Source organism: Pinus tabuliformis, chromosome Q, assembly GCF_031772625.1.
Source record: "Pinus tabuliformis cultivar Carrire ecotype Pingquan chromosome Q, CPIR1, whole genome shotgun sequence".
Taxonomy (NCBI): domain Eukaryota; kingdom Viridiplantae; phylum Streptophyta; class Pinopsida; order Pinales; family Pinaceae; genus Pinus; species Pinus tabuliformis.
This window is the reverse complement of record NC_142296.1, coordinates 1,102,696,468-1,102,840,646: the sequence shown is the minus strand read 5'-3', so window position 1 is coordinate 1,102,840,646 and position 144,179 is coordinate 1,102,696,468. Positions and strand designations below refer to the sequence as shown.

Genomic DNA, 144,179 nt, shown 5'->3' with positions numbered 1-144,179 from the left:
AGACAATTCTTCTACACCATTGTTCCACTAATGAGCAGATTGCAGACATCTTACCAAATCACTTGGAAGAGAAAAGCTTGAAATATTCAAAACGATGCTTGGACTCACCAACATCCCTTCAGATTAAGCGGGGGGGGGGGGGGGAATGTTGACACCTAATCATGGGGATTGGATGAGCAGTTGTAAATAGTGTAAATAATAAATAATGGAAAAGGAAGAGTCATCGAGAGATGAAACCCAAGAGTCACTCCCTCATGTATATAACTATGAGCAATCTAAGTGAATAAACAGATTTTATTTGGAGGAGTTACTCTTGGCCTAACAATTATGATAAATTAAAATCCTATAAACATTTTAAGGTTCCTTGAGATTGTAAATGTCAAATAACTAAATTTTAAACAATGTAAGTCTAAATTTTGTTTGCAAACAAAATATACGTACCAAAATAGAATTTAAATGTTGTACATGTTACAACTTTTTATGACTTAATCAATGTAACATGAATATAATATTTTAAGAGGAATTTGACTAAACCAAAATATATCCTCCATTTGTTTATATTATTAAGTTGATTTTGTTTATTATTGAGTTAAATATTACATTATCTAATATTTATGGATGATCCAAATATAAACTCCTCCATTTAATAGCATTTCGTATTTATGAATTTTGATCTGAAGATTGGCAACCTATTAATCTATGTGAACGTAAACTGAAGGGCAATTAAAGCATTTGAATGTCATGAATGTTTTATTAAACGGACAAGGGTGAGCACCAAATGTCAACGATAATTTCACCCACATAAGAAGAGGGGTTTCAGTGTCCACCATCTATGGACTAGTTGTAATGCTTCGTCTGAGGTTAAACGAAGCACTTTTAATGTTCATACAAATATTAAGATATTTTTATATGGTTAAAATCCTAACTCTATTTTCCCATGGGCTTGGGAATAGTGGTAGGAAGTGAGGAGTTTCACACCCTTAGTCATGGTTCAAATTTCACGAAGTTCACCGGATACCTTTACTAGGTTCCATTCCCATAGTTCATTCTAGTACCTAGAAGTAGGGGTTGAATTTATGGCATTGGGAGGCCATGGCCTACATGCACATATTACACGTCCCTTCTTCCTTAGGCTTATCAATATTTTTGTTCGTAAGGTTGTGGTCTAACAAGTAATTGGAGCATTTGTTGTGAAGATGACCCAAGTTGAAATGTTGATGGGTAGGCTCCAATGAAAACCACACCTGAGACGATAAAAAAGTCTCGATGACCTTGATGATCCATAATGTGGAGGAAAATTAAGTGGCTATGTTTGTGTGCTTAGACCAAATGTTCTTGTTCAAAGAGAAAAGGGACCAAAGATTAAGCATCCTTTTAGATATTAATTATTTTGTTGATGCAAAGTGCTATGCCACTTTTTAATAAGATCGTTTTCCTTTCCCATCACAACGTGAGATGACTTAATGTAGCTAGCTCTCACAACATCGCTACTTAACAATCAATGCAAACAAGAAAAAGCAGAACTCAATTACTACTATAATTATTATTCATGGAGGAAAATATTTGCTATCATTAATTACAAAACCAAAAAACAACAAAATGGTCAATGCTAGAAAGATAGTTTACGTACATATTGCAATTCCATTCTACTCTGAAGTTTAAATTTAGTGAAATTACAAACAATGTAAATAAGCCATTGGAATTTCACACTAATCAACTAAATGTAAGCTTGTATTTGTATTTTTGACCTAATAAAAGGGTTTTTTGCTTTGGTACATTTTGAAGGGTTTTTGGAAGTGTGCATCAGGGTACACAATTAATTTTAAATACATTAAAATATACTCATAGACCTTTTTTGGCATGCATTAATTCTAAAGATTAACATAAAAAATAATAACGAGATATTTTTTTGTCAATTACAGTGCTTATGTCCTCTTTCATTAAATATGCATTTTATTAATTTGATTTTAGAGCACTGAAAATTTTTCATTTTACAAATAAATGTTATTGTACCTCTCTCAAATTTTAATGACTAACAATATTGATATCTTAAGAAGTGGCCAATGGGATTTATCTTATGAGAACGATTAACAACCAACATATTGGTTTTTCCTGCTTGTGTTTGTCTCTAATTTCAAGGTTTCTTCTACACCATCTATTAGCATCCCTGTTTTCTTATATGACGGGGATTAGCCATTATATTGCACCTGTTCCATCATTCTATTATGTATTCTTAGCTCCCATTCAAACATTCTTGTTGAGTGATTTATTTGATAATGATTATTTTTTGCTAAGTTTAGTCAAAGTATTTAACCATGTACAGTGGCTTTAAATATATCAATGTTATTTCATTGTATTAGTTCATCCCCAATGTGAAAGCCAATTATCAGAGTGATTTTTTTATAGGTTTTTCTAAAGAGCTTGAAAATTTCAGAGTTCTTACATAGATTTTATATTAGTAAAGTGTTAGATGTGTGTAACATGGCACTATATCATTCCCACGAAATTCATGTATAGTCCCTTAAAACAAAGCATTCTTTAAGAATGCCATTAATTTTGAAGCTCTGATGCATGATTGTTTGACATTCTGCATCTAATAACTTTTGTAGTTTCATAAGCCTCATTATTGCATAAATGAGCAGTGTAGGCGAAATTTCCTTCGATTCTACAAGGGATACCAACAAATACTAAAACAACTTTGGGTACATACAATTTTGGATAAATTTTGTTGATAATTACTCATTTAAGATGCAACAGTGAACTAATGAGAGTATTGTTTTTTACTGACGATAATGATAGAATATACATGAAAATAATGACACAGGATCCATCAAACTTAAGACATACATGAAAATAATGACATAGGATCCATCAAACTTAAGACATAGATCAAAATAATGACATAGGATCCATAAAACTTAAGACATATTCTCCCAGCATAAACATTCCAAAGAAATTATCAAGCAAAAAAAGGAAGATAAAATAATGTCCAAAAGTAAGAATACAGTGATGATGGTTTCGTGAGTAAACAAATAGGTTTCTTTAGTTATGTGATCTATGTTCAGAAATATTCTATTTGAATATATGAGAGATTTCAATAGTGTATGAAAATTTGCCACGGCATCTAACACCAATTAATATATGGGGAAAGTTGGATACCAAGAAAACAACTAACAAGCCAATATAAGTCAATTTCCAATTAGTTGATCTTAAATAATTTAACACATAGATATTATGTCTATTGAGAAATATTTTGATTTTGGAAGTTATAGAGACAACAATTCTAGGTTCGACACAACTATCATTTGTTTATATAGAACGCAAAACAATTCAATTGATGATACCTTTTCACATAAGGGTCATTCAAAATTCCAATCTGGAGGTGTCACTCAGTCTCAGTGATCCTTGATAAAAAAATGTCAAAATGAGAATAATCATATTGATTTTGGATTAGTATAAATAAAGAGAAAATTTAGATTCTCAGTGAGAATGTTTTTAGTTGACATATGAGAGCCATTTTTTTGCAAAAACCCTTCGGATGTTAGGGACATCTTAGTTCAGAAGTGTAAGTAATTTCTAACTACATTGAAGATCAAATTAGAGAAGCACAAACCACTACTATAACTAATTATTCTTGGAAGGTGATAAGCCTATATTCATGTCAACTCTATTTTAACACACCATGGAATTGTTGGAATTATAGGTGTAACTATACATGTAAACGCAGCCCATTCATGAATCATTTTGCACTTGTAACTGCGACTAAGGATATATTTATTTTATTTATTCTATATTATGTTTATGGTTAAGGCCATCTTAGTAAATTGTGATATGTAGGTTCAATATAAGTCATTTGTTTTGTTTTAGTGTTCGAGTTCTTCAACAGCTTTAAAGTTCGACAAAAATTAGACAATTAAAATTTTGAAAATAAATCTTGATATTAAGTTATATATATATATATATATATATATATATATATATATATATATATATATATCCCCAAGGGTTAGCTCAAGTGTTTTAGCAACACATGTGAAGTTCTTTGATATTGTAGTTAGTTGTTGCTAATCATCGGTCCAACTCTCTTTGATTGAAGCCCTATAATCAAAGCCCATGGTTTACCCGGTTTACTATTCATGAAATGTGAGAAAGTGCTACAAATTTCTCATGCTTTCATTCCAAGTTTAAAAATATATATATATATATATATATATATATATATAAACAAAATTTAAAAATTAAAATATATTTTTAACTTACATGTGTTTTTGTATATATTTAACTTTTATACTCATTGGAATATTATACTAATTGTTTATAAATATATAAATTTATATATTTTTAGTGTATGACATATAAAAAAAATTAACATATATATTCAAAAATAACAAATGACGAGAAAAAATAAAAATTAAAATACTCTTTTAATTTACATATATTTCTTATATATTTAACTTTTTTTCTTATTGAAATATTATATTTTTCTTATGACCGTTTATAAATATAATAATTTATTAAATTTAAATGAGTATAATATAAATAAAAAACTAATATAGATATATTTAAAAATAATAAATGATGACAAACGGTAAAGAATAAAATAAACTTTTACTATTAACTTTTTATATATTAAATAATAATAAATTATTACAATATTTAAAAATTTATATATTTTTTAATTTATATATATTTATTACACTTATATTATAATTGTTTATTGATATAAACTTATATAATTTAAGTGTATGGTATAAATAAAAGGTTTATATATATATATATTCAAAAGTAATACATCACAACAAAATTTAAAAATTAAAATATTTTTTATTTTATTGAAATATTACACTTTTATTATCATTGTTTATAAATATATAAATCTATATAGTTTAAGTGTATGTTACAAATAAAAAATTAACATATTAAAATTGCGAAGATAAAATAAACAAATAGAAATGAAAAACATTATTAAAAAAAAGTCTTGTTTTAAGTAAATTAATAACATGACTCTCAACATTCTCCCAAAGCTAACATTATCTACATTGCTCTCTCCCTTATTGTAAAGTTTGACATTCAGAGACAACATCTTGTTAGTGCATGTTGATGTTTTTGCAGCATCGGGTAGACATTCTCCCATGAGGTCATGCTGATTTGACCAGGGGAGAATGATACATTCATCCATGGGGCCATGTTGATTTGGCTAGGGGTGAATGGCCCAAGGTACTCATATTGTTTACTCCAAGATGGAGTGATCTATTTTTTATACAGTGGGTTTGATTTTTTTATCTAATGGGGTTTTTACCCATTAGTCGAATAAACAATTCTAGTCTAATGTTGAGTTGTAATGTGGGCTCCATAAGTGAAGGGGTTTATTGCGATGAGGTGTCTCTCTATGGGTCTCCACCCAACATTAGAGCTCTATATAAATAGACTAGCATGTGAGGAGACAAATCATCAACATAACAAGTTCATTCAATATTTTCTAGTAGAGGAAAAATCAGCCAGAGAGAAATATGTTCATCTTCACCTTTTCTTCATCTCTATCTCTCTTTTGGAGGCCACACATGTGAGGAGGTTGATCGACTTTTGACTAGCAATTTGATAGCCGCACATGTGAGGGTTAACCGAAGGTTTGACAACAGCTTGACCAAGAATTTGATTGTAGAGTGAACGAGTTTTGACTGCAGTTTGACTAGCCACACATGCGAGTTTGACCACATGACGTTGACTAGCATTGACTTCTGATTTTTTTACTGGTTTGGCCAGCGACAATTTGACCAAGTTTGACTGGTGATTTGACTTGTAATATTGGATCATATTTTCAAACAAATTTATGATTTTTAAACCTTACTAAAAAGAAAATTTCTCCTCAAGAAATGATTGTTCAGTTTTCTCCCAAGATTGGGTTTCCTAGGGTAAAAATATTGTGTATATTGTGCATGGTTGTATTTCTATGATCTTTATTGTTTCTGCTACATTTACAGTTGAAATTTTGTATGTAATTATTCAATGATATCAATGGCATAAGAAACACTGTGAAGGAAAATGTCTTTGAACCATAGAGGGTTGAGGAGAAAGCCAAGCATAAGAAGAATGAAGCAAAGGCTAAGAGGATCTTGATAGATTCCATAAAGGACCATTTGATTCCACATGTTGTTGAGTTGAAGACTGCCAAAGAAATGTATGATGCCTTGGTGGGATTGTTCGAGTAAGAACACTAGCAAGAAATTAGCCTTGAGATATCAAATTTGTAGTATCATGATGTCCATATTAGATTAAGTTGCCACTTATCTCATGAGAGGCTCTTGGTTGAGAGATCAACTTAAAACCATTGGAAATACCATTGATGATGTAGAGCTTGTTACAGTGACTCTTAATGGATTTCCTTCTTCATGGGATCCATTTGTATAGGGTATTTGTGCACGCATTGAGCTACCCAAGTTTGATCAACTATGCACTGATTGTGTCCAAGAGGAGGCCAAATTGTTGTCCAAGAACAACGTGCAGATACCTCAGGATGAAGAAACCCAAGCTCTTGCAACACATGCAAGGAAAGGAAAAGGAAGAAGAAACGTTGATAAGAAAAATACAAGTGGAAGATCAACTCCAGTTCAAGATCAAAAGAAGAAGGATCTTTCAAAGATCAGATGCTTCAAATGTTATACATTTAGTCACTATGCCTCCTAGTGTCCTCAGAAGAAAAGGAAGGGAAAACAACAATTGATGTTGATGATGATGAACATCTACCACAAAAGAAGACAAAGGAATCTAAATTTGATGAGATTGCAGATAGATTTCGGAAAGAATGTTTCTTTATCTCCACTCTTTCAAGCACTATTACATAAAATAGTGATATTTTGTTAGTGGACAATAGTGCTTCTAGGCACATGACAAGTTCACGAGATTCTCTCACGGATTTGACAGAGAAGGATTCAACATTGTAGGTGGACTTGGAGATAATGCCAAGTATGCAATGAAAGGAGTTGGGACATCATTTCAATTGGAGTCCGGAGATTCTCTACACATGAGAGATGTATTGTTTATACCAGGATTGAAGAAGAACCTACTCTCTATTTCAACATTGGAGGATAGAGGTTACAGAGTTGCATTTGTAGATGGTCAAGTTCTTGTATGGCCTAAGGGCTCGAGCATAGACTTAGCAAGAGTGATTGGTGTTCGAGAGGGAGGATTGTACAGATTGTTAGGATGTCTAGCCCAAGCATTGGTACATGACAATATCAATTTATGTGAGTTATGGCATCGGATATTTTCTCACCTGCATTACAGAGCTTTTCTAACATTGAGGAGGATTTTGACAGGTCTTTCAAAGCTACAGGCAGAGCATGAGGGTGTTTGCAGGGGTTGCGCACTTGGAAAGAATGCCAAGGGATCTTTTCCGAGTAGTGATAGTAGGTCCAAGGGGATCTTGGATCTAGTACATTCATATGTATGTGGACCAATAACAATATCATCTTTGGGTGGCTTCTTGTACTACGTGACATTCATTAATGATTTCTCCCGGAAGACATGGATCTCCCTCCTGAAGACCAAAGATGAGGCCTTCAACAAGTTCTCGACGTTAAGAGCTCAAGTGAGAACTTGACAGGGAAGAAGATCAAGGTTTTGAGGTCTAATAATGGAGGAGATTATACTTCCAAGGAATTCAGTGATTTCTGCAAGGAGGCAGGAATTAAGGAGGAGTTGATAGTTCCTTACAACCCTCAGTAGAATGGGGTTGTGGAAAGGAAGAAAAGGTCCATTATGGAAGTTGTCAAAGTGATGATTCATGATCAAGATTTACCCATGGCTGTCCAAGATACATCCATGTGCCCAAGGTGAAGAGGAAGAAGTTAGAATATTCTAGGAAGAGGAGTACTTTTGTGGGATACAACAAGACTTCAAAGGCTTGTAGGATCTACATTCCGGGATAACGCCAAATTGAGGTTAGTCAAGATATTACTTTTGATGATGGGGTAGCCTTCAAGAGGTCTAGAGAGTCTCATATGGAGATTGATAGTGAGCAGTAGGAAGCTTCGAAGGATGTGGGTACAAATCCCTCCAGTCCTGTTGTTCATCCTTCAAATTATCATAAGGAGTCAGTAGAGCCAACAAAGCCAATGGACCCACCTAGATATGTTGCAGAGACCAGGAAGAGGCCAACATGGCTTCATGACAATTTGTAGGATGTAAGAGGCATGCAACTACCAGTGGTACTTTTAGGGAGAGAAAACCACCATAAAGGTTATCAAGTTATATGGCATTGATGGGCCACATCATTGATTTTGGACCTTCCAGTTATGCGGAGGTAGCAAGCCAACAAGTTTGGAAGAATACCATGATGGAGGAGTATCAGTCCATCATGAAGAATGATGTGTGGGAGATAGTTATGAGACCAGAGGGGAAGTCAATAGTGACTTCCTAGTGAATCTATAAGATCAAGCATGCAACAGATGGCATCATCGAGAAGTACAAAGCGAGGTTTATAGCAAGAGGGTTCTCCCAGAAAGAGGGAGAGGACTATGAGGAGACTTTTTCTCCAATCGTCAGGTACACTTCCATACGGACTATTGTTTCTCTTGCTTCGATTATGGGTTGGAGGTTACATCAGAAGGATGTAAAGACTGCATTCCTCAATGGTGTGATTGAGGAGGATGTGTGTATAGAGAAACCTCAGGGCTTTGTAATACATGGGAAGGAATCCAATGTTTGTAGATTGGAGAAGGCTTTATACGAACTCAAGCAGACACCCAGGACATGGTAGTCTAGGATTGATGGATACTTGATGAGTTTGGGCTTCACCAAGAGTGATGTGGATCCTAACCTTTACTACAAGGTTATTAATGGTGATCCTTTGATCTTGGTGCAATATCTTGATGATTTGTTCTTTATTGGGGTAGAAAGGTTCATTTTTGAGTGCAAGAGGGAGTTGGCTTTGGAGTTCAAGATGAAGGATCTTGGCTTGACACATTATTTCTTGGGATTGGAGGTGTGGCAGAGGTCAAGTGATATCTTCCTCGAACAACGGAAGTACACAGTTCAGATCTTTAGGAGAATTGGTATGATGGACTATAAGTCCATGGCTACACCTATGGTCACAAATCTAAAGAAGTTGAGTGATTTTGATTCAGATTTAGATTTGGTGGATCCCACTACATACATGCAGTTCTATGTGTTGTATATGTAAAGAATAGATGTCCATCTAATGTTATTAGAAACAAGACTCCTTATGAAATGTGGTATGGGCACATTCCTTCGGTAAAGTATCTTAGGGTCTTTGGTTCCACCTATTATGCCTTGATACCAAAGGTACATAGAAACAAACTTGGTGCAAGGAGTCATACGTGTATCTTCCTAGGGTATTCAAACACCTCCAAAGCATACCATCTCTATTATGAAAGTTAATAAAAAAAAATTTGTATCTAGAGATGTAATCTTTCTTGAATCATCCAAAGCTGACAATGTTGTTGAGCGGCAACTTGATCGATTGGATAGATTCACAAATGCAAAATCATTTCAAGAATTTGATAATCAAATTCCACATCTTGAAGGGGGGATTCCTATACTAGATCAATCTGTGGAATCTTCTTCTGAAGCACTCTCTCCCCCACATGAAACTCCAACCACTGATGGTACTTTGAGTGATGTGATTGACAAAAGTGGGAGACTCAATATTGATTCAGTCCCAACTCAATCAACTGAGCAGCCTGGACCATCTCAGAAAGGTCCCCCAAAGTGGCTGACAAAGAGACTTGAAAGTGTTCATCCTAATGAGGTTGGAAAGACAGGAACAAAAAATTCAACCCGACAAAATGGAGGTGATGTAGATGACTTTGATTCACCTGTTGATATGGATGTTTCTTATGATTGTGAATTGAATTTGTCTACATATTTTGAACCAACTTCCTTCAAAGAAGACGTTTCTCATGATGAATGGAAAGAAGCGATGCAAAAGGAGTATGATGCCTTGATAAAAAATGGCACTTGGAAGCTGGTTGATCCTCCATTGGGAACAAAACCAATTGGCTGCAAGTGGGTCTACAAGAACAAGTATAAAGTTGATGGCTCACTTGACAAGCACAAAGCCAGGCTTGTGGCAAAAGGTTTTGCTTAGAAAGAAGGGGTTGATTATGAGGAGACTTTTTCCCCCACAGTAAAATGGCTACCATCCAGACACTCTTTGCCCTAGCAGCTCAGAATGATTGGAAATTCCATCCAATGGATGTAAAAACTGCTTTCTTGAATGGAGATCTAAAAGAGAATGTTTTTATGTCCCAGCCTGAAGGATTTGATATGAAAGTACATGAACATAAAGTATGCAAACTTATGAAATCCCTGTATGCCCTCAAGCAAGCACCGCGAGCCTAGTATGAAAAATTAATTGAGCATCTTCTGAAACTCAATTTCAAACATTATGATCTTGATGATGCAACTTTGTTTGTCAAGAAAGTTGGGAAAATAGTTGTATATCTTGTGGTATATGTAGATGACCTTTTGATCACAGGGAACAATGAGAGCTACATTGCATCCATAAAGAAAGAATTGGGGAAAGGTTTTGAAATGACTGATTTGTGCTATGTTCATTACTATCTTGGTATTGAAGTAACTCAACATCCGAAGTCTATATTCCTTTCTCAAAAGAAGTACATTGGAGATCTGTTGAACAGGTTTGGCATGACTGAATGCAATCCTCTAACTACTCCAATGGAACAAAACTTAAAGCTCACATCCATTGAAGGAAAAGAATTTGAGGATGCAACAAAGTATAGACAGCTTGTAGGAAGTCTCAACTACCTGACTACTACCAGACCAGACATTTCGTTTGTTGTTGGAATCCTATCCAGGTTTATGTAAAAGCCTTGTGAGGGACATTGATCTGCTGCAAAAATAATTCTAAAGTACTTGAGGGGAACTCAAGATTTTGGACTCAAGTATACACAGGTGGGCGACTTCAACTTGATTGGATACTCTGATTCAGATTTCGATGGAGACAAAGAAACTGGGGTATGTTGGCTTGTAGGGGCCTGAACTAGGTTCAGAGGTGATTTAGCCCAACAAATCCCGGTACTACTGGCCCTTTTGGCAACAGTCCGCAGAGCGTGGATTGAGCTCTCACCCGAAGTAGTATGGGAGGGTGCTAGAACTAGGTTTCCGCACCCTAGAGATGTCTGATGATTTCAAGTGGTCTGCGTGCACGTCGCTACGCGCACTTATCCGTACCTCGCAGCCGGTGATGCTGCCTTCGCGCAACCCTACTCAGGGCCCGAACAGTGTTATTACCCAAACCCTTACTAGAAACCCGATATGAGTTGATTAACTTAGCTTATCTGTATGCTTTCATTTATACTTAACAATAATTACCATTCACACAAAAGCGCGTCGTAAATAAACAGTATAATTGCACTTGATATCAAACATGTAATAACATAAGAACGGATACACGAAATTTAGATAAAACTTCTCTTTATTATTCTTTTTCCTTGGTTACAGACTCGACTCCGCCCTGCGCACTCAGTTGCAGTGGTCCGCGCACTCAGCTGCAAAGCCTCTTCCTACTACTATGACCCAAGACACTTAGACTCTCGCTCTATGCTTGCTATCCCATAGACTCCATCCGTTCGTTAACTTACCTCCTTACAACTTAGAGCCTTGCTCTATTTATATAATCCCATGGTCCGCGGACCATGGGTAGGCCAACACTACATTCAAAACTTAGGGCAGACAACCCTATGACTCTAACATACAATTCGCGCTCCACGCCCGCAATTCATAGAATTTTTACAACAATATTACTCAAAACTTGGGCTTTGATCCCCAAACCATGTTGTGGGGGGATTCCATGCCCAACAGGCCCCCAACACAAACATCGTGACTCGCCCTCGAGTCACTCTGTCGGCGCAGTGATCTTAGCACGGAGTCCCTCCAGCTAGTCCCAAACGGTCTGGATGTCTGCAGTGCACTGAGCTGCTACCTGCTAAACCTGCTACATTCTTCCTTCTAAACCCTCTGTTTCCGGCGTGTTGCACTGCATCTGTTCATGCATCCCTTGAATCTGCGTGATATTTCCTTCAATGTCTACCGTGATTGTGAAGGCTTCGTCAATCCATGGCTGGACGCGCGCTTTGAGAACGACTTCCTTATGGCGCGCCACGTCCACCTGCTCCTTTAATGCCTTGGCTTGCTACATCCTTGCAAGCCGCTGAGTAAGGACTATTGTTTGCGCAGTCCCTCTGATGTTGTCATACTGTTGCTGGAGTTCGCGTGCCTCGGTCTCCAGCCGCTAGATGTTGGGGTCCTCCTGCAATGTCGTGAGGACCTCAAGTGCCTGTTCCAACATGTTGGTACATTCACACACTGCACCTCCAATCTCTTCCAATCCTGTTGTAATAGCGCTGGCGCACTGTTCTTTGATTTTCGGGGGAGTGGAAGGTTGTGCCTTCAACCACAGCTCGGCAATCTAGAGATTCAACTCCAGTTGTACCCTTGTTGTCTCTTCTCTCGCGTCACGAACTCCATTGGACAAACTGTGGATCCGCACTTCCACCAGTAGATCTGCTGTGATATCCAGCTCCGGGACGTGTCGGCAAGCGTCATCTACCATCTGCACCAACCTTTGGTTCTGCGACACCAACTCGTCGCGTTGTAAGCTGAGCTTCTCCATATTGATCTTTTGTTCACTAAGAACTTGGACCGTGTGGTTCTCCCTAGTGCACAGCTCTGCTGTTATTCCATCCTGTAGCTGATAGAGCGTTTCCCAGGGAAGGGTAGCTAGATTAAGGCCAAGGCCCTTCATCATGCTAACTGTCATTCGGTCCATCGCATCTACTGATACTAACGCTCCCTCTGGAAACACTATTGTGTTGGCCATCCTCGCGCGCAGCATCTGCTCTGTTGTTGAAGTGCCCTCTGCGACGTAGATAGACAGGATAACTTCTTGAGGGGGCCACACCTTTAACTCCTGCAGTTGCGCCCTGAGGGCACCCAACACACTCTGGTGCTCCGTCATAAACTCTTGGAGCGCTTCACTGGTGACATCGCGGACCGTCTCGTCGATGTCATGGAGATCACCTTCAGTTAAGGTGATCGGGTCGATGGCCAGCTTCGAGGCCTTGACCTTCTTTCTTGGGCCTGATCTTTCTGCGAGGCGCAACCGTTTGAGTTGTGCAGACGTGGTCCCTAGGTTCGCACTCTCTTCTGCAATTTATGTGTCCTCTGCCTCCTGCCATGAGGACGCTACTTGGCCCTCCTCTGCTTGTACTATTGCGGCCTCTGCTGTCTGCGCTGCTACTGCTACTTCTACGGCCTTCTTCTGCTCCGCAGCTTTCTGTGCTGCTTCGCGGGCTGCTCTTACCTCAACTACCACTTTTTCATTCCGCCTTCTCTCGGCCAGTTGGGTGACGCGCAGCTTGGCATCATCCTTCTTTTTTTGTGTTGTCGCCTTCTCTAGTTCCGCCAAATCTGGGGCGCGCCACTCGGGAGGCCATGTCTCTAACAATGTAAATATTGCGTCGTTAGTGGTGATAAATGGTAGCTTTGTCCATTGCTATGCCGGATCTTTTCGCGCCCTGATGTATATATTGTGCATATCCACCTTGAAGTCTGCAAAGCTCTGCAGACTATTGTGCATCGTCGGTGACAGGCGCGACCTCTTGTTGATCCACATTCGGATGCTCGCCTCCATGAGCACCCATAAAATTTTCGTATCGCGAATCCGTTTTGCGTCCTTGGTGGCCCAAAGCAAAGCGTACTTCGCAGCCTCTAGTAAGTCTTGGTCAATGTTCGAGAATTGACTATCCTCCAGCAGTTCGGGAACTGACTATCCTCGGGAACTTAGATTGCTCATAGTTATGTTCGGGAGATGGAGGTGAAGATGGTGAGACTGGTGGTGGTGTAGGTGGAGGTGGTATGCACGGACTTCGTTGCCTTATCAGACTGATCGCGCTTCTCGGAGAAACTTTCGCGAGCTCCTCCTCGCTCTCCCGCGAAGGTGAAATTAAGGGACTAGTTTCTAATTCTTCACTACTTCCGTTTTTGTAGATCTTCCCACTTCGCATAGTCCCAAACATTAATTTATTCTCATAACCCGTTTTTCACACAGTAGCATTTTAATCCACTCGTTGTAGCTGATTGTCGTGTCTACCACAAATTCAGTGATAAATCCCCCTATGATTCCACCGAGCCAATGGTCCACAGCTCGCGCGATCTTATCTTCTGACGCTTCTAGTCTACGCACTAATTCCGAAGTCCACACGATTGGTTTGTCGAGCCTACACCTTCTCTTACTGTCTACTAGCTTTGTGATCCACTCATACAACTCAGAGGGAAAGGATGTAAAGAAAATTTCGTGGATTTCCGTATATAAGTAGCGCTCCAAGCACTGTTCCTTAGATACTCGCGAATTCGTGTTTTCCTGCGCCGCGAACTCATGAATCTTCTTGTCCAACCACCCTTCAATTTATTTCTTTGTTGGATTCTAGTGACATGACATCAGACATCCCTTATGCAGATCCCGGTCTCGGCAACGGAGCCATTTTTCTGGCTTGTAGGGGCCTAACCCAAGTTCAGAGGTGATTTAGCCCAACAAATCCCGGTACTACTGGCCCTTTCGGCAACAGTCCGCAGAGTGCGCGGACTGAGGTCTCACCTGAAGTAGTATGGGAGGGTGCTAGAACCAAGTTTCCACACCCTAGAGATGTCTGATGATTTCAAGTGGTCTGTGCGCACGTCGCTACGCACACTTATCCGTACCTCGCAGCCGGTGATGCTACCTTCGCGCATCCCTACTCGGGGCCCGAACAGTGTTATTATCCAAACCCTTACTAGAAACCTAATATCAGTTGATTAACTTAGCTTATCTGTATGCTTTCATTTATACTTAACAATAATTACCATTCACACAAAAGCGCGCCGTAAATATACAATATAATTTCACTTGATATCAAACATGTAATAACATAAGAATGGATACACGAAATTCAGATAAAACTTCTCTTTATTATTCTTCTTCCTTGGTTATAGGCTTGACTCTGCCCTACGCACTCAGCTACAGGGGTCTGCGGACTCTACTAGGCCTCTACGCACTTAGCTGCAGAGCCTTTTCCTACTACTATGACCCAAGACACTTAGACTCTCGCTCTATGTTTGCTATCCCATAGAATCCATCTGTTCGTTAAATTACCTCCTTACAACTTAGAGCCTCGCTCTATTTATACAATCCCATGCGGACCATGGATAAGCCAACACTACATTCAAAACTTAGGGCAGACAACCCTATGACTCTAACATACAATTCGCGCTCCGCACCTGCATTTCGCAGAGTTTTTACAACAATATTACTCAAAACTTGGGCTTTGAGCCCCAAACCATTCTATGGGGGGATTCCATGCCCAATAGGGTATCTACTTCTGGTTATGCTATGAGTCTTACATCAGGAGTTGTCTCCTAGAGATCACGCAAACAATAAGTTCCAGCAGATTCCACAATAGAGACAAAATATGTGGCAGCAATTGAGGCAACAAAAGAAATTATGTGGCTCAGAAAAATCTTCGAAGATTTGCAGGTAAAACAAGTACATTCAACTCCACTCATGATTGACAACACCTTTGTAATAAAGTTGGCCAAGGACCCAAAGTTCCATGATCGAATGAAGCACATCAATACAAAATACCATTTGATTCAACATCATGTTGAGGCCAATACAATTCATCTCCACCATTGTTCCACTAATGAGCAGATTGCAGACATCTTACCAAAGCACTTGGAAGAGAAAAGCTTGAAATATTCAGAACGATGCTTGGACGCACCAACATCCCTTCATATTAGGGGGGGAATGTTGACACCTAATCATGGGGATTGGATGAGTAGTTGTAAATAGTGTAAATAATAAATAATGGAAAAGGAAGAGTCATCGAGAGATGAAACCCAAGAGTCACTCCCTCATGTATATAACTATGAGCAATCTAAGTGAATAAACAGATTTTATTTGGAGGAGTTACTCTTGGCCTGACAATTTTGATAAATTAAAATCCCTTATAAACATTTTAAGGTTCCTTGAGATTGTAAATGTCAAATAACTAAATTTTAAACAATGTAAGTCTAAATTTTGTTTGCAAACAAAATATGTGTACCAAAATAGAATTTAAATGTTGTACAGTTACAACTTTTTATGACTTAATCAATGTAACATGAATATAATATTTTAAGAGGAATTTGACTAAACCAAAATATATCCTCCATTTGTTTATATTATTAAGTTGATTTTGTTTATCATTGAGTTAAATATTACATTCTCTAATATTTATGGATGATCCAAATATAAACTCCTCCCATTTAATAGCATTTCGTATTTATGAATTTTGATCTGAAGATTGGCAACCTATTAATCTATGTGAACGTAAACTGAAGGGAAATTAAAGCATTTGAATGTCATGAATGTTTTATTAAATGGACAAGGGTGAGCACCAAATGTCAACGATAATTTCACCCACATAAGAAGAGGCATTTAAGTGTCCACCATCTATGGACTAGTTGTAATGCTTCGTATGAGGTTAAACGAAGCACTTTTAATGTTCATAAAAATATTAAGATATTTTTATATGGTTAAAATCCTAACTCTATTTGCCCATGGGCTTGGGAATAGTGGTAGGAAGTGAGGAGTTTCACACCCTTAGTCATGGTTCAAATTTCACGAAGTTCACCGGATACCTTTACTAGGTTCCATTCCCATAGTTCATTCTAGTACCTAGAAGTAGGGGTTGAATTTATGGCATTGGGAGGCCATGGCCTGCATGCACATATTACACGTCTCTTCTTCTTTAGGCTTATGATTATTTTTGTTAGTAAGGTTGTGGTCTAACAAGTAATTGGAGCATTTGTTGTGAGGATGACCCAAGTTGAAATGTTGATGGGTAGGCTCCAATGAAAACCACACCTGAGACGATAAAAAAGTCTCGATGACCTTGATGATCCACAATGTGGAGGAAAATTAAGTGGCTATGTTTGTGTGCTTAGACCAAATGTTCTTGTTCAAAGAGAAAAGCGACCAAAGATTAAGCATCCTTTTAGATATTAATTATTTTGTTGATGCAAAGTGCTATGCCACTTTTTAATAAGATCGTTTTCCTTTCCCATCACAATGTGAGATGACTTAATGTAGCTAGCTCTCACAACATCGCCACTTAACAATCAATGTGAACAAGAAAAAACAGAACTCAACTACTACTATAATTATTATTCATGGAGGAAAATATTTGCTATCATTAATTACAAAACCAAAAAACAACAAAATGGTCAATGCTAGAAAGATAGTTTACGTACATATTGCAATTCCATTCTACTCTGAAGTTTAAATTTAGTGAAATTACAAACAATGTAAATAAGCCATTGGAATTTCACACTAATCAACTAAATGTAAGCTTGTATTTGTATTTTTGAACTAATAAAAGGGTTTTTTGCTTTGGTACATTTTGAAGGGTTTTTGGAAGTGTGCATCAGGGTACACAATTAATTTTAAATACATTAAAATATACTCATAGTCCTTTTTTGGCATGCATTAATTCTAAAGATTAACATAAAAAATAATAACGAGATATTTTTTTGTCGATTACAGTGCTTATGTCCTCTTTCCTTAAACATGCATTTTATTAATTTGATTTTAGAGGACTGAAAATTTTTCATGTTACAAATAAATGATATTGTACCTCTCTCAAATTTTAATGACTAACAATATTGATATCTTAAGAAGTGGCCAGTGGGATTTAGCTTATGAGAACAATTAACAACCAACATGTTGGTTTGTCCTACTTGTGTTTGTCTCCAATTTCAAGGTTTCTTCTACACCATCTGTTAGCATCCATGTTTTCTTATATGACAGGGATTAGCCATTGTGTTGCACATGTTCCATCATTCTATTATGTATTCTTAGCTCCCATTCAAACATTCTTGTTGAGTGATTTATTTAATAATGATTTTTTTTGCTAAGTTTAGTCAAAGTATTTAACCATGTAAAGTGGCTCTAAATATATCAATATTATTTCATTGTAGCAGTTCATCCCCAATGTGAAAGCCAATTATCAGAGTGATGTTTTATTAGGTTTTTCTAAATAGCTTGAAAATTTCAGAGTTCTTACATAGATTTTATATTAGTAAAGTGTTAGATGTGTGTAACATGTCACTATATCATTCCCACAAAATTCATGTATAGTCCCTTAAAACAAAGCATTTTTTAAGAAGCCATTAATTTTGAAGATCTGATGCATGATTGTTTGACATTCTGCATCTAATAACTTTTGTAGTTTCATAAGTCTCATTATTGCATAAATGAGCAGTGTAGGCAAAGTTTCCTTCGATTCTACAAGGGATACCAACAAATGCTAAACCAACTTTGGAGACATATAATTTTGGATAAATTTTGTTGATAATTACTCATTTAAGATGCAACAGTGAACTAATGAGAGTATTGTTTTTTACTGACGATACTGATAGAATATACATGAAAATAATGACATAGGATCCATCAAACTTAAGACATACATGAAAATAATGACATAGGATCCATAAAACTTAAGACATATTCTCCTAGCATAAACATTCCAAAGAAATTATCAAGGAAAAAAGGAAGATAAAATAATGTCCAAAAGTAAGAATACAGTGATGATGGTTTAGTGAGTAAACAAATAGGTTTCTTTAGTTATGTGATCTATGCTCAGAAATATTCTATTTGAATATATGAGAGATTTCAGCAGTGTATGAAAATTTGCCACAACATCTAACACCAATTAATATATGGGCAAAGTTGGATACCAAGAAAACGACTAACAAGCCAATATAAGTCAATTTCCAATTAGTTGATCTTAAATAATTTAACACATAGATATTATGTCTATTGAGAAATATTTTGATTTTGGAAGTTATAGAGACAACAATTCTAGGTTCGACACAACTATCATTTGTTTATATAGAACGCAAAAAAATTCAATTGACGATACCTTTTCACATAAGGGTCATTCAAAATTCCAATCTGGAGGTGTCACTCAGTCTCAATGATCCTAGATAAAAAAAGGTCAAAATGAGAATAATCATATTGATTTTGGATTAGTATAAATAAAGAGAAAATTTAGATCCTCAATGAGAATGTTTTTAGTTGACATATAAGAGCCATTTTTTTTGCAAAAACCCTTCGGATGTTAGGGACATCTTAGTTCAGAAGTGTAAGTAATTTCTAACTACATTAAAGATCAAATTAGAGAAGCACAAACCACTACTACAACTAATTATTCTTGGAAGGTGATAAGCCTATATTCTTGTCAACTCTATTTTAATGCACCATGGAATTGTTGGAATTATAGGTGTAACAATACATGTAAATGCAACCCATTCATGTATCATTTTGCACCTGTAACTGTGAATAAGGATATATTTATTTTATTTATTCTATATTATGTTTATGGTTAAGGCCATCTTAGTCAATTGTGATATGTAGGTTCAATCTAAGTCATTTGTTTAGTTTTAGTGTTCGAGTTCTTCAACAACTTTAAAGTTCGACAAAAATTAGACAATTAAAATTTTGAAAATAAATCTTGATATTAAGTTTTATATATATATATATATATATCTATATATATCCCCAAGGGTTAGCTCAAGTGGTCTACCACCACGTGAACCCAAGGGTTAGCTCAAGTGGTCTACCACCACGTGAAGTTCTTTAATATTGTAGTTAGTTGTTGCTAATCATTGGTCCAACTCTCATTGACTGAGGCCCTATAATCAAAGCCCATGGTTTACCTGGTTTACTATTCATGGAATGTGGGAAAGTGCTACAAATTTGTCATGCTTTCATTCCAAGTTTATATATATATATATATATATAAACAAAATTTAAAAATTAAAATATTTTTTTAACATATATGTGTTTTTGTATATATTTATTGGAATATTATACTAATTGTTTATAAATATATAAATTTATATCATTTTAGTGTGTATGACATATAAAAAAAATTAGCATATATATTCAAAAATAACAAATGACAAGAAAATTTAAAAATTAAAATACTCTTTTAATTTACATATATTTCTTATATATTTAACTTTTATTCTTATTGAAATATTATACTTTTCTTATGACCGTTTATAAATATAATAATTTATTAAATTTAAATGTGTATAATATAAATAAAAAATTAATATAGATATCTTTAGAAATAATAAAAGATGACAAACTGTAAATAATAAAATAAACTTTTAATATATATATGTTTCTTTTATATATTTAATTTTTGTATTTTATTGAAATATTACATTATAAATTTATTAATTTATATAATTTAAATGTATATCATATGAATAAAAAAATTAACACACACATATAATTGAAATATAACATTTTTACTATAACTTTTTATATGTTCAATAATAATAAATTATGATAATATTTAAAAATTTATATATATTTCTTTTATATATTTATTACACTTATATTATAATTATTTATCAATATAAACTTATATAATTTAAGTGTATGGTATAAATAAAAAGTTTATATATATATATATATATATATATATATATATATATATATATATATATATATATATTCAAAAGTAATAAATCACAACAAAATTTAAAATTAAAATATTTTTAATTTTATTGAAATATTACACTTTTGTTATCATTGTTTATAAATATATAAATTTATATAATTTAAGTGTATGTTACAAATAAAAAATTAACATATTAAAATTGCGAAGATAAAATAAACAAATAGAAATGAAAAATATTATTAAAAAAATGTCTTGTTTTAAGTAAATTAATAACATGACTCTCAACATCCTCCCAAAGCTAACATAATCTACATTGCTCTCTCCCTTATTGTAAAGTTTGACATTCAGAGACAACATCTTGTTAGTGCATGTTGATGTTTTTGCAGCATCGGGTAGACATTCTCCCATGAGGTCATGCTGATTTGACTAGGGGAGAATGATACATTCATCCATGGGGCCATGTTGATTTGGCTAGGGGTGAATGGCCCAAGGTACTCATATTGTTTACTCCAGGATGGAGTGATCTATTTTTTATATAGTGGGTTTGATTTGTTTATCTAATGGGTTTTTTACCCATTAGTCGAATAAACAATTCTACTCTAATGTTGAGTTGTAATGTGGGCTCCATAAGTGAAGGGGTTTATTGTGATGAGGTGTCTCTCTATGGGTCTCCACTCAACATTGGAGCTCTATATAAATAGACCAGCATGTGAGGAGACAAATCATCAACATAACAAGTTCATTCAATCTTTTCTAGTAGAGGAAAAATCAGCCAGGGAGAAATATGTTCATCTTCACCTTTTCTTCATCTCTATCTCTCTTTTGGAGGCCACACATGTGAGGAGGTTGATCGACTTTTGACTAGCACTTTGACAGCCGCACATGTGAGGGTTAACTGAAGGTTTGACAACAGCTTGAACAAGAATTTGATTGCAGAGTGAACGAGTTTTGACCGCAGTTTGACTAGCCACACATGCGAGTTTGACCACAGGGCCGAGTTTGACCACATGATGTTGACTAGCATTGACTTCTGATTTTTTTACTGGTTTGGCCAGCAACAATTTGACCAAGTTTGACTGGTGATTTGACTTGTAATATTGGATCATATTTTCAGACAAATTTATGATTTTTAAACCTTACTGAAAATAAAGTTTCTCCTCAAGAAATGATTGTTCAGTTTTCTCCCAAGGTTGGGTTTCCCAGGGTAAAAATATTGTGTATATTGTGCATGGTTGTATTTCTATGATCTTTATTGTTTCTGCTACATTTACAGTTGAAATTTTCTATGTAATTATTCAATGATATCAGTGGCATAAGAAATATTGTGAAGGAAAATGTCTCTGAACAATAGAGGGTTGAGGAGAAAGCCAAGCATAAGAAGAATGAAGCAAAGGCTAAGAGGATCTTGATAGATTCCATAAAGGACCATTTGATTCCACATGTTGTTGAGTTGAAGACTGCCAAAGAAATGTATGATGCCTTGGTGGGATTGTTCGAGTAAGAACACTAGTAAGAAATTCGCCTTGAGATATCAACTTTGTAGTATCATGATGTCCATATTAGATTCAGTTGCCACTTATCTCATGAGAGTCTCCCAGTTGAGAGATCAACTTAAAGCCATTGGAGATACCATTGATGATGTAGAGCTTGTTACAGTGACTCTTAATGGATTTCCTTCTTCATGGGATCCATTTGTACAGGGTATTTGTGCACGAATTGAGCTACCCAAGTTTGATCAACTATGCACTGATTGTGTCCAAGAGGAGGCCAAATTGTTGTCCAAGAACAGTGTGCAGAGACCTCACAATGAAGAAACCCAAGCTCTTGCAACACATGCAAGGAAAGGAAAAGGAAGAACAAACGTTGATAAGAAAAATACAAGTGGAAGATCAACTTCGGTTCAAGATCAGAAGAAGAAGGATCTTTCAAAGATGAGATGCTTCAAATGTTGTACATTTAGTAACTATGCCTCCTAGTGTCCTTACAAGAAAAGGAAGGGAAAGCAACAATTGATGTTGATGATGATGAACATCTACCACAAAAGAAGACAAAGGAATCTAAATTTGATGAGATTGTAGATAGATTTCGGAAAGAATGTTTCTTTGTCTCCACTCCTTCAAGCACTATTACATACAATAGTGATATTTTATTAGTGGACAATAGTGCTTCTAGGCACATGACAAGTTCAGGAGATTCTCTCACGAATTTGACAGAGAAGGATTCAACATTGTAGGTGGACTTGGAGATCATGCCAAGTATGCAATGAAAGGAATTGGGACATCATTTCAATTGGAGTCCGGAGATTCTCTACATATGAGAGATGTATCGTTTATACCAGGATTGAAGAAGAACCTACTCTCTATTTCAACATTGGAGGATAGAGGTTATAGAGTTGCATTTGTAGATGGTCAAGTTCTTGTATGGCCTAAGGGCTCAAGCATAGACGTAGCAAGAGTGATTGGTGTTCGAGAGGGAGGATTGTACAGATTTTTAGGATGTCTAGCCCAAGCATTGGTACATGACAATATCAATTTATGTGAGTTATGGCATTGGATATTTTCTCACCTGCATTACAGAGCTTTTCTAACATTGAGGAGGATTTTTACAGATCTTCCAAAGCTACAGGCAGAGCATGAGGGTGTTTGCAGGGGTTACGCACTTGGAAAGAATGCCAAGGGATCATTTTCGAGTAGTGATAGTAGGTCCAAGGGGATCTTGGATCTAGTACATTCATATGTATGTGGACCAACAACAATATCATCTTTGGGTGGCTTCTTGTACTATGTGACATTCATTGATGATTTCTCCCGGAAGACATGGATCTACCTCCTGAAGACCAAAGATGAGGCCTTCAACAAGTTCTCGACATTAAGAGCTCAAGTAGAGAACTTGACAGGGAAGAAGATCAAGGTTTTGAGGTCTAATAATGGAGGAGAGTATCCTTCCAAGGAATTTAGTGATTTCTGCAAGGAGGTAGGAATTAAGGAGGAGTTGATAGTTCCTTACAACCCTCAGTAGAATGGGGTTGTGGAAAGGAAGAAAATGTCCATTATGGAAGTTGTCAAAGCGATGATTCATGATCAAGATTTACCCATGGTTGTCCAAGATACATCCATGTGCCCAAGGTGAAGAGGAAGAAGTTAGAATATTCTAGGAAGAAGGGTACTTTTGTGGGATACAACAAGACTTCGAAGGCCTATAGGATCTACATTCCGGGATAACGCCAAATTGAGGTTAGTCAAGATATTACTTTTGATGATGGGGTATCCTTCAAGAGGTCTAGAGAGTCTCATATGGAGATTGATAGTGAGCAGTAGGAAGCTTCGAAGGATGTGGGTACAAATCCCTCCAGTCCCGTTGTTCATCCTTCAAATTATCATAAGGAGTCAGTAGAGCCAACAAAGCCAATGGACCCACCTAGATATGTTGCAGAGACCAGGAAGAGGCCAACATGGCTTCGTGACAATTTGTAGGATGTAAAGAGGCATGCAACTACCAGTGGTACTTTCAGGGAGAGCAAACCACCACAAAGGTTATCAAGTTATATGGCATTGATGAGCCACATCATTGATTTTGAACCTTCCAATTATGCGAAGGTAGCAAGCCAACAAGTTTGGAAGAATACCATGATGGAGGAGTATCAGTGCATCATGAAGAATGATGTGTGGGAGATACTTATGAGACTAGAGGGGTAGTCAATAGTGACTTCCTAGTGAATCTATAAGATCAAGCATGCAACAGATGGCGTCATCGAGAAGTACAAAGCAAGGTTTATAGCAAGAGGTTTCTCCCAGAAAGAGGGAGAGGACTATGAGGAGACTTTTGCTCCAACCACCAGGTACACTTCCATAAGGACTATTGTTTCTCTTGCTTCGGTTATGGGTTGGAGGTTACATCAGAAGGATGTAAACACTGCATTCCTTAATGGTGTGATTGAGGAGGATGTGTGTATAGAGAAACCTCAGGGCTTTGTAATACATGGGAAGGAATCCAATGTTTGTAGATTGAAGAAGGCTTTATACGAACTCAAGCAGACACCCAGGACATGGTAGTCTAGGATTGATGGATACTTGATGAGTTTGGGCTTCACCAAGAGTGATGTGGATCCTAACCTTTACTACAAGGTTATTGATGGTGATCCTTTGATCTTGTTGCAATATGTTGATGATTTGTTCTTTATTGGGGTAGAGAGGTTCATTTTCGAGTGCAAGAGGGAGTTGGCTTTAGAGTTCAAGATGAAGGATCTTGGCTTGACGCATTATTTCTTGGGATTAGAGGTGTGGCAAAGGTCAAGTGATATCTTCCTCGAACATCGGAAGTACACAGCTCAGATCTTTAGGAGAATTGGTATGATGGACTATAAGTCCATGGCTACACCTATGGTGACAAATCTAAAGAAGTTAGTGATTTTGCTTCAGATTCAGATTTGGTGGATCCCACTACGTACAGGTAGTTGATTGAATCTTTGATGTACCTGGTTAACACCGGCTAGATATTTGCTTTGCGGTTAACACCCTGAGCCAGTTTATGGTTGCCTCGAAGCATGTACATTGGGTTGCAATGAAGCATGTGTTGAGCTACCTACGTGCTACACTTGGATATGGTCTAAGATATGTCTTAGGTGGTGAAGTGAAACTAAAGGGATATGCTCATTCTGACTAGGTCGAGAGTGTAGTGGACAGAAAGAGCACCTCGCAGTGTTGCTTCAGCTTGGGATCAACTATTATATCCTAGATTAGCAACAAGCAAACTTCTATCGCACTTAGTACAACATAAGTGGAGTATATCACAACCAGTGTTGCAAGTCAAGAAGCAGTGTGACTTCAAAAGCTTCTTGCAAGACTATTTGATTAGGTGCTAAAGACGACCTTGATATATTGTGATAATCAAAGTTGTGTCAAGCTTTCAGAGAATCCAATATTTCAACACGGGTCGAAGCACATTGAGATCAAATATCATTGCATCCGAGAGATGGTGCAAAAAGGATGAGTGAAGCTCCAGTATATATCCACAAACGAACAGATTGCAAATATTCTCACCAAGCCTTTGTTTAGGGGTAAGTTTGTATACTTCAGAGACAAGTTTCGCGTGATGCAGAATGTTTCCCTCACTGAGAGGGAGTGTGATGTTTTTACAACATCAAGCAGACAATCTCCCATGAGGCCATGTTGATTTGACTAGGGGGGAATGATACATTCACCCTTGGGGACATGTTGATTTGGCTAGGGGTGAATGGCCTCGAGTAGTCTTTCTCCCATGGCGCCATGTTGATTTGGCAAGGGGTGAATGGCCCATAGTACTCACATTGCTTGCTCCAATATTGAGTGAACAATTTTTTATAGAGCAGTTTTGATTTGTTTATCTAATGGGATTTTTACCCATTTGTGGAATAAACAGGTCTAATATATTGTTGAGTTGTAATGTAGATTCCATACGTGAACGGGTTTCTTGTGATGAGGTGTCTCTTTTGTTGGAAAATGTAACTAGGTTAGGTCTTCATCATTGTACTTGAAGTCAAAATGTAATTATTTGTCAAAAGAAAGTGAAAAGAAATTTATTATTATTTTATTTGACTTGTTAAAGCATGAGTTTCATGCTTGGGTCAAATGTATAGGTCAAGCCTCCATTGCAGGCTTTAGGTTATTGTCTAAGTCAAATTTTAGAGACTCCTCCATCCATCAAAGTCTCCTTGTTGTCATCATCAAATCGGCTTCCTACAAATAGTCTCATGTCGGACTAACTACAGTGACACAACTCTTCATCAACACATGTCAACCTATTTTCATATGGCGACAACTATATATACAAGGATGAGGACTTCGCATTATGAATACAGATTTTCAGATCAGAATTTCATAACACAAGTTTCGGTGATACGAGTTTGGATGAGGGTAAAACATTTCGATGTTATTTCAAGGAGTTCGGATAGGGCATTAAGACGATCTCCATGCTCTCACACATCGGTGTTAGGCCTCCAACAATCAAGTATTATACTCCCACATTTTCAGTACTATGCTTCCATAGTTCGGTATGCTCTCACAGGATTAGAGGCTATTACAGTGACCTATGCTCGATGCTCTCACATCACCTTAGTGACCTCATCTCGGTGCTATTACAATGACTTTAGGTTGACGTTATTACAATGGTACTTCCACAGTTTGTTCGTGTCTCAATGTTATTATAATGTTGCCTTGATAGATGGAGGTAGTCTCGAGTCTGAGTTGTAAGGGTCTTGGTCATCTCATCTTGAATCTAATGAAGGAAGAATTTGTGACTAGGTTTTCCCCTCGAGGGGGATTTTCCCTGGCAACGTGCCTATATCTTGTGTTCTCTTCTTTTGTTGCTTGGCATTAATATTGATGATAAGAAAATCTAATTAAGAGATCTAATACTAATAATGAAAAAATCACAAGTTAATGTCATAATAAGGGAAATCGTTTTAACTTCCAACTCTATGGATTTTCCAACATGGTATCAAAGCTATGGTCAAGGTCAAAGGCAGTTTTACATCTTTGAAGCTCTCTCAGTAAAAGTCAAAGGCATTTTGAGAAGGGATTGTATTAGTATTTCAGTGAAGGCATAGTTTGATAAAGTATTGCTTCACTATATGGTTTCGATGTTACCACTGTGATAGGGTCTCGGTACAATGACAAGATCTAAGAGATTACAGTTCGGTGTTATGATTGACTACAATTCGGTGTTATGATAAACTACAGTTCAATGATATGTCAACCACATAGATTTGGTGCTCCCACAGTTCAGTACTACCACAATTTCGGTACTACTGCAATACCTCAATCTCGGTGCAAATAAGGGTTCTGTGTCACCTCAGTAAAAAAGAATCGGTGTTATCACAGATCAGGACTGAAGGTTTGTGAGCATGGATAGTCATTGCTTGGGCTATATCTACAACAAGGACTGGGTTACTATCTCTATAATGACGAAGACAGGGATGACACTACAAGTATATAAATACAACTTTGTCATAAGTTATCGAATAGAACCAAAGCATGAAGTTGTGTCATCTCATCTGAAGTTTGTCCTATAGTCTTGAGGATCTTATTGGATAAGTCTGAAGCACAAGGTACCAACCCAAGGAAAATCAAGTAAGTATTAAGATACACTTAAAATCATAGGTATGTAATTCTCAAGGTACGTATGTGTTTAAATTTCTATTATCTTAAATGGTTGAATAAGGATAGTACTCCCTAGATATCATACGAAAAACCTCATATTAGAACCTTAATACTTGTTCTCTAGAGTTTACAAATAATCTAGGATGTCAAGTAAAAGGTCCTACTAATGATTGAAAAGATGAACAACTTATCATAGGATTCCATCCTCCATGATTATGTAAAAGATCTAACTTAAGAAGTTAAATCATGTCCTTGGTATCACATGTTGTGCTTGTAAGTATGTACTACAGGTATAAGAGATGATGGCTTAATACAAATAGAACACTTCAAGAAATCCTTATCAAGTTTTCCAAGGAACATCTTCGGATATGTCTCAAACTATACTCCTTACAAGATTCTCTTAAAGGTATGATCATCTTATTTTTTAAGTTTACATTATATTACTAACATCATTATGCCTAGTTGTTTTGAATCATAATGATTCTTGTTTTGGGTGATTCATCACTCGATAAATCTACCCTCCTTACATCCTTAATTGTTCTTATAGAACCCTAGACAGGTTCTCTAGAAAACCCTAACCTAAGGGTATGTTGAAAATGAATGAAACCCTAATCTACTTAGGGTTATTGATGGAGTCTAAAGAAATTGCTATTATGTTTGATATATTGATGATGACATGTTTGGGGTTTTAGTATGATCATGAAAACCCTAACTTGTCAAGGTTGAAATGGTGTTGACTGAAATCTCGAACCTTTGAAGTTTTGGTATTGTAGGGTTTGTGTTGCTATGTTATGAAACCCTAGATCTTTAGGGTTTAGTTGGGTCTATAAGAAAAACCTTGTTATGGGGTTTTAGTATGATCATGAAAACCCTAACTTGTCAGGGTTGAAATGGTGTTGACTGAAATCTCGAACCTTTGAAGTTTTGGTATTGTAGGGTTTGTGTTGCTATGTTATGAAACCCTAGATCTTTAGGGTTTAGTTGGGTCTATAAGAAAAACCTTGTTATGTATATAGAGTCCTAGGAATGAAACCCTAGGTATGTGTCCATTGGTTGAAACCCAAGCTTGGTCTAGGACAGTATTTGTCTAACATTACCTAACATATGATGTGCTTATGATATGTTGATGAATTCCTAGATATATGTGTTGACTTAAGTGTTAATAGTCATGCGTCCTAGGGTTTGGAAACAAGCCCTAGTCAAAGGTTGATGGTCTAGGATGTTGATGATTGGTAAATCTAGGGTTTTGCAGCTAAATCCTAGTAGTAATTAAATTCTCTGGTATGTGTGATATGACAATCTGGAATCTATGAATTTATATAGTGATTGATGAGAATTTGTAAATGGAAATCTAGGGTTTACATCAAACTCTAGTAGATGCTCGTCATAATGTCGATTAAGTGTTGATTGATTTTGATTGTTGAAGCTCATGTATGAAATCTAGGATATGTGTGAAATATTAGTGAGGAGTCTAACATATGAATTCTAAAAGTTGTTAGATTCATTGATTTGATTTGTTTCTAGGGTTTGAACTTGTCGCTGAAAGAATATTGGAACCCTAGAATAATGAGTTTGAAATCTTGATGAGCTATGAATGTGATTTAGGGTTTGTAACTAAACCTGGGAAAGAAGTTAAGGTATAGTCTCTTGTTGATTATGTTTTGAAAAGTCTAAATGCTTCCATTGTTATAAGTTTTTGATATGGCTAACTTCATGCTTCTATAATCTTAGTTGTACTTGTTACCTAAGTTGTGCAGGACATCATCTTCAAGTTGGTTAAGATGATCATAAGTAAAGTTGATGTGATAAGCATGATATATGAATGACTTTGATAAGAAGTATGGAAGCCATGAAAAAATCTCTGATGTCGTAAAGAAGAAGTAGAACTCCCTAAGTTAAGAGGGAGTCTGGATGAAATCTCCCTAGGTTAAGAGGGAGTCTAGATGAAATCTCCCTAGGATAAGAGGATGGTTGAGAATATTCCTTGAATAGGAATAATTAGATCCTCTCTGATTAAGAGAGGGTGACAGATATGGTTCTCTACTTCATGTGTCATTCACTAAACCAAGACTAAGAGTCATAAGGTTAGTGGAGGCCATGAGTGAGAGAAGGAAATTGGAGAATTCAATTTGAGGTGTTACTGAAAGAAGGAAAGCAGGAGTCGATTGAAGAATATGTTGTTGCATATGAAGTAAGAAAAGGAAAGTGCATGATTGAGGAATCTTCTGTCAAAGATTCGGTTGATAGTCCTACTATGAAAAGTTGAGAAGCAACATCAAGTTGCCTGGAAGACCCTAGAGGTTTGTATTTGATTATGTACATGTGAAAGTATATTATTGATGGGGGTTGTGTTTGTATAGGTAAATCTCTCAAAGTTTTTTGATAGCCTGTTGGTTACCGATCAATTTGATCGGGAGAGATTTGTGGTCCTTGATCTGCTAGATCAAGGGGTGTTGACGCTTTGTGAGTGAAGCATTGCCTGGGATGATACCTGGTCAGCACTTTGTGTTGATATCTAGGTCCCGAAGTTGGAAGGGTGGCGTTGGTCATGAGCTATGACACGCACCTGGATCCTTGGGTTGATGGTTAGCAAGTAAGCCTGATGGTACCTAGAGAGGCTAAAAGCTTGAGTCCATCTTAGTCCCACCCGAATAGATTGCCCTGATCAGGTATCTAGTCTGTGGCATTGCGGTGTCTAAATTGTTGAGAGACCAATGGATAGATTTCCCTAGGCAGTAATCTAGTCTGTGGCATTGCGATGCCTAAATTGTTGAGAGACCAATGGATAAATTGCCCTGGTCAGGAATCTAGTCCATGGCGTTGCAATGCCTAAACTTCTTCATAAATGATCTGTTGAGATCTTCCATGTACCTCGTTTATTATATGTAAATATGAATACCTCCGCAGTTAAGAGGGAGTGTTGGAAAATGTAACTAGGTTCGATCTTCATCATTGTACTTGAAGTCAAAATGTAATATATTTATCAAAAGAAAGTGAAAATAATTTTATTATTATTTTATTTGACTTGTTAAAGCATGGGTTTCATGCTTGGGTCAAATGTATAGGTCAAGCCTCCATTGTAGGCTTTATGTTATTGTCTAAGTCAATTTTTAAAGACTCCTCCATCCATCAAAGTCTCCTTCTTGTCATCATCAAGATGACTTCCTACAAATAATCTCACATCAGCCTAACTACAGTGACACAACTCTTCATCAACACATGTCGGCCTATTTTCGCATGGCAACAACTATATATATAGGGATGAGGAATTCGCATTATAAATACATATTTTCGGATCAGAATTTCAGAGCACAAGTTTCAGTGATACAAGTTCGGATGAGGGTAAAACATTTCGATGTTATTTCGGGGAGTTTGGATAGGGCATTAAGACGATCTCCATGCTCTCACAAATTGATGTTAGGCCTCCAACAGTGAAGTATTATACTCCCACGTTTTCAGTGCTATGCTTCCATAATTCAGTATGCTCTCACAGGATTAGAGACTATTACAATGACCTTTGTTCGATGCTCTCACATCACCATAGTGACCTCATCTCACTGCTAGTACAATGACTTCAGGTTGATGTTATTACAATGGTGCTTCCACAGTGCGTTCATGTCTCAATGTTATATAATGTTGCCTTGATGGATGGAGGTAGTCTCGAGTCTAATTTGTAAGGGTCTTGGTCATCTCATATTGAATCTAATGAAGGAAGAATTTGTGACTAGGTTTTCCCCTCAAGGGGGTTTTTCCCTGGCAGCATGCCTATATCTTGTGTTCTCTTCTTTTGTTGCTTGGCATTAACCTTGATAAAAAGAAAGATGATTAAGAGATCTAATACTAATAATGAAAACATCACAAGTTAATGTCATAATAAGGGAAATCATTTTAACTGCCAACTCTATGGATTTCCCAACATCTTTATGGGTCTCCACTCAAAACTAAAGCTCTATATAAATAGAAAAGCATGCGAGGAGACAAATAATCAACATAGCAAGCTCATTCAATCTTTTCTAATGAAGAGAAATTCAACTAAGGAGAAATTTGTTTATCTTCACCTTTTCCTCATCAATCTCTCTTTTGGAGGCCACCCATGTGAGGAGGTTGACAGAGTTTTGACCAAAAATTTGATAGTTGCACGTGTGAGGGTTGATTGAGGGTTTGACTGTAGGCCAAGTTTGACCGCAGGGCATTGACCAACATTGGCTTCTAAATTTTTACTAGTTTGACTAGCATTGACCAACAATAGTTTGACCAGGTTTAGTTGGTGATTTTGTTAAAGAATCTAGGGCATCTGGGTTATAGTGAGATTCTTCTGATGATAACAATTTGTGAAGTACTTTTTACTTTTCTTATTAGAACAATATTCTCTTATTATTATTAGTGTCTGTTCTCTTACTTCATCAAATAGTTACCAAAACAAAAGAAGAGAGTGGCTCTCAACCATGGAAAAACCTCTCTCTCCCAGTGAGAAAAACCCTTCTGCAAATTTCTCTTATTGAAGCTTCAATTGACAAATGCCAAACCCTAGACCCTTGACCAATAGATATTCCAAGCACAAGACACAATCTCTCCTTTGTACCTTCCCTTATGTTCTTCAATCAAAGCCTTCTTCTGCACTGCACCTTGATCTCTTCCTTGGCACTTCTTCCGGCAACTGATGGCACTTTCCTTTGCTCCTTTTACGGCAATGACAGCAACCCTAGGTCTCCTTATAGACCTCTTCTTTGGTGTCTTCCTTTCCTTCTCTACTTCGCTTGGCAATCTTCATTTTCCTTGATACTTAGGCTAGAGAATGAGACCTTCCTTCAGATATATTTTCGAGTTGAGAGGTTGAAAATCTTTACCCTACTGCATGTCTGATCTCTTCGCATGTGTGGCTGATATAGACTAGTACTTGGCCCTTTTCTTGCTTATTTCCTTCGCTTTAGGTGTCCTCTTCTTCGCTAGAGATGGAGGCTTTATCATAAGTCTTTTCTTAGCCCAATCGAGCTTGATAATGTTGTTGTACTTTTAGATCTAATGTGACTGCAGAACTGCCCTCCTTTCTTCGCATGTGTGATAGAATTAGGCCCTAAAACAGTCCTCCCAAACTCAGTTTCTCCTTTTTCTTCTTCGTTGCCCTAGAAGCACCTTTCTACTCCTTTTTTCACACCTCGTTTTCTTCCTTCCTTCTTCGCTGATTTCAGAGATGAGTAGTGATGCTTTTGTGAGGTCGCACTGCCCTACATATAGGAGATTGTCCCTCCTATTTGGGCCGACATGTCCTTAAGTGTACCCAAAATCCATTTTTGTGTCGACTTTGAATAGGAGACTTGTCTTTGCTTTGGAGGATCACCCTTAACATATTTCTTTGACTCTAATACATATGCTTATATAATGTAACATGCCCACATGGGTCTTCAACAATTACATTGACTCTTTGACCTTCCTAGAAGCACTTAAACATGTGCTTGGCCTATCAAATGGGTAAGAAACCCATTCTTGATAATGACAAAAATAATAATTCTTTTCTTTTACAAGTAAAAAGATCAAAATTACATTTATGAAGACCGAACCTAGTTACACTTTCTTCAACGCTCCCTCTTAACTAGGGAGGCATTCATAAATTATTACAAGGTGTTTAGACATTTTCAATCTGAAGAGTTCACATAAGAGAAATCAGATTGGAAATTCATTTGTTATAGCATCATAGTAACCAACATTGTTTCCACAACAAGGCCTTGACTGACAACTCTATCTCTCAATAGATCAGAGCATAATGTTGGCAAGACCAATGATTATAGACACGTTCATCATTGTCTCTCAAGGTACATACCCACACGGGTGGTCACTAAGTATGACCTTCTAGCACTATTCTTGTCTTGGGTTCCCAGCCCTCAAAGAATATTGGTCCTCTTGCCTACTCTCATCTTGGATGCCCTACACATCCTCAAAGAGCATCAGAGTCAAATGATTTCCCAATCCTCCATTCTTTCTTCCCAAGTGAAGACAAGAATGTTGTGTCTATCTCTCCCTCTCAAGTAGGGAAGATATGCCCATTCCTGTAAAGGAATGTACCCAAGCTTCCTCTGACCAGGGACTTGCCAGAGCTCCCTCTCAACTAGGGACTCTCCTTTTCCATCAACAAATTCTTCTTGTGGGTCCTTCAATTGCTTGATCAATTTCTTTCCTTGATGTCATGAAATTCAATCGAGCTTCTTCTTTGTAGGGCATCAGCGATCGATCACTTTCCTTCTTGGTTTGTCATGTCATTTATTTCTTCATAGAAAGTGTCCTTCTTGGTATATATCTGGAACCTTCTTCATATGGCTAGTTCTTTCTCATCATGCTTCTTTCCGGAATTTCCATCCTCCACATGAATGCTAGTATGCTTACACTTACAACTCTTGTTCTAGTAGCCCTACATGACCCCTTCCAGATATTATTCAAGAAATCAAAACACAACATTAAATCAAACGGTACCTTACGAGATGGCTCTCCATCGTGACATCTTGTTGGTTTGAATCATCAGCATCCTGCATGTTCATATCTCCAAGGCCTTTTCCAGGTGTCAAGCATCCTTTGATCTTTTTCTTCCTTTGTCAGAGTTCTCATGCCTTCTTCCGGGAGATGTCTTAACAAATCTGTCGGATGTTGATTCCTGGTGTCCATGGTGTCCTTTTATCCCTGATCTCTTTTCCCATATGCTTCTTTATAGGTTCTCTTGTCAATCACCTCATACCTCATATGAGGATATTTCTCATGTTGACCTTTCTCGGTGTGAGAATCATGCCTTCGTGCATTTTCTTCAATGAAAGAGATCTACCATGTTCTTGACCATGCTACCAGAGCAAATCCCTATGCTCATTGATACAAATGATGACATGACTTTAACTAAAAACATAGATGCATACATACCTCATCATAGTTCTTTCCTTGATCATCTCAGCTTCCTTTGACAGCTTCCTTGATTGAGATTACCTCAATCTCCTTTGCTTTGCTACATCTTTCCTTGCCTACATATCATCCTTTCCTAAATCCCCATAAGTGGAATTCCTATCAAGACATCTGCTTTTCCTGAAATTCATGAACCCTCTATTGAAGATTCTACCGGAGGATCCTTGTAGTCCTCATTTTGCAAATGCTCCTTCCTGTTGATGATAGTGGCTTTCTAAGACAATTCTTCCTAATCATGATCATTCCTTTATGCATTGATCCAAATTGGATCATTATATTGTTTGTCATCCATCTCGATGCATTTGGAGTGGAAAAAGTGGAGGAATCAGCACACGGGACCGTTTTTACCAGCAGGACCCAGTTTGGTGAAACGAGGTCAAAAACCTTCCGCGAGCGTTTTGAGGCATCAAACGACGTTTTTTGGGGGGTAAAACTTTGTCGCTTAAGCGCAACACCTTTTCATGCTATTCTACGCACAGAGAGCTTTCCAACGGTGCAAGAATCATGTCAATCGTCTGTATGCAAAAGTTATGCCACTTAGAAGTTGACCTTCCTGTTTTCACACCTATAGTTCGGGAGGATGTCGCATTAGCCCCAATTATTCATGGAAAAGGGGCTAGCCACGTGTTTATGATGTAAAAGACTCTACAAGAGTCTATGTTGTTGCTCTAGTTAAGAGTTGATGTAGTCAACCTTAACCACTAGTAGGTTATCAGGTTGTGTTATAACCAGGCCACTAGGAGGAAGAGGTATTCCATTCCTTCGAGAACATTTTGTTCCATAGTTGAGCAAAGATAGCTAGGAGAGATAGGAGGTAGAGCACACAAAGAGGGTCTGTGCACTGTAGCAACCCACGAGCCACAGACATTACTTCTTCATATCTGCAGCCATATTTCCAGACAGAGAAAGAGAGCGAAGCAGCCTCACCTTCCAGCTGGATTTTCTCCCAAAAGGGTATCCCAGAGAGCATATCTTGTGTATTATGTGTGTATGTGATCTTATTTTGTCGTTCTTTACTTTTATCCCTGATTTACTTTTACATGGATGCACTAATTACAATTAATTTTACAGATTTAGAAATTAAATAAAACTGTAATAGTGTAGAATCTAAGATTTTTAATATAATATTATTAGATCTGTTGTGACGAACTGTCCAGTGGAATATCCATGGAACTTTACGGATCATTTGTGACGCAAGAGGCCAATTGAACAGCAACTGAACAACAATCGAACAACAGTCGGTCTCGCGTTGACTTTCCCTTTAGAAGACAAGCGCTTCACTTTAAGCCGTTGATCTCCTCTCTCCAGATCTAACAGTCGGCAGTGACATCGCAAATCGCAATTTCTCCCAGCCAAGGTTCATTCACTCCTGAATGATGTGATGTGATATAATCCAACGGTCAGCAATCAGTCAATCATCCAACGGTTGACAACGATATCGAACAGGGAACTTGCGCGATGCTACCCGCCTCACGAAGCCGATATGGTTTATAGAACTTGATCTATAGAAATTTGGGTCCGGGTTTAGACTTAAACTCCGATCACCTTAAACCCTGAAATCCATTGGATAACGAAATCCATCAATCCTACGGCTCATGGGACTTCAACTTACACACGGATTGCCAAACAGCTCAACCCCCGTAGTTAATTATGACTTAAGCAGTTGAAACTTAAATCGATGGTTAGGATGGAGTACGGGCCTTCAATCACGATCGAGCCTTTCTGTGCTCTTCTACCCTCGTCCTTAATACTAATGACTGCGATTAACACTTAAATATTGAGATTAACAATTAAAATATGAAAATAGGAAAAATACCCAGATGCGCTTCAGAACGCAGATCCACAGAAGTAAACGAGAGTTTTAACCAAAATTAACACACAGATGCACACTAAATCAAATTCCTTCAATACAATAATAATTACAGAGTCTTGGCCCTCTCAGCTCAATTACAGCAAATTAACAGACCTCTGTTTCAATCTCAAAACCCTCTCTCTCACTCAACTCTCACCTCTCGCTCAATCCTCAATCATCTCAGCTAATCCTTCTTCATTACATTTTCTTCTTTTTATGAATCAAATCCTATTCTAACTGTACGAACAACTCGATCTCTATTTTTAATTAATCTAACAGTCAAATCGCTATTTTCAAGCTCCATTACACACCTATGCTAACAACTTTATCCCTTAGTCTAAAAGAAGACAATTTCCTAACTATTACAATAATGAATTACAGATCATTTTCGAGAGATCCAACCCTCCTGACCAAAACTGACTTTTGACCACTCAGGTCAATGAAATTCAACTCGTTTAGCCACAACATGTGAACAAACCTTCACATTGCTAGCTAAGTCCAGATGCTCTTGCATCAATTTGGTATCAGAACGGGTTTCTTTGGGTATTTTGTGGAGATTGCAGGGATCTAGATCGACGAGGCCAAAAATTGTAAAACCCTAATCATGGGCGACGAATTTGTAAACGAACCTCGTGATCCTACAGAGGTGAGGTTTTCACGGCTTGAAGAACAAGTCACGGATATAAACCGCAATGTAAACCTCCTCATGGTGGACCTAAGCAATAAGTTGGGGATATTTGGAGAAGAAAGGGGTTCAAATGCAGAGGACAAATTAGTAGGGAGATCGGGAGATCGGGAAGATGCAGATAACCAGCCGAAGAAAGAACCCGGAAAAGATCAACCTAGTTCGAGTGTCATCAACCAATCCCTGTTTAAAGTGGAAGCAAAAGTCAATATCAAGCCATACCACAGTGAGGTTGACGCTCTGAAGCTGAATCACTGGTTGTAGCAACTGGAAGTTTATTTCAGTGTCCATTGAATTGAGGAAGGGCAGAAGATCTCATTCACGCGGCTGAAATTAGAGGGCCATGCACTGACTTGGTGGGAGAGCCACACGGAAACCCTGAGGTTGGAGGGAGAACTTCCAATGACTAAGTGGGAGGATTTCAAAACCCTCATTAAGTCACAGTTTTATCCCAATGGGTACGTGGAAGACCAGTGGATCTGGTGGCGTTACTTCAAGCAAAAGTCGAGCCAAAGCGTGCAGGAGTACACCACAAAATTCAGAAAGATGACTATAATGTTGGGTATCTCTCCAAAGAACCCAGATGTACTCCTCAAGTATTTGGGGGGTCTACATCACCATCTGCGTAAGCAAGTGATGTTGTTCAAGCTCAAAACAGTGGATGAGGCTTGTGTACAAGCACGGTACCTGGAAAACATAGGCCTCAAAAGAGCGCAATCAAGTGGATCGAAGCAAAAGGAGCAACAAGACACTTCTAAGGATGGGAAGAAGAAGCAAAAGGAGGGAAAAGATAAAAACACGACAGCCACAACACACCAGTGCAAAGATCCTAGCAACCACTGCAACCACTATAACATTGTTGGCCATACAAAGGAGAAGTGTTGGAAGTTACATCCAAAGCTAAACCTGAAGAACAAGAAGAAAGATAATAAGAAGAATCTCATGGCCACTGATTTGAGCAACCAAGTTGAAAGTAGCTCAAACGTGGATGAGAAGATCGTTTGTACATCAGTGCAGAAGGAGGTGAATCTGAGTAGCCTTCAGCAACAGGAAGAGAAAGAAATGACCAAACTCTTCCATGTAAAGATATAGGTCAAGAAGACGAAGATTGATGCTCTGTTTGACTCAGGATCGCAGGAAAATCTCATTGCAACATATCTAGTCAAGAAGTTGGGGTTGGAGGTTCGTGATCATCCAAACCCATATCCGCTAGGATGGGTACATAAGGATGAAGAGCTAAAGGTAACAAAACAGTGTAAAATTAGATTTGCTATCGGTGTTGTTTTTATTGATGAAGTAGATGTGGATGTGGTTCGCCATGATGTATGTGGAGTCGTGTTTGGAAGTCCATACATGTACATGCGTGATGCAATATTCATGAGGAGAGCTAACCAATACCAACTCATCAAGGATGGAAAATCATTCATCATCAATGTGCACAAAGGCAAGTCGAAAATTTCACTGGTAAGTGCCAACCAAGCCAAGAAATTGATCAGTTCCAGCAAGAAGTATGTTTTATTGTTTTTAAGAGAAAATTAGTCTGTAGAGGAGTCAATAAGAGGCAAGGCATCCCTAGAGGGGTGTACTAAGAAACAAAAATAGCAATTGGAGGAGTTGTTATAGGAATACAAGGGCGTGTTCCGAGAGCCTAAAGGGCTACCCCCTAAGAGAGAAGTGGAGCACGAGATCTAGCTATTGCCAGACTCCCCATTGCCAAATATTGGGTTGTACAGGCAGTCTGTTATAGAAGCAAGTGAGGTGAAGAAACAGTTGCAGCAGTTGCTGGAACAAGGTGTCATTTGACCGAGTACATCACCATGTGGGTCACCCATCATCATTGTGCTAAAGAATGATAGGACTTTGCGGATGTGTATAGATTACAGGGCGTTTAATAAAATCACGCTCAAGAACAAATACCCCCTACCCAGGATAGACAAACTGCTAGATCAGTTGTAGCAAGCAAAGTATTTCACCAAGCTAGAATTGAAGTGTGGATATCACCAAGTTCGAGTCAAAGAAGAAGTTACATGGAAGATCGCCTTCAAAACCAAGCAAGGTTTGTATGAGTGGTTAGTTATGCCATTTGGCCTATGTAATGCACCAACTATATTTATGAGATTAATGAATGATGTACTACGCCCTTTTATAGATTCATTTGTTATTGTCTATTTGAATGATATATTGGTATATAGTGCTACTTGGGAGGTGCATATTTCACATTTGACGCAGGTGGTGGAAACATTGAAGAAGCACTAGTTGCTAGGAAATCTCAAGAAGTGCGAGTTTGCGCAGCAGTCCTTGGTGTATTTGGGATATGCGATTGGTGGAGGAGAATTGAAGATAGATCTTTCCAAGATGGAGGCCATCATGAAATGGTCGGTGCCTACTAATTTTACTGAGGTTAGGAGTTTCATTGGAGCAGCACAGTACCTGAGGAAATTCATAGCCTCGTTTTCAGCAATAAGCCATAACAGCAAGTGGCAATAGTTTCCAGTGGGGTAAGGGCAGCAAAAGGCCTTCGATGAGTTAAATAAGAAGATCAGTGAAGCACTAGTTCTGGCATTACCAAACTTGCAACGACCCTTTGAAGTGGTGACAGATGTGAGTGGGTATGTTACGGTAGTTGTCTTGATGCAAGGAGGAAGGCCCATTTGCTACCATTCTAAAGTATTTCATGGGTAAGTTCTTAACTACCCTACCTACGATAAGGAGCTCTATGCCATGGTGCAAGCTATGAAGAAATGGAAGCACTATTTGATGGGAAAGGAGATAATAATCTACACAGATCACCAGTCGTTACAATACCTGCAAGCCGAGAATAAGATACAACAGACTAGGCATTACAAGTGGATGGGGTTTTTACAACGGTTTCATTTCATGATCAAGTATAAGAAGGACAACACAAACAAGTTCGCTGATATGCTTTCAAGGCCACCCACATCAAAGATTACAGCTTTGGGGACTCTTATGCACATGGAGCCATTCACCCATGATGCATACAGAGAGGCATATTCAGAAGATGAGGACTTCAAGGAGGTGTACCAACAGTGGCAGAGTCAGAGTCGTGCACGATGGCGACAACACCGTTGACTACCATCTTCAGGATGGGTTATTCTGCAGGCTAGATAAGTTATGTGTTTCTAAAGGTGAGTGTTTGCAGCTGATTAAAGAGGCTCACCCCTCCAAGGTTGCAGGGCACTTTGGTGTAGGGAAGATCATGGCTAACTTACAGAGGTATGTGTATTGGCCCAAGATGCAAGAATAAGTAGCTAGGTTCATAAGAGGATACATGCTTTGTTGTATCAGGAAGCCTAGCAACAAGAAACAGGGTTTGTATCATCCCTTTCCTATACCTACTCGTCCTTGGGAAAGCATTTCCATGGACTTTGTGGGAGGTTTATCGACAACCAGGAAGGGACATGACTACATGTTTGTGGTAGTTGACAGGTTCAGCAAGATGTGTGTTTTGATGCCATGTAAAAATACCATCAGTGGAGAAGAAGCAACAAACTTGTTCTTTGGACAAGTCTAGGTACAGTTTGGGATACCAAGGAGCATCATTTCAGACAGGGATACAAGATTTCTCAGTGCATTCTAGACCACATTGTGGGAAAAGATGGACACGAAATTGAAGAGATCTACATATTTCATCCACAGACAGATGGGTAGACAGAAGTATTCAACAGGACTTTGGTGCAACTTCTAAGGGGTTACAACCAGAAGCATCCGAAAACCTGGGATGAAAATCTAGTATATATACATCATTCTTATAACAGAGCAATCCACACTTCTACAAGAAAATCCCCATTTGAAACTTGCTTTGGATATTTGCCACCTTCACCTTTGGATATCGAATATGGGCAGCAAGGAGGAGTGAAGGAAGACATTACAAGAGATACTTTGAGGGCTGAAAATTTTATAGAGAAGATCAAGCAGATCCATCTATAGGTACAAGAAACACTGCAGAAGTCGCAGGTGAAGTATAAGGCCAGGCATGATCAACACAGAACAGAGAAATCATTCAAGGTGGGAGACAGAGTATGGCTACAGTTGAACAAGGAGAGGCTGCAGGGGCCTGGTAAGAAAATCAAGGCTCTAAGGTATGGTCCCTTTGAGATACTGGAAAAGGTGGGTGATAATGCCTATTGACTCAGTTTACCACCATATATGCGCATTTACTCAGTTGTAAATGTAGAGGATTTGGCACCAGACGCTCATGCAGAGTTGACAGAAGATACAGTTTTGCAGAAGAGGTCTAGAACTACAAGACAAGGGCAACAAGACCTTTGGCAAATTGGGTTGAAGGGACAACTTCCAGGCAAAGCTAAATGGTACACCAGAGAGAAGGTGGAGGAAAAATTTCCTCACCTCATTCAGTAAAAGCTTTTGGGGACCAAAAGCCTCCCAAAATGGGGAGCTATGATCCGAATTGGATCATTATATTGTTTGTCATCCATCTCGATGCATTTGGAGTGGAAAAAGTGGAGGAATCAGCTCACAGGACCATTTTGACCGGCAAGACCCAGTTTGGCAAAACGGGGTCTAAAACCTTCCACGAGCGTTATGAGGCATCAAAGGGCATTTTTTGGGGTGTAAAACTTTGTTGCATAAGCGCAACACCTTTTCATGCTATTTTACACACAGAGAGCTTTCCAACGATACAAGAATCGCGTCAGTCGGAGTCCATATGCAAAAGTTATGCCACTCAGAAGATGACCTTCCTGTTTTCACACCTATAGTTTGGGAGGATGTTGCGTCAGCCCCTATTATTCATGGAAAAGGTGCTAGCCACGTGTTTGTGATGTAAAAGACTCTAGAAGAGTCTATGTTGTAACTCTAGTTAAGAGTTGATGTAGTCAAACTTAACCACTAGTAGGCTTTGGGTTGTGATATAAACGAGCCACTAGAAGGAAAAGGTATTACATTCGTTCGAGAGCATTTTGTTCCATATTTGAGCAAAGATAGCCGAGAGAGATAGGAGGTAGAGGATCTGTGCACTGTAGCAGCCCATGTGCCACAAACATTACTTCTTTGTATCTGTAGCCATATTTCTAGACAGAGAAAGAGAGTGAAGCGACCTCACCTTCCAGTTGGGTTTTCTCCCAAAAAGGTTTCCCAGACAGCATATATTGTGTATTATGTGTGTGTGAGAGAGCTTATTTTGTCGTTCTCTACTTTTTTCCTTGATTTACTTTTACATGCATGCACTAATTACAGTTAATTTTACAGATCTATAAATTAAATAAAATTGTGATAGTGTAGAATCTCAAATTTTTAATATAATATTACCAGATTTGTTGTGACGAACTGTCCAGTGGAATATCCACGACAGTTTACGAATCATGCATTGATGAGGTCATTCAATGGTTACATCCTTCCTATATGAATATCTTTATCTGAGCTATCTCTACATAATGCTCCTATATTCTTGAAGATGCCATTCTCATAAATCATGCATTCTATCCTACTACTACATGTTCCTATGATACCCAAAACTTTAAAGAAGACTTATGTGAAGAAGTTGACCTCAGTGATAGTAGAGATCCGGAAAGTCTTCCTTCTTCTGCTTCTTCTCTTCTTCTTTCACTTCTTGGGTAATGTGAGCTTCTTCTTGTTTTCTCTTATTGTTGTCCTTCTTGAACTTAGGACAATCCCTTTTATAGTGTCCATATTCTTGGATGCCAAAGCATTGGACTTTGGACATATCTCTTTTACCGTTTCTCTGTGGACCAAACTTGCCAAATTTCCCTTTTCTCTTGGCCATAGCAGCAAATGCCTGCTCCTTTGATCCCACATCATATTTGGCTTTGAGTCTAGTCTCCTCAATTTTGCATAGACACCAAAGTTCATTGAACAGGGTAGCTTCCTTCTTGGCATATATACTTGATGTGAAGTTGCCCCATTCCTCAAGTAATGCATTGAGCACCACAGTTATCATTTCCTTGTCTAACATAACTTCTCCTAGTTCTTGCAGTTGGTCTCTCATCTTAGAGACCTTCATGAAGTAGGGAGTTATTCCTCCTTCCTCGGAGATCTTCATTTTATATAGTTCATTACGCAACGATATCACTTCTCCAACTGTACTAATTGAGAATAGCTCCACCAGCTTATCATAGATTTCTTTAGATGTTTCAAGTTTGGAAACATAAGGAATGAGAGGGTCCTTGATGGATTCTATCAAAATCCTTTGAGCGCTTGTTTCATCCTTATTATATTTTGCTAGGGCTTAAGTTTGTTCCTTAGTAGGAACAATGACACTCCCTTTGATATAGTCCAGAAGTTCATTTTCTTTGAGAAGTAAACCAGTCCTCTTTTTCCATGCAAGGAAGTTAGCAGTCCCAACCAATTTGTTGCTTTCCTTGCAAAAAGGCATTTTGATATTTTCAGAAGAGGATATAAAAATACTTACTTGAGAGTATTAGTGACGAGGAGATCTTGTTGCTTCCTTGATGAATGAAGTTTCGGCTTCTTGGATCTTAGAGTTCTTCAAGATGCTTCCTTCAAGGTGCCTTGAGAGAGATTTTCTTGTTGATGAAAACTTCTCAATGTGTAGATCTAAAGATCTTCATTGATGGGCCTTGATCTTGGGTGCATCTTCTTTGAAGATGAAGGATCTTTGATGGAGACTCTTCTTGAATGTAACTTATTGTAGAAGCCTTTAGAGTAATGGATCTAGGAAAGGAGATGGTAATCTTCCTCATCTCTGATGGATCTAGAATCCTTACTTGTAGATCTAGTGCTTCAACCTTTGTGTGCCCTTGTTTCTCGATCTTAATGCTTCACTCTTCTATGTGTTCTTGAGATGCCCTTCCTTGATGTGTCACCTTAGCTCTCATACCATGTTGAAGAATCTAGGGCATTTGGGTTATAGTGAGATTTTTCTGACGATGATAACAATTTGTGAAGTACTTTTTACCTTTCTTATTAGCACAATCTTCTCTTATTATTATTAGTGTGTGTTCTCTTACTTCATCAAAACAAAAAGAGACAATAACACAAGATGCTGGCTCTCAGCTAGGGCAAAACCTCTCTCTCCCAAAGAGGAAAATCCTTCTGCAAATTTCTCTTATTGAAGCTTCAATTGACACATGCCAAACCCTAGACCCTTGACTAGTAGATCATCCAAGCACAAAACACGTCTCTTTTGTACCTTCCTTTATGTTCTTCAATCAAATCCTTCTTCTGCACTGCACCTTGATCTCTTCCTTAGCACTTCTTTTGGCAACTGGCACTTTCCTTTGCTCCTTTTCCGACAACTACAGAAACCCTAGGTCTCCTTAGAGACCTCTTCTTTGGTGTCTTCCTTTCCTTCTCTACTTCGCTTGGCAATCTTCCTTTTCCTTGATACTTAGGCTAGAGAATGAGACCTTCCTTAAGAGATATTTCCAAGTTGAGAGGTTGATCCTCTTTACCCTACTGCAGGTTTGATCTCTTCGCACGTGTGGTTTATATAGACTAATACTTGGCCCTTTTCTTGCTTCTTTCCTTAGCTTTAGGTTTCCTCTTCTTCGCTAGAGATGGAGGCTTTATTAGAAGTCTTTTCTTAGCCCAATTGAGCTTGATTATGTTGTTGCACTTTTGGATCCAATGTGACTGCAGAATTGCCCTCCTTTCTTCGCATGTGTGACAAAATTAGGCCTAGAACAATCCTCCCAAACTCTGTTCTTCTCCTTTTTCTTCTTCGCTGCCCTAGAAGCACCTTTCTACTCCTTTTTCGCACCTCTTTTTCGTCCTTCCTTCTTCGTTGATTTCAGATATTAGTCATGCTTTTGTGAGGTCGAACTACCCTATATATAGGAGACTGTCCCTCCTATTTGGGTCAAAATGTCCTTTTGAGCCCACTTTGAAGAGGAGACTTGTCTTTGCTTTGGAGGATCACCCTTAACATATTTCTTTGACTCTAATACATATGTTTACATGGTGTAACATGCCCACATGGGTCTTCAACAATTACATTGACTCTTTGACTTTCCTAGAAGCACTTAAACGTGTGTTTGACCTATCAAATAGGCAAGAAACCCTTCTTGATAATGATAAAAATAATAATTCTTTTCTTTTACAAGTACAAAGATCAAAATTACATTTATGAAGACCAAACATAGTTACATTATCTTCAACATATTTGACTTGTCATATTGGCTCAGATTTCTAGACAAATTTCTGATTTGTGAACCTTGCTAAAAAGAGAACTTTTCCTCAAGAAAATATTGTTGGTTTTTCTCCCAAGGATGGGTTTCCCAGGGTAAAAATATAGTGTATATTATGCATGGTTAACTTTCTATGATTTTATTGTTTCCACTACATTTTAGTTGAGATTTTCTACGTGTAATTATTCAATGATATCAGTGGCATAAGAAATATGTTGGGAAAAACATTAGGAAGTAATTATTAGATCATAAAATTGTATTCTACTACACATGTTATTTGTATTCTACTACACATGTTATAGAATTTCAATAGTGCAAGCAACCTAGAATTTTTTTAAGCGAATAAGATTTAGCCTTTAGGGTTTTATTGTTTTTTATTTTTTTACTACGAACCTGTTTGAATTCCATGTGATCTCATAATGAACTTGAAACGAATTTCAATATAATTTTAAATAAATTTTGTGAAATTATTCATGTTCTTGTTTTTCTTTTTTTCCCAGGGGAAAAATCGTAATTTTCTATTAAAAATGGAAAAATACATGTAAATGCCAGTGGCATATGCTGTATGTGTGGCCATAGCCATCAGAATATATAGTTTTGTACATAATTACCCACTAAGGGTATACCTTCAGGTTCTGTAAATATTTATACAAAAATACAAAAATTTAAATTGCAAAGTTTACTAATATAATTATGCACAAAAAACTGTAAATTTAGGGCCTATCGGCCCTCTGTTGTATCTGGTCGATGTAGGGCCTGTGATAATACTGAAAAAGCTTTCCCTCCCTCTGCTCTTGTATCAACCATTGAACTCTGGGTTGGTTCGATGCCTCCTTGGAAATATGATTTGCAATCTAGTTGCGCTCCCTGTAAAAATGGAGACAAGAAATCTATTCAAAATGAGATTTTAATTGCAAGGCGTCATCCAAAATTTTTTCTGAGAGAATGCACATGACATGCAGATGTGCAATTGAACCAACTAATGATGATTTTGGAGTCCCCAAAGATCTGAATTTGTCTACAGTCTTGTGCCAAGGCAAAATATAATAAGTGTCGGAGCGAAATGAGTTCTGCGAAGTTGTTTGTGCCAGCACCCAACCCCATGCGAATTCAGAAAGAATGGTTGTCTAATAGGTGAAGTAATATACCCCCCCACATCCCTGGTCTTGGGCAGATCCATCAAAGTAAGCCCAGGGATGGTTATGGTTGATAGCTTCAGGAGTTATAGAGCGAACAGGTGGGGGTTGTTCATCATCAGGCAGCTCATTAAAATTATTGATGATCCGAGTAATAACTAATGGCCACCGAATTTGCAAGTTATTGAAGATGATGTTGTTCCGACTTAACCAAGTGTGCCAGCAGATAATCAGTGGGAGATTACGAATCTTCATGTTGGAGGAAGCTACCCACCAATTGTTCCATGCCTCCTTGATATTGCATCATCCCATTGTTGTGTGATAGCCAGGGAGGAGAGAACTTGCTCCAAAATGTGTCGTAATGTCGTGCAAAACAGGAAGAGATGATCATTCGATTCCTCATCTTGTTGATAGATGACACACTAGGTCGGACCAAAGTGTGATCTCTTCATCAAGTTGATGCCTATAGGAGTTTTATTCATGATGACATTCCACATAAAGAGACAGGTTTGTGGGGGCGCCTTAAGTTTCCAAAGAGTTCTCCACCACCCCTCCAGAACAGGTGGCTTGTGCGCAGCATGAATAATGGGGTATCCTACCTTGGGAGAGTATACTCCGTGTGCTGCAGGTGCCCATATGAGATCATCTTCGTCATTAGATATGCGGACGTGTGATTCAGATAAAGCATTTATGTAACCCTCCCAATCTTGAATCCACTGTTCAGGAATACCAAGTGTGTCTGTTGATTTCCAAGCCTGCATGAAAATAGTAGTGCTTTCCTAATTTGTTATTTGTGCAATTGAGGATATGCCCCTGGCATTTAGGAATTCAATAAGGTCCGATGGAAGTCGATATAAATTGCCACGGCCTGTCCATGGATCTGAGCCAATGCGGATAGATGTTCCAGCTTTAATTCGCCAGGTGAGGCCATTCCTAATGGTGGGGAGGGTTTGTAGTACAGCCCTCCAGATAACTGAAATACCATGTTTGTTCCAAGCTGGGAGGCGGATCCAATCCATTAGGTTAAGCGGCCAAATGTATTTATTGATTATCACTTCAGTCCACAAACTTCTAGATTTTAGGAGAAGCCAACCTAATTTGGCAGCCAAAGCATGTGCGAAGGTTGGAAGATCTTTGAGGCCCCATCCTCCCCATTTCTTGGGCAATGCAATACGACTCCATCTCACCCATGTGAATGGCTTCCCCTCCTTGTGTCCATTCCATAGGAATTTGCAGCATATCTTTTGGATTCTCGAAAGTATACCTTGTGGAATCCATGCTAAGGACATCCAGTAAACCGAAGTGGCTTCCAATACCGATTTGATAAGCACCAACCTCCCTTCTCTGGATAAGAAACAGTGATTCCAATTTAGCAGCCTTTTTTCCACCTTAGTCACCAGCCAGATCCAGTCAGCTATTTTGTACCCATGGGATTTTATGCGGAACCCTAGGTATTTAAGTCCATCATCCAATTGGTGACTTTGAAAGGGGAACTTCTGATAAGCATATATGGTTTCCTGTGGAGTGCATGCCGAGAAAGTGATGGTAGACTTTGGCCTGTTGATTTCCATCCCAGTGGCAACACTGAATAGTAGCATGATGTCATAGAAAGTAGTGAAGTCTCGAATGCCACCGCTGAGGAAGATAAGCACATCATCGACGAATAGAAGATGGGATATAGTACATTGATCAGTGATCTTAAGCCCCTGTAGTCGCCCTTCTCTTCTTTCATGCAGGATCAACCTGCTTAGGCCTTCCATGACAAGCAGAAAAAAGTAAAGGGGAGAGTGGGCAGCCTTGTCTGAGGCCCCTCTCAGCATGGAAGAAGTTGGAGGCAGATCCATTTATAAGTACACTGAAAGAGACAGAGGAAATGCAACACATGATCCATTGAATGAATGAGATAGGGAATCTAAGATGAGTAAGAAGCATTCTTAGATAGAGCCAGCTGACTCGATCAAAAGCCTTTGAAAGGTCGATTTTGAGAATAGCTCCTTTAAGGTGCTTCAATTTGATGGAGTGGAGTGCTTCCTGAGCAGTACCAATGGCCTCATGGATTTGTCGATTGTGAAGGAAAGCAAACTGTTCAGATGAGATGTTGGCCGAGAGAATAGGCTTGATACGGTTGGCAATGATTTTGGCTATAATTTTATATAAACAATTGCAAAGGGATATGGGCCGGAAATCATTGAAGGATTGGGGAGAATCCACCTTAGGGATGAGGGCAATGAAGGTGGAGTTGATAGCCTCATACATGCGCCCCATAATTCTGCATTCCTCAACAACCTTGAGAAGGTCCATGCCTAAAGTCTCAAAAAAGGCGAGATAGAATTCTACAGTCCATCCATCAAGACCGGGACTTTTATCCTTCTTGAACCATTTAAGTGTACATTCCAATTCCCCCATAGATATAGGTTTGGTAAGGTCTTCAGATATGTCAGGATCTACAAACCGTGGGAAGAGTCCAGCAATACGAATGATTTCTGCAAGTGAAGTCCCAGGTGGAGCCTTGAAGAGCTGTTGAAAATGTGAACTTCCCAAATGACCCAACTGGTGGAATGTATGAGCATATTGTCCATGTTCAGTAGGCATCTTCCATATAGTATTACTAGCTTGTCTCCCTTTGGCATAATTGTGGAAGAATTTAGTATTGACGTCCCCTGCCTTCAGCCAAATGGCTCTGCTTCTAAGTCTCCATGTCTCCTCTCGTGCTTATAGAGTCTTGGAACTCTGGGCCTCCAGCTCGGTGAGGGTAGCTTTAGCTTCTACTGAGATGAACCCCCGGCCCTGTTCATCCAGAAGGTCAGCAAGTTGGTTCTCAATAGAACAAAGTGTCAGATCATCTCTGGTACGTTTAGGTTTTTCCCATTGCATGGAGAGACTTTTAAGTTCAATGAGGTTTCAACAAAAACCTTCTGCCAAAGTCCGCCCCTGGGAAGGAGGGTGATCTCTCCAAAAATCAGTGACCAATTTGTGATATTTAGGGTCCTACAACCAGGTAGAGTTGAATTTGAATGGTGCTCTGGGTTTTTGGAAAGGGCCAACTAATTCTAGATAGATGGGGGAGTGGTCAGAGATACCCCCAGATCCTACCCATTGGCGATAATTAGATAGGGTGCCAAGCAAGTCCTCCTTGATGAGAAAGCGATCCAATCTTCGACCCAGGGCAGCATCACCAGTTCTTCTATTATGCCATGTTGGTTGCTTTTTGTTCATGGGAATATCAATCATATGATGTTGTTCCAGGAGATGTTCCATATAATTAGATAGGGGATCCAGCCGCGCATAATGTCCCCAAGATTCCTCATGACCAATTGAGAAATTGAGGTCTCCTCCCATGATAATATTATTGGAGTTCATCAGGGATAGATGCAAGAGGTGGTTCCAGAAATCTACCCTATTGTGATATGGTGCATAGACATTGATGATTCAGAAGTTCCTGCCCATCTCCAAGGAGTATATATCCATACCCAGGAATCCAAGTCCCCCCAGACTGAGATAGGTTTGATGGATCGAGAATTAATGCCCAGAGCGATACCCCCATATCGTCCATTGACATCTAGGGCATGAAAGCACCAGCCAGGCTTCATTGAGTGTAGAATATGGGCAACTTGCTCTGCCTTCCCGAGGGTTTCTTGTAAAAAAATAATGTCGGACGACTCTGAATCTAGGAGCCTCTTAAGGGCTAGTTTTTTATCAGGGCTAGCCAACCCTCTGCAGTTGAAGGACAACCACTTCATGGATGATTTCGGGAAAGGGTGTTCTTTGCTCTAAGAACCCTATCAATGGTGGCTTGTCTGCCTAGGGCCACATCTACCCCAACAAGAAGAATAGCTCTCGAAATCATAGATGGGTGCCCCCGTGGGGTTTTAGTCACTTTTGGTGGGGGGAAGAGACCAACACCAGAAGGCTCAGGTGGGGTAGATAACCGGGAGCGGAAGTTATATGAATGAGAAAGTCGAGATGAGGTGGAGGGCTCCGGAGATGAGATGGAGGCTACACCAGTAACTGAGGGAGGGGTAGTGGAGAAAATAGAGTTAGGAAGGTCCAGAGGACATGTAAGAGGGGTAGTGGTCATGCAAGCAATGGATGCATATGAAACATGTATTTGTTGTGCAGTGCATGACAAAGAAACAGAGGAGCAAAGAGGAGGAAGAGTACCCGTGGAGAGAGCAGCTGCTGCAGCAGTCCGAGATCTCGTCATGGGCGGAGATGGAGGCCGCAGAGAGGCAATACTAGTTGGTAGAGTAGTGTCCCCATCCATAGCCATCAGACTGGTAGCGCGAGAAGGTTGTTCACCCACTGGGGATGCCTCAGGATGTGGATGCTCTGTGCCTTTAGCAGATGATGAAGTCACCGAAGAAACTAAGGGGCATTCCTTATACAGATGTCTGACCTTGTGACACCTTCTGCATCTGAAGGGAACCCCTTCGTAATCTAAGATTTGTTTGCGGGTGAAATGCTTCCAATGTAGAGTGATCTTTTCTTCCAGACCTTCCCTAGTATCAAGGTGAACCAGTATGCGGGCCAATGATTTGTTGCCAGATGATGAGTAGGACTTATCGTGGTCCAAATAGGTGCCCAGTGCATTGCCAATGCAAATAAATATATCCTCCGACCAAAAATGCAAAGGCAGCCCAGGTAGGCGAACCCAAATCGGTCCAGCACCCAATTGCTCCCGTTCTGGATCGAAGAGGGGGCTCCAACGCTTGAGAAGCACAAGGGCCATTTCGATATGCCAATAGCGGGAGAGTATCCAATCTGTGTATTCTTCCCGGTGAAAACTAAGGGCAAACCAACCTCGCGCCAATATGGTGATCGTTGGTAGTTCCTTGAGTAAATTGCCCCATATCTCTAAGGCCTAGAGGCGAAGCCGCTCTGCCGAATATGTTCTGCCCCTCACACGACCCACCAATACCCGATTCGTTGTGTCCACCACTTCACCCATAGTGACACCTTCCCCAAAACTGAGAGAGAGGTCTTTGCTCGTAGCCTTGACACACTTGTTCTTCTTGGCCTTGCTTGTCCGGGGTGCCGTCGGATGATCCCGGAAGGGGTCCCGATTGCCTTGTGAATCTGCCTGTGGAGAAAGAGAGCAGTTCTGAGGGTTGACGACTGGAATGTTAAAGCTACCAGAGGGAATAGGAAACTTCCCCGGAAAGCAGGTAGGGTTAGGGTTGTTGTCTGGAATAGTGTGATGGAGAGAGGAGTTCCCAGATTGTGAAAACCCTAATGAGGAGGGAAGGTCAGACGATGAGGGATGCACGTTTGCCTCAGGTGTTATGGAATCGAAAGATGGGGAGGGTGCGATGCAGGAAACCAGGAGATTGAGCGTAGCAGGGGAGAGTGGAGGGCAGTCAAGCCCTAGAGATGTAGCGGAGAGGGAAGAAACCGGAAGGTAGGGCACGAACGGTCCGAGAGTCGCACTGACAGACGGTGGACCTGTCCACGGAGGAGTAGGCGTGCATGGTGGTCCAAAACCTGACACTTATGGCACAACATGAGGGAGCGTCCAAATCGGTTTGTCGGGATTCGGGTCGGCAGAATAATCGACAACATCGATCTCCATTCCAACAAGCTGCAGACAGAATCGGGGGCAAGGGTAACGGTCGGTGATGGGGTGGGGCAGCAGACCGCAAGACGTCACGATGAGAGCTCCATAATGCAGATAGATAGTGAGAGCAGTGACAGCGATAGCAAAGAAAAAGGCCGACTGCTAACCTAAGCCCTAAGGTGCTTCAGAGCGGAGCGCCATTTTTCTAAACTATCTATCCCCAAAAAGTTGCATTTTCATGTTTGTCTTGTTTGTGTTCGGCTTGAGATTTGCGAACCTCGTAGAATAAATTCGTCCAAGAATGAAATTTAGTGAACTTCAAATTTAATCAATTTTGTTCATCAATCCCAATGACTTAGGGCTCAATAATCCTATTGAGGTGTATTCCCTTGTTTTGTGGGCCCATAATGCACTCTTGAAGGAACAACTAACTTGAGTTGTTTTTAAATACACAACTCAGGCTCTCATTTATATGATCTCATCTTGTGATTTTCTTAATTTGAAATACCAAGCGTTATAAACCCATGGGTACTTAATTTTGGCATTTTTCTATTGTAATTGGCATTTTCCTCTTTGGTGCACTTCTATGTTTCTATTTTCAGCACTTGTGCTTGGCTTCTACACTCTAGCATACTTGTGAGGAGGCTATCTCGAAATTTAGGTGAGATTTGGTTCTACCGATTCTTCTTTTCAGCGTAATAAATATCAACAAGGATGGAATGATAATATTAGTATTGGTCTTAGCAATTCTTAATGGCTAGATCAATCTCAAATGTCGGTTTGGTATGAGGGAAAGCTTATTTACTTATCGATTAAAATCCTCAAAATCACTTGACATGATAGGTAGTGAGTTGTTTGTACACTCATTGACCTAGAAAGACAATTCTTCAAGGAGGACAAGTAAAATACCTTTTATTAGTTGTTAGGTTGTATACTATTGCAAAAGTTCTTAGCCAACAAGGACTTTCACATTGAATAGATTAGGCTTAACTAGGAGATCAAACTGAAATTAACAAGAAAAGACTCCTCAAACAATCAATGTTGAGTGCCTTTATGACCCCATCACTCACATAGTTGATTATATAGAGGCTACTTTTGACGAGGTTTCTACTCATTGGTCCACTACGATCTCTTGCATTATTTCTTTTAGAAGAATCTTCGTGTGTAATTCAACATGTTTTCCATGGATCATGCTTCTTCTCATCATCGTGTAGGTCTGCTTCTAAATGATTTCCAACATGTTTTAATGGACCCTTCTCCTTCATAGTATGATTTTGGTCCTCCCTCTACTTGTATGAGTGCTCTCTAATATCTGGATAGACTCCTATCATCGATGTGGACCCTATTGATGACCCATCCAGTTTTTCTATCGTAGATGTCACTTCACTTTTCCGGGATACTCTTGTTAGTGGTTCATGTAGTCCTCATGTCACACGTGCTCCTAACAATGCAACTCCATTATTCAATGACGATAGTGACAACTTGCATGATTTTCCTACACTTGTTACTCTTTCTCCGAATAGGTCAAGGCCTACACCTAATTGTTATCTCCACTCTTGTTGATGCAACAAATTTTCTTGTTGAACCATACAAGTGCTATTAGGAGGATCCCCTCTAGCTCGAGCCCTTCTTACTCAAATAGTTCACCATTTTTAGGGTGAATCTAGTGCAATTGATTTTCTTGCTGCCCCAGTAAGCATTATTAGGCGGAATGTTCTTACTCATTATATTGATGCCCTTTCCAAACTACAACATCTCCCACCTAAACCACTCTAGAGCTCAATGTCGATCATTGTTGATCTTAATGGTTTTATAAAGCAAAGATTTGGAGTTTAGAGGGGATGATCTAGCACTCTGCGCAATGTCAAGGGGGGAAGTAAATTTTGTAATCTTGTGTTGTAATGACTTCTCTCCATGCCCCCTTTGTTCAACACAAGGGGGTTTGTTAGAATTACTGGTTTAATCTATAAATGTATCCACAGCCCATTCATAAGTATCATTATATACTTATAATTATGGCCAAGGCCATATTTTATTTCATTTATTATATAGTAAGTTTATGGTTACAACTGACCTAGTCCAATTTGATATGGAGGCTCAATAACCCTCTTGGGGTGTGTCCCATTTTTCTGCAGGTCCATAACCCCCTATTGCAGGGACACCTCACTTGAGTTGTGTATAAATACACAACTCAAGCTCTTGTTTGTATCATCTCATCTTGTGATCAGCTTGACTGAAATATAAAGTGTTGTAAGCCTAAGAGCACTTAATTTTGGTGGTTTCCTCTTCTGATTAGCATTTTATTCTTGGGTGCACTTGTGCTTGGCTTTTGCACCCTTTCTCTAGCACACTAGACCTTGCTCCCTCTGACACATTCATGAGGAGGCTATCTCATAATTTGGGTGAGATTTGGGTCCATTGATTCTTTTGTTGGTCTTTGTAAATATCAACAAGAATGGAATGATAGTGTCTATACTGGTTAGATTCTAGATTCATAGCACTTTTCAATGGCCAGATCGATACTGAATATCGGTTAGATATGAGGGTAGCCTTATTTATTTACTTATTGAATAGAATCCACAAAATCATTTGACATAAGAGGCAGTTAGTTGTTTGTATGCTCTTTTGAGTTGGAAGACTATGTCTTCAAGGGGAGAACATGTCGTATACCTTATATTAAATGTTATGTTGCATACTATTTTTACTAGAGTTCTCAACCAGCTAATAAGGACTTCAGCATAGTCAGAATAAATTAGGTTTAACTAGGAGTAACACGATAAGACTCCTCAAAATATAAGTCTCTAGAGCTCTATAAAATTTGTTCTCCTGAAAGAAATTTCAATGTTCCTTTAAACTACCTGAAAGTAATTTATACTGCAAAGACTTCAGAATGATTTAAATGATTAAATGTTTGACCATGGGATATTTTTTGCTAAACGTTAATACTTATGTCGTGTGGATCATTTGGTGTAGTGACATCAAAGACTTCGTACTAAAATAGTGAAGGATACAGTTCTCTGATTCTAATATTTGCTGGCACCATTTTGGCTGCCGTTACCAAGTGTTGGGGCAAGTACAGAATTTTCGATGTGCACGACAGTTTGAAAAACTTGCCAATTGACCACATGCCCTTTTCCAGTAATGATATAAACTTCAGGGGCTATTTTCACCAATTGATTACTTCCACAATTTCTTTAAAATAAAATTCATGAATAAGCAAATTTATCTGAAACACTGACCTAAATGATTGATATTTTCCAGACATACCATTCAGCTGAATTTTTTATAATTAATGACTAAATATTTGTCTTTTTCACATTCATTTCTGCAACAAACAATCCTGAGGTATCCCTCCAAATTTTCCCTACAGACAATCTAAACTAATTGACGAAGAAAGATACAAAGGGTAACAAATAGGCAAATAAAAGAGACTAAAGGCCAGCATCATCAATAATCTTAATTCCATGGGATCTCAAAGAATTGATTAATGCCCAGATTTTAGTTTGGTTTTTGAAGCCTTTGTTGAGCTCCTTCTGAACATTGGAGTAAATTTCAGGAATACCCTCCACTTTTATCCGCATTGCCAGAACATCTCCAACTACTGCTGCAGCTTTGGCATTGCATGTTCTTTTACATTCAAAATGCTTTTTCAGCTCCCGTTCTATAGATGAAGCAGTTGCAACTATGTGACCTCTGTTCCTGTCCACCACATTTGCGGTTATGTATCTGTGTGAAAAGAATAGCCTCAGAACATAGGGCTTGCTAAGCACCATATCCTCTTGTACTCTCGTCGGATTAGAAATCAAGTTATTCAAATGTTTTGAATCCGGACCTCCTGAAAAAGAGGGATTTTAAAAAGTTAATATGTTAATGTGCACAAGTATTATTAGAAAATCCTCGAAGCATTTTCATGGTGGAGCATTTTTACACTAATGACTTATGGGTGTTCATTGTTGCGTAGAATAAAAAATAAATAAGAACGTATCTTACCAAATGGTTCCATGGAAGGGGCTTCCTTTTCTTCAGTTGTGGCTTCTCAAAAAACATAGGAATAACTGGGCTGAGGAAAACAAAACTACGATCCTTTGGGTTGCCATTTAGTATCTGGAAGTATTGATATTTTAGCAGGAAAAATCTTCCAAGATGAAGGATGCGAAACAATAGGCGAATCATGAAGGTGATTTTGTCTCTATAAATATTTGTAAGCTGTCAGAGCTCAAGCTGACCCCCTTCCCTACATTTGGGAGAAAGAACATTGCTAGATAGTAGAAGCTGAGAACTTTGGGGAGCAGATTCATTTTATACCTTCAAGCCCCCTTACTCTACTCCATAGAACCATCTTTGAACAAAAATGTGTAGCTTATCCCCCTTCATGTGACCATCAAATTATTGTTTCAATACAACTATTTTAGTTTCTTGAACTAGCCGTTCCATTAATATTAGATAATAGAAATTAGCTAGTGAACAAAGTTTGAAGGTGATAGCAATTAGCACCTATTAGCTTCTTACAGACTATTAGACATGAATAAATTGTAAGAAGGCATAACTTTTTTGTTCTGAAAGTAAGTTAAGTTATTCATTATCGATAGTTTGGATTTAATGATATTCAATTCTTGTAATGGAGGTTATGAGCCACCTTGAGCCTAAGCACATTAATATGGTGCAAAAGCTCTTGAAGGACTAGTTACGTCTTAGTTTCGAATGACTTTATCATAAAATTCAGGTCTTTTGGGCAGACTACCTCAAGAGTGATACACACTAATTATATGTTATTCTTAAATCTCTATATGCCTAAGTTAATTATATTGTTAGGCATGGTGTTTTACCAAGTGGGAATTCAGCAGGTACTTCAGCAATTCCAGCTGTACATGGAACCTTTATGTAGCACTGCCCCTTGGGTGCTGGCATGAGAGCTTTCTGTAAGTTATAAAAATTACTGCTAATATGGAATGATTACTGTATTCCTATCATGACTGTCCTGAAGAATGGTTAAGTCTGTATATATTGCCGACCAAAGGATGTGTAGCCAGAGCAGGCTGCCTAATTTCCTCCAATAACCCACAATAGCTTGTTTGTGCACACAATGATACAGTTTCTCTGTGTAACCAATAAAAATAAACTTCAAGTTGAATGTTTGTGAAATTCTTGACGTTGTATTTTCAGAAAGCACTCTCTTATGTCACAATGGAAATGTAGAGATTTCTGTCTATACTATCTGTTAAACGGAGCTTGAGATACAGCTACCCAGATAAAACTTTATAATTTCGATAATGTCTTTTTCTTTTTCCATGAGGTAAATGATCTAGGACATCTAATGCCAAGGGGGTTAAAAAGCACATTATTGACACGGCACAAGGAAATCAGTAGTTCCTATGGAAAAAAACCACGACAAAACACAAAGCAAGCAAATGTGTTCTGAGAAAGCACTTCTTATACCTTCAAATATGACAACAGAGGTGATATTCCATGATCTCATGATAATGAAACAGATTGAAAAATTAGTGGTAAAGATTCTTGAATGTCAAAGGATTTCGCTGAAGACACAAAATTACGACTAAAAAAATCAAAACTGAACAAAGGGATAAACCAATTATCATCAATAATTATAGATCTTCCACCACACTCAACCCCAATCAGATGAGCTGAACTTAAGTGTGGTCCCGCACAGCTTTAACGGTCACTGTATCTATCTACTAGTTTTTCCTTCTAACTGAAAAGTTCCTTCATGTTACTTTATAATATGTATCGTTTTTAATTCAATATAGATCTTTTTGTGATATATCTTTAGCTCAATTTGAAATGACCATGGAAATTCTCGTTGGATTAAATATATGTGAAATTTTGGGTTACACAACTTTTTTAATTTAAATCATTGGATTTTCAATAAAAATTATGGACTTTGATCCTATTTTTCCACTAATGGGCTTTCCAGGTCGGTTGGTCTTCATAATTGCTATTGTACTTTATCATTATGTATTTATTGTAAAATTGAAAAAGAAGCAAGAGAAAATTATTTTGAAGCATGGGTTTCATGCTCTTTTTACTTATTTATTAGGTCAAAGCCTCCATTGTAGGCTTCTAGGGTTTTCTTGAGTCATAAGAGTCATTGTCATATTTATTAGACCTTTCTTGGGCTTTTGTATCATGTAAAGAAAAATTATTTTGAGTCAAAACAGTCATATTTCACCTCCTCACCAAGGCGGCCCTGCCTTGATGAAGCCAGCCCTATTTGGGGCAATTTGACCTCGTGGAAGCAGTATAAATAGAAGAAGAATTCGACCTATTTGGCATCCATCTATCAACAAGTTCGATCTGCAGTGAAGGAAGAGAAAAAGAAGTGTGAAGTCAAGGACAAGAAGGTCAAATCAAAGGAAGAACAAAAATCGAAGAAATGGGGCAGCTTTTCTCTCACGCATGCGAGATTTCTAGGGTTTCTTATCAAGTTGCAGGGGCCGAAATTCCTGCAGTGTTGCAAGTCCGAAATTCTGAGTTGCAGGGGCCCGAAATTCCAGATTGAAGCAGTTTTGAAGGAGTTGACTCTCATGAAGGAGGGCTGACTTGGTGATTGGAGGAGGTCTTTGCCTTAGTCAAAAGGTTTTGGATTGTCTCACTTTGACTTGGTTCTATTATTGAAAAAAAGTTTGACTGGTTTTTCCCCTAGGAGAGGGGTTTTGCCCTGGCTGAGTGCCTACATCTTGTGTCTCTTGTTCTTGTGATCTTCATGCATTTTTTATTTGGTAATTGCTTGATGAAAGATAACATAATAAAGAAGTAAAGAAGCCAACACATATCACAAGTAATTATCAAAAAAAGAGGAATCATAACCCTAATAACTAACTACATGCATTGATTTCTCAACATGGTATTAGAGCTAAGGTGAAGGAAGGACTATCTGAAGATCACTTTGTTAGCTATCATTTGAAGGACTCTTGGAAGGAAGATCTCTCTCATCAATGGCAAGCTATTTGAAGATGGGACTCAAGACCCTTAAAGATCTCTTGAAAGTTGCAAGAAGCTTTGGTGTCAAGATCATCTACAATCTATCTAGGAGAATAAAAAATGGAGGATTCTTGGTTGCACTTACAGGTACACTTAATGATGACAATGCTTGGATCATTAATAGTGGAGCCTCAAGACACATGACAGGAGAAAGTGGACAACTTCAAACCTTATCAAAAGGATCATCATCTCATTCAGTGGAGCTTGGAGACAACAATAGCTATGCAGTCAAAGGTCTTGGATCTACTTCATTGAAACTAGAAGATGGTGGAAAGCTTCATCTCAACAACATTCTCTATGTCCCAGGTTTGAAAAAGAAATTACTTTCTTTTTCGCATTTGAACTTTGTAAAGGAGATAGGGTTGGCTTTGTAGCTATGTTGCACGGGTACCCGCACCCGGGGGTGGGGTTCTCGAACCCGTCCCGGGTTCCCGCACCCAAGTACCGGATTCGGGTACGGGTTCTTCCCAGACGAACCCAAAAGAACCGGGTTCTTCCATGAAAAACCGGGTTCTTCAAAAAAAAAATTGGGTTCTTTTCCTTTAACGGGTTCTTGGGTTCTTTGGGTTCTTCGGGTTCTTCGGGTTGGGTTCTTTGGGTTCTTCGGGTTCTTCATAAAAAAACTATATTAAAAATATAATTAATAATATATAGTTGGATTGAGGTTAAGAACAAAGTGCATGCATTTGTTGTAGGAGATACACACCCACAGACAGAGGAGATCTATGCAGAATTGCAGTGATTGACAGGGTTGATGAAGGAAGCAGGGGATGTACCTGATGTGCACTTTATGCTGCATGATAAGAAACAGGAGCAGGTGGTAGTGATCATCACATGATGTGCAATAGGAGTGGTGGGAATCTGCATTGTTTTACAAGAGGAAGAAGCTTATATTTTGTTTGTGCTTTTCAACAAGTTGTAAAGACCACTGAAGTCTCATCAAAAGCGCAAGAAGTGCATATGTCGTAATTGCCACTATTCTGCCAAGTTCATAAATGAGGTCACCATGCAGGAAACCGTCCTGAGTGATTTAATCCACTTCATTATTTCCTCAACTCTGTTTTTTTGGGATTTATATTGAGGCTTAAGTAAAATAAGTTAGCTGGAAGTGCTATATTATTTTGTTGGTGTCTCTACAAAGGGAGTGGAGGTTTGGGGACTGTTTACTGTTTTCATGTATCATGCCAAAGGCTATATCTCCCTAGGGCATTTCTCAAGGACAAGAGCCCATACAACAAGTTTGAAGTAGCATGGGTATTGTCAAAATTTTTAGGTTGAAGTTACATCAAGATATTCAAGTGAACAAAAGATGTGAGTGGACTGTCGACCTCCTTGGATATATGATTCCAGAGAGCTTGTCTGGGCAAAATAGGGATCGAGCTTCAGTTAGAGACCTTTTTTTTTCCTTGGAGCTTCAGGTAATGACTTATAAATAGCAGTAAAGGCATTTTCAGAGACACTCTTGTTCTATTTTTGCTCATGATGAGAAGTGTTGAAATTCAAATCTCACATAAATACATATAAGATGTAGATGTATGCACACAAATCGATGCATACACATAGACAAACATTAATGGACATAGAGAGAACAGAGATTAATGGACATAGAGAGATGCACACATTAATTATAGTTTATAGTTGTAATGTATTATTCCATATGTTGGCTTGACAAAAGACGCTTGCCAGCAAGTTGTATAATTGACTTTGTACTGATTTCATGTGTTTCATTTTTGGATGAAAATATGGTGCAGCTCTAAATTGAATAAGTTAATTGCATCAAGCAATAGATGTTATGCTTGTCTGTATAAAACAATAGTTAATATCTTCACTCTTTTTTATGGTAGCTAATACTGGGGACTTGTGTTTGAAGGTCAAACAGGTAACATAACAATTGAGAAAGGTCTGAAATTCTGTTGGATTTGGAAAATAAAATGAAAGATAAGCATAGGAAGAGAAATTGGAAGCATGGAAAAGGATGGACATTATAGCAGTGTGATCAGACAAACAATGATGCCTGCAATGTTAATATGGCAATATAGAGTTAGGGAACAAGTTTGACCTGCAAAACTGTATTTGATAGGATGCTTGCGTGGTATGCGGTTTCGTGGAACTCAATGACAGCAGGATATGCTGACCACAACTGTTTCATGGATGCTTTCCAATTTGTGGCAGAATGCTTTGGTTTGGCATAAATCCAAACTAGGTGATCTTCACTATTATTCTGAAGGCATGTGCCAGACTGCCATCAAATGAAAATGGTAAGCAGGTCCATTTATGCATTATCAGAATGGATTTGGAAAAAATATACAAATTCAAATTTCATATATATTATTAATTATATTTTTTCAACTTTAATATATTTCATATATATTATTAATTATATATATATGAAATATTAACTAATAATATGCATGTTTAAATGATTATCATTAAAGTTTTCTTGTTTAAAATTTAAAGTTGAAAAAATATACAAATTCAAATTTCATATATATTATTAATTATAAATTTATAATTTATAATTTCTAAAATATAATTATTAAAATTTAATATTATTATATTACCCGACGAACCCACGCACCCTGTTTCCAAAAATGTCGTCCCCGTCCCCGCACCCACGTTTCCTGGCAACATAGCTTTGTAGATGTAAAAGTTCTTGTTCGAGTAAGGGACTCTAGTATTGAAAAATCAAGGGTTATTGGGATTTGTGAAGGAAGGTTGTATAGACTTCTAACACCTTCTCCTCAAGCTCTTGTTCACATGGATATTAGTCCCTCTAAGATTTGGAAGCTTTGGCATAGAAGATACGGGCACCTTCATTATAAAGTATTTCCCTCCCTAAGTCAAATGGTGAAAGGCATCCCCAACTTAGAGGACCATGAAGGAGTATGTAAGGGATGTGCTTTGGGAAAGAATACAAAGAAACCATTTACAAGCAGTGACACAAGTTCTAAAGAAATATTAGATCTCATTCATTCCGATGTGTGTGGATCAATGGCAGATAAATCTCTTGGAGGCCATCTATATTATGTGACCTTCATTGATGATCACTCTAGAAAAACTTGGATTTATCTTGTCAAATCTAAGGATGAAGTCTTTGAAAAGTTCAAAGAATTCAAATCAAAAATAGAGATCTTGAAAAAGGGAAAGATAAAGACCCTTAGATCCGACAATGGTGGTGAGTATACATCTATGGAACTCATAGCCTTTTGCAAGGAAGCAGGTATTAATAGGGAGCTCATAGTTCCCTATAATCCTCAACAAAATGGAGTGCAAAGAAAAAGAATAGGACCATTGGAGAATGCATAAGAACCATGATATATGACCAAGGCCTTCCAAAATTCTTATGGGGAGAAGCAGCTATGACCGCAGTATGCATACAAAATAGAAGTCCTCATAGAACTCTTGAAAATATGACACCAAAAGAATTTTTTTCAGGGAAGAAGCCATATGTAGATCATCTCTGAATCTTTGGATGCCATGCCTACATTCATATCTCTAAGGACAAAAGGAAGAAGTTAGATTCTACTAGTATAAAGGGTATCTTTGTCGATTATAGCCTTTCATCAAAGGCTTATAGAATCTACATAAAGGAAAATCGTCAAATTGAAGTTAGTAGAGATGTCATATTTGATGAAAGGTTTGCATACAAAAAGTCCAAGGATACCCCATTGAATCTGATGAAGAAGATATACCACTCTTTGAAGAAGAAGAGCAACATGACAAAGCACCTACAAATCAAGAAGAAGGACCAAGTGAACCCGCTCCACCTACAATCATTACCGAAGAAAAGAAGAGACCAACTTGGTTAAAAGCTACACTTGAAGATGTCGAAGGACATGGAAGGACAAGGAGCAGCAAAAGGTACTTTCAGAGAAAGAAAAAGACCAAATAGGTACTTCAGATATGCAGCATATATGACAAAACTAATTGAAGCAGAACCAACCACATTTGAACAAGCCACTCATCATGATGAATGGAAGAAAGCCATGCAAGAAGAATATTAATCAATCATGAAGAATGGGGTTTGGGAAATTGTTCCTAGACCTAGTGACAAATATGTTGTCACCTCTAAATGGATCTACAAAATCAAACATGTTGTTGATGGGAGCATAGATAAATACAAAGTAAGATTTGTAACAAGGGATTTTTCTCAAAAAGAAAGTGTGGACAATAAAGAAACATTCGCTCCTATAGCTAGATACACTACCATTAGATCCTTGATTTCTTTAGCAGCTACTATGGGATGGAACATCCACTAGATGGATATCAAAACAGCTTTCTTGAATGGAACCATAGATGAAGAAGTGTACATTGAACAACTAGAAGGTTTTGAGATACATAGCAGGGAATCCCATGTTTGCAGATTGAAGAAAGCTCTATATGGCTTGAAACAAGCACCTAGAGCTTGGTATGCAAGAATGGATGCCTATCTCTTAAGGATTGGATTTATCAAAAACTCTGCAGAATCAAACCTCTACATTAAAGTAGTAAAGAATGAACTAGTCATTATTTTATTGTGGATGATTTACTACTTACAGGTGCGGAGCATAGAATTCAAGAATGTAAGAAGATGTTGGCAACCGAATTTGAAATGAAAGATCTAGGACTTATTATTTGGGTTTAGAAGTTTGGCAGAAACCTGGAGAAATATATCTTGGTCAAGGAAAATATATTATCAAGAATCTACAAAAGTTTGGTATGATGGATTCCAAGTCCATGACAACTCCAATGTGTTAGAAAATCAAAAAGGCAAAAATATTTTCTTATATAGATAATTACCTGTGATTCTTTTATTTTATGTTCTTCTTTTCTCTTTAGTTCATCAAGCAATTAACAAAACAATAACACAAGGAAAACAGATGTAGGCGGACAACCAGGGCAAAACTCCTATATAGGGGAAAACCCAGTCAACAATTCTTCCTTCAATAGTTTCTCGAGATAATCCAAGACTCTAGACCCAAAAAGAGACTTCCTCCACACCAAGTCAGCCCTCAATCCTTCTTGCAGATGATAACCCTTCAAAAGCAACTTCGACCTAGCAGCATCAACAGCAGCTTCGACCAGACTAGAAAAACTTCGATCTCCCTTGATACACCTCAGAAGTGAGTGAGAGTTGTCCCAAAATTTCGATCTTGAGGTCTTCTATCTTCCTCCAGAAACTCGCACTCCTTTCCAGCTCTTCTTCTAGCCCTTTCTCAACTTCGCACTTCCCTGACTTCCAGCTTCAGAAATCGAACTATGTGTGAGAGAGTGAGATGCTTCAAATGAATTTGAACTGCCTTGTATTTATAGCCTTCCAGGGAGTTCGAATTACCTGTCTTGAGGCCGACTTGATCTTCTTGAGGCCGACTTGGTGTGGAGGAGACTAAATTCATTTTTGACTCAAAAATAATTCTTTTTACGTGATTTGAAAGCCCAAAAAGGGTCTCTTTTAATGTACAATGACTCGAATGACTCAGAATAAATCTTAGAAGTCCTCAATGGGGACTTTGACCTAAAACATGATGACCCAAGCATGAAACCCATGCTTTAATAAGTCATAGAAATAATAATAAAAATATTTTCTTTATTCTTTTGATAAGTACATTTCAAAAAAAATTATGAAGACAAAACCTAGTTACAAATTTCAACATTCCCTCGTAACTAGGGAGGTATTCATCAGTACAAGTACAAGTAAGATCTCATAACACAAGAACCATGAAGAATTTTAAGCACCGCAATGCCATGGACTAGATTCCTCACCGGGGCAATCTATTCAGGTGGGACTAAGATGGACTAAAGCTTTTAGCCTCTCTAAGTACCATCAGGCTTACTTGCTAACCATCAACCCAGGGATCTAGGTGTGTATCCGAGGTCAGAGCTCTACGACCAATGCCACCCTCCCTACTTCAGGAACTAGACATCAACACAAAGTGCCAGCCAGATGTCCTCCTAGGCAATGTCTCACAAAGCCTCAGCTTCCCAATTATTCCAATCAGTAACAAATCCTCCCCAATCAAACAGATCAACAAGAAAATCTCTCCCGATTAAATTGATCAACAACCCTGAGCATGAACAACATGTTATCAAACCTTCGAGAGATTCATCTGTACAAACACAACCCCAATCAGTAACAAACTTTCAAATATACACAAATAGATACAAACCTTCGGGGTCTTCCAGACAACTTGATGTTGCTTCTCAATTTTTCATAGTATGACTTAGAGCTTTCCCAATGAATCTTGACAGAAGATTCCTCAATCTTACAACTTCCTTTCCTATTTTTCATGTAGCAACATATTCTACAAGTAGATTCGGCTCTTCTTATCTCAGCATCCCTTCAAAGTACATTCTCCAATTTCTTCTTTCAAGGTGTCCATCATGAGTATGATATGACCTCCCTCTCAACTAGGGAGATTCCTTTTATCCATGCTCCCTCTTAGCTTAGGGAGATTTCTTTTCATCTAGGCTCCCTCTTAACATAGGGGGCTCAACTTCTTTTCTACGACATCAGAGAATCTTTCATGGCTTCCATCCTTCTTATCAAAGTTATCATGACCATCATCATTCACATCATGCCTATTACATCAACTTTACTTTACGAACATCATCACCATCTTGAAGATTATGTACCTGCACAACTTAGATAGCAAGTACAACCAAATCTATAGAAGCATGAAGTCAACCATATCATAATCATACAATGGAAACATTCATCTTTAGAAATCAAATACCTGAACTCAGTTACAAACAAAAGACGCATACTCTTCAACTTCTTGCTAGGATTTTTGTCATATACCCTAGACTACTTCGTCAATAATTTGAGCATTTCATAACAACTTTCATTACATCTAGGGTTCCAATGTTCCTTCCAGAGGCATGACATACCCTACTACAACACATTGCAAACCCTATAAACAATTCAAACAGATATAGATCTTCAATGTATCTAACAACTTTCAGAATTCATATGTTAGACTTCCTACTAGGATTTCATACAAACTCTAGATTTTATACATGAGATTCAACAATCAAAACCAATCACAACTCAATTAACAACATGACTAGCTTCCACTAGGATTTGTTGTAAACCTTAGATTTTACTTATTCCCAAGAATCATAACTCAAATTCAGATTTCAACAATCTTACACAAATCTTCAAATTATCACATTGTCATCATATAGCAAAGATTTGGACTTCTATTAAGGCTTCCCTAGAGTTCACAAATACTATCATCCTAGAGAATCAAACTTCGACTAGGGCTTAGTTCCAAACCCTAGGACTCATGACCATCAACAATTAGGTCAACTCATATATCTAGGATTCCATCATCATGCATAAGAATATCATAACATGTGTTAGTCAAACCCAACTGCACAATTATCAATAAGAGTTAGACATATAACAAACTTGATCAACTACGGTTTGATCAGACAAACGCACACATGCCAAGGATTTCATTTCTAGGACATCGTAAGGATTTTTCATATAACCTACCAAACCCTAATGATCTAGGGTTTCAATACAAAACATAGCAAGCCCTAAATTATCAATACTTCAAAGGTTTGGGATTTCAGACATTACCATTCAACCCTAACAAGTTAGGGTTTCCATAACCATACCAAAACCCCAAACACGACTTCATCAAAACATCAGACATTTTCCTTTGACTTCAACAATAACCCCAAGTAGGCTAGGGTTTCACACGTTATCATCGACATGCCCTTAAGTTAGGGTTTTTCACAACGAACCTTTCTAAGATTCCACAAGAGTGATCAAAGATATGAGGAGGGTAGATTTATCTAATGATGAATCACCCAATCAAGAATCTTTAAGATTCAAGAAGCTAGACACAATGATGTTAGTAATAGTTTATCAAGAATGAATATGGAGAGAGCAAAAACTTGTAATTCAAAACATACCTCTTGTTTCTTAACAAACCTTGTAATTCCAATGCTTTGTTTTGTGAGGCCTTCTTCCTTGAGTCTTCAACAAGTTTTCCTAAACAAGGAAAATAAGAGTAGAAATGTGATTAGTATTTAATGCAAACAAAACTAGATAAGGAAAACTAAAAATGAAAATGGTAATAGGATACTTACCTTTGGAGGTTGATGAGGGCTCCCTCGAAGCTTGAGGGATACCTATAACCTTAAGAACAAAGAAAAATATTTTTCCAAAATGTGTTGAACCTACGAATACTAAAAATAAAAAGGAAATAACTAAAGCTTAGTTCAAACAACTTTAGCAGTGTAAGTCCCTTATATCCAGTTCTTTGGAGATCCTTTTTCAACAACATTGGTTTGATCTCTGCTTATTTTCTTGTTCTTTGGATTGTCAAGACAATCACTTCTATAGTGACCCATTTTGTGGCATTGGTAGCATTCTATCTTTGGACATATCAACCTTCCTTCTTGGCCCTTTTGACTTCTTGGAGTGTCATTTCTTGTGAGAAGCGGAGTATGCATTTGACACCTTTTATTCTTCATTGTTGGATACTAACGAAATTCTCATTTCTTCTTGGGTGCAAGCATTCCACAATTGTTCAAAGGTAGGAGCTTCTTTCCAACTATTGAGACCTGAAGCAAAAGAACTCCAAGTAGGTGGTAATCCCAATAATGCAACGATTACTAACTCCTTTTCCGGTACAATTTCATCTATGGCTTGAATTTCATCTCTAATTCTAGATATCTTCACAAAGAAGGAAGCCACAGTATCATCCTTTGTCATCTTAGTAGTCCTTAACTCATTTTTCAAACTTGCTACTTGACCAATATTTTTGATAGTGAATAATTTTGATAATGCTTCATACATTTCTTGAGCATGGTCTATATTGGAAATGTATGGGACAAGATTGTCATTTATGCTTTCTACCATCAGTGTCATAGCCAATATCTCCAATTCTCTATACTTCACCTTGTCTACATCATTGGATTCTTCGGTAGGTTTCTTCACCTTTCCTTTGACCAAATCTAAGACCTTGTTCTTCTCAAGAATGAGGTCAATTCTCTTCTTCCAAGACCTTTAATTTGATGTTGCTTCCAATTTGTTCTCACTCTTTATTGTGTTAGACATTGTCCTTGAAGATAGTGAGCTTCTACTCTTCTAAGAGTTCCTTATATGATCCCTTGATCAATCCTTTAGATTCCTTCTAGTAGATACTCAAAACTGCCTTTTAATGTACAATGACTCTAATGACTCAAAATAAATCCTAGAAGTCCTCAATGGGGATTTTGACCTAAAACATGATGACCCAAGCATGAAACCCATGCTTTAATAAGTCATAGAAATAATAATAAAAATATTTTCTTCATTCTTTTGATAAGTACATTTCATATACATTTACGAAGACCGAACCTAGTTACAAATTTTAACACAATGATCACTAACTTTAAAAAGTTGGGAAGTTCAGACTCTAGCCTCGTTAATCCCACATGTTATCGTCGGTAGGTTGGCGCATTGATGTATTTGGTGAACACTGAATACTAGACCCGATATATGTTATGCCATAAATGTTCTTATTCAATTTCAATTAGAGCCACGTCATGATCATTGGATAGATACCAAGCATATCTTGAGGTATTTTTGTGGGACTATTCATCACTGCCTAAAGTATGATGGAAAGCAAATCAGATTGATAGGTTTCACCGATTCTGATTGGGGTGGCAATGAGACGGATGGAAGAAGCACTATTGGTGGTTGTTTTAGTCTGGGATCCGCAATGATTTCTTGGATAAGTCGTAAACAAGACTCGATTGCTTTGAGTAGTCCTGAGGCTGAATGTGTTGTTTCTTGTGAGGTTGCAAAAGAAGCAGTTTGGCTAAGGAAGCTTTTGTCATATTTGTTTGGAGGGCCCTTGGATCCCACACTTATAAATAGTGATAATCAAAGCAGCATCAAAATGTTTGAGGACCCTGTGTTCCATGCTAAGACTAAACATATTAATAATAAGTACCATTATATTAGAAGTTTGGTACAAGGTGGGGTCGTGAAGCTAATATTTGTTCTGGAAGATGAACAAGTAGTTGATGTATTGACAAAATCTCTCCCCAACAAGAAGTTTGTACATATTAGAAGCATGCTTGGATTAGTGCTTGGATTAGTGGATATCTCTGATTTAGTTGAGAGGGAGAGATGAGTACCTTAGGCTGCGTGCCTTTATGATGGTACTTGGGAGGACATCTTGGCCTAGTTGGTATTGAGATCTCAGTTATAGTTTGGCCTTGATGTCTAGATCCCTGTGTGGGAGGGTATCTTGGTCTTGATATGGAGCTCTGTTTTAGTGATTTAACCTTGACAATACCTAGATCCCTGTGAGGATTGGTGTCTTGGCATGAAGGCCTAGATGGTATCTATATCCTGTTAGATTGATACCAGAGTTGTAGCCTGATGGTACCTATAGTTGCAAGTTGCCTTGATGACACCTTAGTCCCTGTTGGGACGATACCTTGATAGTTATGGTATCTAGATCCCTAGCAGTGCATATGTTGATACTCTTCTGAGAACACGTCAATTTGAGTTCATCCTTGTACCTGTTTGTACAATTATGAATACCTCCCTAGTTAAGCGGGAGTTTTGAAAGCAAGAGGAGGTCAAAGTGGAATAGGAGTAGAGACAAAGGAAGGAGTACAAGGTTGACTATCATCAAGGGAACTTGTGTCTTGGTCTTGCAGTGGCAAATAGGTGAAGGGTCTTGGGCTTGGTATTCGTCAATTGGAATCTCTATAGGAAGAAGAATTTGTTCGGGCTTTCCTCTCAAGAGTGAGAGGTTTTACCCTTGGTTGATAGCCTATATTTTGTCTTTTGTCTTTTTATGGTTTATGCATTGGTAGTTGTTTGATGAAAAAGAACACTAATAATCTAAGTAAAGGAAGATCCTAATCTAAGAAAGTAAAAAGCATTCACAAGCAGTTACTAATCAAAGAGAAATCACTTAATCTCTATGCCCTAGATTTCTCAACATGGTATCAGAGCTAAGGTGACTAAGTCAAGGAAGGGCATCTTATCAAGGGACACTCAAGGATCAAATCTCAAGGAAGGCATCAAAGCAAAAATCATCTTGAAGTCAAAGGAAGCATCATAACCCTAGATCAAAGAAGTATTGGGATCATCATCAAGAAAAGAAGGCCAAAACCCTACATCTACTCAAGTTAAAGTGTTTTGAAAACTATTCATCCAAAGGAAGCTAGATCAAAAGGCGGTGTCATCTCACTCTCTGTGGGATCAAGGATCATTCTTGAAGAAAACTACCTTCATCAAGGAGAAGTTTTCTATCCTCTATATCATCATCAACATCAAGGAAGCAGCAAGAAGAAGGAGCATCCTATCAAGTAAGTATATTTATGTCCACATCTGAATCTATCAAAATGTCTTTTTGCAAGGAAAGCAACAAATTGGTTGGGGCTTCAAACTATCTTGCATGGAAGAAAAGGACAGATCTGAATCTCATTGAAAATGAGGTTATGGAACATGTCAAAGGTTTTATCACTAAACCAAGAAAGGAAGATGCTCAACCTCTTGCCAAGTATATGAAAGGGGAAGTTAGGGCTCAAAGGATTCTCATAAAATCCATTAAGCATCCCCTCATCCCATATGTATCTAAACTCGAAACTTCAAAGGAAATCTATGACAAACAGGTAGAGTTGTATTTCGTAAGCACTGTTGGAGAAGTCATCTCATTAAGGCAAGAACTCTACAAGTTGAAGATGTCGAGGGAAGATGGAATAGCCTCATACTTTATGAGGATATCTAAGATTCAAGATCAACTACAAGATCTAGGAGAAGTCATGTCATATAGAGAAATGACTACAGTTGTATTAAATGCACTACCGAAGGAGTGGGGTAACTTTACTTCAAGTATTTATAGGAAGAAAGAAGCTACTCCATTCCAGGATCTATGGTCACTGTGCAATATTGATGAAACTAGACTAAAGGCCAAATCTAATGTGGGAGCGGGTGAGCAAAATCAAGCATATGTTGCTATGACAAAAAGAAAGGGAAAATTTGGAAAGTTTGGTCCTCGACAAAAAAAGAAGAAAATACAATGCTATAGGTGTCAAGAATATGGGCACTATAGGAGAGATTGTCCTAAGCTAAAGAAGGACAATAACAAAAGAGGAAGAGAAGAAGCCCACATCACTGAGGAAATGGAAGAAGATGAAAAGAAGAAATCCAAGAAGGAGGAAGTAATAGATCTCCACTATTGAGATAGTCTTCCTCACCTAAGTTCTTTTCAAATTCCTAAGCCTTTTGTTGTACAATATGGCTATAATGATTCACTAAATGGGATGCATCAAGGCATCATAGAAGCATTGAAAGCAATCGCTCGGGATATCATCATAGAGAAGCATGAAAGATGGTTAGAATCTATGGAAGTCAAGGATATAGCTCTTGGGAATCTCATTGGAAACATCAGCGGCAAGGTCATCTAGTACAAGGTTTAAAGGAAACATTTGTTGATGGGGATTCTTTAGATCCCCAAGATTCTTTGATGGAATCTTCATTGAAAGGTTCACCAATCATGAGGGGAAGCAAGTGTTTCATCAAGAATTCCAAAGTTGTGCAATTCATGGGATGATGGTATGGTGACATAAAAGTGAAGTAGATCAAGGGATTGAAGCTCTTTCTTTGAGGACTGGGAATCCAAGATAATAATATTCCTAGTGGAACACACCTTGAGAACCCGAGAGGGGTATGTTCCAAGAGAGACAATGATGAGCGTGTTTATACATCATTGGTCTCGCTATCATTGAGCTCAAATCTCGTGGGGAGATAGAGTTGTTAGTCAAGGCCTTACTATGTAACAATGTCAGTTGATATGATGCTAAACAAACAGGGTACCACTAACTATTCTTATGAGAAATTCTTCATATTGAGAATGTCCAAGTACCATTATGAGTACCTCCCTAGTTAAGAGGGAGTGTTGAAAAGTGTAACTAGGTTCGGTCTTCATAATGACATGTGCAATTGTGATTTTATGTAGTTGATGAAAAGAAAAAAATAAAATTATTATTGTAATGCTTGTCTCATGGGTTTCATGAGCAAGGAATTTTATTTTAATGATGGCTCCCATTGTGAGCCTTTAGGATTAAGTCATCTAGTCATAAAAGTCAAATTGAGTCTATGTCATGTAAGAAGGACCCTTCTTGGGCATGTTACATTTTATATGAGTCATTTAATAGGTATGAAAATCCCTCCAAGACAAGCACAAGACCTCTCCTTCATGTCAGCTACAAAATAGAATAAAGGTCTCCACCAAATGACACGTCAGTGGATCCTCCAACAAGTCGGTTTATTTTGGCAGGGAAACAACTATAAATAGGGTTGCTCAGCATAATTTTTGAGATAGATTTTCGGTCATCATACAGTCTGAAGTAAAAGGTGTGAAGTACAGCGAGGAAGCCTAAAGATCAGTGAAAGGAGAAGGAAGTAGAGCGAAGTTCTAAAGCTTCAGGTTTTGGGTTTGTTATAGGGTGGTATCGTTGTCACACATGCGAAGAAAGAGGAGATCATTTGCAGCAGTAAGGCCGAGTTCCAGCTAGAAGGAGATTCCATCACAAGCGAAGTAAATCAAGGCATAAGAAAAGGTCTTATTATGTACAAGTTAAGATTTTTGAATTAGGAATGCAGACCTAATTCTAGGAGGCCAAAGGTTTGAAGCAGCAGGAGGTCAAAGTGGAAGAGGAGTCGAGGCCCAAGACAAAGGGAGGAGTACGAGGTTGACTATCATCAAGGGAACTGTGTCTTGGTCTTGGAGTAGCAAATAGGTCAAGGGTCTTGGTCTTGGTATTCGTCAATTGGAATCTCTATAAGAAGAAGAATTTGTTCAGGTTTTCCTCTCAAGAGTGAGAGGTTTTGGCCTTGGCTGATAGCCTATATTTTGTTTCTCTTGTCTTTTTATGGTTTATGCATTGGTAGTTGATTGATGAAAAATAACACTAATAATCTAAGTAAAGGAAGATCCTAATCTAAGAAAGTAAAAAGCATTCACAAGCAGTTACTAATCAAAGAGAAATCACTTAATCTCTATGCCCTAGATTTCTCAACCGGAATGGAGCATCTTCTCTCTCACACGTGCAAGATTTCTAGGGTTTTTGGGCAAGTTGCATGGGCCGAAATTCTAAGTTGCAAGGGACCGAAATTTCATATTGAAGCAGTTGTGAAGGAGTTGACTCTTGTTGACTTTGGCAGAGTTTGTCTACTTGGAACGAGGGCTAACTTGGTGATTGGAGGAGGTCTTTGTCTTGGTCAAAAGATCTTGGATTGTCTCACTTTGACTTGGTTCTATTATTGAAGAAGAGTTTGACTCAGTTTTCCCCTAAGAGAGGGGTTTTGCCCTGGTTGAGTGCCTACATCTTGTGTGTCTTGTTCTTGTGATCTTCATGCATTTTTTATTTTGTAATTGCTTAATGAAAGATAACATAATAAAGAAGCAAAGAAGCCAACACATGTCACAAGTAATTATCAAGAAAAGAGGAATCGTTGTTGAGAAATCTAGGGCATATGCTTTAGGTGATTTCTCTTCTATTAATAACTGTTTTTGAATGCTTTTTACTTCTTTAAATTAGGATCTTCTCTTTCATTAGATTATTATAGTGTTCTTCTTCATCAAACAACTACCAATGCATAAACAACAAAGAGACAAGAGACACAGAATATAGGCTATCATCCAGGGCCAAAATCTCTCCCACTTGAAAGGAAAACCCAAACAAATTCTTCTTACAGAGACTTCAATTGACGAATACCAAGACCAAGACCCTTGACCTATTTGACCTCTCCAAGATCAAGTCACAAAGCTTCCTCTTCTTCCTTGAGTCAACGATAGTCAAACTCCTTGTTTTTTCCTCCTTCTCAGCTATCTTGTAGTGTTTCGGCTCCTGGGATAGACCTGCAACTTTCGGCCCTAATTCAGTGTTGAGAAATCTAGGGCATTCAAAGTCAACAATTTCTCCACTTGATAATTGCTTGTGATACACTTTTACTTCTTAGCTTATGATATTTTCATCGTTATGTTATTATTGTGTTCTCTTCATCAAGGCAATTACCAATATGAACAATAAAAGACAAGTGACACAGTATATAGGCTTCTCAGACAGGGCCAAAACCTCTCACCTCTTGAGAGGAAAACCCGATCAAAATTCTTCTTCTAGATCTTCAATTGATAAGTACCAAGACCATGACATAGACCCTTGACTCTAGTATCCTCCCAAGAACCTTGTCACTAACCTTGATACTTTGCCTCTTCCCTTCTTCGCCTTTCTTCTTGATCTTGAACTTTTCTCCTCGGCTTCCTTCTAGAGAAACTCGATCTCTATCCTTCACACTGCCTTTTCTTGTCTTCCTCTAGAGAATCTCGGTCTCTAGGTCTTCAATGGTCTCCTCTAGAGAAACTTGGTCTCTAGTTTTCTATCTCAGCCTCCAAGAAGAATCCTTCCCTTTGTTGCCCCAGAAGAAACTCTTCTTCGCACTACCATAAGAAACCTTATCTTCGCATTTCCAGAAGAAACCCTTCCTTCGTACTTCCCAGAAGAAACTCCTTCGTATTGTCCAAAAGAAAGTCTCCTTTGTTATACCCAGAAGAAACCTTTCTTGTCCTTCCTTCGCACTTCTCTTTGCAGCTCCTTCTTCGCACTTCTTCTTCACCCTTTCTTCATACTTCTCTTTGACCGAAAGCTTGTTGAGTTACTTTCTTCAAATGGAGGCTGAGTGTGCTTATATATACACCTCATACCATGTCCTTTAGGCTGACATGGCTGCTGGAGGTTAGGCTGACTTCTTCTAGAGTGTTCCTTCATCATTGTAGGCCGACTTGAAGAGGATAGATGACAAGTTCTTGGAGGACACTTTACATAGACAAGATTGACCTTTTACAAAATGTAACATGACTTCATTACATGACAATGATTCTCACATTTTATGACTAGATGACAAATAAATCCTAAAGACTCTCAATTGGAGTCTTGACTCAAAAACAAAATCCCTTGCTCATGAAACCCATGAAGCAAGTCAATAATATAATTTTATTTTTCTTATTTACATCTCATTACATAAATCATATTTACATGTCATTATGAAGACCAAACCTAGTTACACTTTTCAACACTCCCTCTTAACTAGGGAGGTATTCATAATGGTACTTGGACTTTCTCAATCTGAAGAATCGCTCATAAGAAGAATTCGGATTTGTAGCTCATTTGTATAGCATCATATTAACCAACGTTGTTACATAGTAAGGCCTTGACTAATAGCTCCTTATCTCCACAAAATCTAAGCTCAATGCTGGCGAGACCAATGATTTATAGACACACTCATCATTGTCTCTCTCGGAACATAACCCACCCGGGTTCTCTCAGGATATGTTCCATGAAGACTATTCTTATCTTGGACTCCCTAGTCCTCAAAAAATATCGGTCCTCCATGACTACTCTTTCATGGGATGCCCTATCTCATCCCCAAAGAGTATTGAATGCCAAATGATTACACAATCCTCCATTTTGTCTTCCCAAGTGAAGCCCAGAACAACATGTCTATCTCTCCCTCTCACATCGGGAGGACATATTCCAATAAAGGAATGTACTCATTCCTATCACAAAGGAATGTACCTAAGCTTCTTGCTTAGGAATTTCCAAGTTTCTTCCAAGTAAGAAACTTCTTTACAGGCTCCCTCTTAACTAGGGAACTACAGTAGCTCCTCATGTGGAACAACCAACTACTTGAAGAACTCCTCTCCTCTTCGATGTCATAAGTTTCTTTTTTTTTCATGGAGTCTTTATCTTCTGGGTCACTTCATGATAGGGCACACAAACAATCCATCACTTTCATCCATGAGTTAGTCATGCCCTCACCTCATTAGAAAGTGATCCATCAGGTTTCCATCTGACTTTGCTTTATGTCATACTACTTTCTTCATGCCATATTTTCGGAAGGGTCTTATGTCCTTCAATATGGTCCTCTTGGAAGTCATCCACAAATCTTCCCTTTGGCAGTCCTACATAAACCCATCCAGATGTTAGTTCAAAAATAAACAATGAACTCTTAAATCAAAATTACCTTTGTGATGATCTTTCATCTTGACATCTTCCTGTAGGTATCAACATCCCGCTTACAATTGGACACATTCTTCAAAGATATTCATTGTCAAGGGTCTTTATCCTTTTCCGACTTCCATCAAAGTCTTCATATCTTTCCGGGAGATATTCTAGTCAAATCTTCTTGGTCTTCGGATGTTGAATGCCTTCTTCCTTTGTTGCACAATATCCCAATCTCTTCCTTTCTTTTCACACAATTCATTCCCAGGAACTTCCAATCAGAGTTTCTTAATTGTAGTCAACTTCCTCGTGATTCATATGGGAACATATTATGTTGATTTCATCGAGTGCGACTTATGCCTTTCAGCAATCTTTCGAAGGAGGAGATCCCTTCTTCTCTTGATCATATTTCCCGAAATGGAAATAGTGATCCATATTATCTGCAACCATATGACATGACTTTCATAATAATCTATGTAAGCTGTCATGGGTACCCGTACCCGGGGGTGGGGTTCTTGAACCTGTCCCGGGTTCCCGCACCCAAGTACCGAGTTCGGGTACGGGTTCTTCCCAGACGAACCCAGAAGAACCGGGTTCTTCCATGAAGAACCGGGTTCTTCAAAAAAAAAAAAATTGGGTTCTTTTCCTTTAATGGGTTCTTCGATTCTTGGGTTCTTCAGGTGCTTGGGTTCTTGGGTTCTTCGGGTTCTTCGGGTTGGGTTCTTTGGGTTCTTCATAAAAAAACTATATTAAAAATATAATTAATAATATATAGTTGGATTGAGGTTAAGAACAAAGTGCATACATTTGTTGTAGGAGATAGATCACACCCACAGACAGAGGAGATCTATGCAGAATTGCAGTGACTGACAGTGTTGATGAAGGAAGCAGGGGATGTACCTAATGTGCACTTTATGCTGCATGATAAGAAACAGGAGCAAGTGGTAGTGATCATCACATGATGTGCAATAGGAGTGGTGGGAATCTGCATTGTTTTACAAGAGGAAGAAGCTTATATTTTGTTTGTGCTTTTCAGCAAGTTGTAAAGACCACTGAAGTCTCATCAAAAGCGCAAGAAGTGCATATGTCGTAATTGCCACTATTCTGCCAAGTTCATAAATGAGGTCACCATGCAGGAAACCGTCCTGAGTGATTTAATCCACTTCATTATTTCCTCGACTGTTTTTTTGGGATTTATATTGAGGCTTAAGTAAAATAAGTTAGCTGGAAGTGCTATATTATTCTGTTGGTGTCTCTACAAAGGGAGTGGAGGTTTGAGGACTGTTTACTGTTTTCATGTATCATGCCAAAGGCTATATCTCCCTAGGGCATTTCTCAAGGACAAGAGCCCATACAACAAGTTTGAAGTAGCATGGGTATTTTCAAAAATTTTAGGTTGAAGTTACATCAAGATATTCAAGTGAACAAAAGATGTGAGTGGATTGTCGACCTCCTTGGATATATGATTGCAGAGAGCTTGTCTGGGCAGAATAGGGATCGGGCTTCAGTTAGAGACCTTTTTTTTTCCTTGGAGCTTCAAGTAATGACTTATAAATAGCAGTAAATGCATTTTCAGAGACACTCTTGTTCTATTTTTGCTCATGATGAGAAGTGTTGAAATTCAAATCTCACATAAATACATATAAGATGTAGATGTATGCACACAAATCGATGCATACACATAGACAGACATTAATGGACATAGAGAGAACAGACATTAATGGACATAGAGAGATGCACACAAGAATTATAGTTTATCGCTGTAATGTATTATTCCATATGTTGGCTTGACAAAAGACGCTTGCCAGCAAGCTGTATAATTGACTTTGTACTAATTTCATGTGTTTCATTTTTGGATGAAAATATGGTGCACCTCTAAATTGAATAAGTTAATTGCATCAAGCAACAGATGTTATGCTTGTCTGTATAAAACAATAGTTAATATCTTCACTCTTTTTTATGGCAGCTAATACTGGGGACTTGTGTTTGAGGGTCAAACAAGTAACATAACAATTGAGAAAGGTCTGAAATTCTGTTGGATTTGGAAAATAAAATGAAAGATAAGCATAGGAAGAGAAATTGGAAGCATGGAAAAGGATGGACATTATAGCAGTGTGATCAGACAAACAATGATGCCTGCAATGTTAATATGGCAATATAGAGTTAGGGAACAAGTTTGACCTGCAAAACTGTATTTGATAGGATGCTTGCGTGGTATGCGGTTTCGTGGAACTCAATGACAGCAGGATATGCTGACCACAACTGTTGCATGGATGCTTTCCAATTTGTGGCAGAATTCTTTGGTTTGGCATAAATCCAAACCAGGTGATCTTCACTATTATTCTGAAGGCATGTGCCAGATTGCCATCAGATGAAAATGGTAAGCAGGTCCATTTATGCATTTATCAGAATGGGTTTGGAAAAAATATACAAATTCAATTTCATATATATTATTAATTATATTTTTTCAACTTTAATATATTTCATATATATTATTAATTTTATATATATGAAATATTAATTAATAATATGCATGTTTAAATGATTATCATTAAAATTTTCTTGTTTAAAATTTAAAGTTGAAAAAATATACAAATTCAAATTTCATATATATTATTAATTATAAATTATAAATTATAAATTTATAAAATTTAATTATTAAAATTTAATATTATTATATTACCCGACGAATCCACGCACCCTGTTTCCAAAAATGCCATCCCCGTCCCCGTCCCCATCCCCACACCCACGTTTCCTGGCAACATAGTATGTAAGCATACATGCCTCATCTTTTGGTCATCCAGACTTCCTATAGCAGCTTCATTTCCACAAAAGACCTTTTAGACCTGCTTTCTTGTCATGTCATCATACCATCATTTCTTGAATCCCATGAGTTGGAATTCCTGATGAAGCTCTTGCTTCCTTTTTGGACCGGTGAATCCTTCGATGAGGATTCCATCAGTGCAACTTGAGGATCTTTCATATCCTTACCTAGCATATGCTTCTTTAATGACTATTGTATGATGATCCTAGTCGATGATGACCTTTATAGAAATGACGTTTCCAAGAGCTCCCATTCTTTGTAAATAGAATTTCTTTTAGACATTATTTCTGCTACTCATGTCACGAGCTCTTACTTCTAATTCTTCTACCATGATTCTATTTTTTAATCAGATGCATCCTATCTTATATACTTTGCTTCCTATCTATAAATTTACAAGTGAAAAGTACCTTTCAATGAAGAAGATCATCTCAATCATTGTAGAGATCTTTTACTTCTTCATTCTTACATTTCTTTGACTCAGGTTCTTTCACTTCTTCAATAATGTGGGCTTCTTCCCTATTTCTCTTGTCCTTACTTCATTTAGGACAATCTCTTCTATAGTACCCAAGTTATTGACATCCATGGCATCTTACTTTATCCATGTTCCTCTTTTTCTTTTGAGGACCGAACTTTCCAAATTTCCCTTTTCTTTTTGTCAAAGCAACATATGTTTGATTCTGCTCATTTGGTCCAACATCAACCTTTGCCTTTAGTCTGTCTTCTTCGATCTTACAAAGTGACCATAGATCTTGAAACGGAGTGGTCTCTTTCTTCCCATATAAGCTTGAAGTGAAGTAACCCCATTCTTTTGTTAGTGCATTTAGTACTACTGTGGTCATCTCTGTATCAGACATGACTTCTCCTAGTTCTTGTAGTCGATCTCGAATTTCTGATATCCACATGAAGCATGAGGCTATTCCATCTTCCTTGGATATCTTCAATTTGTAGAGTTCTTGCTTTAATGAGATTACTTTGTTGATTTATGGTAGTATTGGATGTGCTCTAAGCCTCAAAATTTGCAGGGAGGCTACGACACATGTATTCCACAATACCCTAAATTTGTTTTGGGAAATTCCACTCAGAGACGGTTTTATTAAAATAATTAATTATTTTTAATGGGTGCCTAAGTCTAAACTTATGAAATTAAAATAATTAAAGGGTATTAATTAAACTAAGGGTAAAACTTCTACAAGAAGACGAGGATCAAGTCAATATGATCTGAACCATTGATTAGAATCTAATATGGGTCATTGATTACTCAACTGGAGGATTATAAGAAGGACTTCGATGGGCATTTAGAAAACACACCAGGCAAATACTCAATTGCCCAAGTAAGATCGATTTTCTCACTGGTCGAAGTTCGACAAGAGAAAATCATATCAGAGGGAGAGTTGCAGGTGAGAAAGAGAGAGGGAATCAACATTAGTCGGGAGTGCAGGAGCATAGAGAAGACGTAGAGCAGAGGAGGGACAACGCAGAGGCAATGACACTGGGACTGCGCAACAGTTGACTCAATGAGACGCAGAGAGGGTAGCAGATCCTCTATAGAGTCAGATTTTCACTGTGAAGAGTGAGAACATTGTTTGTAAAATTTCTCACAGAAATTCCTCTTCTATTTTTGCTAGTTGTATCCTGTACATGAGATTTTGCTGAAGATCAATAAAGAAACCCTCATTTGTTGCACCGGTTTTCCCACATTAGGTTTTTCCGGGGACAATTGTCCAAAAATAACTGTGTCATTGTGATTATACTTGTGCTAGTATTTTTCCTTGCATCTACTTTCCGCGGTATTTTTAATTGTGAAGGCTGCAGTAGAATTTATTTTGATATTTGCTATAGAAACATTGTGCATAACTTATTTCTAGATTAATAAGTAGAAGAAATAATATCAGTCACTGCAATTGGATTTCTATTCAGAAATTTTCACATGGTATCGGAGCGAGGTTAAGCAAGAGTGCAAACCGAAAGAGCTAGCGTTGAAGAGGAGGGAGTTCGAAATTGCTACATAGGCAGAAAATCAAATCCCCAGAGGGATTGCGCAGTCCAGTCTAGGAGGGCAAAATTTTCATAGGAAAATCTCTCTCTGAGAGAGTCGACAGAGAGAAAGATTTCCAAATCGAAGTTTGCCAGTGACAGAGGGAGCAGTACAGAAGCTTCAACGCAGAGCAGTCTTCAAGAGAAGACGCAGTTTTTCTGCAGCAGTTGTTGGGGCAGAAAAGCGTCAGAAATAGATAGGAAAAATAGCACAAAGAAGGATGGAAAATCAAGATGCCTCTGAATTATCTTCCAGATTGGAAGAAGAATTCGCATGCTTGTCAAGTTCAGCGTCAACAGATGTTTGGTATATTGATAGTGGGGCTTCAGCCCATATGATTGGAGTACGAGAATATTTCTCGAGCTATTAAGAAGAGCAAATGAACTTCCAAATTACTATGGGAAACAGAACAAAGTGTACTCCATTAGGGAGAGGCACCATACCATTTCAAACGGAAGCAGGGACCAGCATCCGAGCCACTAATGTTCTACATGTGCCCGGGTTAGGAATGAATTTGATTTCAGTGTCCCAGTTACAGGACAAGGGATACGATGTATACTTCATTGGAAGGAAAGTATACGTCAAACATCCAAGCTGGAAGAAGAAGAGGCAAATTGAAGCTCGAAGCAACAAACTGTACAGATTGCTCGAGTCTCCAATGGCATTGATAGGAAGCAATCATAATGGTGAGAAAGAACTAAATGAATTGTTGTTGTGGGGAAAAGTATCCAACAAGGAATGACCCTATCCCACTCTAAGGGTGATAGTTCCTTAGCAACAGCTGAAGCGAAGCTATCTAAAGTTACTTCTTTATGACATGCAAGAGATGAAAGGAAGAGATCCACTTACCGATGTCTTGCGCAAATGGTCGATCCAATCTCCTCTATTTGCCGCTCGCTCCCAGCTCCAAGTCTTCTCACGGGCCCAGCTACACGAGATCCTGCGAACAAGACGAGAAAAGGAAACTACAAGAAGCATGCATTCATAATTGATTCAAGGATTAGCATAAATCAAATACGCAAGTAAGACAATACACCATTGAAACACATGCGAATAGAAGAACCTCAAATGCTTTATTAATATAAGGAAGTAAGGTTCAGGCGGTGATACAACCGTGAGAGGTCCAATCCAGCATCACCTTCCCGACGGAAAGAAATCTCCTCTTCACCTCCCTCAAGCAATCACCCAATACTCACAACTGTAAACCAACAGCAATTCTTTGCACAAAATTCCCCCCCTGATCCCATGGGATGAGATCCTTATATAGAGTTTTGGAGTGAAGATAAGTCAGCTTGATGTGTGACTTGTTGTCCTCTTCAACTCCAGTTGTTCTTCAGTCCTTGAGTCCACTCGGAGTTTCTACCTTCCACTTGGAGTTTTAGAACCTCTTTACTCATCATTAGGCGAATCTTCTGATCCAAGTGTCATTTTGGAAGCTTCCTGGGCACTGGCACATTGAGAAAAGATTCCTCCACATGTCAAAGTACGCCCAGCGCAGGTAGCCTTTGTTGCACTTGCTATGCAGCGCAGGTACACCATAGAGCTTTTGACATTCAGCGCAGATGCTTAGTGGAGCAGCTGCTTTGATCCAAAATTGACCTGTTTTTGAGTGTTTTTCAGTGGAGAACTGATCTGTAGTGCTGTGGTTTGCTGACCTTGTTCCTCTAGGGGTAGGAACAACATGTTTAGGGACTTTGGATCCCTCAGATTATTGACATTTCATGCTCCATGCTGTAAGGCACAAAAATGTCTATAACAGTTGCCCCCTAAAGTATGAGGTCGTTTATCGGGTGAAATGCTTTATTAGGAGGATCCGAAGTTCATTCAATCGTCGGGAGGTGACCTGTAACAAAATACAATACAATACATTATCTTTTCATACTTTCTTTTCATGATCTAGCTGATGCAGGCATTTCCCATGCTCAGCTTTATAAATACATTTGTTGTACATAAACAGACGATCGTCTGATAATTCTCTGCTTTTAATTATCATCCTTTTAGTAGGATGATCATCTGCTGCACATGTCTATGTTTTTATCTCCTGAATATATATCGCAGCCCGGATGGATGAAACTAGATCCGGGGTCTTCAAACTTGTCTGATCTTCACTCTAGTACAAGTCGATCCATGTGAGAATTTCTTGGAGTCTAACATGGAAAGAAATCGCTTGATTACCAGTCAATAACGTAAACTGTTAACAAGCGCGAGAGGAATCACCGATAATGATGATGACCCTCAAGGTACTGCAGCACAATTCACGTGGCGTGAATATAGGATCTGACGTCGAACACCACGCAAAGTCTCCCGGTCGAAGGTCATTAATGTATACCTATCGCCGGAAGTGAGAAACTTGCCATTGAGGCATGCAAGCTTCAAAGTACTGAGGGGGTGTTCCTAGATCAACTTCTTGGATAGTGAGCTGATGTCGACAAGAAGTGATCCGTCAAAGGAGGGCCTTAATGAATCCCACATCAGTGACACGGAACGGAGCTTAGTGATGATGGTGAAAACGATCTGTGAGATATGATTCAGGGTGGCGGTCATGGAAGGATGAAAGATGATGTATGGTAGTGGATGGGACCCGGTTGACACTTTCTGAATGACATCTCTTGAACATATAACGACACTGATGTGATGGATCGGTAGCATTACCCCATGTATGGATGGTATGGCGAGACCATGGTGAAGGGACCGGTGAATGATAATAACCCAACCCGATATTTACGGAGGCAAAAGTGTCATGTTCAAGAGCGACTTGCTACCATTAAGCTTTGAGGTTCTTCCCAATTTTTCCCCAGTCATTTCTGACCAGTACCTCTTTATTTTTGTCAAGCTTGAGGAGGATAACATATGCTTGTTCTATAACCTGCCCTTCGGGCAAGCCCATCGCTATGTTTTAACGAGCTTAACGATAGGGAAACTCGTTCTCGTCTAAAGACAAGTTTGTCGCTATCTAGTATTTTTAACGAGCCCAGCGACAAAGACAACTCGGTCCTTTTCATCTTTAGAGAGTCTGAAAAGGGTACATAAAGTGGACTCCAGGGGTCCTTTTTCGTCATCTAATCCCTTAAGTCCGAAAAAGTATAAAACAATACAGAAGGGATGAATGTTCGATATCTTTATCGAGCCGAACTAGACAAGCGCTCGATCTTTTTGTGCAATAATCCCTTAGGTCCAAAAAGATTAAAATCTAGAGGAGGGATAGCTCTTCCGGTCCTTTTAACGAGCTGGAAGGCCAAAACTCGGCAAACTTTTCATATTTTACGAGTCAGTGAAAAGAGCTCAAAGAAGACTCGTATTTTGAGGAACGAGTGATAAACAGGGATAGCAGCAGATTCCAGGTACAGGTTGGAATTTTCCAATCACGGCAGTGTCACAAGGATGGCTAGGTGAAATCACTCTTCGCAGCTGTTCCTCAAAATAGGTAAACAATCAAGTGGATGTGAATGATCGGCCAAATGAAAAGTGGAGGTGACGGTGCACAAACACGACCAAGGCTTTTATGGCTGATGAATTTACGGTCTCAAATGGTCATTTACCGGTTCATTTTTTCTTGATGAGCTTGAACTCTGGGGGAAGCTTGCTCACATGTGCATTTATTTTTTAATGAGCATGAACTCTTGCTAAAACTGCTCGGTTTTGCGTTTATTTTTTAACGAGCATGAACTTTGCCAAAACTGCTCGTTTATTTTGCATGCCCCCAGCATCATAATAACGCATGTCAAAGGAGGGTGCCCCCCAAGCTTCATTGCATTCAACTTGGTGGTTGGAATGAAGGTTTACCTTTGAATTTTGAAAAGGGGATTTGTTTCATTTTTTAATGAGGTTGACACAGTAAAAGAACTATCCTCATGACTCCTTGTTTCATTTTTTAACGAGGTTGACACGAGATAAGAACCGTCCTCGGGGCCCACTGTATTTACAGTATTTCCATTAGGGCGATGATCCATGCTGACAAAATATTTAGGAATCTTCCGAATCCGTTGGATATAGAAGATTCCATATTGTAGGTTTCCACTGTGGCTACTTCCGCCAGATTACCTGCCGGCGGTAGGGCAAAAGTACCCATTAAGGCAGGGTCTTTTAGGAGACCTACTCCAATATTTTGGAGCGATTGATTACTTTCATGGATCATTGTGCTGCTTCCCGTAACTTGAGAACTGTTGGGGAGGAATGTTTGTTGGTCGACGATTGTAATTTTTCCTTGAAAAGGAAATACAATCCTCCTGAAGTAGGTCGACACAACTGCAGCCATGGCATATATCCAAGGCCTTCCCAGTAGGATGTTGTAATCGAGGTTTCCGTCGATTACTTCCACATCAACTTCTACTGTTTTGCCCCCCAGTTCAACTTGCAAGTTACTTAAAATCCCGTATGGAGTGTATGATCATCCATCAAATGCTTTTAATGTCGTTGACGATTTTGACAAGGGTGGTGAGCCTAAATTTTTCCAGCAACTCATCGACATAAGACATGTAGATGCCCCCTCATCAATAATTGTTCGATGAACAGTTTTGTTGAGGGCTTTCACTTGAATAAGGAAAGCTAGTTGAGCTGGTAACTGAGGGTCATATCCTTTATGATCAAAGGCCACAAGATTGGAATACTTTGGGCCAATCCCACCTATTGCTGATAATAAAGTTTGCTCTTGGGAGGGGCAATTTTGCTGTACCTCAAGTGTCGACATAGCGGACGGCGATTGGGCCAGGTCCTCTACTATATTATAATTCTGTGCTATTTTTGCACGAGGATTAAATGTCGATTTGTGTACTACTCCCTTTGGCGACTTTATCATTGGTTCAGGAATGATGGGTGGCACGACTTTGGTCAAAGTTGTTGAACTACTAGGTTGTTTATTTGCCTTGTTGTTCAACTGCTTTGGATTCCTGTAATCTTTATTCCTTGTCAAAGCATTATTCTGCTGTTTTGAGGTAGACAACATAAGCACTTGGGATCGGGAAGCATTTTGATTAGCAACCAGATTTTGTCTTGGATTAGGAAACGGATCAATCAATATTGCTGGGGTTTTCGAACTCTTAAAGAGCTTCTTGACTTCAGCTATATGTGGACAATCTTTCGTCCAATGATCCTCATCGCATATATGACACCCTGTCGGGGGTTTCCCTTTCCTTTTCTTTTTCTTCTTGCCCCCTGGTTGCTTCAGTTGTTTGCCCTTGTCGGTCGACATGGCATTTACTTCTGAGGCAAGAAGTTCCTCATTTGCATTTTGACTAGAGATTTTGCGTTTGCCAGTCACGCCATTACTGGCGTGAGAGTTAGTATTCGATTTAGGAGGGAGAGGAATTGAAAATTCGGGTCTAGGGGCGTCAGGTATATTGTCGTAGAGCGTGCCAGACTGAGTATATACTAAGTCTAAATATTGAGCGCGAGCAATGACTTGCTCCTCTGTTACGACTCCTCCCTTGGCCACATCTTCCGTTATAGCCGGAAGTAACGACTTTATAAACCATTCAGCTAACAGCTGATCGGGAACGTAAGTTTTCACCATCCTACGACGACGACGCCACTCATGTATATGATCGGATATGTGAGTAGCTGTCGTTTGTTTGAAGTTGGTCAGTATTTCGGTTCCTGTTTCATACCTGATTGGTAATTGAAAATGGGTTAAGAAAGTCGTGGCTAAGGAGCTAAAATTGTCGAAAGAGGCTCTTGGCAATTCAATGTACCATTTAGCCGCTGGACCTGTCAATGTCCTCTGGAAGAGGCGAAGTCTTATCGAATCATCATTCAGGGTGTTTGATGAACACCATAGATGGAATGTCATCACATGATTCGACGGATCTTCACTTGGATTTCCATTGAATTTAGGAATGTTCGATGGAAGTTTATGCGGAATCGCTGGCCACCAAGGGGCATAAGCAATTGGATCATTCGTCAGTCGGTTTAGATCTGGTAATTCTAGAGTTGCTACAAAAGGCAACTGTTGGTTCAGATTAGGCGAAGCATACCCAGGATAAGATGGTATCGCCTGAGCAATGGGTCTTTGCAGACCAGCATAATGCTGACAACTTTGACAAGGTTGATGGGCAAAACCATTATAGCATGGTTGCCCATTACTTACAAAGACTTGTTGCTCAGGTCCTTGATATGATTGCTGGAATGGAGGTTGTTGAGATTGAAACAGCTCTGGTTGTTGGACCATTTGTTGTTGACCAATACTAGATGATTGACCAAGATTAGGAGTCACAGTACTTGTTTGAGCCTGAGTCGCTCCAGATAAGGAGGCACTACCCTGAGATTGTGATTGAGCCGTTGAGACAAGAGGTTGTTGTATTACAACAGGTAGCGCTTGTACTTGCGACGCATTCGCCATAGCAGGGGTGGTGGGAATATTCGACTCAGGGTGTACTGGTTGCATTGAATATGCAACTCCTGATCGTTGAGGCAGTATTGGTACCCAACCGCTGGATGTAATTCCAGTTTGACCTGATCCTTGTTGTAAACTCTCATATGGTTGTTCTCTAGGAGGGAACAATGAAAGAGCATACTGCCCTCCACATGGTGGAAATCCAGTACTTAAAGGGTAAATTGGCCTTTGAAGACACATTGGATCAATTTGTTGAGTTTCAACATAAGAAGTACCAGATGATAATCCGGATGAAGAAATAGGAATTAACCATATTGTCGTCCCTGATTGGACTCCGGCTTGTTGTTGACAATTTGCCGGGACAGATGGTATACCAGCGAACATCGTTGGAGTAGCAGCAGGAGGTTCTGCTGCTGCTGTGTCAGACGACACAGTCCTAGATGTCGACGGTTGTTCAGACATATCTAGTCTATCCAAAAGATTTCTTAGCGATTCTACAAGAACTTATGATGCCAAAAGACTAACTTCGAAGATCAACGCAGGAATAGGAGGTGATTATGTTCCGTTTAAAATGAATTTTATTATGACGACGCTTTTAGACACAACTTGCTTTTTCACTTTTTAAGAGTCGAGAAAAAGCTAAAGATGACTCTAGTCTCCTTCGATGTATTAACGAGCCCGAAGTGACAAATGCTCGGATGGACTTTTTCAGTTATAGAGTTTGAAAAAGGCCAAAAGAAACTACTCTGGAGTTCTAGGCAGAGGGTGTGCCAAACCTTTCACGAAACCACAGAATACGTTTTATGGTACGAGTGGTCGATCTTCGTGAATGCTGTGTTCACTGCATCGCGATCAGTAGGGCGGCCGACACGGCTTCCTATGGATAAAGGCTTTGTTCCTATAGGGGTCTCCCAATATACGCGACGGTACGCGGGAGCACAAGTCCGTATTAGTGCTATCGTCCTTCAGGAGGAATCACCCACCTTCGTAGAGATCGACAGTCACTATGTTTAACGACGCCGAAACACGTCTCTACCTAGACCTCTACTGTGTTTCGTTATGTTTCAAAGCGTTGTTATGTAAATTCAGTTCGTTTTAGGTTGATCTTGCTTAGCAGTTTGCCTTTATGGATCACCACGTGATGTATGATACAACTCCTAAATGCAGTCTAAGAATGATAAGCAAGCTTTTTTCAATTCTTTCAACTTATGAAAATCTTAACTACTGAGGGAAAAGAAAGACATCATCTTTTCAAACAGATCATAGAGCACACACTGATGCACTTTCCTAAATCGACATGCAAACTGTCAAAATGCACATGCACAATGCAAGTATTTCTTTTCTTCTTTCTTAATGTTGATGTATTACAAAAAGAAAGCTGTTGTATGATTTCGAATTCAATTTCACGCGAAAGCAAACAAGCTTTTGTCCAATAATCAAAAGAACACCTTAAGATTCACTCGTTTCAACACAAGAAATACTGAAATCCGAACCATATAACGAAAGCAAATGCACAAGCAGCTATGAACAGCAATAAACTAGCTCTTAGAATCACAACGACACTTTATCACAGGTCTAGATTCAAGAGGCCACAGCAAGACTAGTTCACTTTCGTTATGGGAAACTGTAAATGAATATAAGAAATACAACAAGAACAATCACAGTTTCTTCATACAACCGAGGCGGAATGATGGCAAAGAAAGATAGTTTCAGATGGGTATACAGGTTGACAACAGGCTGCAAAAACAATACTGGAAACTAGGCAACAGAAAGCAGGGAACCCCAGTTGCACAATGCAAAACTGGATCAGCGCAGGTAGAACACTGTCAGTTTGACATTCAGCGCAGGTAGCCCCTTCGGGACCTGCGTTGCAGCGCAGGTAGCCTTCACTGCAGCTGCACTGAAGAGAAAACTCTCGTCTCTCTTTGGTTCCGGGTCACAGATTGCTCAAAAATCAATGGTTTTTGGCCAAATCAGAGGCTATCAGTCAAGTATACACTAGAGGATGATTAAAGGAAGATGAACACTATCACAAAGAGCTAATAAGAGTCCTTGTGGATCAGCTCTTCAAATCATAAACATGCCCAGAACTGAGCTAGAGTAGCTGCCCTCTACTTTGCCTTCGAATGTCTCGAATGCAGTTCGATTCGGTACTCCCTTTGTTTAAGAAATGAATAGCAAGAAACACAAGCTACCAACAAGACACGGTCCCCAGCGGAGTCACCAGTCCGTTGTGGGGAAAAGTATCCAACACGGAATGACCCTATCCCACTCTAAGGGTGATAGTTCCTTAGCAACAGCGGAAGCAAAGCTATCTAAAGTTACTTCTTTATGACATGCAAGAGATGAAAGGAAGAGATCCACTTACCGATGTCTTGCGCAAATGGTCGATCCAATCTCCTCTATTTGTCGCTCGCTCCCAGCTCCAAGTCTTCTCACGGGCCCAGCTACACGAGATCCTGCGAACAAGACGAGAAAAGGAAACTACAAGAAGCATGCATTCATAATTGATTCAAGGATTAGCATAAATCAAATACGCAAGTAAGACAATACACCATTGAAACACATGCGAATAGAAGAACCTCAAATGCTTTATTAATATAAGGAAGTAAGGTTCAGGCGGTGATACAACCGTGAGAGGTCCAATCCAGCATCACCTTCCCGACGGAAAGAAATCTCCTCTTCACCTCCCTCAAGCAATCACCCAATACTCACAACTGTAAACCAACAGCAATTCTTTGCACAAAATTCCCCCCCTGATCCCATGGGATGAGATCCTTATATAGAGTTTTGGAGTGAAGATAAGTCAGCTTGATGTGTGACTTGTTGTCCTCTTCAACTCCAGTTGTTCTTCAGTCCTTGAGTCCACTCGGAGTTTCTACCTTCCACTTGGAGTTTTAGAACCTCTTTACTCATCATTAGGCGAATCTTCTGATCCAAGTGTCATTTTGGAAGCTTCCTGGGCACTGGCACATTGAGAAAAGATTCCTCCACATGTCAAAGTACGCCCAGCGCAGGTAGCCTTTGTTGCACTTGCTATGCAGCGCAGGTACACCATAGAGCTTTTGACATTCAGCGCAGATGCTTAGTGGAGCAGCTGCTTTGATCCAAAATTGACCTGTTTTTGAGTGTTTTTCAGTGGAGAACTGATCTGTAGTGCTGTGGTTTGCTGACCTTGTTCCTCTAGGGGTAGGAACAACATGTTTAGGGACTTTGGATCCCTCAGATTATTGACATTTCATGCTCCATGCTGTAAGGCACAAAAATGTCTATAACAATTGTGGCACAGGTGAATGGGACACTTACACCATGGAGCACTGAGGATGCTCAGAGAGACTGTTACAGGAGTTCCAGTCCTTAGTACTGAGCACGATGATGTATGTAGAGGATGCGTACTAGAGAAGTACGCTAAAGCAGCTTTTTCCAGAAGTAACAACAGAGCAGAAGGCGTATTCAAATTGATACACTCAGATATTTGTGGCCCAATGTCCACAAGAGCTCTTAGTGGTGGCGAATACTTCGTCACCTTTATTGATGATCACTCTAGAAAAATCTGGATCTATTTCTTAAAGACCAAGGATGAGGTCTTTGATCGGTTCAGAGAGTTTAAAGCTCTCGTAGAGAACATGACAAGTGAAAAGATAAAGGTATTGCATTCAGATATTCAAATTGATACACTCAGATATTTGTGGCCCAATGTCCACAAGAGCTCTTAGTGGTGGCGAATACTTCGTCACCTTTATTGATGGTCACTCTAGAAAAATCTGGATTTATTTCTTAAAGACCAAGGATGAGGTCTTTGATCGGTTCAGAGAGTTTAAAGCTCTCGTAGAGAACATGACAAGGAAAAAGATAAAGGTATTGCATTCAGATAATGGTGGAGAGTATACGAACAAAGACTTCACATATTTTTGCGCAAAGGAGGGCATCAAAAGAGAATGGACAGCTCCATATAATCCAAAGCAGAATGGAGTAGCAGAGTGAAAGAATAGAACTATTGTTGGGGCGGCAAAGGCTATGTTGTATGACCAGGACTTGCCTAGATTCTTATGGGCAGAGGCATGCAACACAACGGTGTATATCCAGAATAGAACTCCTCACAGAGCATTGGGGAAGAAAACGCCTGAAGGTGTCTTCACAGGGAAGAAGTCGGAGGTGAGTCATCTCAGGATATTCAGAAGTGTGGCATATTGTCACATTCTAGACGAGAAGCGTAGTAAACTGGATCAGACTGCAGAAAAGGGGTACCTCGTAGGATATAGCGAGACCTCGAAGGCATACAGAATCTACATTCCTAGCAACAGGAAGATTGTAGTAAGACAGGATGCAAAGTTCATGGAGGATAGAGCTTTCAGGAAATCTCGAGAGATGCCAGCAAAAGATCAGTCAGTAGATGTTCCATTAGTCCAACAGCGGCAGGGGAAGCAAGGAGGACAAGCAGGAGGACAAACACCAGGATCAAGCACAGTGACCAGCACCAGTATTTCCTCATATTTAGGAAATCCAAGCAGTTCTCAGCAGATGGTACAACAGAAACATGAGGGGGATTTGATTGAGCCTCCCACCACTAGTGGTAGAACCAGCATGGAAGTACAGCAAATGCTGAGAGACGCAGAGGAGTTTGTCAGAGCTCCTAGAGCCGAGAAGAGGCAGCGTAGATAGCTGACAGGTACCAAGCCTTGGTAGCACAGGTTGAAGAACCCTCCAGCTGTTAGGAAGTCGTACAACACCAAGTTTGGGTGGATGCCATGGTAAAAGAGTATAGTCTATCATGACGAATGATGTCTGGGAAGTGGTACCTAGACCAGAGGATAGATCAGTTGTAGGATCAAGGTGGATCTACAAGTTCAAGTATGTTGCAGATGGCAATGTAGAGAAGTACAAGGCTAGGCACGTGGCAAAGGGGTACGCACAAAAGGAAGGCATAGACTATGAGGAGACCTTTGCCCCAGTAGCCAGATATACCTCTATCAGATCCATTATATCCCTCGCAGCTCAAATGGGATGGGAGATTCACCAAAGAGATGTCAAGACAACATTCTTGAATGAGGTGATAGAAGAAGAGGTGTATATAGAACAGCCTGAAGGCTTCGAAACTCATGAAAAGAGAACTCATGTATGCAGGTTAAAGAAAGCCCTGTATGGGCTCAAGCAGGCACCCAGAGCATGGTATGGTCGGATTGATAGTTACTTGCAGTAGTTGGGATTCGTCAAGAGTGATGTTGATCCCAATCTCTACTATCTAATGGTGGAGAATGAGCCACTTATTCTGGTATTATATGTGGATGACTTGTTTCTAACAGGGTCATCTAGGCTCATAAAGGATTGCAAGAAGAATCTTGAAGCAGAATTCGACATGAAGGATATGGGGTTGATGCATTATTTTCTAGGGTTGGAAGTTTGGTAGAAGAATGGGGAGATCTTCCTTAGGCAAGGAAGATATGCTACAGAGATTCTGAAGAGATTCAGAATGCAGGATTGTCGACCCATGGCTACGCCCATGATCACCAACTGGAAGAAAATAGATGCATCAAGAGACAAGGAAGTGGACCCCACCTTGTACAAACAACTCATTGGGTCGCTCATGTATCTGGTCAACACTAAGATAGACATTTGCTCCACTATCAATACCCTTAGTTAGTTCATGGTGGAACCGAAAAGGGTGAATTAGGCAACAACTAGGCACATTCTTAGATATGTGCGTGGAATAGTCAAATATGGGTTGAAATACACTCGAGGAGATGACGTCAGATTGAATGGATTCACAGATGCAGATTGGGCAAGTAGTTCAGTAGACCAGAAAAGTACCTTCGGGTATTGCTTCAGCGTTGGATCAGGAATGATCTCTTGGTGCAGCAAGAAGCAGAAGTCGATAGCTCTGAGCTCAACAGAAGCAGAATATATGGCGGCTAGCACAGCTACGTGCGAAGCTATATGGCTTAGAAAACTGCTTGTGAGTTTGTTCAGGAAGAGGATGGAAGCGACCAGTGTTTTCTGCGATAATCAGAGTTGTATTAAACTCTCTGAGAATCTAGTATTTCATGATCGGTCAAAACACATTGATATCAAATGTCACTTTATCAGAGACTGTGTTCAACGTGGGGCAGTACAGTTGCAGTATGTCTCCATAGGAAATCAGGTAGCAGACGTACTCACAAAAGCTCTAGGAAGAGCTAAGTTCATCCAGTTCAGGGAGCAGATGGGTATGGTAGAGAATCCGTTTCAGTAGCAGAACAAGTGGTTTCTCAATTGTAGTGACAGGAGATGAGAGGGAGTTGCATTTCATATGCAAGGTTGGCAGTGGCAGGGTCAGCAACAGTACAGATGCAACATTTGCGTAGTAGTTGGTGGGCAGTGATGTCAGACATCAGCAGCGCAAAGGGAGATGTTACAAAGAAGGGTGATGCTTTAGCAGGTTGCATTACTAGCACATTCCTCGCTAAGAGGGAGTGTTGATTTTTGGTAGCATCGGATGTGCTCTAAGCCTCAAAATTTGCAGGGAGGCTAGGGCACATGTATTCCACAATACCCAAAAATCGTTTTGGGAAATTCCACCCGGAGACAGTTTTATTAAAATAATTAATTATTTTTAATGGGTGCCTAAGTCTAAACTTAGGAAATTAAAATAATTAAAGGGTATTAATTAAACTGAGGGTGAAACTTCTAGAAGAAGACAAGGATCAAGTCAATATGATCTGAGCCATTGATTAGAATCTAATCTAGGTCGTTGATTACTCATCTGGAGGATTATAAGGACTTCGATGGGAATTTGGAAAACACACTAGGCAAATACTCAGTTGCCCAAGTAAGATCGATTTTCTCACTGGTCGAAGTTCGGCAAGAGAAATTCATACAGAGGGAGAATTGCAGGTGCGAGAGAGAGAGAGGGAATCAACATTAATTGGGAGTGCAGGAGCAGAGAGAAGACGCAGAGCAAAGGAGGGACAACGCAAAGGAAAACGTTGGGACTGCGTAGCAATTGATGCAGTGAGACGCAAAGAGGGCAACAGATCCTCTCCAAAGTCAGAGTTTCACTGTGAAGCGTGAGGACATTGTTTGTAAAATTTCTCACAGAAATTCCTCCTCTATTTTTATTGGTTGTATCCTGTGCATGAGATTTTGTTGAAGATCAATAAAGAAACCCTCATCTACTGCACCGGTTTTCCCACATTGGGTTTTTCCGGGGACAATTGTCCAAAAATAATTGTCATTGTAATTATACTTGTGCTAGTATTTTTCCTTGCATTTACTTTTCGCAGTATTTTTAATTGTGAAGGCTGCAGTAGAATTTATTTCGATATTTGTTGTAGAAACACTATGAATAACTTATTTCTGAATTAATAAGCAGAAGAAATAATATCAGTCACTACAGTTGGATTTCTATTCAGAAGTTTTCGCAGTACTTACAGAAAACAACTCTACCAATTTGTCATATATAGCTTTTGCAATTTCCAACTTTGATACACATGGGATTAGAGAGTCTTTTATGGATTCTATAAGAATCCTTTGGGCTCTCACCTCTCCCTTCATGTATCTAGCATGTGCTTGAGTATCTTCCTTTGGAGGTTGGGTTACCGATCCCTTGATGTGATCCATGACCTCATTTTCAATAAGATTTAGGTCTATCCTTTTCTTCCATGCAAGGTAATTTACAGACCCAACCAATTTATTGCTTTCCTTGCAAAAAGACATTTTGATATTATCAGATATAGTCATAGACTTACTTGAGTGATTGTTGCTTGCTTCCTCCTTAATCTTGATGTTCATAGAGGATTTGCTTCTCGAGTGATTGATGAGGGAGAGTTGGATTCATGATCTTTTTTGAATGTTCTAGTCTTCCTTCTTTCTTGAAGAGCTTCCACTCCTTTGATGATGTATAAGTGATGATCTCTAAAGTGCTTCTAGGGTTTCGATTTGATGAAGATCTAGGTCTCTTGCTTTGATAACCTTCGACTTGCTTTGATGCCTTTCTTTGAAGTTCGATTCTCTTGTGTCTACTTGCTTTTGACTGCCCCTTCTTGTTTTCAGCACCTAAGCTCTGATACCATGTTGAGAAATCTAGGGCATTCAAAGTTAACAATTTCTCTGCTTGATAATTGCTTGTGATACACTTTTACTTCTTAGCTTATAATCTTTTCATCGTTATGTTATTATTGTGTTCTCTTCATCAAGACAATTACCAACATGCACAATAAAAGACAAGTGACACAGTATATAGGCTTCTCAGCCAAGGCCAAAACCTCTCACCTCTTGAGAGGAAAACCCGATCAAAATTCTTCTTCTAGATCTTCAATTGATAAGTACCAAGACCATGGCACAAACCCTTAACTCTAGTATCCTCCCAAGAACCTTGTCACTAACCTTGATGTTTTGCCTCTTCCCTTCTTCGCCTTTCTTCTTGATCCTGAACTGCTCTCCTCGGCTTCCTTCTAGAGAAACTCGATCTCTATCCTTCACACTGCCTTTTCTTGTCTTCCTCTAGAGAATCTCGGTCTCTAGGTCTTCAATGGTCTCCTCTAGAGAAACTGGGTCTCTAGATTTCTATCTCGGCCTCCCAGAAGAATCCTTCCCTTTGTTGCCCCAGAAGAAACTCTTCTTCGCACTGCCCCAGAAGAAACTCCTTCATTGTCATATCTTCGCACTGCCTAGAAGAATCCTTATCTTTGCACTTCCAGAGAAACCTTATCTTCGCATTTCCAGAAGAAACCCTTCCTTCATACTTCCCAGAAGAAACTTCTTTGTATTGTCCAGAAGAAAGTCTCCTTCATTATACCCAAAAGAAACCTTTCCTGTCCTTCCTTCGCACTTCTCTTTGCAGCGCTTTCTTCACACTTCTTCTTCACCCTTTCTTCGTACTTCTCTTTGACCGAAAGCTTGTCGAGTTACTTTCTTCAAATGGAGGCAGAGTGTGCTTATATATACACCTCATACCATGTCCTTTAGGCCGACACGACTGTTGGAGGTTAGGTCGACTTCTTATAGAGAGTTCCTTCATCGTTGTAGGCTGACTTGAAGAGGATAGATGACAAGTTCTTGGAGGATACTTTACATGGACAAGATTGACCTTTTACAAAATGTAACATGACTCCATTACATGACAATGGTTTTCACATTTTATGACTAGATGACAAATAAATCCTAAAGAGTCTCAATGGGAGTCTTGGCTCAAAAACAAAATCCCTTGTACATGAAACCCATGACACAAGTCAATAAAATAATTTTATTTTTCTTATTTACATCTCATTGCATAAAATCATATTTACATGTCATTATGCAAACCGAACCTAGTTACGCTTTTCAACATTCAGAAGCCCTAGTTGCAGCGCTTTGTTACCACTTCGCTTGAATGGGGAGACTTCCTTCTACACTTCAGCTTGATGATTGCAATGTCTTCTCCTTGACTTGGCTTCTAGAATGAACTTACCAACCTCGGCCCTTCCTTGCAGCAAACAGTGATACTCTCAACCCTTCCTGTAGCAGATGATGCCTCTCTTCTTCGCAGGTGTGACAAGAAACAGCCCTAAAACAGAACCAAAGAAACACCAAAGACTTCGCTCTTCCTTCACTTTTCTTCGCTTGGATATAGGGTTGTTATTGACCCTTAGATCGAACTTCTTCGCACCTTTCTCACTCAGATTGCCTTGACCGAAAATCTTGCTTCTGAAATGAGGTCGAGCTGCCTATTTATAGTGGTTTGCCAATGTAAATAAGCCGACTTGACAGTTTCCTGGGCCAACATGTCATTTGGAGTATCTTTATTATTTCATTTTGTAGCTGACTTGAAGGAGATGCTTTTGCTTGGTCTTGGAGGGTCTTCTTATCCTTTTAATGACTCATACAAAAATGTAACATGCCCAAGAAGGGTCCTTCATACATGACATTGACTCAATTTGACTTTATGACCAATCCTAAGGGCTCAAAATGGGAGCCTTACCAAAAAATAAAATTCCTTGCTCATGAAACCCATGATACAAGCATTACAATAATAATTTTATTTTTCTTCTTTGCATCAATTACAAAAATTCACAATTACACATGTCAATATGAATATCGAACCTAGTTAACTTTTCAACACTCCCTCTTAACTAGGGAGGTATTCATAATGGTACTTGGTCATTCTCAATCTGAAGAATTCTCATACGAAAAAGTCGAGTTGGTAACCCATCTGTATAGCATCATATCAACTAGCATTATCACATAACAAGGCCTTGACTAACAACTCTATCTCTCCACAAGATCTGAGCTCAATGTTGGCGAGACCAATGATGTATAGACACCCTCATCATTGTCTCTCTCGAAACATACCCCACCCGGGTTCTCAAGGTGTGTTCCACCAGGACTATTCTTATCTTGGATTCCTAGTCCTCAACGAATATCAGTCCTCTACGACTACTCTTATCTTGGATGCCCTAACTCATCATCAAAGATCATCACATGCTAGATGTTTACCCAATCCTCCATTCTGTCTTCCCAAGTGAAGACAAGAATGATGTGTCTATCTATCCCTCTTAATTAGGGAAAACATACCTATTCCAATGAAGGAATGTACTCATTCCTCTGAAAGGAATGTACCTAATCTCCCTCTTGGCTTAGGAATTTTGCTTCCAAGTTCCTACCAACTAAGAAACTTGTTTCTAGGCTCCCTCTTAATTAGGGACCTACGTCAGCTCCTTAGGTGGAGATGATGGAAGAACTAGTTGCTTGAAGAACTCCTCATGATGTCATGAACTTCTTTTCTTTATTCAAGAGTCTTCATGTTTTGGGACTTCTTCATAGGGCACAAACCATCCATCACTTTCATCGATGAGTTAGTTGTGTCATTATTCCTTTCATCGGAAAGTGATCCATCAGTTCCTATCTGGCCTTCCTTCATGCCATGTTGCCTTCTTCATGTCATGTTTCCTTAAGGATCTTTCATCCTACTACATGGACATCATGGGTGGAAGATATCCATAGATCTTCCCTTGGCAGCCCTGCACAAGCCCATCCAGATATCATTCAAAAATAAAGGAATGAATATTAAATCAAAATTACCTTTGTGATGGTCTTTCATCATGACATTTTCTAGTTTGCATCAGCATCTTGCATTGACACATCTCCAAAGATATATACTGTCAAGAATCTCTTTCTTTTTTAGACTTCATCAGAGTCTTCATATCTTTCATGGAGATATCCTAGTCAAATCTCTTAGTCCTTGGATGTTGATTTCCTCCTTCATGGTTTGCACATTCCACGATCTCTTTCCTTCTTTCTTCACACATTTTCTTCCCAATAGCTTCTAGTCAGAGTTCCTCCAATTGTTGTCAACCACCTCATATTTCATATGAGGACATATTATGTTGATTTCATCTAGTGAATGTGTGATCCATGCCTTCTTGCATCCTTTCAGAGGAGGAGTTCCTTTTCTTTTGATCATGCTCTCGAGATAGAGCATTGATCCATGTTACCTACAACCATATGACATGACTCTACAATATCGAATGTATACATACGTCATTTTCCTTTATGTCATCTAGACTTCCTTCAGCAGCTTCCTTGATTGAACGAACTTCAATACTTTGACCTGCTTCATCTCTTTTGTCATCATACCATCATCCCATGAATTCCACAAGTTGGAATTCTTGATGAAACCCTTGCTTAGATAAGTAAACCTTCCGACGAAGATTCCAATACAAGATCTTGAGTATCCTTATCCAGCAGATATTTCCTTTTGACATATGTATGATGAGCCTTGTACTAGATGACCTTTTCTTTCTTTTCCCATAAGTACCACTTATGTTACTAATGAGGTTACCAAGAGCTATTTCCATAGGTGACTGTCATAGACTTCTATTTCAACCATCTTTCATGCTTCTCTATAATGATGTCACGAACTCTCGGTTTCAATGCTTCTATGATGCCATGATGCATCCTATCATTTGCATAGGAAATTATGATAGCAGTGAGTTCAATCAATCCATAACCCAAAAACACATGAAGCATCATGTCAATGTTCTAAAGCATATTTATGAACTATCAAGCATCATGTCATTGCTCATCTATACTAATCAGCCAGATCTTGTCAAAACCTTGCAACTATTATCAAATATTGTCATACACTAGCTTCAATGGTTAAATCATAATGACATATTGATATGCATATTTCGGTCACCTACAAACACAAGTTTAGTCAACACATTCACATTCTTTCTAGTAAGTCAAATATTCAAACTTCCCTGCTAATAGAACATTTTGATGTTTGCTCCATATATGTAGGACTATCATACTCCTGGTGCATTCCTGATTTTATGCATAAAGCTTCAGATTTGTGACCTACAGGCATAACCACACCCATAGGCTTTCTTTCGTGCAGTTGAAAGGCTACAACCGCACTCTTAAGCTTGCTTCTGTGCGGTTGGGGCTTTAAGTAAGGAAAACCCCCTCTTCTCATACCAGAACTTGCTACAGACCAACAATATCAGATATTTGTCTATTCATGTCTAAAAATCATATTTCAACAATAGAGAATTTGTTTTTGACATATTTAATGCAAATGACAATAGGTGTAGGGATCTTATGAAAAATTTCTCCCTCTTAATGAGCCACCACTTCAGTCATCATCATTCAAGTTATCAACTTGTCTGTCATAATGCTATCATGCATCAGCAGAGCTATTAGATCACAAAGTCAAACTATATCAGGTTCTAAAACATATATCCATCATATTCATAACATGTCAGCATCAGCGACTTCATTATCATATATGAACTTGACATCAAACTTTTATCAAGAGTTAGTCTTATGATTAGGGCAGCAGACAAGTGATTCATTATATATCAAAGATCATGAACACATTATCACTTACATAGTAACTTTAGTCCATCAAGTCAGGTCATCCAGATTTTACCATATGACATAATTACTAAGTTTATCAAAACCTAACCAAGGATAATAAGAAGATCTCGTATATCAATCTTATTGTCATACTTTCATCAATAAGGTTACCATGCTTATCACAAACATTATCAATAGTATCAAGTTACCATCTATTAGAACCAAGGTGCTAGCCTTCTTTATGGGATCAAGATATCCAAAATGATAGATGTTAGCCAAACATCAAGTATACCAATATATCAAAGATCAATATTAAGTAGCTTCATAGAATCAAGAAGTTCATCGTGTTTAAAAGGTAAGATACTTGTTCACTACCAAGTACACCATCCCATCATGAGTACCATGAATCAAACTTTCATATGCATGAGCCATTTGTGAAGGTGACATTCCCATCATACCTTAGGGCTTACTTTGCCATCCTATATTGCAGCTATAACATTGAAATAAAGCACTATGCATACCTTGAGTGTTCAAATACCTGTGCACCTTCTTATTTTACATAGGCAGCTATAACATTTTGTCAACTTTTTACCAAGTGCCTCTTTACCTTTTCCAACGCTAGTTCTTCTCTTCCTGCACTAGCCATGATCCTATTGTAGCGGCTACAACCACCCTCCAAAATTTTGGCCTGCATCCAATTTTGGAGCCTCCCTTGAGAGTTTCACTTGATGATTGCATACACTCGGGTTCACTCCGTGAGCTTGTGTGAGTCTTTGCACCCACCTTGCTTGATCATTTCACCCGAGCTTTTGCATGTTGAGGTCAATGTCATGCTTGCGACCATGTTCTGGTCATGCTCAAAGTCTTCGCTTCGTGTGTACATGGTGTGTTCGCTATGAAAACATCTATCACACTCACACACAGTCACATACACTGTCGCGCAAGCGTCGTCACGGTCGACCAACGATCAATCACAAGTGTCACGCTTGTCGCTCACATCGTCGGTCAGTCATGTTGAGCATGTGTGTCTGGATGGTTCGAGTCGTCTCGTCGTCAAGTCATGTAAGTGTGTGTTTGCAAGATCACATATGCATCTTTCACTTGTTCACACACTTAGTCATTTTGTTGAAGTTCTGACGACCGGACTCCCCTCTAACAGCCAGACCATCACCCCGCCATCGACTCGATCAACTGTCACCCAGAACAGTGCAGAAGCACCAAGCAAGCCATTTCAAGCTGCGTTACCCGCAAGCAAATCAATCAACCTTCATGTTGGTCAACCGGAGAGTTTGACCTGGTAGCCACCCCGGGACTGACTCCCCTCAAAAATTGCGCAGAGGCTACAAACCTTGCCCACTCTGCTGACTGGGAAAATTGCACAGACAGGCCGGACAGACACCCAATGCCCGTCCCTGTCTCCCTCAGAAAATTGCATAGTTTTTCCAGCCAGACCTCCCAATAATCGACCGACTTCTCACCAAGAAAATTGCGCAGTTTTCATGAGCAAGCCCTCTACTGCCCAACAGTCCGCTCAGCTCAGAAACTACGTAGAGGTGATCAGCAGGCCAGCCTCCCAGCATCAGCGCAGTTTTTCCTGCCAGCAGCTCCCGGCAGGTGGCTGTCAGTTCCCTCCAGGAATTGTGCAGTTTTTGCTGCTAGTGACCCAACAACTGATTGCCAGTTCCCCTCAAGAATTGCGCAGTTTTTGTTGCCAGTGTCCCAATAGCCAACTACCAGTTCCCTCCAGGAATTGCGCAGTTTTTGCTGCCAAGCTCCAGCAGCTAGCTGCCAGTTCCCCTCAAGAATTGCGCAGTTTTGGCTGCCAAGCTCCCGCTACCCACTCGTTCCGGAAATTGCGCAGATTTGGCTTGCCCAGCGTTTCCGCAGCCCAAACTATTCCTCTCAAAAACTGCGCAGTTTTGTCCTCCAGTTGAGCCAAACCCCGCAGACAGTCACTATCGATCTGGATTTCCCATCTTCATCACCCAGTGACTCTTGCGCAGTTTTCATCAGCAGTGCCCGGAGCCTCCATCCCGCCTCGCAACCTTGTTACCTCTCCTAATCACCTGCATCCAAAATGATCATGCATCATGGTAGACTAGGAGGTTTTTGGATTTGATGTCGTCTCGTCATGAGTGACTGCGGATATAGGTACACAAACAAACATGGCACGACGACGGATGGGATGAACGAAGGGAGCACATGCAGAAGGACATGTTCGCCAACGGACGAACAAACGATGCATGCGAAGAGATGTGCTCGTGAATGGATGATCATGCAAAGATGTGTTCACAGACGGACGGACGAACGAGCAAACATGCAAGATGCATTCGCGGACGGACAGACGAACATGCACTTTTCGCGAATGGACGAACCTGTCAAGCCTTCCAACATACAAGCAAGGAGCAACATGCAAATGCAACATCAAGCGAACCAACGACCATCGAGGACTCCACGCACTTTGCCATGCGGAGGTGAAGCTGTGACACACCATGAGGACATCCATCACCCAGCAGCACTGCAGCTCGACATGCACACCAGTAGCAACACGAATGTACCAGCACTGTCATGTCGAGTCATGTCATCCACATCTCTACTGTGGGCCATATTGTCAATCAATGTAATGTAACATGGAAGTCCAAGAGACCCACTTGTTGTATGAAGAGTCATGTAAAGTCGAAGAGTCATGAAAGTCAAACAGTCATGAGGGTAATCGAACAGCCACAAGGGTCAGTTTCAACCTTGGCTATAAATACCCCCTCATTTGTACATGCAAAGGACTTTTTCACCTCAGCTCCTCCCACATAGCCTCAAGAGTCTGTAATCTTTTCTTTGAGGAGTAAGTAGTGGCTCCAATGCCTCGCCCACGGGGTTAGTGATGTATGGTGTAACGATGTGTCTTGGAACTTTCTCTTAATTCAGAAGCCTACTAACAGGCCAACACGTTTTCGCATGTGTATTGTAACTGTTGTAAGACTAATCTTGAACACTTGTAATGCATGTTGCTTTAACCTGTGTTTAACACTTGAACTCATTCACTTGTTGTAATACATATATGTTAATGAAAATGCGTTGTATATGTTTTAAACGCTGTCTTGCCCGTGTTGGCTACCTCCCCAGACATCAGACAGAGCTTTCACAGAAAACTTGCTATAACACTTGTTGCACTCACGCGAACTCATCCGCTGAGTGTTGTACATGTTATCTTACCTTGTGTGTTGTGACTGCCACATCTGTGTGGATTGTTCTTCCGGAAGCTATGCACGTCCTGTTGTGTTGTGTGTTCCTAACAGAGTTGGGGTTTCCTCCCAACCAACTTGTGACTCACTCCCACCCTCTCCCTCTATAGTGAAAGAACCATTGACACAAGTAACACTAGCAATCACCAAGCATGTGAACCTCACTTCTCGAAGATAAAGCAGACCACTCTCCTATGCTGACAGGGAAGAGTTGAGGCAAATCTTTAAGATAATGGCAACCAGGCCATCATACTAGAATGGACTCCCACACCAAACGGTGTGAGGTCTAGTTGGGACTTCATACCGAGGTGATCCCCTGAATGTTGGCGAGTTCAGCACCATCAACAAATCCTCAAGAAGGATCCACTTATCACAACTCATCAGGAGGTTAGAAGCATCCAAATACTCAAATATACATGCAGGAAGTATAAGTAATAATCAAAACAATAATCAGATCAATAAGTCTAAACAAAAGTAAAGACATAAAGGAGCACCATAAATCGAAAAGTACTTATCTTCAATGAGAGGTGATCATCTCCCTCTTGAACCAGCCTTCAAGAGTCGTGACTATCCATTATCCATATGACAATGTTGCCTTCAATATTTCAACCAACTTCATCGACAACCAAGCCTAATCAAAACTATCCCATCAAGGCCTACATCAAATTTGTCACAAGTGCTTGTATATATTCACATCAGTCGTGTTAGGGTTTCTAAATTACACAACTCAAATATTTGCCATAAACTAGGGTTTCTCCCAAACCCTAACCTCATAATATCCATCAAACCCTAATAACCAAATTGCTTAGAGTTTCCTTCAAACCCTAGTATTCTTTTAGGTATCCTCCATCTTCTCTTGCATCCATCAAGGGTGTCTTCATAGGGGTGATCTTCAATGACTTTTCTTCAGCCTAGCTTTGATACCATGTTAATTTTTCTTAGGGCTATATTGTTCTTTGCTTTGATAATTGCATTTCATTATTTCCATATTTAAATTCACCCCATAGCATCATATCATTATTCAGATTTACATCATTATTCAGCAATATATGCAACTATGTAGAAAGAACAATATCATCATCAATGCAATGGAACATAAAGGAACAATAGAAGAAAAGAATTCACACATAGAGACACCAGGATTGGTTGGAGACCAGGGAAAAACCCACTATGGGGAAAACTCTTTCAAATTCTTCTTCTTATTATATTGTCATTGAATGATTCAGCAAAAGAGAGTACAATGATCCATATCTTCATCCATACAACTATCCAGCAAAATCAACTAAACAATATCCATAAGATGAACCCAACCATGCTAATAATCCAAAAACCATGATTCAAGAACCTATAGTCAATTGTCACTGTCTGTAGTTAACTACTGAACTTTGCGATCAACGAGCAAAAACTTTGGTCAACTTGAAAAATTCAACCTTTAGGTTCCAGTCGTAGGGAAGATGTGTCATGCATGTGGCTGAAAGGCTTTGGTCGAAATTTCTCCATGACATGCTTGCGGCTGCAGTTGAAATTTCTCCATGACATGCCTGCGGTTGAGACCCAAAACCCTAAAAACATAGATGCGAGCTTCGAACCCTGCAATTTCGGACCTGTGCCAACCAATCTCTGCGAACTTGCCTCAGACCTGTGCAAGCCAAACCAAAGAAGAGAATAGAAGAATGTCTCATGATCATGTCCAAATGAGGTTGAGGTCACTTGTATTTATAGCCTTCCAAGGGTGTCCAATTTGTTTTAGGGTCAACCTGATCAAATATGCACATGTGGGCTTTAATTCAAAAATACACTTTCCTCTATCCAAAGTGAGCACTTCAAATGTCAAAATTGGTCCTCTCAAAAAGAGTAATCTCATCCCATGGGTGGAATTTGTCACTGAGTTGCCAAATTAACATATAGGCTGTGGATCCCTTATCTTTCCTTCACCTTACAATATTTGCACTTATGACTCGTGCTAGTCTTTATTATGTTCCTTGCTTTGTTACAATGTAGAGTTTCCTTGAAATTTGCTATTGCTTGTATGAACAACTCTAAAACTAATTTGTAACACCAAGACACAGAAATTCTCTACCAATTTGCAGCTGAATAGAACAAAATTAAAAAACACATTCACACAATACAATAACACAAAAAAAATATCTAGGGAACCCAACTGGGAAAACCCTCTACTAGCTGTAGATTTTATTGAGAGAAATTGAGCAATTGATCTCTTACAAGGCAACACAGTTTTACTAGAAACACACACACGTTTTCCCTGCTTATACTAAGCTTGAACATCCTATACACAATCCTGATCTAGCTCCTCTTACTTGCGTTGCAGGCCCTAACTTCTAGCGCAGGAAGTCTCCTATTTCCTAGTGCAGATATGCACACAAAATTCTCTCCTCTTGTTGCGTATAGGCTTCTCCTTATGCACTCTCCTCGCAAGCCTCTCACTCACACAATATCGTGCACACAAGAATGATCAAAATATGTGCCTTCGTCCTCTTTATAAGCTTTTCGCTCATGCTAAATCTAGCAAGTCTATTTTTGGAACTCCGCCTAGCGATTGACTAGTTAATTGACTCATGTAACTCGTCCCAGCCACAAATAACCACTGAAACTTCTAACTTGCACTAGGAGACAAACAACTAAGCCTCCAACTATTCGCATGAATTAAACTGCTTCATGAACTCAACCTGATTTTTAGGAACTTGTCCTAACTTTTAGAAACTTATGCATGCTAAAGAAAGACTGTTGTGGTCTCTTTGACTAAGGCAAAAGTCAAAGACGACCTTTCTCGCTCCTATTTTCAACAATGACCTTTGCACACCTATGACCACTTGTTCTCATGGGATCTCAACACATTATAGTGGATCTCTTGTTTCCACGTCATGAGGTTGGTCCATTTTGGATGTACCATATTCGACTGCTCCAGTCTTAGGGACAGCTTGTGCTACCGTTTGTACCTTCAAGCAACTAGCATGTCTCACTAGATCTTTCTTCTCTGCCTCTACCATAGGCCATCTTCACCAACTTGAGAAACAATACTAGAACTATCTAGTTGGAAGTTGGAATCTATTAAGCATTAAGGAGAAATGTAACTTGTGATGAAATGTCTTCTCTTTGTGCCCCTTTTTTGGATTAAGGGGGGATGTTGAACGCAAGAGTGTAATCTTCATTTTTGGCCATGGTCAACCTTGTATTAAGTTGGATATTCATCAACCTACTCTCATTTGTATTGAGTTGGTTATTCATTAGCCCACTCTCGCTTGTATCATGGAGGGTATTCAAAAACCCACTCTCATTTATATTCGAGTACGATAGATGTTTATTGAGTTTGGTATTCACATAAATCTGCGCCTATTTCCAGCTACAGCCAACCCTATCTTGAATTGGGTGTCCATAAACTCACTCTTCATCATTTCACTCTGTTGTCGCATAGAATGTCTAGGCACCATGACAACGGCTCAGATCGGGGCTGTCACTCTGATCCCCAATCTCTCTGTTTAAGCTGTCTCCCTACAACAGGCTAAGGGGGGTAGACCCTACGGAAAAATGGAATGAAGAAGAACTAGTTGGGAACCAACCAATTCGGGAGACACAATGAAGCAACCGAGTACTTGATTAAGATTTAGCAAGACTTATGGGATTTGATTAGATTTTAAACGATTGATACCAGTGCCTTATGGAGTCAATGATCTTGCTAGGGAATTTAAGACCAAGCAATCGATTAGCAACTATTGCTTAGATGAATGACTATCTTATATGAAATGCAGATCTTGAAGCTAATGTGAGATGCAAGAATCTTGGTTAATTTTAGTTAAATGCCTATTTAAATGTGAATCCTTCAATCCTTTCTATGTTGAGCCTGATTTCATAGTATTTTGGCAGAGAGAAGATAAGGTGAAGCACACTAAGCTGTGATTAACAATACCTCTCCTGAAAATCTAACATACCTGGTGCCTCCAGCGCTACAGAGAGTTGTGGCTCTGACGATTGCAAGGTCACCGTTTTAAATACTATTAAAAGCAGGCTTCTCAAGCAAAGATAAATGGATACCTATTTCTCTATCGACCAAGCTTATGCTTGGAAGTAAATTTTATTTATGCAAAGCTAACTTATACACAAAAAAGATGAAGTTAGACTCAAGGATTAGAAACACTTGTGTCGCAAAAGCCCTCAATTACCAAAATGAAATGTTCGCTTTACTAGAAAAAGACTTCAAAATAAACTCTTGAAAATATTACAATTAAACCACAAGCTTATTTTGATCTTTCTGATACAATTATAGCTTTAAAGAGAACAAAAACTTCTTTGCATTTTAATATCAATGTCAACAGATGCTCAAAATATACTCAGCTTAGGAAACAAAAATACGCAATCTATTACAATTCCACGACAGAGCAGTTTAACAATTACTTGAAAATATTCGCAAAAGATCTAACATGTAACACACATCAAATAATTCAAGCAATGACGATCAATTTCAATAGATGCAAAATGTTCTAGCAATTAAATTTCTAGAGATCCGTATACTTTAAAAAACCATGAAATTTAAATGCTAATCAATTCACAATCCTAGAATTAAAATGATTTATGCTTAGTGACCCAAATCTAGGAAAATTTATCACTTTCCTATTAGATACAAAAATTCAAGTATGTTTGACTATGGGGCAGTTAAAATGCTTTATACCAGAAAAGTTTTCTTTAGAGTTTACTCTTAAGACACAAAAAGAACACCAAAAAGGAACTATAGATTAACAAATTTAATTAGTCCTTAGGAAAATTTCTTCAATGTGCTAAGCTTATGAAACGAGACTAATGTGGTAAATGATCAATTAGGATTTTTTAATGTGACCAAAATAAATCAAAATGATTTAATAATCTTTTAAATGGGCCAAAGGCCACATAAAAAAAATTAAATCTTTTAATGTGAAAAATTAATTTCGATTTAAGTTTTTAGAAGGTCTCGAAGTCACATGAAAAATAAAAATGGAAATGAAGCCTTTTTTTATTTTAGGATTTTTTATTTTTATGATTTTCTAGTTTTAGAATTTTAATTTTTTAGATCTTTTAAATTTTTTGAATTTTAATAAAAATCAGAGTCAAAATGAAACAATTTAAAAAAAAAAAAAAATAGAAATAGAAATCGAATTTTTAGTTTTTATTTTTAAATAAAGTACCAAAGAAATTAACCAAAATCTAACCCAAAAGAACAAATAAAATCGGACTATGTATATCTAAATGCACTAACCTAAAACCTAAGAGAAAAATATAAACAAATGGAAATCAAACAAAACAAAACAAAAAGAAAATCGAAAAAGTTTGAGTTTTGTTTGCAGGTGAGACAGGCGGCAGCTTAGCAGCCCGACGGGGCAGCGAGAGGAAGGAGAGTTTGCAAGCGGCGGAGGAGATGATATGCTGCGAGAGGAGGCCGAGGGAGCGATGGGTAGTGATGAAGCTCAACAGACAGCGGATTTCGTTTGAGTTCGACAGCAACGGACAAGGTATGGATCATGGCTGCGGAGGGAAAAAGGCTGCAAGTTGGATTCGTGGAATGGATGCGGATCTGGAGGAAGGAGCACGAGGGAAAAGGAAATGTGAGGACGCACAGAGGGCAAGAAACAAGGTCCGACACGAATGAAAGACGCTGATATGGAGGAGCGAGGGCGAAGGACCTGGCAGCGTTTTTTTGCAAGTGATGGAATGGACGGGTTAAGCAGTGAGTTTTGTTTTTCTTGCAAATTTTGCAGGTCGAAGAGCGAATGGATGCCGCTGGAGAGGAAGGATCCGTGGGTTGAAGAGGGAGCAGCGGATAAGGGAGGCTACAACAGCGTATGGCAGAGAGATAGAAAAGTTTCAGACAGCAAGAGAGAGGAATAAACCCAAGGCAGCAAAACCCTAAAAAAAATCGAAAAATTTTCAGAGAAAAAGAAATTCCGATTCCAGCAGATAGTAACTCACTGAACCCTTAAAAACCTTCCAAGAAACTTCTAATTTAGTTGGTATATTCTACTTCAGATTTATCAATAAAATCCTTATAAGATTTTTTCCAAAAAAAAAAAAAAAAACCCTTGGACTGTAAAAACAGTGCTCCTGCAAAAATGGTTTTTGAGGCCAAATCTTACCCTCCAGCGCCTAGATCTGGCTTCAAATCAAACTTGACCTTCCGGTCTGCAACCTGCACCTGAAAAAAAAACACCCTGAACCCAAATATACAAAAATAATAAATAAAACCCCAAAAACCCAAGTCAAAAAAAAACAAAAAAATTACAGATCTATGCACAGGAATAACAGATCTATCAAATCTGAAGAGTACGAGTCCAACTCCGCTCCCAGATCTGATAATCTAAGGCTCTCAACAACTAGATTCATCAATTTCGCACATAAAAAATTAACTTTTTAAAATTTTAAAGGAAATGCTTAGCTCAAAACCCTTCATGCATCACCAAAAAAATCTTATGATAAGCCCCGGATAAAATTAAGTTGGGCTCTTCAGAAAACACAGATCAGGAGTTGGCTAGTCCAACTGAAAACTTCCCCTAACACCCGAGAATCTAAAAATCAAGACATTTTTGCAAAACTCAATTCAGCGATCAAAATAGAGCGAGAAAATGATAATAAAATTCAGATAAATAGAGATACCTGCTATTACATTCAAAATTTAAATTATCACTTAAACCCCAGTGACTGAGCAAGATACATGTACTCAAATCACTCTTTAGAAGCTATTATCAACGGCTAAAAAAATTTACACATGAAAAACGATACATCTTACAGTATTTCCATGAAGAGTAACACCGGCGAAGATTTACCCCAAAGTCTTTCTTTATTTTTCAAAAGAAAGATTACACGAGAGCTTTTCGCTTAGCACACGACTCAAAGGTCGGATCATTTGACTGACAAATGACTTCCTATTTAAAGATAAATCTCCAACGGCTAGTTCGAGTGATCCTCGTCAATGCAATCTCGACCGTTAATGAGGATCAAAATTTCTTTTAATCTCATCCATCGAAATTTCAAATTCTTGAGGAAATTTGAATTTTTCAATTAAATGCATTTTAATTAATTCAAAAATCAAATTTTTGAATTAATTTCCCCAAAATTTTGAGTTTGACTTAACCCCAGGGATCAAAGGCTTAAAATTTATCAAAATAATTAATTTACTTAGTCCTTGGATCTCTTAAAATTTATTTTTAAGGACCGACGAATTTTGCCTTTGGAAATTTAAATTCACCTAGGACCTAGAATTAATTAAACTAGCTTAGCATTTTAATTAATTTTTTTGCCAGAAAATTTAATTAATTAACCTATGAGGGTATAAATTATTTTTCCAAACACACATCATGCTTTTCATATTTTTTACATCTCAAAGGGGAAAACCCATATGTAATAGACCCTCACAGAGTATCCATTTCTGCAACACAAATATAATCCAGCAGACCAAGCAATTTGTAATAAAATAACCTAACCAAATAGTTAGGATTATTCCCAAATCACTTTTAATATACTCGATCTTTAACACTAGGACTCGCCTAAGATCCCAGTGACAAAATCCATTCCGGCTTTGGGGTAACACTGAAGGAAAACTCTGTCGACCATCTGAGAATGGATCGGTGAGACAAAAAACCTCCCGGAATTCCCGGAATGTAGATCGTCACCAAAAAGTAGGTTTACCTAGGTAATCACATACATGACATGGATCTACTAAGATTATTTACATCATATACATGCAGAATGGGTTTACATTATAACATGATCCTCAAGCTGATGATGATAGCTGGACGGCACGAACACATCGATCAGGCGCTATCCCTTCTGTGAAAAAAGGGGGTGTACTGCTTTGGGTCGTCGACACGTAGTGGTCAACACACTCCATAGCCCTCTATTCAACTTATTCGAAGATATTGCAAAATGGTGTAATTCTCACATTCACCTACAATCAACTCATATTGTGTCATTAATGCACTTGGTTTGCCATTATTGTAATCTTTTTCTTCTCTTTTTTTTTTTTACCATAGTGAATTGGTAACTCTATCGCAACAAGCCAAACATGTCCCTTGGAATTGAACCCGGGTGGATGGGAAAACAAACCGTGCTCCTAACCACTCGAGCTACTAACTCAAGCTATTAATGTAACCTTTTATTACAACACTACGTTATATGTAAGGCCAACCTAATTGACTTAGATCTGGGCCCATAACCCCTTTTGAGAGGGCACCCTACCTCTTGAGTTATGCAAATACACACTCAAGGGTCATTTTCAAATCATCATCTTGTTATCTCCTTGATCATTCTTTAGCCTATGTGCATCATTGTTTTATAAAGTGTTTTATGCCCAAGGGTACCTATATCTGTGGTGTTCACTTCTACCTAGCCATTTTTCACGCTCTTGTGCATGGGTTTATTTCTCTCTAAAGCTCCTATGGATCAGCTCTAGTGCTGTTGTTGGCATTATCTTGGCTGTTATTGGCAAGTTTATCAAGGGCAGTTCTGTTATTTTCTCCATTTATTCTAGGTTTTAGGGTTCGCTGGCAATTCCATTCGATCTTTCTCTCTCTTATGGATCTCAACACCATGAGGTGGTCAACCTCAAAATGTTTTAACCCTCATACTTGGAGGAGCAGTTACATGTGCTACATATGAAAGATGTGATTCCAAAGAAATAAGCTCAAAGATTGTACTAGTTGATGCTCAAATTAGAAAACTGAATAAGTAAATCACATCATATTTTTAAGCCAACAAGAGGCCCTCTTCTCTCAAGTCAAATGGATTTTGCAGTGTAAACTTGAACCACATTTTCCACATCTTCATCATTAAGTATAATTCATCCTAAGCGGCGAGGAAATGACATATATGCTCATCAATATTGTAGAATTTTATAATAAGTAGGTTACGAGAAGTTAGCCTTTAATTCCTTGGGCAGATGCAAAGTCAACCTCCCAATGCATAGTTTAGTTTGTATTATTTAGATATCAACTGGACAGCCTGAGATAACCAACTTTCTTGAATCTAAAGAACAGTTCAGTTCCAGATCAAAGTAGGAATGTAATATGGGCAATTTACTTTTCCTGATATTTGTCCAGTTTCCTTTGCACATTTCTGTTAACACTAGATATCACCTTACTGCCTACTCCGTAAACAAAACAAAATGAACCTCTTCTGCAGCCTACAGGACACAACACCTGGCAAAAAAGTAACAATGTCGTGCTATGCAACCAGTTCTTAATAAACTGGTAAGTTGTTAATAATATGGGGTTATAACAGCAGAAAACCCAACAAGCATCTAGGATTTACTTAGATTTTGTTCCCTGAAGAAACTATACAAAAGATGATCATTTACCAGTACATTATATTCGACTCTTAACATTACTTCCTACCTTTGTTTCAATTCACAAAATAATTTATATTTAACGTTATAAAATTACATAAGAGTTACAATTACATCCATGACTGATGTCCTTTTGGCTTCCTCTTGAACTGTAATGTTCATTTCCCAAGTTGATTTGTTTTTGCTTCTTCTAATATGCAACCAAACTCTTGCAGCGTAACCTAGGGGACCCACAAACTTTTAATGCAATAAAGCTATAATAGCTGTAATAAAACTTTGCATCATAGGCTTTTCGTTTTTTCCTTGGGCACAGGGAAGGGTGCACAAACCAATTCTATGGTGCTCTCATCTTTTGCAGCATGAAATCTGCAGTTTTCTGCAGGTTTCCATGGACATGCATCTTGCAATTGCAGAAGACTTATCTGCGACATCTGCAACTTATGCCTGCATAAGAATAGGGGCATCTTAGTGAGCATGATAGCTGCATTTGTATTTGACGGTAAGTAATAGTGCCTAATCTCCAAAGTGCAGACATGCAGACTTGTACTTTAAGAGTGGCTCAATGAATTGATTGCCTAGCTATGATAGCTTCAAAATATAGCATTTGAAGAAGAAGATTAAGACCACTAGTTTAGGATTTTATTTGCAGCATTCATTTCATCTACTACTGTTTATCAATATGGAACTGTGAAAGGAAAACTAGGTGAATCTGGAGAGTGGAGTTTTATCACAAACAGCTTGAAGGAATCTAGCTTTCCACTACCCCATCTTAGAACAATATCATGGAACAAAGGAAATATTTTTTTAAATTGTCTAAGAATGAATCTATTGGAAATGTAACTAGTTTCAGTCTTCACAATTGTTGTTGTACTCATTTCAATATGTATCTTATGTAACAAACAAAAGAAGAAAAAGAAAAAGTTATTATTTTAAAGCATGGGTTTCATGCTCTTTACTGATGGTCTTCTAGTTAAAAGCATGTTCTTCATGCTTCTAGGGTTTGTTAGGTCATAGAATTTATTGTCACGAGTCAAGAGAGTCAATATCATGCTTATAAGACCCTCCCGAGCAAAATATATCTTGTAAAAGAATTTATTTTGAGTCTAAAAAGCCCTGGGAACCTCCAAAGTATAAGTCGGCCTAAAGGAGGGAATTTGACCCCTTGGAAAGGCTATATAAAGGAGCAGATTCAAACTCATTTGCACTCACTCACCAACAAGTTCGATCTTCCAAGAAATAGTTTGATCTAAGGCAAGAAGAAGCAAAGAAGGAGGAGCAAAGGTCTAGAAGGCAAGAATTCAAGGATAAACTTGTTTTTGGGCTCTATCTCTCTCACACATGCGAAGTTCTAGGTTTTTGCAGCTACAAAGGAGGCCGAAACTGCAGGTCCGGATTACGGAAGAGTGGGTTGCAATATAAAGTTGCTAAAAGAGAGAATACTCTATCTTTGACCTTGTTGACCTTGAGAGGATCTGTTGTGCTCAAAAGAAAGGTCTCTTAAGGACGTTGAATTAGGGTTTCTGCAACAACAACACGGCCGAAATTGCAGGGCAGAAGCTGTGGTTGAAGTTGCAGCTAGAAGTTGGTTCTCTTGAAGGGGCCGACTAGGTACTTGGAGAAGGGCTTGGTCTAGGGTTTGGGCCTTTGTTGTCTCATTTGAAGATTCTATAAGAAGAGAAGAGTTTTCTAGGTTTTCCCCTTGGAGGGTTTTTGCCCTGGGTTGGAGCCTAACTTTTGTCCAAAGTTCAATGCTTTAAATGCAATGAGTATGGACACTTTAAGAGGGACTGTCCAAACCAACAGAACAACAAAAGAAAGGAAAGAAGTGAAGCTCACGTAGCTGAAGAAATGGGAGACCCTGAGAAGAAGTCGAAGAAAGAAGATGTGAAAGATCTTTATTATTGAAGAAGGCACCCTGCCTGTCAGTTTCTTTATGAAGATTGGTCTTTCTTGATTTTGTATGGCATCATAGAGAAAAGCATGTGATAGTAGCATATTTAGAGTCTACTTAAGTGAGTTGCTTTGTAGAAATCATCTAGTCTTTAAAGATAGACCATTTTGCATATTATTATTCATCCTGGCATTATCTAACATTATGTTAGAGGCAGTCATCTTGCTAAGGTGGATCATCATGATCCTATAAGAACCATCATTTTGGGAAGATTCTTGGAAGAAGCATTATGACAAAGCTAGTATACATTCCATATAGTATGGAAAAAATACTCTTAAAGGGATGAAGGAATGCAATGGGTCAAAATGAAGGCTCATTATGAGACATATAGTTGGATGATGGAATATGAAGCATACAAAGGCATATTGAAAGTAACTCTTGGATAAGATTCATATGTGCTAAATCTTGTAAAATGCTCTATATGATTATGTGATGTTTAAAAGGGAAGAATTTGACTTACTCAAGGATAAATAAAGAATTAAGAATTTCTCTAGATTATGTAGAATAATGTTTAACATCTAGTATAATCTTCGAAAGAAAAGTTCTATCTTGGTAATCAAGTTTGATCCTTGGGCACTTTGATGCATGAAGGAAGATTCAAGTGGAGATGGACCATGAGGATGTTGATGCTTGGACGAGAAGGTCATCATGATGAGGTAAGTCTAATTTTTAATTACTGTCGGTTATCTGGTTAACATATTTTTCTATCTGGAAAAGATATTGTTGGAATATATGAAGAATGTTGAGGCAAGCTCAATAGAGGATACCTGGCAATTAGAAAGTCAAGATATATTCATATTGGGATTGAAAGGCAGCAGTGCGAGAAGATAACTTGAAGGTCAACAAGGAGATCACTTTCATGAGGATAGGCTCAATATAATGCCTTCATTTCTATTAGCAAGATGAAAGTGATGAGCAAGAGAAATGACCCGGATCATGTCACAAGATTGAAGAGTGAAGATGGTTCCATGATACCTTGGAAGGGAGCAAGCTCGATACAAGAGATGCAAAGAAAAGAGGGAGCCATGTAGCTATGAAGAACAAGTAGTTGATCCTCTTATAAAGACAAGCCTCAAGGCTTGTGGTGTTGACTTCCAAAATTGAAAGGAAGTCTAGAATCTCCTCTAGTTCTAAGAGGGAGCAAAGGAGTCTCCTTGAATAGGAGCAGGGATCTATTCTCTAATCAAAAGGAGAATAGGGATATCCTCTCTGGTTGAGAGGGAGCGATATTGGACATCACATGTGCATTCTCTTCTTCATGTGGTAGGTACTTGACCAGGACTAACAGCCATAAGCCTAAGTGAAGGCCTTGAAGAAAGAATGGTGGAGGATTGGATAAGCATATGTGGTTTCCTTGAGGATAAAGCATCCAAGAAAGAAAAGGTATTGTCACTCTTTAAGGATGGGACAAGTATCCAAGATAAGAGTGGTCGAAGAGGACCGATATTCTTTGAGGATTCAGGTTTGGAAGTCCAAGATAAGAAAAGCCCTAAAAGGACATACCTTGTAAACATCCGGATGGGGTATGTGCCTTGTAGAAGTAGTGTGGTATCACTTTTAAAGCCTCCCAGCATAATGCTCTCGAATAAAGTTGAGCTTGTCTAGTTAGGCTTCAAAGACAGTGTTGTTTATAATGATGATGCTTACAATTGGCTTCTCAATCCAACTCTTCTTATGAGAACTCTTTAGTTTGAGAATGATGTTGTATTGGTTGTACAATTATGAATACCTTGTTTATAATGATGATGCTTACAATTGGCTTCTCAATCCAACTCTTCTTATGAGAACTCTTCAGTTTGAGAATGATGTTGTATTGGTTGTACAATTATGAATACCTCCCTAGTTAAGAGGGAGTGTTGGAAATGTAACTAGTTTCGGTCTTCATAATTGTTGTTGTACTCATTTCACAATATGTATCCTATGTAACAAACAAAAGAAGAAAAAAAAGTTATCATTTTAAAGCATAGGTTTCATTCTCTTTATTGATGGTCTTCTAGGTAAAAGCATGTTCTTCATGTTTCTAGAGTTTGTTAGGTCATAGGATTTATTGTCATGAGTCAAGAGAGTCAACATCATGCTTATAATACCCTCTCGAGAAAAATATATCTTGTTAAAGAATTTATTGAGTCTAAAGTCCTGGAAACCTCCAAAGTACAAGTCGGCCCTGGAAGCTTCAAGTCAGCCTAAAGGAGTGAATTCAACCCCTTGGAAAGGCTATATAAAGAAGTAGATTCGACCTCATTTGCACTCACTCACCAACAAGTTCGATCTTCCAAGAAAAGGTTCAATCTAAGGCAAGATGAAGCAAGGAAGGAGGAGCGAAGGTCTAGAATGCAAGAAGTCAAGGATAAACTTGTTTTTGGGCTCTTTCTATCTCACACGTGCGAAGTTCTAGGATTTCTACAGCTACAAAGGAGGCCAAAACTGTAGGTCCAAATTATAGAAGAGTGAGTTGCAATATCAAGTTGTTGAAGGGAGAATACTCTATCTTTGCCCTTGTTGACCTTGGGAGGATCTGTTGTGCTCAAAGGAAGGCCTCTTAAGGAAGCTGGATTAGGGTTTCTGCAGTAGCAACATGGCCGAAATTACAGGACGAAGTTGTAGGACGAAATTGCAGGGCAGAAGTTGTGGTCGAAGTTGCAACTAGAAGTTGGTTCTCTTGAAGGGGTCGACTTGGTACTTGGAGAAGGACTTGGTCTAGGGTTTGTGTCTTTGTTGCCTCATTTGAAGATTCTATAAGAAGAGAAGGGTTTTATGGGTTTTCCTTTGGAGGGTTTTGCCCTGGCTTCGAGCCTAATTTTTGTGTCCATTGTCTTTATTATTTTGCTCTTGATATTTATTTGAAAAAGAAGATATAATAAAGAAACACAAGAAGAAGAATAAATTCTAGCTCTTGGATACATCATTAAGATCTGAAAATATCTATTGACGCATCCCCTGATGATGGACTCACTTAAGTAGTCCGAAACGTTGGGTTCTCAAAACTCGATAACAGTCATTCCTCCTCTACTAAAGAAGAATAAAGTTCACAAACAAGTATTAAGGTTAAGGAAAATTGGAATTAATAGCTACCACATTATATTTTCCAACGGGAGTCCAACATCCCCAAAGATTTATATAGGAACAAAGCTTTGATTTTTAGTAGCAAAAAGAAGCTCTCAATCATTTGTATCATTGTGAGAGCATTAGAAAACTTTACATGAATATAGGGCATTAGCTTAAATTCAAAACAAATTGGGTTGGCTGATAAGCTAGACATTTTATACAATAAGTTGGATGCAGCCAGATGCATGATTAATTCCAAGATTTGACATTTTATCTAGCATGCTTGTCAGCGAAAGACTTCACTGGGGGCTTCATAGATCATTGGGGGTACTGATTGTATGGCTCTCTAGCTTCCATACAACAAATATCAACATCTACTGCAGTGTCGATTCTAACTTCTATCTAATAATGGTTGAAACAATGCTTGGAGGGATTCATGACAAGCAAACTAGGTGTGTGCTTGATTTCCTATCTATATCTCTAGAAGAAATATGGCTCCCTTCTGCCTGGTGTCATCAGAGTAATGGATTTTTCACCTGATGTGGACAAACAAATCCAGTTTCCAAACTGTAGTAAAGAAAACCCAATCCCTAAGATTTGAATTTGGTGATTATAGTGAGATGTGTAAAGTAGAGTGGCTATGTTCTCTGCAGTTAGGGTTTCCCTAATCGTCGCCATTGCCACAGTCTACAGATTTGTGGCATCCCCCTCGAATTTGCAAGATCTGTCGCCCCATTCAGCTTGGTCTGTTGGATATCTTCATGCTAGTTTTGGCTATGAGTTTGTGCATCAGAGTCTCTTGCTGGTTAGGGCCATCTTACCCCTTGTTCTATGTACGTGTCTTCTCCTCACCCTAGGTCCTAGCCAATTCAAGATGGTTCTATGTGGCCAAGATTCCAAAGTCCATCATTGCTCCAATGTAGTTGACTTGAAGAGTTCTTAGCTTCGTTCAGTGGGATTGGGTGGTCTTTCAAATCCTGTCATGGCAGGTGATGTCTCTCTGCCTTGTCGTTCAATGAGGTAGAAAAGTTGAGTCAAGCAAATTTACAGAAAAGGTTGATTCAATTTATTCTCTCGAGTTGGAGTTAACTCCTTCAGTAAAGAAGAACATTAATACCCTTAAAGAAAATGGGTTGATTGGTAAGTTTACTAGCCTTTGGCCCAATTGTAACTCTATTTTGGATTGGATCTCTAACAATTGGGTAGTCATGAGCCTGTTGGTACTTTGTATTCTGGAAAAGGACATTATGCTTTTATTTTCGAAAGCTAGGAAGATAGGGACCTAAGCTTTAGATCTAGGCCTTATTTCATGGGCTCCAAGGGAATGTTTCTCGCCCACTAGACTCTAGATTTTCATCCCTACATGCAAATTTATTTTGTGTTTGTCTAGATTAGATTGCCAATCTCCCCCTTATTTTGTTGAGAAATCTAGGGGCAGTTAGATGGTGATTTCTCATACTTTGATAACTGCTTGTGACGTTCTTTTACTTAACTTGATTAGCTCCTTCTTTCACTTAATTATTATTATGTTTTTTTATCATCAAACAGCTACCAAACTATCAAGATCAAAGAGACAAGAGGACACAAATGTAGGTTGCTAGCCACGGCCAAAACCTCTCCTCTTGAGAGGAAAACCCACAAGAATTCTTCTCTTCTTAAAAAATGTTCAGATGACGAATTCCAAGACCTATGACCCTTGACAAAGACTCGTTCGAGACCAAGTCAACCTCTCTTTTGATCAGCTTGTCCTTCACAAAGTCAACGCTAGTCAAACTTGCTTCAATGCTTCCAAATTTCAGCTTCACTTCATAATTCGGCTTCTATTACAAGTTTGCAACTTTCGGCCTTTCCTACAGTAGATGATTTTCGCACGTGTGAACCGTTTAGGGCAGAATTAGGATACTTCTTTCCTTCGCTTGGCTTGGTCTTCAATCCTTAGAATTTCGGCTTGTAAATATGATTCTTAGACACCATATTTCGGCTCCTTTTAAGGTCTACAATTTATCACTTCAGAAACCCTAGTTGCAGCTTGCACATGTAAAAGATCTAGGCCCACAACAATCCCTTACCACTTTGATTTTCCTTCCTTGATTTCTATCCTTTTTTGTTGGCTATAAGGCTCTTTCTTCTTAGTAATCAAACTTGACTTGGATGACCTTCAAATGAGGTCGATGTATCCATATATATAGTCTTCCTTGGAGGTCGAGTAGTTGTCCATGAGGCCAACTTTTCCTGCTTGTAGGTCGACTTGTCTTGGAGGGTGTCTTTTGACTTACAAAAATTCTTTTGACATGATACAATATGCCCTGTTGTATCTGTTTCTCGAAGGCATTTCTTGGCTGCGAAACTCTGCCGAGAAACCAACTCGACCAAACTTTAGGTTCAAGCTAGCCCTCGAACCAGAGGGGTTTCCCTCAAATGTCACAAGGTTTTTTTAACATTGTTGACTGTCACTGGACAACAGTCTTTGAAGCATAATGACAAGACCTATTATTTGTTGTAGGTGGTTGCAGATGAATATCCAATCTCCGCTCAAAAATAAATCCTTCTCTTGTTGAAACTTGATCAAAGTGCCAACATCTAGTTCCGACAGAAAAACATAGCTTAAAGAGTTTGGTGGAGGAAAATAAGAGAAATCAGATAATTAAGTATTCATATTGAATACTTAATCAATCAAATATAGTAAATGCGTGTAGAAGAATTCTACAGCCAAAAAGATATACATTCAAGAGATGACAGAAGGCAACAATTAAATGATGTAGAGGAGCTAATTTAAACAGACTATTCAATTAGCTAATCTCAGTGTAGATGATAACTTTGCAGTGGGTTGTCAGGGAGGTTGATACTCAAACCTAGCCTTGCCCTAACTCCTATGTTACCTTGAACATATGCAGAAACAAATTATGGAATAACAAGGAAAGACATACATGAAAAACAATTTCTGTCATGAAACTAAAGCCAGAATACTTTAATTAAATTCCTATAATAAAAGTCTTTACAAAAATGGCAGGGTTTTGGTATCAAAAGCCAACCCTTTTACAATGAAAATGAAACAATATATAGGAAAACATCTTCCTCAAACTGTCACTAATCTATAGGAAACAAATCCTATCAAATAAACTGAAAATACAATATGTTGCAGAAAATTTGGAAATGGCAAAAAGTCTTCTACCTTTAAATCTGGGACTGATCTTTTAGTTTCTAGTTCTTTTGCTAAGAAATCTGAAGTTTTTTAAGATTTTGCCCTATAAATTTGGAAATGATTGCTTGACTGCTGATTTTGTTCCCTCAAATCTGGAAATTAGCTCGCTGATTGTTGATTGATTGCCTTTATTCTTCAAACTGGTTGCCCATTTTTTGTCACAAATTTGCCTTAATCTTCTGCATGTTGATCTTTTACCTCATAATCTGGAAGTTGTTGAATCTGCTCTGTAAAACTCAGTTAATATGCCCATAATTTGGTTGACTGGTCCCTTTTTATAGAATTGATTAATCCCATGTCCTTTGATAAAATTCTTTGATAACTCAATTATCTTAATTATCCTTCAGGTGCCTAATCATTGTCGAGAAATTTGAAAATGATTTGGAAATCATTGATTTTTTGTCACTCTTTAATTTTAAATTTTTGGGAGTAAGATATTTTGATAAAAAAACATTTCCCAAAAATATATAAAATCATATTTCCATGAATTTCATAACTGAAAACTCAAAATATTTCCTCAAATGATTTTATCCCGTAAAACTATTCATTGTTTGAAATCCATGTCTTGTTTTGAAATCCATGTAAAATTGTTCCTTTCCTCGTGAATTTCATAAATCAAATCCAAAAATATTGCTCTATAAACCCATCCATGGTTTTGAAAACCATGTCCTGTAATACTTCTCCATTGTAGCATTTATTTGTTTATGAATTTCATAAATGAAATTAAAAACAATTTACCCAAACCATTCACTGTTTTCATATTTAGTTTTTCCCACTTTTGGTTTACTTATGAATAAATGAAACTTCATAAATAATTCTCCTTTTTCTGTGAAAACCATCTACTATTTTGCTTCCCCATGGTTTTGAAAACCATGTCTCCCTTTTCAACTCCCTTTTTTACTTCTATAAAAACTTTGGATAATAAATTATCCAAATTTTCTCATCACGGGCATTCTCTTTATAATGCTTTTCCTCCTTTTTTAAGGGTGGTTCACGGACATTGAGTAACTACTACATCCACGGGAAAATCCAGGTAGATCAACCCGAAGGGATCTACACGTCGGCCAAACTAGCAAGACCTAACCTCAAGGGCATTGAGGAGATTTGACCCCGTGACCTCCCGATAAGCGAGGTACTTAGCGACAGGAACTCAACTAACTGAGCTATCCCTTGGGGCTCAAGAGTGGTATTCTACCTCAGTTTGCAGCTGGGAAATCTTGGCCAGAAGAGCCTCTAACGGTTGTTCCCTATTCTTTTCCTCCTTATATGCATAGTATAAAACATTATTTCTCTACTCTGTAAAATCATTCCACAAGGAGGAAATCTCTTTATAACATTGGAATGATTTGTTTTTCAAATGTACCTCTGAAACATGTATCTTCATTTTTCCTGCACGAAAATACTTTTCAATAGTTGACCTAGCCTCTTCTTACCTCAAGCTTTCACCTGTGAGCTCATTCCAGAAAAATGTTGTTATAAAAATGCTCCCTCCATTATTGCCCTTGATACACACTTTATAACTTCTAAACTTGCTTGCATACCTAGTAGAAATTCCCACCTGTCATTCATAAATTTGAATCAATGTAAAAAAATGGTTTTACAATGGCCTTGTGTGGGGGGGTAGTAGATGGTAAATGGTTTAGGTAGGGGGAGGAGGGGGTCCTGCAATGCATGAGATGGAGACAGTTATAAAAAGCAGTAAGAGTGAAACAACTTTACAGAGGGGGTGTTAGGTTAAAAGTCAGATAGGCTAGGACCCCGCAATCCATTGATTTAATATTTCACACATCTTGAGGTAATGTATATAACAATGTTTTAATGAGTGAAATGCGGGGTGGGGACAAGGTTTGAATGGACAGAAATAATATTTACTTTTGAGTCTTGACCCCCCGTAATATATGGTAACAAATGTGGTTCTCCTATTTCGAGATAAGGGTTGGTCTCAATTTTTATTTTTTATTTTTAAATAATTCTATATTCTAAATAATTAACTTTATAAAAATATAACATTATATTTCTATAAAATTAAAATCATTTAAATAATATAAAATTATTATTAAAATTAACCAGCACATTGCATAATGACCATTTCACCACAGAATATGTATATGTCTGAGGCTTAGCTAGGAGACAAATTGGCAATTATATAAAAAAAAATGTAGCCTTCTTTGGTGTAAGAAATAGCTACAACATATGCTCCAACTGGGGGTTGCTTCCCCCTGTGGGATGCAGAGAACTAGTAGACCACCTGCCTTGATTATGTTGGGCATGGAGTCTTGTAACTTGTGACTTGAATCTGTTCTGCAGCCTGCTCAAACTGAAACAATCTATGCTGCAAATGTGAACTCAAACTCCTGTAAACCAATATCTGGTTCAAACTAAAGTATGCACACTAAAATTGATTTATTCTGAAAACCGCACACTACATACTGAAATCTAAAAATTATTGCACACTGAAACTGAATGATCCACTGATTCAAACCCACACACCTCTATTTAATTGAGCTAAAAATATGTACTATTAGGTGTAATCAAACTTCCAATGTAACCACGTGGGAAGTGGATTAACTGGCAGATCACTTTGCATGCAGCTGAAGATATGAAAAATATTTACAATATAAAACTCAAATTCCTTGAGTAGCTGATACTTACAACTGAAATTTGAAGACTGCATCCTTTGTTGATGTTTGAAATTTCTGATCATTGCCATAAGGAAGAAAAACATGTTGTTGGATGCCATTATCATAGTAAGAGATATGCATGTCATTTTGAACCAGCAACATCTAGAACCCAGTGGAATCGCCATATAGACAAAGTGGAGCCGCCAAGTGAAGAAATTGCAACCAATATCAAATGCCTACTCCTTGTTCACCAGCAAGGAATAGATCTAGTCAATTATCGTTCTCCGAGAATAGATCTCTTCGTTACTTCGCTCCCTGACAACGGCGTCAAATGTTGTATCTGTTTCTCGAAGGCAGTTCTTGGCTACGAAACTATGCCGAGAAACCAACTCGACCAAACTTTAGGTTCAAGCTAGCCCTCAAACCAGAGGGGGCTCCCTCAAGTGTTACGGGCTTTTTTTAACATTGTTCACTATCACTGGACAACAGCCTTTGAAGCACAATGGCCAGATCTATTATTTGTTGTAGGTGGTTGCTGATGAATATCCAATCTCTGCTTAGAAATAAATCCCTCTCTTGCTGAAACTTGATCAAAGTGCCAACATCTAGTTCCAATAGAAAAACATAGCTTAAAGAGTTTGGTGGAGGAAAATAAGAGAAATCAGATAATTAAGTATTCATACTGAATACTTAATCAATCAAATATAGTAGATGCGTGTAGAAGAATTCTACAGCCAAACAGATATACATTCAAGAGATGACAAAAGGCAACAATTAAATGATGCAGAGGAGCTAATTTAAACAGACTGTTCAATTAGCTAATCTCAGTGTAGATGATAACTTTGCAACGGATTGTCAGGGAGGTTGATACTCAAACCTAGCCTTGCCCTAACTCCTATGTTACCTTGAACATATGCAAAAACAAATTATGGAATAACAAGGAAAGACATACATGAAAAACGATTTCTATCATGAAACTAAACCCAGAATACTTTAATTAAATTCCTATAATAAAGTCTTTACAAAAATGGCAGGGTTTTGGCATCAAAAGCCAACCCTTTTACAATGAAAATGAAACAATATATAGGAAAACATCTTCCTCAAACTGTCACTAGTCTATAGGAAACAAATCCTATCAAATAAACTAAAAATACAATATGCTGCAGAAAATCTGGAAATGGCAGAAAGTCTTCTGCCTTTAAATCTAGGAGTGATCCTTTAGTTTCTGATTCTTCTGCTAAGAAATCTGAAGTTGTTTAAGATTCTGCCCTGTAAATTTGGAAATGATTGCTTGACTGTTGATTTTGTTCCCTCAAATCTGGAAATTGGCTCATTGATTGTTGATTGATTGCCTTTATTCTTGAAACTGGTTGCCCATTTTTTGTCACAAATCTGCCTTAATCTTCTACCTGTTGATCTTTTACCTTAGAATCTGGAGGTTGTTGAAGTTGCTCCCTAAAACTCAGTTAATATGCCCATAATCTGGTTGACTGGTCCCTTTTTATAGAATTGATTAATCCCCTGTCATTTGATAAAAAAAATTGATAATTCAATTATCTTAATTATCCTTCAAGTGCTTAATCATTGTCGAGAAATTTGAAAATGATTTGGAAACCATTGATTTTTTGTCACTCTTTAAGTTTCAAAAATATAAATCTTAAATTTTTGGGAATAAGATATTTTGATAAAAATATTTCCGAAAAATATATAAAATCATATTTCCATGAATTTCATAAATGAAAACTCAAAATATTTCCTCAAATGATTTTATCCCGTGAAACCATTCATTGTTTGAAATTCATGTCTTGTTTTGAAATACATATAAAACAGTTCCTTTTGTTGGAAATACTGAGAGGGGGGTGAATCAACATTTCTTTTCAATTGTTATTATTACCAGTTTATATTCTTTACAATTTTAATCAAAGAAATGATTTTATTAAATATAGAAAAAGATTGAATACAATATCTGATGAGTTTTGCCAAGCACCAACTTGGATTTTGATGAGGCTCCAACCTCTAGGGCTCCGACCCTATCTTACCAAGGCACCAACCTTGAATTTAAGAGCACCAACTCCAAGGACACCAATCCTTCCAATTCTAAGGCACCAACCTCAAGGACTCCAACCCTCTAGATTTAGTTTGTCAAGAAATGTTTGATTGTATTACATTGTTCCCAAGGACTTTATCAAAACCTGTCCTTGCAGTCTTTGCAACAGGTCGTTGTCTGCGTTATGGCTTCACTTCGGGTCAGGACCTTCCAAGATGAATCAGGTTAAAGATTGTCCTCCCACTCCGTCTTTTGCTTCCTTCTTTGCTCGAGTTTCGGCTTTTGTTGCACCTTCGTCTTCTGCTAGACCTTCGGCTTCCTCTGTCTTTTCAAGTTCACGAGTTGTCAACTTTTTAATTCTTCTCTGTGCCGGATGCCCGATCGATGCTTAAGGTGAAGGTATTATAACTTGTATTTATACGGGTTTCCCCAATACCCAAAAGACACGTTCATTTGGAAGAGTAGTCGACTTGTTGTATATTAAACTATATCGAACAGTCTTTCATCCAATTATATTGTAGACTTGATTAATCACGAAAATCACATAAAAGAGGCTATACCCACAGGGAGGACCCATATGCCACGTCATTACCTCAATCACAATCGCAATTATTCGAATTCCCACAATCACAACTCTTAACATCACCACTGTAACATGGTTGATATTCATACTGTCGATGAAACGGACGTCATATAATATTAAACCATCGTCAATAGATTCATCGGGTCCACAAGTCTTATCACAATCAACAGTTCGACAGTGATAACCCTTATGATTTGCATAACTTCCCCGATACCTGGACCCGATACTGCATAAAGGTATATTCTAATAGAGCTATCGGGTCTGCGTATTATATCGCAATCGACGTTTTAACATTCCTTTGAAACTTGCGATTACTGCGGATGCGATATTTCATTAAGTCATGCTATAATGGTGCAGCAGGTCTGCAATGTTATCGCAATTGGAGGATTTGGATATACATCCCTTTATGACTTGCGATATGATCGTTCCGATAGGCGGATGCGATATTACATTAGGATTGTTTTCATAAACAGATCGGGTCCGCAGCTCAAATCGCAATCGGGGGGTTCATGACAAGGCTTTAAAGGGACTTGCGATGTGGCGGACGTGATATCATATTAAGGCGTATGTAATGGAACTATGGGGTCCATATTACATATCGCACTCGGCAAGTTTTGAGCAATGGCATATAATAGAAAATGCCGATATTATATACTGCCGATACGATTTCTCCGATAACTCTGTTTATGCTCCTTCGCTACTCCTCCATTGTTTTCTTCTTTTCAATCCTTACTATTGGGTCCTCACCTTCTTTTCGGTCCTCACTTCTATGGCTTCTTTTTACTCTTTCGTTCTTCTGATAGCTCTTCTTCCAATGGCTTCCCTGATGGCTTTCCTCCTTGGCTTCTTGCTTCTTGCTCCTGTTACTTCATGGATCTGCTTCCCCTTGGCTTCACATCATCATTTGATATCCCAGATTATTAACATCAATGATAATCTAGATCAACACCTTTCCTCATGAATTTCATAAATCAAATCCAAAAATATTGCTCTGTAAACCCATCCATGGTTTTTTAAACCATGTCCTGTAATTCTCCATTGTAGCATTTATTTGTTTATGAATTTCATAAATGAAATTAAAAACAATTTACCTAAACCATTCATTGTTTTCATATTTAGTTTTTCCCACTTTAGTTTACTTATGAATAAATGAAACTTCATAAATAGTTCTCTTTTTTTTGTGAAAACCATCTACTATTTTGCTTCCCCATGGTTTTGAAAACCATGTCTCCCCTTTTTTACTTCTGCAAAAACTTTGATGTTTTCAACTCCCTTTTTTACTTCTGTAAAACCTTTGGATAAGAAATTATCCAAATTTTCTCTTCACTGACATTTTCCTCTTTATAATTATTTTCCTCCTTATATCAATAATATAAAACATTATTTCTCTACTCTGTAAAATTTCATTTCTACCTCTATAAAATTTTCCACAAGGAGGAAATCTCTTTATAACATTGGAATGATTTGTTTTTTAAATGTACTTCTGAAACATGTATCTTCATTTTTCTTGCACGAAAATACTTTTCAATAGTTGACCTAGCCTCTTCTTACCTCAAGCTTTCACCTATGAGCTCATTCCAGAAAAATACGATTATAAAAATGCTCCCTCCATTATTGCCCTTGATACACACTTTGTAAGTTTTAAAATTGCTTGCATACCTAGTAGAAATTCCCGCCTGTCATTTATAAATTTGAATCAATGTAAAAAAATGGTTTTACAATGGTCTTGTGGGGGGGGTAGTAAATGGTAAATACTTAGGGTGGGGGGTTCCCGCAATGCATGAGATGGAGATCGCTGTAAAAAGTGGTAAGAGTGAAACAACTTTTCAGAAGGGGGGGAGGAAGGGGGAGTAGGTTAAAAGTCAGATAGGCTAGGCCCCCCGCAATCCATTGATTTAATATTTCACACATCTCGAGGTAATGTATATAACAATGTTTTAATGTGTGAAATGCGGGGTGGGGACAAGGTTTGAATGGACAGAAATAATATTTTAATTAATTTGACTTATGGATTTTGACTTTCGACCCCCCATAATACATGGTAACAAATGTGGTTCTCGTATTTCGAGATAAGGGTTGGTCTCAATTTTTATTTTATTTTTTAATAATAATTCTATATTGTAAATAATTAACTTTATAAAAATATAACATTATATTTCTATAAAATTAAAATCATTTAAATAATATAAAATTATTATTAAAATTAACCAGCACATTGCATAATGACCATTTCACCACAAGAATTTGTATATGTTCGAGGCTTACTTGGGAGACAAACTGGCAATTATATAATAAAAAAATTGTAGCCTTCTTCGGTGTAAGAAATAGCTACAACATGCCTAATGGGGTCTTTTACAAATTACAATAACTCTTTGACTTCTCGTAATACATGGTAACAAATGTGGTTCTCGTATTTCGAGATAAGGGTTGGTCTCAATTTTTTTTAATAATAATTCTATATTGTAAATAATTAACTTTATAAAAATATAATATTAGATTTCTATAAAATTAAAATTATTCCCCCAGTCAGGGTGTGAGCTAGACAGTGTTGAAATTTCTAAGTATTACCCGTTAGAAATTTTATCTGTATTCTCTGGTTTATTTCTCCTACTTGTTAATTATGAACAAGTTATTTAAACATATCAATATCGAAATAAACACAAAACAGTCTCAACCATCTACAGATCAACAGCTGAAAGAAATAGCAAACACACAAGTGACACCGTTATTTTTTGACAACTCGTCCCCAAAAAAACCCAACTTGGGAAAATCGATGCAGCAATTCTGAGAGTTATTTTATTATGCAGTCTATCTGAGTACAATTGGGTGCCAAACTGGCTCACCCAATAGAGAAAAGAATCCGGCAGTAATACCTCTCAATTTGGAAGCAGATATTCAGAAAATCTGCCCCACGAAACCCTCTCCAGCACAATTGAAGCACTACATCAACCCTCCTGGCCTTTGCGTCAGCCTCAAAACCCTCTGTGTCAGCCCTCCTGGCCTCTGCGTTAGCCTCAAAACCCTATGTGTCAGCCCTCTGAGGCATTGTACAGCCTCTACGACCCTCTGCGTCACTCCTACACCCTCTGCATGGATGACGCAGGCCCTTCTGGCCTCTGCGCTGTCTCTGCTAGCCTCTATGTGGCTCCCTCTGGCTTTTGTGTCTTCCTCTCTGCCTCTGCGCTGGTCTCTTAGCACTATCTCCACCTCTCTGTCTCGTATTCACTGCCCCTCATTGCAAACTAATCACTTATTTGATTTCTCTTAGCAAACCCCGCTTTAGAAAATCGAATGACTAATCACTCTAGTGTGTTCTCCCACTAGCCCTCAAGCCTCCTCTTATACTTTCCCTGTTGGTCCTTCAACAGCCGAGATTACATCTCTAATCAACTACTATGATTAGATTTGGCTTGATCCATGTCCTTTAGAACCTTCTAACCTAGTTTTATATTAATACCTATTAATGTTTTATTTTTCCTAAGTTTAGACTTAGCAACTCCATTAAAAATATTAATTATTTAATATCTCCTTAACCGGGTAGAATCTGCCCCAGTGTTGCGGGGGAGCGCCCCCCCCCCTCGCTCCCGCTCCCGATCCGCGCGGGAGCGACTCGGGAGCGGGTCGGGAGCGCGCTCCCTAAAAAAAATTTCGCTCCCTGCCTTTTCGGGAGCGTTTTCGGGAGCGTTTTGCCTTTTTTGCATTTTTTTTTTTGTAGTAATGTTCGAAATGCAATTTTTTTTGAAAGAAACAAATAGTTTTTGAGTGGGGCAACTTAATGATCAAGTCTAGGCCCTAGTATTGATATGTTATTCATGGTAATGTTAAATTCTTAAAGTAAAAGTGACATTTTCTTTAATTTTCATTTTCATCCTTTTACTTAAATTTTTAACATTACCATGAAATGACTCAGGATGTTTGAGAGTGGTTTCGTCCTCATTGGATTTCATATGGAGAAAGTAGAATTTTAGATTTCATTCAAAATCCAGCAGACTTATCAGTTTTTCAGGATTTCAGGGTTGGGGGATTGCAATGTTTCCATTGAATTTTGTCATGTATTAGGGTATGGAACTCATATTTAATCAAGAGTACCAATCCCTCTATGTACCTTGATGTTAGTGACATTGGTTGTCGAACTCCTTTATCATGACCCTTCTAAAAATGTACGCATCACTCAAACAAAATCTTGACTTGACATGCTATGCTTTTTCTATCTTATGTTAATGCTTAGAGGGTGATATTAATGACAAAGATCCCTATACAGATACAAAGGTAATGACAAAGATACCTCTGGATATTAATGCTTGGAGGGTGATATTAATGACAAAGATCCTAATTTTGCAACAAGACTAAAAAATTAGACATTTCTCGTGGTGGCAAGAGGCCCAAGCATAAGAAATAGATAATAGATTTACTTCTCTTTTCTAGTTTCTAGTAGCTTTTATAACTATTGACTCTTTCATATTTATTATGATATTTTTTTAAACAATATATGACAATTTAAGTTTGAAGTTGGCAATTATAACTCATTAGTAATGAATTATGAATATGATGCTTCATGAAAGTTGAAAGTTGTTTCATTTCATTTCATTTTATAACATTTCATTTCATGTTAGATATTATTTGTTGTAATGGTTACACTTAGCTTACAAGTACAACTTTGGTGATCAATGATGATAAATGTTATATATTGAATTTTGAAAGCTTGAAACTTTAAGATTGATGAATCATGAGACTCAATATGTTGTATGTTACTATGTTACTAACTTGCGGACGTGGTTGATGAAGATTATAACTTCTAGATGATTGTTGTTATATGGTTCAATCTATGCTTTTTTATGTTTTTTATATCTAATTCATCATTCTACATGTTTTTGTTGACATATATGTATCAAAAATTAAAAAACATAAAAAATATATATATTTTTAAAAAATCGCTCCGGGATTCGCTCCCAAACCGGGAGCTTCTGAAAATGGTCGCTCCCGCTCCCGCTTCCGCTCCCGCTCCCCGCTTCCGCTCCCGCTCCCAAGTAACATTGATCTGCCCAAACCATTTCTGAGACTTGGAGATCTCATGTGCTTTAGCCTCTCCACTAATTTTCATGGCTAGAGCACATCCGATGCTACCCCAAATCAACAGACAGCACTATCACGGTGGGTGATTAATGGGGGTCTTTTCGAGGCAACTCCTTGCCACCCTCCACATGCATAAGGCATATGGAGCGGTGGCTCTATGCATGCAAAGAGTAATTACCATAGTGGAAGGTGGAAAAGGCTTCAGTGTTTGGAAGAATTTTAGAACCTTCGGGTGTGAGTTTATCAGTTTTCTGGTCGACGAGAGTAGCCTCTTGTGGTGTTTGGGTGCTCAACTCTGTGGTTTGGCGCAAGTTCAGCTCACAAAAGGTCTCTAGACGTGGCTCCAATCTCAGCTTCTCCTCACACCGGTAAATGAGTATGTGGTCTGCTCTCTTTACAGTGCCCCCATGCATCAGTCTTATTACCTGCTGGCCTTTGGTTTGTCTAGTTTTGAGTCGTCGAAGTCTCAAAGGAGGATGGTTTTTGAGCAAATGTATGTATCTATATGGAATTTGAAGCATGTATTAAGGTTTCCTGGTTTCCCCGTGTCTATAATCTTTGGTATCCTTCTATCCCAAATGGGGTTATTATGTTGGTGGTCTCTTTCTGGGTTATGTCTCAGTGGTTCTACTCTATCCCGCCCTCGGGGTCGGTTACTGTATCTGTGGGTTGGTGGTCTAATGACCGTGCCCTTGGGGCTTTACCAAAAGGTTGCATCAATCGATAAAAAGGCCCACTGAATCCTTGAGAGGATGGGTTGCCCTGATGGCTTAATGGGGTTAATGTATTTGTTTTTGTCTGTCTGTAACAGAAGTCAGAATTGGATAAGGCACAGGGCGACTCTCTGGGTTTCATTCCGGCAGTATTTGGCTCACTTATGTCCTCTGGCAGGTTTGCGGCTCGGTAGCATCCCTTGGAAGTCAGGTTCTTCTGGGTTTTGGCTGCCATCTGAGCCGATTAAAAGTTTGGTTTTAGTTTATCCAGGAAATTGCAGGTCCAGGAGGATGGCTCGTTCGGCTGTAGCGAAAGGTAAAGGCGGCCCAAGCTCAAGGGGCCACGGCAAAAGAACTATGGGGTCTCCAGCGCCCAGCCAACCCAGCTCCTCTGGGGGCTAAGCTCGAGGCCGCAAACCAGTCTCAAGCATCATAAACGATGCAGCCATGACATATCATGAGGGAACTTCGAAAGAGATTCGCCAGTTAATTGAAGAATGGGAAGAGGATCTGAACAAGCAGGCATGCATGATGGACATAGATGTGGAGGACTGGCGGGTCTTGGTGCCGGATTCAGGGCACACCCAAGGCCGAACCATGCAATTTAAGCAGACTTTGTTCTTGTACTGGTCAATGAAAAGTATTATGGCAAAAGCCTTGGAGCAGATCTCCGCGGGAAAGGCAGCGGTAGTTCACGAGTTTCCTAATTATAAAAAGGAGTTTCAAAAACTCCAGTTCCAACTGCAAAAGTAGGATGGCAGGTTGCGTCGCATTGAAGAGCATATCCCATGCATACCACAGACAGAGCTTCCGGGTTCCACTGCTAAGGACCCGGCTCCGGTGGAGTCTGTTGATGATGATGACTAGTTTGATAGCTATGCCCATAGTTTTTCCTTTTCTATATGTAGGAAGACTTTAAATTTCAGTATGTTGTTAGTTATGTTTTCAAGTATCTAGAGTATAGGAAGTTTAAAGACAATCAGACATATTTGGCTTGGTTGGATAGACTTATTATTTTTTGTTTCTGGATGGCTTATCACGCCGTTAGGTGGCCAACAGACTTGGTTTCCCTCTAGGCAAGTTGAGGCCACCTAACTATTTGCATGTGGATGTAACTTGCCTTTTTGAAATTAATGTAAAATTATTATTAAAATTAACCTGCACATTGCATAATGACCATTTCACCACAAGAATTTGTATATGTCCGAGGCTTAGCTGGGAGACAAATTGGCAATTATAAAAAAAAAATTGTAGCCTTCTTTGGTGTAAGAAATAGCTACAACATGCCCAATGGGGTCTTTTACAAATTACAATGACTCTTTGACTTCTTGACTTCATGACAAATTCCTAGAAGCACTCAATGGGTGCTTGACCTATAAATAAAATAACCTTGAGCATGAAACCCATGCTACAAAAATAATAATAATAAAAAAATTATTTTTCTCTTTACATCAAATAAAATCATGATTACATTAGACATTATGAAGACTGGACCTAGTTACACATTTCAACATATTTGTTGGGGTGATGTTATTTTCAAAACCCATTGGAAACCAAGGAGAATAACTTCTCATATGCCAGAATTTGGGTTGAAATGGGTTTTGCAAAAGGACTCCTTGAGGCGATTCAACTTGACTTGGAGGGTTGATGTCATCTTTAGGCTCTGGATTATGAGTAGATTCCTTTTAATTGCAACATTTTCCATGAGTATGGGCACATTGTGAAAAGTTGTCCTAATGCTCTAGCATCTCAACCTCCTTCCAACGCCATCTTCTCAAAATAATGTTGAGCAAGGAGCATTCAAGCAAGTTTCAAGGAAGCAAAAGAAATCTAAGAGGTCTCATCATACCAGTAGGCCTAAGTCTCACTAGCATTCTTCCTCTAGTAATAGATTTGAAACTTTGCAATCTTCAGGGGAAGAAGATGAGGTTGACGAAGCGCAGTTCTGGCACCCTGTTCTGATCAGCCAGCTCCAGATCAAGTGCAATCAGAGAACATCAAATCACTCGCTAAGGAAGAGGTTCTATCCAAGGAAAATGACAAAAACTTTGATCTAGAAATGAAGGAAGCAGAAGTTCGAATAGTGGAAGAGAAGGTGGTCAGTCTTTCTTCCTCTTCTCCTTCCTATTCAGATGATTTAAAAAGCAAGACGTGTTCCTCCCCTGCATTAATAAGAAGTAGAAAAGCTTGATGAAAGAAATCTCCAAAATCTGGTGCCCAACACTCTTTTGCCTCCCCATGGATCTATTGGGGGGTTGATTTCACTTGAATCATAGAAATGTTTTGTTTTTATATCATCTTGTGCAAGCAATTTGTAAGAATCTACTCCTATATTCAAGAAGTATGTTTTAAGTTTTAGTAGGTTAGTTTTGGATTTCCCCTCTCTATCCTTTTATTAGGAGGATGGTTTTTTTTTGTCTTCTTCTTGCTAGAACCATTGAAGATATTTTCCTTGTAGCATTCATTCCAATGTACTCTAGCTACATGTTCTAGCCACAGACTTTTGATGAATACAAATTTCTTAATACAGTTTAACAAAAAAAAAAACAATCCCCACATCAATGTTGGAGGATTTTTCAGCTGATGTAGAAAAACAAATCTAGATTTAAAAAAGTAGCAAAGAAAACCCACTACCTGAATCAATGTTGGATTTTCACATTGAAAAAAAAACATTATGACATCTCAGGAATTCAATTAAATATCTCATGAGACTTCATGATATTTGATGGCTAACATGCAAACCAAATAGCTTCAACGACTATGTGAACAAAAGCATCATGGATGATAAAGGATGTTAAAGCATTGTGATGCTTATTAGATCTTTTGAATATGAAAGAAGTTGACCTTCGTTTTTTTCAAGGTGAGTTAACGAATACAACAAGTTTTGAAGAGAATTACCCTAACTAACAAATGATCTAGTCATACACATAATGCCTTAACAAAAGATCAACCCAACGACTATTAGATACTGTAGAATTCCAAAAGGCTAATCCAATAGCTTTGTGCTAGCCCAAATTTTTTTTTAACAAGAACCAAGAATAGTTATTGTATTAAAAGACACTGAGCTAAAGTTTAGTTTAAATACATGATTACATAAGCAAATTGAAACTAGTGGACATGGTCAAAATGGAGTATCTATTAATGACCATCTATAGACTTTGAAGCTTTTGTGTACATTTCCCAACACTAACCTAACAAAAACCAAAATTTACAAAGCATCAAAATGTTACATTAAATCATGAGGAATTGTTGCTCCGCTTTAATTTCTAAGTCTCTTGATTAACCATGAAGGAAGGGGGACATACCCCTTTTGCCCTTGCCACCAAAGTTCACCTTGGTTTAGGCTTGCCCCAAATTAGCCATGTCATCAGCCTTGGAGTTATTTGATTTGAGAACATGGAGACATTTCTTCTTGGGGATAGACTGAGACAATTGGTAAATCTACTTGAAAATGTGACTTAACTTAGTATTTGAGGGGGAAGATCCTGAATATAAATGGTAAATTATATTCAAGGAATCACCAAAAACAATCACCTCTTGAATTCTCAGATTCACAATTTGCCTCAAACCTTGATATAAAGCAATGTTGTTAAAAGCGCGAGCGGGATTAAATCGGCGCCGGGAATGAAGCGGAAAAAATCGGAAAAAGCGGGAAAAAAGCGGAAAAAAGCGGGAAAAAAGCGTTTGGTACAAAAATATTCATTTTTTTTCAATTTTTTTAATATATAAACCATCTACAACATAAAATAAATACATTGACACATAAATATGATAAGAAAACTAATATATAAGATGTTTAATATCATTTCTAGCGCTAAAATCACACATAACATTGAATCATGTCCTAAATAGTAAGTCCTGACTCCTGAGTCCCAGCTCAGCCTCAAAATATCAACAAAAAATATGATAATGTATCTCATCATGTCATAATGTCATAGACTCATATACAATAAAATGAAAGTCTAATCCTATTGATTTCCTCTGCCCCTCTTGCGAGAAAATGTCACAGCTTTCTCTTTCCCTCTAGATGTAGATGCTGGTGCCTGTGCTGGTGGAAATGGCAATGGAGTCTGATGTGCTCTAGAAGCTGAAGAACTAGAAGTATGAGCTACAGGAGGTAGACCACGTCCTCTACTAGTCCTAGTGGTAGCCCGGGTAGGCGGTGTCACCTCCTCCTCCTGCTCCTCCTCCTCCACCTGCTCCTCCTCCTCCTCCTCCTCCCCCTCATCCTGCACTAACCAATCATCAGTAGAATCCATGAGAGGCCTCTCGGCCTCAACCCTCCATGCAGCAGTGGTGTCAATCCCATCCAATGAGATGGCATCCACATCAGGTGTCCTCTCAAGTTGCCTCACCCACAATCGAAGATTGTAGTAGACGTAGACCATGTCATTAAGTCGCTGGGACTCCAACCTGTACAAAGATCATGAAATAATAATTAATAAATCCAAATTTTCATTATAAATCGTGCTGCCACGGACCCCCGAGCTTTTTTACGAAAAAAACGGGCTTTTTTCGAAAAAAGCGCGTTTTTTTCAAAAAAGCGGGCTTTTTTCGAAAAAAGCGGCAAAAAAAAATTTAGGCGCTTTTTTCCCATAAAAAGCGCGATTAAATCGGCTTAGGGAAAAAAGCGCGATTTAATCGCGCTTTTAACAACACTGATATAAAGCATAGGCTTCAGCAACATCGTTGGAAGTGTAACCTAAACCCCAAGCATACCTATGTTCTTCTTGATTCTCAAGGCAAAAAAATAGTCCCTCTGCCCCGCTCACTTCCCCAGCTTTGCGCTGCTCCAGTTAATCGAGCTCAAAAAGTCTAATTTCATATGGAAAAGTCCTAACATGATGCCATGTTTACTAACCAAAGAAACCCAATATGTTTGATTAGATTCAAATGATTTGTAAAATGCCATGCGCGTTCACATAATTTACCGTTTTCCACTATTTTAGATTTCTGAGAGTGCTCTGCGCCTTTTATGTATCTTTCTGTATGTCATTGCGTTAACATTAACATGATATGGGTTTCTTCGCATGACTATAGATTTGCCAAAGAAACCAAATGAGGGAAAAGGAATTGCACGCCAACTGTTTGACGAAATGTGTCAAATACGATAGATTCAGAGCTGCATAAGAGTTTCAGTAATTTGGACACTAAAGGGTATTCTCTGCAGTAGAGCTCAGAAGGACAACCTGCAGCAGCATCCAAAGGTGAGAGATTGAATGCAAAGTGTTTGACATAATGCCTCGATAGATTTAGGCCTTTAATTCAATTTGGACGAGACAAATCACATATTCGGTTAACAAAATGAGTTTTTTTCCCTTGGATTGCAGGCAAAATTTGCATAGATACCATCTGATAATGAGGCCTGTAGAATTGGCTTGTTCTTCCTCTTGTGGGAAGCGCTAAAGTTTTGTGGGAATGTCTGAAATAAATTGAAGATTGAACAAGAAGAAGAACAATTTCAAAAGCAAAAGGAAAAACAACGCACCTGCTCGTAATTGAATGTCTACTATCCTCCAAAGTCGATGCGCTCAAACTTCTTGCCTTTACAACGGAAAGAAAATGCGGGCGCTGTTATCAGCATTCAAAGGGAATGATGCCAGTGAACTCCTCTGCCATTACATCTATAAAATCTACCATTACTTCCTGAAAATCTATCTCATTAATTAATAAAAAGTGCAGTAATCAAGCACTTTCTGCCTCGACATCTATCTGTAATTGTTGAGGTACTGAGCTACTGTTGTTTTAAACCATTTTTGTATTTGTACTTTAGCATTTAGAGTCAAAACTTCCCAGGTATCCATGGAAAATGAAATAAAGTTTACATGTATCAAAATTTAAATAGTTTTTAAAATTATATTAACAAATAAAAATATTATAATTCAATTTGTTTACATAATAGCGTATTAATTAGTTGGAAGTATGGTTTAAAGTTATTTATGTTTTAATATAAAGTTTATTAAAACATAAAATATAATTTAATTATATATTAAAATTTTGAAATAATCATAACGCAAAAAATATATATATTAGTTAGGTAAAAAAATAATAATTTTTTTGAAAATATTATATTATAAATAATAATTTTTTTGAAAATATTAAAAAATATATATATATATATCTTATAATAATTTAAAATTTAAAAATAATATTAATAAAAAATTAATGGACAAGTTTGTATATTTAGAATAGGGTTTTCAGAATTTTAATGTAATTATAAGTGATTATTGGGTGGAGGGGAGTGGCTTAACCTCCACTAAATATTCTAGAATATTTTTAGTAGTAGAGATGGATCAAAGGTTGAGATTTGTCTTAAGCCTACTTATGTTCTTTCTATCTTTTTAATTAAATTGATTAAAAAAATTGTCATATGAACAAGTGCCATAAAATTAGTTATGGTGTTTTTGGCATGCGGTATTGAGAAGTCATGGTATTGGCTCATAATATTGTAACAATGCCTATTTATAAGTTATGAGTTGCCATGACTAACTGGGGTCAATCTTTGTGGTTAAAAATCTTGCTACGTGTTATTTTAAATGTATATATGTTTAACTTATAAATTAGTTTTTTTATAAATTATAATAATAATAATACCCCGAACAGGGTGCATGCCCACAAGGACAGTTGGGTGGCGAATAGCACCAACGTGGAGACATGATAGTTTATATACGGCAAGGTGGTGCGAGGGTAGGTGTGTCACTCCCTTGTAATGTAACTCTTAATTGGCAAGCGTGTGAACATTTGGGCTGGCGGTTGTGTAGAAGGAAGTTTTTACTGGACTAGGGAGGTACCTGGCTAGGCCATTCTGTGAACAAACCGCATGAGCAAACAAGCCCTGTGGATTATGCGGGCTATCAGTGGGAGTCGCAAAGGAAAAATCGTGCATGCAACCCATGGTGTAGGCAAGGAATTGGGAGCCTTTAGCAGACGATGTGAGCTTGGACTCTAGGAGGGTGGAGCTCAGGTGGTAAGTGCTCTTGTCTCTCACTTTTGGTTAGTTTTAGCCTGTTCTAGTATGCTCCAACTGCTAGGAGGTTTTTCCCCATTGTTCAGTGTGTTGGGTTTTACAGGAAGTGGGCTCGGAGCATGCTCTCAGTGTTGTGGTTGACGGGTTGGTTTTCCCAAGGCTCTGCTTTGGTCAGGTGGACTATGAATGGAGTTTTGCGGGGTTGCTTGCAGTTTCTAGGCTCCTTTTTAATCTTTGCTTTCTGTAAATTATTATATCTAGTGCACTGGGGAATTAATCCTCTAGAGTCTGTATATGTGCTTGAAGTGCAAACTGTGTTATTACCTGGGGTGCTTGGAGTAACCTGGGGAGTTGTGGGGCTCCTCCCTCGGTTGTTGGAAAAGGGACGAGGATTTGAGGCATGCCATAGCTTTATCTCGGTGAGGGGACTCTGGCAGAGGTGGAATTATCAGTTGCTAGCGAGGTGGGAAGAGTTGTATGTCTAGTGTGCGGGCTTGCAAAGGCAGGGAAAGCGTTGGTGGAGTGAGGTCTGGTGGGAGGTGGGAATTCTCGGCCTTGTGAGTGGGTGGCAGTTTTAGGGGGGATCCTTCATTCAATTCCTTTCAGTATTGGCAGAGGTGGCTGGATAGAGGGTAAGGAGCATCATTTGTGAACATTGCAATGGTTGTGGTGGTGTTGGGAGGGCAGGAGCACAATTGTTGGTGCACGCGATTGTTGGCTTCCTGGGGTTTCCTGTGCTACAGGGGGAACCATGAAACTGGCCACAAGGTCCTCTCACGTGGACAGAGACCCTCCAATGTCGCCTGGTCCCAAAAGGAAATCTAGCCGAGGAGTTGCTATGGTCGGTTGTGGTCATGGAGGTGGCAGTGTTTCAAGTGGGAGTCATGTCCGTAGAGGCAAAGCAAATAGGAGCGGCGCATAGGCAGCAGTAGAAGAGTGGTTGGGCATGGTCGAGGTCATGGGGGTACTCAGAGTCGTCAAGCTCCATCCAGGTCTACAGGATAGTCTATGCAGGCAATGTTGGAGGCTCAAGATAGAACATGTCACGAGGAGCATGGGGTAGTGATGGTAGCTCTTCAGCAACTGCAATATTTCCAAAGCCATCTTCGTGAATGAGTGGTTGTGGTGTGGCATGGCTAGACTCTTCTATATGTATAAATTAGAGGCATGGCTGACTCATCTGAAGCAACATACAGGTTGTCAGTTCCACCCTCCTCCCCCCTGGGGACAAGGCCTCATAATCCAACGTCCATCACTTCTGATGGCTAGCTATGGTGACTGGAGTGTTATGCATTTTGCAGGTATTTTGGTACTTTTGGCCTAGTAGGATTTGGACGACAGTGTTCAGTATATTTTGGATATTTTGTAATGGTCTGTTATCGATGGTCAACAAACCTGGTTGGGGTGAGACCACTAGCTTTTTGTTGTGCTAATTAAAAAAAAAATTATAATTGATAGAAATTTTGATTCACAACAACAACAACATATATATATATATATATATATATATATATATATAATTATAATTATAATTATAAGTTGAATGAAGACATTTGGATGCAAGTAAGTTGCTTATATGTGCATAAGTGCATCACTTATTTGTATGTGAGAAACACACCCACATATAAGTCATATACTCACACTTACCCATTAAATCATTATTCTTAAAAAAAAACTAAATGATAGCTTTATTTAAATTACTATTATTAATGATGATGTCAAACACAGGACCAACAAGCAATTCTAATGTAATGAAGGCTACCAGCAGGGATCTCCAGCAAATTGAATTTCATATGATATAACATAATGCTCGACTAACCCTAATCGAGAGACACATCCCTTGCATTCCCTGTTGAATCAGTCAGGATCAAGTACAAAAGGGCCCCAGTAGACTTGTCCCATGAATAAGTTTTTTTGCATGCCGCCAAACACGGGACCAACAAGCAATTCTAAAGTAATGAAGGCTACCAGCAGGGATCTCCAACAAATTGAATTTCATATGATACAACATAATGCTCAAATGACCCTAATCGAGAGACACATCCCTTTCATTCCCTGTCGGATCAGTCAAGATCAAGTACAAAAGGGCCCCAATAGACTTGTCTCATGAATAAGTTTATTTGCATGCATATAGTTGTTTTTTTAATAGATTATAAAATGGTAGATGATCTAAAGACAATTCAGTTCATTTTTCCTTTTTAGACATTCTTCGAACATTTAAATTTTGGTATGGTTATGATGTGACTAGATGATTAGCAGACCTTGTTTCGCACTAGCCAAATTGAGACCATCTAGCTATGATAGAAAATGATGTAGGATTTGCCCCATTTTGAAGGAATAGAAAGGCACCAACCTCATCTTACAAAAAATATATATTATTATTATTATTATTAATTATAAAAATAAATAATAAATAAGTCAAATATATATACATTTAAAATAATATGTAACAATATTTTTAAATACAGAGATTCACCCCACTTAGTCATGGAAACTACTTCTACTATGATTTTTTCCAGTTGATAGTGGGTTCCAGTGAATCAATATTCTAAAGTATCTAGTAGTATCTACTCAATAAAAGATACATAAAAACCTAAAAAGTTTGAAAATCATATATCATTAAGAGCTAAAACTTGAATCAACTGTAGAAATTTCACCTGTAGAACAAACCGATATATGCAATGTCCTAAAGCATAATACTTGTTCTACTTCTACAAAACATTAAGTAGAAGCATAATCGAATTCATGAGCAACATCAAGTAGAAACATGCATAACTGATCAAGAGAAATAATCACACATAACATAAGATATATGCAGGGGAAAGCACCAACATAAAACCCCAACCATGTATTATCAATCAATTGGAAATCCTCTTCACAATACAAAAAGAATCAGCTCAATAGTTATCCTGCTCTCTCTGTACTCTGATGATCTTCAATCAGAAGATAAAAATCATGGACTACCTAGGCCTCAATATATAGGCCACAAGTCCTCCAATCTCCTATAATAGATCCTTCTCCATGCAAGGAATACTTACTAGAAATATCCAAGCATTTGATAGTACACTGTCCCACATCTGATCTCAACTAGGTCTCTGATAGAACTGACATGTAACAGTTATCCATGAGTGAATCCTTAGTTATCTAAAATAATAGTTGTCACATGCATGCAAGCATTAACAAACTATATTTTATTATTTTAACAACTTGTTAAGATAATCTAACTGGACTTGACTAGTTAGAACTAAGTCAACTGATTCTCTCATTATAGAACTCATACTTATTCCCTCAATCAGTGGGACAACTCATGTGCATGCTAACAAAGACTTCAAATTCGAATTTCCTTAACCAATTAACTCCACTAAATTAATTAATTAATATTTCCAACTGCTGTTAAGACCAAAATTAATTTTACTTCCTATAGATAGACTAGGGACTGCTATAAATAGGAAGGGACCCAGAAATGCTATTTTTAGAACTTTCTACTTTTAGCAGTTTCACCTCTCACCCAATGTGGCCAATGACCTCACTGGGAAAACTGCTATTTTTAGACATGTTATTTTTAGCACATTCTAAATTTAACATTTCTTGTTGCACATTTTTCAACACTCCCTCTCAACAAGAAAGGCTCTTTCTTGAACTCGATCTTGTAACTCTGGAATGTTTTGCATGCAACACATCTACCTGGTCCACTTGCTCCAACAACACTTGGAACAAAAACACTCCCAACTGACCACTCCGTTGGGCTAGGAACATACTCTGATGCTGAAGCTCTACATGTTGCTGACAAGTGCTCCCTCTCTGACATCTGCACTACTGCAACATCTCCATGCATCTTGCACCATTGCACACCTCTCTGTGCCACCTAGCACTGTGCAAAACACTTGTGCCTCTCACATTGTTGCAGCCTGCTAGCTATGCGCTATCATGGGATTCCCTGCACTGTCGCTCCATCTGCATCTTTCTCTACCCAATCAGTCAGTTCCTGCTACTCCATATCGGGGCTCCCGTAGCAAGGTCTCATCCAAGAGGTTGGGTACCTCAAGGATCCTGCCCCTCCTCCTTGGGACGATCACTCTATATTGCCCCACCTCCTACCTGGAGGTATGGCTGCATGTGATCCCTCAGCCCACCTGGCTCGAAGTTTCCCCTGCTGGAGGTCTCTGCATGAGTAGATGTCTCTACTCGATCTCCTCTCAACTTCCCTTGTTGTGGCTGCTCCACAACCTCCTGAAGCTGCTACACCAATCGTGGCTCCTCCACAATCATCTGAGACTTCTTCTGGCTCTGCATGTTGAGAGGTAATATACCCTCCATCTCAACCACCAAGTCTCTAACCTTTGCCTTGCTCCCCAAGGCTTTGCATGCATCTTGTACCTCAAGTGCATACAGGTTCTTGGCTAGCACACCAATCTATTTCCACTTTCCCGCCGTCACGAAAATTTTATAGAAAAGGAGCTGATTTTAAATCAGCGATATCTCCCTCATCCGAACTCCGATTCAGCCAATTTGTTTTTTTTTTTTTATTTTGGGTATTTTTCCACAAGGAATCCAAATCTTCTATTTATTTCTGAAAATTTTGTACATAAATTTTCAGATCTACTCTGTAAACTCTCGGCCCAAAACTCAAAAGTTTGAAATCTCCTCTCAGTATATTGTTCTTGCTTGATCACCTGTGTTTTGATACCATGTAGAAATTTCACCTGTAGAACAAACCGATATATGCAATCTCCTAAAGCATAATACTTGTTCTACTTCTACAAAACATTAAGCGGAAGCATAATCGAATTCATGAGCAACATCAAGTAGAAACATGCATAACTGATCAAGAGAAATAATCACACATAACACAAGATATATCTAGGGGAAAGCACCAGCATAAAACCCCAACCATGTATTATCAATCAAGTGGAAATCCTCTTCACAATACAAAAAGAATCAGCTCAATAGCTATCATGCTCTCTCTGTACTCTGATGATCTTCAATCAAAAGATAAAAATCATGGACTACCTAGGCCTCAATATATAGGCCACAAGTCCTCCAAACTCCTATAATAGGTCCTTCTCCATGCAAGGAATACTTACTAGAAATATCCAAGCATCTTATAGTACATTGTCCCACATCTGATCTCAACTGGGTCTCTAACAAAACTAACATACAACAGTTATCCATGAGTGAATCCTCAGTTATCTAAAATAATAGTTGTCACATGTATGCAAGCATTAACAAACTATATTTTATTATTTTAACAACTTGTTAAAATAATCTAACTGGACTTGACTAGTTAGAACTAAGTCAACTGATTCTCTCATTATAGAACTCATACTTATTCCCTCAATCAGTGGGACAACTATTAAGTTATGGTATGTTTTATGCTTATAACAGTTTACTTCTTTTTCTTATTATATTCCATAGATTAGCAATCACATG

The 144,179-nt window shown here is 38.5% G+C and overlaps 1 protein-coding gene across 3 annotated transcripts; it reads right to left on the bottom strand.

The window, feature by feature from the left end:
- Window positions 1–55,252: 55,252 nt before the first annotated feature.
- LOC149223347 (Ribosomal L18p/L5e family protein) lies at window positions 55,253–137,580 on the bottom strand. Of its 3 annotated transcripts, XM_089385814.1 has the most exons (3): window positions 137,271–137,580; window positions 112,877–112,991; window positions 55,253–55,818 (listed from the first exon to the last, which is right to left on the bottom strand). In XM_089385814.1, the coding sequence occupies exon 3, from the start codon at window positions 55,754–55,756 to the stop codon at window positions 55,415–55,417; it is 342 nt and encodes a 113-aa protein (XP_089241940.1). In that variant the 5' UTR covers window positions 55,757–55,818; window positions 112,877–112,991; window positions 137,271–137,580; the 3' UTR covers window positions 55,253–55,414. The 3 variants fall into 3 exon arrangements, with proteins under 3 accessions (XP_089241940.1, XP_089241941.1, XP_089241939.1); XM_089385815.1 differs by lacking the exon at window positions 112,877–112,991; XM_089385813.1 differs by lacking the exons at window positions 55,253–55,818; window positions 112,877–112,991 and adding an exon at window positions 135,635–136,195.
- Between the last annotated feature and the right edge of the window lie 6,599 nt (window positions 137,581–144,179).

Coding starts and splice junctions, on each gene's coding strand:
- LOC149223347 (XM_089385813.1), bottom strand. CDS start 136,170: ATGGTCTACGTCTACTACAATCTTCGATTGTGGGTGAGGCAACTTGAG.